General features: G+C 48.6%; 2 protein-coding genes, 21 non-coding genes and 1 pseudogene across 23 annotated transcripts; 15 read left to right on the top strand and 9 right to left on the bottom strand.

Annotated features, from left to right (window-relative positions):
• Positions 1-11,648: 11,648 nt before the first annotated feature.
• Positions 11,649-12,778, bottom strand: LOC125946085 (uncharacterized). Its single transcript, XM_049668543.1, has 2 exons — positions 12,255-12,778; positions 11,649-12,040 (listed from the first exon to the last, which is right to left on the bottom strand). Exons 1-2 carry the CDS (start codon positions 12,731-12,733, stop codon positions 11,923-11,925), a joined length of 597 nt encoding a protein of 198 aa, XP_049524500.1. The 5' UTR covers positions 12,734-12,778; the 3' UTR covers positions 11,649-11,922.
• A 34,255-nt stretch (positions 12,779-47,033) lies between these two features.
• Positions 47,034-47,107, top strand: Trnai-aau (transfer RNA isoleucine (anticodon AAU)). The gene has a single exon. It is a non-coding gene; the product is annotated as a tRNA-Ile (tRNA).
• Positions 47,108-47,270: 163 nt separating this feature from the next.
• Positions 47,271-47,344, top strand: Trnai-aau (transfer RNA isoleucine (anticodon AAU)). Its single transcript has one exon. It is a non-coding gene; the product is annotated as a tRNA-Ile (tRNA).
• A 164-nt stretch (positions 47,345-47,508) lies between these two features.
• Positions 47,509-47,582, top strand: Trnai-aau (transfer RNA isoleucine (anticodon AAU)). The gene has a single exon. It is a non-coding gene; the product is annotated as a tRNA-Ile (tRNA).
• A 164-nt stretch (positions 47,583-47,746) lies between these two features.
• On the top strand, positions 47,747-47,820 carry Trnai-aau (transfer RNA isoleucine (anticodon AAU)). Its single transcript has one exon. It is a non-coding gene; the product is annotated as a tRNA-Ile (tRNA).
• Positions 47,821-47,984: 164 nt separating this feature from the next.
• Positions 47,985-48,058, top strand: Trnai-aau (transfer RNA isoleucine (anticodon AAU)). Its single transcript has one exon. It is a non-coding gene; the product is annotated as a tRNA-Ile (tRNA).
• A 164-nt stretch (positions 48,059-48,222) lies between these two features.
• Positions 48,223-48,296, top strand: Trnai-aau (transfer RNA isoleucine (anticodon AAU)). The gene has a single exon. It is a non-coding gene; the product is annotated as a tRNA-Ile (tRNA).
• Positions 48,297-54,809: 6,513 nt separating this feature from the next.
• On the top strand, positions 54,810-54,882 carry Trnai-aau (transfer RNA isoleucine (anticodon AAU)). The gene has a single exon. It is a non-coding gene; the product is annotated as a tRNA-Ile (tRNA).
• A 148-nt stretch (positions 54,883-55,030) lies between these two features.
• Trnai-aau (transfer RNA isoleucine (anticodon AAU)) lies at positions 55,031-55,104 on the top strand. Its single transcript has one exon. It is a non-coding gene; the product is annotated as a tRNA-Ile (tRNA).
• A 3,835-nt stretch (positions 55,105-58,939) lies between these two features.
• Positions 58,940-60,120, top strand: LOC119452638 (uncharacterized; annotated as a pseudogene).
• Positions 60,121-60,221: 101 nt separating this feature from the next.
• Trnai-aau (transfer RNA isoleucine (anticodon AAU)) lies at positions 60,222-60,295 on the top strand. The gene has a single exon. It is a non-coding gene; the product is annotated as a tRNA-Ile (tRNA).
• Positions 60,296-60,459: 164 nt separating this feature from the next.
• Positions 60,460-60,533, top strand: Trnai-aau (transfer RNA isoleucine (anticodon AAU)). Its single transcript has one exon. It is a non-coding gene; the product is annotated as a tRNA-Ile (tRNA).
• Positions 60,534-60,697: 164 nt separating this feature from the next.
• On the top strand, positions 60,698-60,771 carry Trnai-aau (transfer RNA isoleucine (anticodon AAU)). The gene has a single exon. It is a non-coding gene; the product is annotated as a tRNA-Ile (tRNA).
• Positions 60,772-60,934: 163 nt separating this feature from the next.
• Trnai-aau (transfer RNA isoleucine (anticodon AAU)) lies at positions 60,935-61,008 on the top strand. Its single transcript has one exon. It is a non-coding gene; the product is annotated as a tRNA-Ile (tRNA).
• Positions 61,009-61,172: 164 nt separating this feature from the next.
• Trnai-aau (transfer RNA isoleucine (anticodon AAU)) lies at positions 61,173-61,246 on the top strand. The gene has a single exon. It is a non-coding gene; the product is annotated as a tRNA-Ile (tRNA).
• A 161-nt stretch (positions 61,247-61,407) lies between these two features.
• Trnai-aau (transfer RNA isoleucine (anticodon AAU)) lies at positions 61,408-61,481 on the top strand. The gene has a single exon. It is a non-coding gene; the product is annotated as a tRNA-Ile (tRNA).
• A 6,087-nt stretch (positions 61,482-67,568) lies between these two features.
• Trnai-aau (transfer RNA isoleucine (anticodon AAU)) lies at positions 67,569-67,642 on the bottom strand. The gene has a single exon. It is a non-coding gene; the product is annotated as a tRNA-Ile (tRNA).
• A 5,746-nt stretch (positions 67,643-73,388) lies between these two features.
• Positions 73,389-73,462, bottom strand: Trnai-aau (transfer RNA isoleucine (anticodon AAU)). Its single transcript has one exon. It is a non-coding gene; the product is annotated as a tRNA-Ile (tRNA).
• Positions 73,463-73,623: 161 nt separating this feature from the next.
• On the bottom strand, positions 73,624-73,697 carry Trnai-aau (transfer RNA isoleucine (anticodon AAU)). The gene has a single exon. It is a non-coding gene; the product is annotated as a tRNA-Ile (tRNA).
• An 8,971-nt stretch (positions 73,698-82,668) lies between these two features.
• On the bottom strand, positions 82,669-82,742 carry Trnai-aau (transfer RNA isoleucine (anticodon AAU)). Its single transcript has one exon. It is a non-coding gene; the product is annotated as a tRNA-Ile (tRNA).
• Positions 82,743-82,905: 163 nt separating this feature from the next.
• Trnai-aau (transfer RNA isoleucine (anticodon AAU)) lies at positions 82,906-82,979 on the bottom strand. The gene has a single exon. It is a non-coding gene; the product is annotated as a tRNA-Ile (tRNA).
• A 170-nt stretch (positions 82,980-83,149) lies between these two features.
• Trnai-aau (transfer RNA isoleucine (anticodon AAU)) lies at positions 83,150-83,223 on the bottom strand. The gene has a single exon. It is a non-coding gene; the product is annotated as a tRNA-Ile (tRNA).
• A 9,499-nt stretch (positions 83,224-92,722) lies between these two features.
• On the bottom strand, positions 92,723-93,628 carry LOC125945801 (uncharacterized). The gene has a single exon (XM_049668092.1). It carries the CDS (start codon positions 93,626-93,628, stop codon positions 92,723-92,725), a length of 906 nt encoding a protein of 301 aa, XP_049524049.1.
• A 222-nt stretch (positions 93,629-93,850) lies between these two features.
• On the bottom strand, positions 93,851-93,924 carry Trnai-aau (transfer RNA isoleucine (anticodon AAU)). Its single transcript has one exon. It is a non-coding gene; the product is annotated as a tRNA-Ile (tRNA).
• Between the last annotated feature and the right edge of the window lie 7,977 nt (positions 93,925-101,901).

Raw genomic sequence — 101,901 nt, forward strand, 5'->3', positions numbered from 1 at the left:
CGTGCACTTAGCAAAAATGAAATGTTAATCGTAGCCAAGTGATTGTTGAAAGAAAAAATACTCATCACCACATGTTGGGTCTACTTTTCTTACAGAACATGATAATGTGCGCAAAACAGCTATGAACACAAATAAGCAGCAAGTTGCATAAATATTTAGTCAATTTAGTAAGCTGTGTTGAGTAATACGACGACTAACTTATCGACGAATGATACCGAGATCCTACTATTTGGAGCACGTACACTTCATACATACCTGACTCGACCATCTAGATTACACGTTGCACCACGGCGGCCATAGCCAAGGAGTCCCCTCCGTTATGTGGTCACAGCCTCGCCACTACAAAATAAATTATGTGTTAACTTATAGCAGTAGCCCATTAAAGCTGTCACATGGTGAACACATGCGAGGAGCACCTAAAAATAGTCACGAAAGCAATGTTAGCACTAGTGCAGGGTGGCAACAGTGCACATGATAATAGGGCCCCTTCAACTCAGTAAAATGTTCAACACACGCAGGAGCAGCACATCACAAACAAATGTTTCTTTACATAATTCATTTCTTTTTTCTTTCATAAGCAACTTTCCCGTCATGTTTCGTTGCGTATAAGTTACGTCAACACACCTTGTCTTAAAAAGTAAGCTGTACTAGTAGCAAGCTGTGATTTTTTTCTCATAAACTGCTCGTAAACCGAAAACCTCATAAGCAGAGATTATTTACGACGTCGAAGCATTTATAAGCGAGGAAACGGGATTGCAGTAAGAATCGGTGAAGAAGCACATGGGGCGCTATTTATGCAACTTCAGCAGAAAAGGGAGAGCTCACGCACAGGCGCACATGATCACGATTATTTACGAACGTAATATTTCTCATCGGAAGAAGACGCTTATCAAGATTTTCAATTTTGCATTGAAGCAACAAACTTGCATAACTAAATTCTGCCAACCAGCACTCAGCAAGCATCCGCACAGGTATTACTGTTGTCGTGGGAGTACCATTTCCTACGTTCACGCATTATGTGCACACATGGGGAGCACGCACAAAAACGTGTGTACTTAGCAAGCACGATTACTTACCTTTCGAACGGTACGACCCGGTTGAAAAGCGCTCTCCTAGTTGCCTGTGCTGCTTCGACGATGTTACTCCCAGCCAGCGCCTCCTCTATTTTTCTAAAAATAAAGGAGGCGCTGTCCCAGCATACATGCCGCTGCATAGTGGACGAGCTCAGGCACGCTAATAATTCGCATGCTTTCTTTGCGACGAGCACCCAACTTTCAACAACCAGACACAAAGGCAACGCACTACCCGGCACGAAAACTGTTGGTCCACATTTGCCTGGCGCGCCACGCATAAGGCGAGTTTGCAGCAAGACACAAGCTATCTTCTCGCACTACTATTGAAGCTAACTACGTCACATTTCATTACCGCAAACACAAAAACACACGATCAAACGCATCGTAGCAGCAGCGAAGCAGCTCGCACATCCAACAAGCACGTTGTAGACGGAGGAATGACAACGGCGCCACCTGCACACTAGTGAGGCTGTGGTGGCCTCCGTGATACATGAAATATTAACTAGCCGTGTTGCGCCCAACTATGTTGCTAGACAAAAAGGTTTAACGTAGAAATAAATTCCGTAATGTATTTTCGAGGTTCTTAAACGTGCATCCAATGCACTATACGAGCGTTTTTACTTTCTGCCTAAAAGCGGCCGTCACGTCCTCGAGCCCAGCGGTAGGGTGGCTAGCGTCGCAACGCCGTAGCCACGGGACTACGTTAAAACACTGTAATTAAACCGTTCAAAATTATGCATCCTTATATTAAAAGGTCTGTGTGCATTGCCTGTACCTGTCATACCACCCAATACGTTAGATTTGCAGTTACAAGCAAATGTTTAACTTGGCAGAAAACTGATTTGCACTTCGGCACAATTGAGGGTCGCCTTTTGTGCCTATATAAGATTGTACGTAAGTTCGCGCAGTATGTAAGAAAAAAGTTGTCGCAGTTTCACCTGAAAGGCGAAGCATCAATTGCGATAGCAAATTTGTAGAGAGCTATACGGAGTAATGATATTAGCTTTATCAGCTGTATAAATTTGGACATGCAGCAGCACCGGCAACGCGCAGAACTGTTGTCGACGCCGTCGGCGTTTTTCCCGCGTTCGCTCAAAATGCCTGCGGCGTTGGTGACTGTTGCCGGAGGCTCTGATATAAATAGGCATTTGGTGCCGCAGCTAAACGTCGTCTCCCTTCCCTCCCCCCCTCCCCCACGGCCTCTCGCGCGTCGAAAGAAGGCGCGTTTGCTCTACATATATGATGATTGTAAAGGAGGAAAGAGACGCCTACTTCTGCAGCCCTTAAGGAAGCACGGCGCAGAACGCGCGTTTGTTCTCCGCCGTGCGTTCACTCGCCGTGAAAGAGCGCGTCCCTCGCGCCCTTTCACTCGCACATACAGCGTTCGGCGGCGCGCGGCGACGATTTCATCTCGATTGACGTCATACGGAACCTCACGGCGACGGCGACGGCAACGGCGACGGCGACGCCGACGGCAGAAATCTGCTTTTGAGTGTCCATATAATTGCTATCGCAATAAAAGTTGTCGCAGTTTCACCTGAAAGGCGAAGCATCAATTGCGATAACAAATTTGTAGAGAGCTATACGGAGTAATGATAGTAGCTTTATAAGCTGTATAAACTTGGACATGCAGCAGCACCGGCAACACGCAGAACTAATGTCGACGCCGTCGGCGTTTTGCCCGCGTTCGCACAAAATGCGTGCGGCGTTGCAGACTGTTGCCGGAGCCTCTGATATAAATAGGCACTTCGTGCCGCAACTACACGTCACCTCCCTTCCCTCCCTCCCTCCCCCCACCGCCTTTCGCGCGTCGGAAGAAGGCGCGTTTGCTCTACATATATGGTGATTGTAAAGGAGGAAAGAGACGCCTACCTCTGCAGCCCGTAAGGAAGCACGGCGCAGAACGCGCGGTTGTTTTCCGCCGTGGGTTCACTCCCCGTGAAAGAGCGCGTCCCTCGCGCCCTTTCACTCGCACGTACAGCGTTCGGCGGCGCGCGGCGACGATTTCATTTCCATTGACGTCATATGGAACCTCGCGGCAACGGCGACGCCGACGGCAGAAATCTGCTTTGGAGTGTCCATATAATTGCTATCGCAATGAAAAAAAAAATGCGAACAGTGTCGTTATAGGCTCCGTACAATGAAGTTTGCTGCGATTGCTGCGCCATCTGTCGCAGCGCCGCCAACAATAATGAGACGGCCAAAGCGCGCGGGGGTATTCGTAGGCGCGGCGTCGATGGTGCTGTTCGGTCTTTTCTGGCGTTGAGACAATGTCCTCCTTCAGCTCGACTAATTCTAATCCATCGACTGAAAGCGTACGGAAGAGGAACAAGTGCCGGTACTGCTGCGTAAAAAAGTTGTCGCAATTTCACCTGAAAGGCGAAGCATCAATTGCGATAGCAAATTTGTAGAGAGCTATACGGAGTAATGATATTAGCTTTATCAGCTGTATAAACTTGGACATGCAGCAGCACCGGCAACACGCAGAACTGTTGTCGACGCCGTCGGCGTTTAGCCCGCGTTCGCTCAAAATGCGTGCGGCGTTGGTGACTGTTGCCGGAGCCTCTGATATAAATAGGCACTTGGTGCCGCAGCTAAACGTTGCATCCCTTCCCTCCCCCTCCCCCCCCCCCCACGGCCTCTCGCGCGTAGGAAGAAAGCGCGTCTGCTCAACACCCTCTAGAAAAATATGTCATATTTTTCTAGAGGGTGTTGGTTTGCTCTACATATATGGTGATTATAAAGGAGGAAAGAGACGCCTACTTCTGGAGCCCTTAAGCGAGCACGGCGCAGAACGCGCGTTTGTTCTCCGCCGTGCGTTCGCTCCCCGTGAAAGCGCGCGCCCCTCGCGCCCTTTCACTCGCATGCACATACAGCGTTCGGTGCGCGACGACGATTTCATCTCCATTGACGTCATTCGGAACCTCATGGCGACGGTGACGGCGACGCCGACGGCAGAAATCTGCTTTTGAGTGTCCATATAATTGCTATCGCAATAAAACTGCCACAGCCACGAAGGCCAGCCTGGCGTGAAATTGTACCGATTTCCTGGTCGCCCGTGGGAGCAAGAACGAGGAAAAAGATGGATTGTTGCTGTTCGAAGAGTTAAATAATTGTTAAAACAGCGTTTTCCTAGTGTCAATGTAACTATATGCTTTAAGGTCTAGCCAGGTCTAGCTGCTTGAAGTTCTGCAACTGTATTTGTGTGTTTAGCGCAGTTGGAAGTGTATGGAGCGCGTTTTGCACAGCAAGCTTGCGTAGCGCGATATCTTACGCGTGAATTTGCGCCTCAAATGCTCTTGTAGGCTGCACGCGAATCTTTGCTGATTTTCTTGCATGCTTGCAGTCCGGTGATTAACTGTTATATTGAGCTTTTCTGTGATACTTTCAGCGAAGAAAGTAAACTCGGTTTGCGTTGATTTTGGGGGTAGTGATGATGTGTGTAACATCTAAACTTCAAATGCCTTCACCAAGTGGTGCCCGCCGTGAGACCGCTCTCTCTCGTCAGCGCTTTGTGGCGTGTTTGCCTCGTTTACCGTCTCGTGACGAAGTCATTCGGTTACTGCATGTGCGCTCTTGCTTGCGGCCGCATGCATAGGGCACTGTGTCGACAGTATGAATTGCGTAGTATTCACAATCATGCTCCTTTTCTTTTCTTCGGCGAGAATGACGGCTCGCCGTGGATGCCGAAGCAGACGAGCAGGATCTGCTCCAAACACTTCGTGAACGGCGGAGTAGCCAATAAAGGAAAAATGACCACATAGAAACGCTCCATTCATATATTTGCAAAAATGCGTTTCTGCGCACGTCGGCCACGAAATGAACGAAATACTGTAAATAGAAGAGCTGCAGTTGGACATTTCTGTGACCACGCATCGGCAACGTAGCAAAAACGACGTGTAATCACCGAATGTCGATTTGGGACTGTTCTCGAATGTCGATTTGGGACGTGAAGGAGACCGACGGCGCCCTCAAATCGGCGCCGTCGGTCTCCTTCACGTCGTAAACGTGGCCCGCCACATACAGCTTGTCTCCTTTGTGGAGTATAGGCGCACGAAAGTAATTTTCAATGCAGCTTATCGGCTTAAAGCCGCAAAACAACACACGCGATATTTTGAACGTCACGCGCGCGTTGAAACATGTTCAGTCGTTGCCGCGGGGCTCGGAGCGGCCGTCTCAGTGTTTCACATTCCTACCACCATTGGCGGTGCACGGCGTTTTGCCGTGCAGCACAGGATTGATTGACGTACTGCACGGACGAGGAGCAGGGATCACAAAGCAAATAGCCAAAGGGGTCACCGACCTGCGGAATGTTTCAAAGGAAGTACAAATCACGGTGTGCACGGTGCCAGAGGTTGAAAGGCAGGGTTATAAAATTGAAAGGGCAGTTCTTGCAGTAAACAGGGAAATTTGGACTCTAGCTAAAGCAATGAATTTTACGGTCATTGACATCAACCGAGAAGTGCACCGAGCAGACCGCGAAGGCGCTTTTGTGGTTGACGGGATACATTTTAGTGAAAGTGTAGCAACATCGGTCGGACGTCGATTCGCGGCACGAGCTGCAGCTTTTTTAGGCGGGCCCCAGGCAATCAGGAAGCAGGATTGAGTATTGAACATAGCGAAACACCAGTAAAGGGCAGAATTAGGCGACCAGGATTCAGGAAAAGACGCAGAAAGGATAAGAATAGAGAAGGTAAAATTTGCTACATTAACATGCAGGGTGGTCGCAAGCAGGAAAAATGGCTGGAAATTCAAACGCAACTGAATGATGAAGCGATTAGCGTGTACGCCTTGACCGAAACGAATCTACGAGATTTGGAGCAGCCGCCTGTTATTGACAACTTTGTATGGGAAGGGTGCAACAGAATGACCGGGTCAAGGAAAGGCGGAGGCGTAGGCGTACTAATTAGGCGAGGTCTGAAGTGGCGAAGGGTAAACGAGACATGTAAAGAGCATTTATGGATTAGTGGTACATGGCAAGGTAAAAAGACGTGGCTGGGAGTAGCTTACCTATGGACAGGTAGTGATAGCAGAGAAAAAAATAAGGAATTGGTCGATTGCATTAGAAGCGATATTAATGAGTTCAGTAACGCGGGCCAGGTGACATTAGTGGGAGATAGTGAACGCGCACATGGACAATTTAGACGGATATACTGATTACAACGGCTCTCTAGTGCTGGATTTGTGTGATGAACAGAACCTTATAGTAGTTAACAGGGAGAATAAGTGTCATGGACAAGTAACGTGGCAATGCGGAAACAGGCAGTCATGTATCGACTACGCCTTAGTCTCAGAAATGGTCTACGAACAACTAGACCAAATGATAATAGACGAAAATGGAAAATATAGCCTGGGAAGCGATCATAGACGTTTAGCATGAAAGTTTGGGCGAGATACCAGCGCAGAACATGAACCAATAGCCTCAGAGTTTTTAAAAGTGAATGACGAGCAAATAACAGAGGTCGCAAACAACATAGAGAAGAAAATTGAGGCTTTTCCTACAGCAGTCTGGGAATATAAGGAACAGGTGGAGGTTATGCAGCATGAAATAAGGCGGACACGGCAAAACAATTGTTGGATTGGAAAGAGGAAACCACGTAAGTGGTGGAACAAGGAAATTAAACAAGCTATAGAAGAGCCTAAAGAGGCACCTAGGGTTCATCGAGAAGCCAAAAAGTTGGGATTACAAGAAGGAGAGGTGCTCCTTAGATCGAATACATACCAAGAAAAGAAAAGGGTTGCGAGTGAGCTCGTGCAAGAGAAAATTAAATGCGCAAGTGAACGTTGGGTGCATAACATTCACAAAAGAGACAAAGGCGCCCCAAAAAGATTCTGGAACCATATAAAAGCACTCGGAGCTCGAACTAGAAACTCGCAAACGGCTATAAGCGATGAAGACGGTAACATCTATGAAGGCGATGATGCGCTGCGGTACATCACAGACGCTATCAGGCATAACTTCGGCACGAGAAAAAGCGTAGTTCAGACAACAGATCCAGCAACAACAGAGAGGCCTGAGAGATCAAAATTTAGCATAGAAAGCTTTTATTGGAAAAAGGCAGCAGAAAATGTCCCTAACAACACGGCAGCAGGGCCCGATGAAATCGAAATACAGCTAATCAAAAACCTCGGTCCAAAAAGCAAGGCACTGCAGACTAATGCCATAGAGCAAGTGATTAGAACAAAGAATATTCCCGTTGGATGGCGTGAAAGCAAGATGAATCTCATCTACAAAGGCAAAGGAGATAAGGATAAGACGAGCTCGTACAGGCCAGTTACAGTAACGTCGGTGATATATAGAATGGCAATGCAAGCCCTAAAATTAGAACTGTCGAAGTGGGTGGAGGAAAACGGGGTATTGGGGGAACTACAGAATGGGTTCAGGCCAGGCAGACGCTTAGAAGACAATATGTTTGTACTAACTCAGTGCATAGAGATTTCAGTAGCTCAGAAAAGACCTTTATGGATAGCATTTCTAGATAATAAAGGAGCTTATGACAACGTAGACAGGGAATTGTTGTGCGATATTCTTCAATACGAAGGCATAGATGACGATTTCGTGGAGCTGCTGAGGGAGATATATCGAGACAACCAAGTACAAGTGGCATGGGAAGGCCGAAAAGGAAATGAAATGGTTGGAATTCACCAAGGATTGAAGCAAGGATGCCCTCTGTCACCATTGTTGTTCACGCTTTACGTCAAGGGCATAGAAAGACGACTGGAAAACAGCGAATTAGGTTTTGATTTATCCTACATGCGTAATGGACAAATGGTGCAACAGAAGGTCCCTGTACTGATGTACGCAGACGACATTGTGCTACTATCGGACAATAAAAATTATTTACAGATACTTGCGAATATCTGTGGGAACCCAGCGACAAATCTAGGCCTTAAGTTTAGCACAGAGAAATCAGGGATTATGATCTTTAACGAACACACGAATAACTTCGTGGTGTCAATTCAACAGCAAGTAATACCCATAGTGAAGCAATATAAGTACCTCGGCGTACACATAAACGAAGGAAATAATTACTCAAGCAACCACCAAGACAATCTGAAAATAAAGGGGAAGCGGAATGCAGCAATAATGAAACACAGAGCACTGTGGGGCCACAATAAGTATGAGGTGGTGCGTGGAATCTGGAAAGGAGTAATGGTGCCAGCGCTAACATTCGCAAATGCCATTATATGCTTAAAATCGGATATATTGGCGGGTTTGGAAGTTAACTAAAGATCAGTAGGCCGGTTGGCTTTGGGAGCACACGGTAATACGACAAATGAGGCAGTGCATGGTGACATGGGTTGGGCCTCTTTTGCAGTCAGAGAAGCACAAATCAAAATTAGTTTTGAAGAAAGGCCCAGGAACATGGATGAAAATAAATGGGTGGCTAAAGTGCACAAGTATCTCTACATGAAAAGCGTGGACACAGAATGGAGGAAGAAGTTGGCAACCAAGTACAGGATAATCGAAACTGTAAATAGACAACCAGGGGTCATCAGAAAGAAAGTGAGAGAAATAGAGACCGTGAATTGGATGCAAAGAATGGAAACGAAAAGGACAATGGAGATTTACAAGAATGAGAAGAAAGAAATTAGAAGGGAAAATCTGTACGATAACACAAAAAGCAGTGCCTGGCTATTTGAGGCTCGAGCCGGTTGCCTAAGGACGAAAACATATCGGAACAAATATTCGGAACTAGATGAGACATGTGTATGCTGCAGTAAAGATCCAGAGACCACTCAGCACATCCTAATGGAATGCGACGGGATCCACCCAGCGAGAACCGTAGGTAACGTGCAACTCCCAGAATCGCTTGGGTTTAAAGTGAAAGGAAACATAAACAGATCAGCCGTAGAGATCAGCAAGAGACGAGTAAAGTACTGGTGGAAAAAAAGCAGGGAAAAGATGGATACGACCTGATCTCTTAAAATCATAGGCAACGGTACAAGGTAAATTATTGAAAAAGAAAAATAATGAGAGGTATACAAAAATGCTAGATAAAGAACATGTATAGTATAGCTGATTAAATCAAGCAGGCTAGGTGACTATTTGTCGCTGCCCCGTTTCAAAGGGGATGCCAATAAATCATCATCATCATCATCATCATCACCACCGTATTCGGTTGTAGCGCCCTCTGTTCACTGTGCGGAGCCTATATGCGAACGTGTGCGTGTTGGTTCAGTCAGTGCTCTATGAATTGTTGTGTCAATGAATGTCTTCATGATTACGTCCGTGTGTAAAATGTCTATGTATGCTTGTTAATGTGACCATGTGAATTATATAAACCGAACAGTGTGACTGTGTGCGTGTGTTGTTGATTCTCAAGTGCTCTATGAATTGAGTGCGTATGTGTACAGTTGAATACTGCTCTAAATGTATGTGACCATTGTGTGAGCTCTATTAATTAGGTGTTATAAATATAATCTCTGTGAATTAATAGAATGTTGTATAAAAGATGTGTTATAATATTATAATAATCTGTCACGCATGTTTCGCGTGTGGGAAAAATCTTTTAGTAGATACAATTTTTTGTAATATTTTATTGCCTGTAGCCTCCGAGACCATTGTTCAGTGCGTGCGAATCTCGAAGCCTTGTATTGGCGCCCCTAGTAGCTTCAATCCTAGTTGTTAAGCCTATAGGTGGTATTCACGCGTAAGCAACACTGTGATTCCGTGCAGCATGACCGGAAGGGCTCAGGCCGGCGCGGCGAGCCTTCCGCTTCCGGCCGCCATATCGTTGGGGGAATGCTTTCGCTTCGTGGTGCTTTGAAGTGTAGCAGCAGGCATTACAATCTCAAGGACCTCGGCAATCATTTTAATCATGGTTAATTGCGCTGCGTTCCGATTCATTAATGAGTCGCGGCGGAAAACTGACTCTGGTGAGAACACGTAGAAGCTTAGCTTTTTTCTGTGCCGAATGTTGTTCGTTGGCAGTGCAGCCAGAGATCTCAACGAAGCGTCGAGCGGAATTGTTTCGTCGCCTCTACCGGGGTGACATTAACACAGACGCTACCCTCTACAAAGTCTGCAGCGAGCACTTCGTTTCTGGTGAGTGCATATTTGTCGTTCTGCTACAAATTACGCCGTGCGAATTTCAAGGGTTGGGCTACTGTGCCGCATTCTCCTGTTCACTTTTTTTTCTTTTCACTCAAACTGAGTTGCACTAAATGCCAAGACACCCGCCGTGGTGGCTTAGCGGCTAGAGCGTTGCGCAGCTAAGCGCGAGTTCGCGGTATGAAATCCCGGCCACGGCGGCCGCATTTTGATAGGATGGGGTGAACCGCAAAAACGCCCGTGTATGGTGCACGTTAAAGAACCCCAGGTGGTGAGAATCAATCCGGAGTCCCCCACTGCGACGTGCCTCAAAGTGGTCTTGGCATGTAAAACCCCAGAAATTAACTAATGCTAGGACATCATGCCTGTTTGTGTTTATGATGCTGGCGTAATTGTTGCGGAGAGAGCGAAGCCTGTCGTAGACCTGATTCTGCTGTTTGAGGTTATTTTGCCCGAGAGCCCTTAGCACAGTGCGTGATTTGTGTCAAAGCTGGTTGTCGTGCAGTTTTGGCTTCAAGTAATGGTTAGACTTCTTGCCACTGCAACCAGTGGCTCTTCTTGTTAGAAATGCATCAATTTTCTAGGAATTTGTTTTGTTGTGCAAACGCAGTCTCGTTCATACTTGCAGGCAAGCCATCTTACTTAATGGATCTGACGAATCCGGACTGGGCGCCAAGCTTGCACCTAGGGTATGACACAAAGTCAACAACTCGGTCTGAAGAAAGGTATGTATGTATGTGCTTTTTCTGGTAGCGCACAACGAACCCAGACTTTGAAAATAGCAGAGACCTAAGAGGTGCTGGTGGACACGGTGTTGATACAGCAGCTATCTTTTATATTGCACTCCCGACTGCAGTTGTGTAGTATAAGTTGCATAGTCATCAAGTAATGCATTCCAATCAGATACTTCCAAGTTGTTTGCATTGTTTTGAGAATAGTTGTGTCTGCAGAGAGCAGGCTGGTTTCAATTTCCAAGAGAATACAAAATTGTGAGAACTGGTGCCAGCACTGTGACAAATAGCAAGCAGTTGCAGAGGTGGAATCATCAATGCAAGTAGTGCTAATGAGTACAAAGTAGACATTTTTACAGAGAGGTACATTTTATTTCAGGCACCAGTGACGTTGCAAGAGGGCTGCGACTCCAAAGGAGGTCCAAAAGGCCGATAGGAGAGTGCTGCGACCCTTGACTACAATGTTGAATGCGCAGTAGAGCGCTGTGAACAGTACTATCAAGTAAAATGGCTTATTCATACAAGGAGAATATTTTCTTTAATGACATTCAGCATCTTAACATTTTTGTTTTTATGCAGGCACACCACTTGCAAGCCGGCATCCAGGAAGATTCTTTCAAGATGACTATCTGCTGGTGTCCACACAAAAACGTCGCAATAGCTGCGCTGGCAAACAAAAACTGCATTTGTATTTGCGTGTAGTAAGCATGTTGTCGTTTCAGCTTCAGTGTATTATCACTAGCAGCAACTTTTAAGCAGCCACTTTTCTGGGTCACAACGTCATTTACACAAGCAGCTGAATATGGGCACTTAATTTATGAAACACCATCTTGGCAGCAGGCACAAGAAATCAGGCCATCTGGGCTTGCTGCCATGTGGGGCTCATGTGAACTAATATGCAATCCAGACTTGTTGCAAACAAACTCTTTGTGCTGGCTGGATGCTTCAGCAACATATTGGTTCCTGGCAGTGTCCTCCTTGCGCAGACCCCAATTAGTTGCAGCAGAAGAAAACTTGCTCTCCTCAGGGTAGCAGATCTTCACCAGGCTCACAGATGGCTGAGTCAAGGTCGTTCGGCAAGCTGCGTGGGCTGTCGATGCCGTGACCCGGCCTGCTCTGAAGGCGAACCACGTTGCTGAGGCCGACTGACCTCTCGTTGCCGCTTCCACACCTTTACAGACCTGTATTGTCAATAGAATGACTTTTCACACTAATTCAATGTACATGATCACAAAACTGCACTTAGCTAGCAGCAACCATTCAGGTTGGGCAATGTAAACACTGGTAGTTTCAAGCATTTAACAGTGCCTTGTCTGTCATGCAACATGTAGTTACTTTATAATAATAAAGCTATCATTCAATGGAAATATAAATACCTTTGGCTCTACAACATACACCTGGGCAAACATTGCGCACTCCTCCAGCATCGCATCCCTTGACAACGGCTTGTCTCTTGCCAAGTGTCCGAGAAGAGCAGTGGAGTGCTTCACTTGCACAAGGATGAACTCCTCGCAATAGTCCTTTTTCAGTGCAAACACTGCAGAATATTTGCCAGCCTTCTTAATTCTGTCGAGAAAGGCCTTCCATTCGTTCTGTGAAGGCCTCTCAATAGTGGTGGCTGGTTTCTTTGGGGATGATGATCGATGTCCATCCAGCCGCCTTTTCTTGGTGGTAGCTGATGCAAAGTCAATGTGTGCAAGTGGCGCACAGGGCACAGTACTTGAGTACGGAGGCAGCCATGCATTTTCCTTATCAGTGCAAGCCTGACCATCACGAAAATTTGAAGCTGCTTCTAAATAGAAGAGCAGTGCACCAATGTGCGAGCAGGCTTCGCCGAGACCGGCCATACACGTGCAGTGTGCAGCTTCGACCATTCCATCCTGCTTGACAAGAAGCCATGGCTCGAGTGGCTGAGTGGAAATTGCCTGGGAGAGGAAGTGATCTATTTAACTGCTGGTCCTATGCATGCTGAGAACACAGGCACAAAAAGCAAGGCGAGTTACTACATCATCAGTGAGTGAAACTAATGTAGGTGTATCCATGAGTGTAAAACACCACCGAGTGGTTTTATGCTTGCACAATCGAATCGCAACTGCGCATACGTATGCAAAGCTCGCGGCCTCGCCGGTAGCGATAATTTGTAGAACTTAGTAAACGCTTCGGCAGGTGACGGGAATTTGCAAAAAAAAGGGGGGGGGGAGAGGGCTGGAGCAAGGTGAACAGCTGGAAGTAGCCGCTAAACAGCAAGTGTTTCTAAAGGTGCAGCATGGTGGTAGCTGACATGTTGCGTACACACGATTTTCTTTGGTATCGTTTTAGCTCCCTTAACTCCGGAAGGCACTGCGTTGCTGGACGCTGCGCAGTGCGAAAGCCTACTCCTGCAATCTTCATGTATTATCAAGGAGCAACGGTACATAAACGATAAAGAAGTACCACTCGCTGGCAGTAACTTAAGAAAGTGCCACGATGTTTCGCTGCGCAGCGAAACATTCCGAACACGAATCACACTCCTGTCACACACATTGGCAAGTATTACCCGTTAGCGTTACAATTCGACCCGGTAATACAAAGAGCAACTAGCTGATGTAGCGTTTTAGATTGTCTTACCTTCGTGCGCACAATGATGTGCTCGCCGTGTCTTCTCAGCCGGGGTTCTTGAACAAAGCCGCTGGTCAAATAGTTGTGTGACTCCAGAGATTTTCTTGCTTTCAGCTGTTCGTTAGTTATGAAGCTTGTAGCGTGCACAAGGTAGTCCTTAATATCAGAAAGTTCTACCTTGGGTACGAGCGCGAGATCAACTGATGCCTCTTTGCCAGTAAGCATAAGTGGATCGACGCCACCGCAAAGCTCCACTTTCTCGATGTAGCGCACCTTCGCCACCGGCCTCTAAATTCTGCGCGTACGTGCGTAAGTGCATTAATGAGGGGCTGGCATTCATGCTTGCAAAGTTGCAAAAGATGGGCACTTTAGTGACTCCTCCTAAAGCAAAAAAGCACACACATCGGCAGCGCTTCAACAGCGGAGATAGGCTTTGTTGACACCGGCTCCCCCAAAATATGGCGGTTTAATAGTGGCCAACGCAGCTTGTGCCTTTTCCGCTACAGCGCCCGCCAGACGGCTCTGCCGTGACGTCACGTGAATACCACCTATAGTCGTGTTGCTGGCTTCACTTGCCTGGAGTCGGCCATGTTGGTTTTGGAAAGGGAGTAACAGTTGCTCCCAGCCATGAGGAAGGGAAGTTCCTCCATTTAAAGACGAACATAGGGGACATCGCCGTTCCTCCTTTAATGGAGCAAGGGTCACTCCTTTTTTTTTAGAGTGTACTACATACTTTTGTGCAACGCCGACGCATCCCACAACGTTTCCGCCTGCGAAGATCATCTGAAACTGCAACTTGAATCTGAACTTGAGCTCCAGCAGCTTTCGCTGCTGTCAGGTCGAGCGTCTCAAGCACTTCAGCAAGGCGAAGACGCTTTGCTGCTGCTGTCCCCCGCCCATCCGACGAGAAGCAGATTTAGCAGACGCTAAATCGCTGCGAAGCTCGCTCGTATCACCGACGTCATAATCAGCGGTGCCAAAACACCAACTACGTTTGGCTGCCGCTATTGTCGCCGCGCGCGCCGGCTGAAGCAAACTAAAAATAAATGAGGAGGATATGACGGTTTAAGTCACGTGACTTCCTCCGTACTCCGCTTTTCAGGCGAGAGCAGTCCGGACTGCTCCCAGCTACTCTCGGCGCAGCGAAACTGCTCTTGTTCTACCACTGGATGACGGCTCTCCCACTCCTGTTCGACCACTGAAACACGTCGCCTCTGGAACGAGCACGTTTAACGTGCTTTTGAGTGCTCCTGTTCTCCCAATGGAATTCGCCATTACACGCGCCTTCCCGCGATCGTCGGTCGGCATTGACGCGTTCATCGCGGCGGAAGGAAATGCCCAGATATTGCTGTTACAGCAGCATCGCAGGTCATAACACGCCGTCGCACACGTTTCCGAAAGACGAGAAGGTGCGTTAACTTTGGTTATCTGCCTGTCAGCCATCACGCACAGCCTGGAGACCTCTAAAAAATGGCTTCATTTGTGCAGACCACTTCGTCGACGATTATGTCACCCGCCTGGCTGTGCTAAAAAAACCTCGGCATGCTGCTCAAAAGGCAATGCTTAAAGCCTGACGCTGTGCCATCGGTCTTCTCACGAAAACGCAAGACATAAATGAACAGCGGCGCGTTCGAAAAGAGTAGGCCAGATGTCGGTACTGTTTTTGCTCACTTGCAGCGTTCTTGAGCAGTGTGAGGGCGAGGCTGGGGCGATATGCCCGAGGCTGGGCACGAAGGCTGTAATGTCTTTAAAAATCTTGGCAAAGCATAGTAAAACAATACAAAGCTAGTGAGCGCGACTCACGAGATTAGACACACACACACAGCTCTGCTTCTCCACAGGCTAAAAGCAAAAAAAAATAAATAAATAAACTGGGCAGAATTCCAGACAGGTGCTGCCATCTGGCGGTCGGTTGGCGAAGTGGACTCGAGAGTCTCGGAGGTACTGATACCTCACAGCAGTTTCTCACGCCGACGGCATAAACTACTGTTCAGTCATCCACGCAGCGCTGAAGTACCCCGCAGCTGCCTCGCCTGCGTGTACTCTTGAAAAAGCAAGTTTACAGAGGAAATGACAAATAATTATTGCACAAGTGTCTGGTGCAGAGCGAAATCTTCGCACTACGGTTCGCGAAAACCTGACCGGCACTCCCACGGCCGCCTGCTCTTCTTCGTCGCTTGACGCGGAAGGCTCGTAACCGTAAGCGGTGATATTTCTTACCAAGTTGGAATGGTTCTCGTCTTCAGACGTGTACTCATCGCTGGTAGAAGCACCAGAACTCGAATTCATGCTCACGATGGCGGCGTCGGCGCGCTTCGCATGACCGTGGCCGGCCGGTTGGCCTCCGACGAGGGTGTTGTGACGTCACGCCTTCCAACTTCGGCGGGTCTGGCGGCGAGGCGCGCGCGCACAAAAACGCCAAAAATAAAGCCATCGGCTCAAAAATGAGCTAAGTGACAACTTCTTTTCGATGTAATCCCACACTGAGGATTCATTTTCAGCATTTTCGTAAAATTTTCAGATTTCGTGTCCGTATCCCTTCAAGGTCATTGCGATGTCATTGCAATGTCACCGCGAACATAAACCCCTACGGCTTTCGCTTTAATAATAAGGAAATGGAAAATGAACGAAACGACAACGTGCCTTTGATTGGAGCCAAGCCCACTGATTCACATTACGCGTGCGATGCTCTACGCCATTTGAGCTACGGTGACCGGCTGTTCCCACGACCACTTTCTTCAGTATCTGTGTGTATGTGTACAAGGTCTGGCTGCGTTAAAGTGATCACGCACCCCTCAACCCTCCTTTGCGATCAGCAAGATTGCTCCGCTATTTTATTGTAATCATCTTAGGTTTATTTCACAGTTTATGTCTGTTTTATTCATGTCAACTGTCATTAAAAAGTGCGAAAAATCATGCCGATAGTTTCTACTGCTCTTTCCAGCCTTTGGGGGCCCGCTCTGGAGACTTTTCCTGTATGAAAAAAATTGTCGCAGTTTTGCCCGAAAGGCGAAGCATCGATTGCGATAGCAAATTAGTAGACAGTTATACGAAGTAAGGACAGTGGTTTGATCGGGCCTTTAAAGTTGTGAATGTTGGCTTACCAGATAAATGAACAAGCACGGTGTCACGGGCGCACAGGTAAGCATAAACACATATCGCTCGATAACCGCGGAAACTTGTGAAAATGCTGCAGTGAGAAAGCACGCCAGCGGCAGCGAGCAAATTGGGCTTCGCGCTGGCTCTCGCTTCAACGCGAAGGAAGCGCCGAAAGCACAGCGCATACGTAGCTACCGGCACTCGGCGAATGCACTTGTCCATATCGCAGATCGCTTTGAAGATGAGGCCCCCGCGGGCGCTCACTTCGTCCGCATCGCAGATTGCTTTCAAGATAGCTCCGTGAGCAGCAGACGCGGGAGCAAAACGCACCCCCCTCCCTCCCGTGTCTGATGCCTCCTTCCCGTGCCTCGCGCCTGAACGAAGACTGTGTGCTTCGCAAACACAGCGCATGGCGCGCGGCGACGATTTTATTGCCGTTGGACTTTACACGGAACCTCACGGCAACGATGACAGCGACGGCAAAAATGCGCTTGAAGTGTCCATATAATTGCTATCACAATAAAAAGAAAAATGTACCTGTATAGAGACGGATTCTGTAAGCCCATATTTCTACGAAATAGAAATATTGCCTTTTGGCATGTAAAACCCAATAATTTTTTTAGAAGTATACTCAAAAGCAATAAAATTTTGTAGTATTTGCTGTAACAGAGACTATGAAACTCGGTATTAAAATGCAGTGGAGCATTTAGGCGTGCGCTTCAATTTGCTAGCTTTTGACTAGTATTTATAGAGTACAGCCAACACACTTGCACTTGTTTCCGTGTCTAAAAGGCTGGAATCAGCCGTTGCCTTGCGGCCAACCACCTAGTCAAAGGTTCGAGAAAAAAATTGGCTGTGGTTTAGCTTAGGATAAACCTAGTCGAGCGGCGATAGCTACAGACACCCGGCTGCGCTCATCAGAGGTCGGCGCGGTAGATTCATCGTTAGAATCTAAGCGAGCCCGTCTAGCGGCATCGTTTCCACGGCGTTTGGCGAACCGTTCGGCACGCTCCTCTTGAGTCTCTTCAGCGCGCGGTCTCCTCTTCCCTTCATTTCTACGGCCATCCCTGGCCTCCTTCAGGCAGGCCGACTTCTCACCCTCCATACTGCGGCGTCGACCATGGCTGCGATAGGGATGGTCGAATAAATTTTTTAATCGATTAACGATTATTCGTTTGTCGGTTTAGCGTATAATCGATTAATCGCTTTCAATGCGGGGTTTTTCGTCGATTAATTGATTAATTGACTTTTTTTCGGCCGCTTCAAAAAAAATGTCATAGTTTCGCCCTAAGGGCGAAGCCATGAATGCCACAGCAACACAGCAATGTCATACGAAGTAAGGTGAGCGGCTTTGGTAGCAATATGAAGTGTAGTAAACATGAGCTTAGTAAGTAAGCAGGTGTGCTGCGGCGTAAGTAGACCGACATGAAGAGAGACTCGATGACCACGAGAAGGCGCGTGTGAAACGGTGGTGTTGATGAGAAGCGCTTCCCGTGGGCAGCGCGTGCGAAGGGACACACCTGTAGCGCTGCACTGCCGATCCGAACAGCATTACATGTGGAGCGTGCGTTGGAAAATGTGGCCCGACTATTACTAACTGAATGAACAAGCGTGGTGTGAGCGCGCACAAACAAACATGAATAGAACACACTGAATGACTGCAGACAACGACTGTCAAAACGCTGGCAGCAAGCCCATACGCTGCAGCGGGCGAAGGTACGTGCGGCCTATCGCTTCAACAGAAACTGAGCGGCGAATGCACGGTGCATAAAGGTCAGAGCCGTGTGGAGATAAGAGACGGTGCGGTCGAGCGACGAGCGCGGTTGTTGGCAGAGTGGAAGTGCGCCCCCCCTCCCCCCCCCCCGCTCCCTCCGGCGCTGGCTTCCCGCTTCCTTGCTTGCGCGTGGGTGATTGAGTGCGTTCGCTCTCCGTGATAGCGGGCGTCCCCGCACGCTTCCGCTCGGGCATACGGCGCGCGGCGAAGATTTTATCTATAGGGAACCTCACGGCGGCGACGACGGCGACGGCAGAAATCCGGTTGAAGTGTCCATATAATTGCTATCGCAATAAAAGGCTGAAACACAGTTATCTACTCACGTAAGTACCTATTTTAACGCTTGAAATTTGGAACCAGAATAAGAAGTACAAGCGTATAATCTTTGATAAAGAATAATGCTTAATTTGTTAGAGGTCAACTATAATTGCTACTAGTGACTAGTGAAGGAATAAGCAACATACAGGGTGTTGATATTGAGACGTGCACCCGCCGTGGTTGCTCAGCGGCTATGGTGTTGGGCTGCTGCGCACGAGGTCGCGGGATCGAATCCCGACCCCGGCGGCCGCGTTTCGATGGGGGCCAAATGCGAAAACACTCGTGTACTTAGATTTAGGTGCACGTTAAAGCATCCGAGGTGGTCCAAATTTCCGGAGTCCACCACTACGGCGTGCCTCATAATCAGATCGCGGTTTTGGCACGTAAAACCCCATAATTGACACGTGTACTTGTTTATCTTTCCTGGTGACCACTTTTCACCGGCTAACAAATGTTAAACGTAATCACTCGGCGCAGGAAGGGCCTGCATGTACCGGAAGTTTCTCGAACGTTATCGATGCTTGTATCCGCTGTCTATTGTTAGGGACGCTTATGTAATCTGATTGTATGAGCGACGCGAATTGTCTTGTACTTTCTGGAAGACATGCGGGCACCAGGGATTACTCTGGAACCTTCGATGACTCTTGTATAAAAGTGTTGTAAAAGCCGACGGGGTTCGTCGATGATCAGATTTCGATGACCGCCGACTGTGTTCGCCGCTATCTTTGTGCTTCGAGTGCAACTTCCTTTTGTGGGCACAGGTTCGCCCAATAGAAAATCCGTTTCGTAATTCACAGTTTTGCGACTATTTTTTTCACCGTCACTACTACGTGACAATGTTTAAGTTTACGAAATTTTTAAAAATCGCCTGTGGCAGGTAGCATAATGCTTATCGTTGAGTTGGGTTATTCGAAGAGGCGGACACCTGTAGCACGAGAAATCGAAAGGCATATTCAACCAATTAACAAAAATTTACTAATGAACACCTTACTTAATTACTTTACGACACATCTTGCAATTTACGAATTGTAGCCGGTGAGTGTGCAAGACGCGTCTATTTGAAATCAATTTCCTGGATGACACCAGTTTCCAGAGATATTATTTCTCAAAGGGTGGGACGAAATACATGGGCGTTCCAGTTACTTTTGTGCTTCAATGCATTTTGGTAAAAAAAAGTAATTGGAACAACAGTGCATTTTTACGGCGAGTGTATGATGGCGCATATCTTCAAACTGGTGTCATTCTAGGGCTCACCGGCTACAATTCGTAAATTGCTATATGTGTCGTAAAGTAAATAGCTAAAAAGTTAATTAGCGATTTTTTGATATTAGTTGAATATGTGTTTCGGTTGCTCGTGCTAATGTCCCCCTCATCGAATAAATCAGCTCAATGATATGAATTAACCTATAGTTGCCACAGGCAATTTCTAAAAAATTCCTTAAAACTTAAAAATGAACACCCTGTATGTTAAAAATGGCACTTACGGAGGAGGGTGGGCATGGAGGAAGGAGAAATTAGAAGAGATCATTGCAGCACGACTGACATGAAGAAGTAACGGCGCTACTCGTGATCGCCACATCAGAGCGCGGGGTAGGTTTAATGCTGCCGGGTGCAGGGCAGCAGCGCAGCTGATCGGGCGCGCACCGATTTGAAACTACTGCGAACGAAACATTATCGGCCAATACGTTGTCTCTTAGGGTCACGTACTGACCCTTTATTGCGAGGTAAAAAGTGAAGGAAATTGCTTGACGGTGAGTTGGCTTGCCAAGACTTGCTGCCTCACGCAATGCTCTCTCCTAGTTTATTTCTTCCTCCACGGGGGCGGCCTCTATCCGGCCCCAGGCGCCCTGTGTGACGTGTGCGTAAAGCGGCGAAGCGCTTGGCCAGCTCGGCAGGACTCGGGAAAACAGTCGACAGTCGCTCTAGGTCTTCGCAGCCGCACTGTCGTTGATCGTACTCCGCAATCTATAGTACGATTTCAAAAATTTCCCGCCACTTTAGTTACTGTATGGAAAACTGATTTAATCGATTAACCGATTAAATAAAAGGTAGACTTCGATGACGATTAATCGTTTTGCGGCGTACTTTTTGTCGATTAATCTTTCATTGATATTACCTTCCCTATAGTCGGATACAACTTTAGAAGACAGCGACATTTGCCCCTCAAAGGCGGATGCACACGAGCCGGCACCAATAGGCGCGCACTTCAGGTGACGTCATGAGCCGGACGGCCGGTGTCCCCGCCGACGGAGAACATGCCCAACATGGCCGCCCTCGCTTCGAACTTGGCCGAGTCGCGTCAGCTCGGTGCGTCTCCCTTCGTCAGAGTGAATTCGAATTGTTTGTGGTGGTCTGTCATGCCGGAAATATTATTGTGAGCTTACGATGCACAATTTGTGCCGCGTGCGTTTGTTCTGAGCCGTGAGCCGGCGAAGAAAGATTGCAGCGAACATCGGTGACGCTGCGGTGCGCTTCGTGTGGAAACAGGATCCCGCGGCGACATACCGCTGCAAAGAAACATCGTACGTGTTTGTCCCGTGGTTTTTTGTTTTGCTCCTAAGTGAAGTTACGACGAGGAGAGTTCGCCAAAGTCTGGTACCTACTGTGAGGCGGGTGTGTTTGTGTACTGTGCCCCTGCGTTTCTCGTCGGACGTGGTGAAGTGATGGAGAAAAGCGTGCGCGGATGAAACCAACCTGCGAGTTTCTCAACAGAAAATATTTGTGAAAGCAAGCTCCAACGCAAATATTCGTTGCTGCCAGCTCAGCCTGCAGACGACCGATCGTTGGCAGCAGTGTGATAAGATAGCCCAGCCTCTAGCAGTGTCGTTCGAGTGTTGTGTAGCACCATCGATTGATTGCTTTCCACCAATGCTAACAATCAGTGACTAACACGCGCTGCTTGAGCGAATGTCATTGGATTGTTAACGGTCAGCCGTTTGGAAGCAGTGTTTGTTTCCTTAATGTCAACCTGAATGCTAATATAAAATTATGACTGATACACTGGTGCCGTTGCAAGGGAGCTTGGCATGAGTTCGCGTCGCTGTGTGGCTTAGAACTCTTCGCTCACTGCACGCGCCAGCTGTAGAAAGCCTGCTGTGACACAATCGTGCATAAGCTGTGCTGTCAGCGCTCGACTTGCTTTCCCACAACACAGCTTTGCGCTTTGTCGTGATAGGTCGCTACTAAAAAATTCCTATGACAGTGAAGGCAACAGAGCCAATGTGTACATTAAAAAAAGTACGACAAAGTAGGCACAGCTGCTTGTGAACTGACTCCTAATAGTTCTACTCGCGTCTGCGTTAAATGTGTGTGCGTGTTTTCTGGTGTGTTTGTGTATATTTGTTATTTTGCCCTTTTTTGTATTTTACATCTTAGTTTTAGCGCTCGCGTTTGTGTTCATGTGTGTGAACATGTGAGTTCTTCCGTGCGTGTATGTATTTGTTCCTATTTCTATCCTTTTATTTTTGCATTTGTTCTTGTAAGCATGCTGCAGCCACGATTTTCGCCAATTCCATTAACTCGTCTCATTCAAAGCACCAAGTCCTGTGAATAGCAGGGCTGGCCTCTTCGATGTCATTAAAGCCATTCTCTCTTGTCTACCTTGCCTCCTCAGTCTGCCACCTTGCTTTGTTTTCTCCTACTATTCTGACACTAAATAAAGCACAACAATTAACGCTTAGATTGCTGCAAACGCACAGTTACCCCAACCCCTATATATGCAGCAAATACCTCCCAGATATAAGGCCAGAATGTCCTACATGCCAAAATCCAAAGTGCGACTTAGATCACATGCTGTGGCAGTGTCCCGCGCTAAACGCTTGCTTCGGGTCTCCTGCCACCGAGGACGACTGGATCAACCACCTCAGGAGCCCCGACAGGGCCCTTCAACACCAGGCCGTCCAGAAGGCCCAACAGGTGGCTGGCGAGCTCCGACTCCCAGTCCCCACATGGGTGGAGCCACCGGGCCGGCCCCCGTAAGGGGTGCCCAGGCCCCTTCAGGACCATTAATAAAGTTAATTCTCTCTCTCTCTCTCCTACTATTCTGACCTTGCTTCTTGTGCTGTTGCTGCAACGTGATTAATCAACTTGCACCAAAGAAAGTTCTATCAGCTGTGACAACAGAAACATTGACAGATACAAAATGTTAAAAGCATCACGTGGCTTGCACAGTTACTTCGTCTCTTTCCCCTGTTAATGTGTTTATGCATCAGTGCATACGGTAGCTTACCAGAAGTGCACATGAAAAGGTGCCATATTGTGAAACAGCACCTTGCTATGCTGTTGCATTCAGGCTTAATAAACAGATGGTTTTGCTGCCCGTCACATGTGGTGGTACACATATCTAACATTGTGCAGTGGGGTATCATTTCCTGTCATGACGCTTTCATCATTACAAATGCAGTTCTCTAGTGAATGGAGTCCAGCAAAGCAGTGCTGTGAGAGCTTTTGCAACTTTCACCATTTATTACTTCCCCAATATCACTGTGTGAATCTGTCCGTCATTTTGCCTATGGCTTGTAATGAACAAAGTGACTCACTAAAACACGTTCAACTTTACAGAGCCTTTTTCCGGTACGTAAATATGACAAAAAAAATGCTAGCAAAGTTAATCACGTTAATAATTGTGCTTGCATTCGCATTACTTCCTTGAGTCACATTAATAAATTGAAAATTGGCTATGACAACACTTCAATTTTCAGTGCAGACTGCTAACGGAGCCATAAAGCGTGCTCCGACTAATTTCACTATGGGGCGCGTCAAACTCGATGGTGGCGGCCTGAATGAGCAGTTTGGGCCTCACTAAGCTAATGATGTCTCATATTTGTTCTCTTATTCGCTTTACTTGTGTGAGCCAGATAACAAAATAAACAATGCAACCACATGAATGTGCTTTGGCATTCAAGCTGCTGACAGTGGCTGTCAGTTTGGTGTTGTCTGCTGCTATTTCACCACCACTCGCTATGATATGACTGTGATTTACAGTGCACACTGCTAACAGAACCATCAAGCGTGCTCTGACTTCTGCTATTTCACTATGGGGCAGCGTCAAACTCGACGGTGGCTGCCTGAATGAGCATTTTGGGCCTCACTAAGCTAATGATGTCTTATATTTTTTCTCTTAATCGCTTTACTTATGTGAGCCAGATAACAAAATAAACAATGCAACCACATGAATGGCTGCCCGAATGAGCGTTTTGAGCCCGCCAACGATAATCAGGGTTAACAATAGTGTTTCAATTCAGATATGCCAGCATTTAAATGTGTTTCTATGCCACTTCTTAAATCGCGCACAATGTGTGCAGGACGTTGCTTATCAGAATTGAGCTTCTATTATAAGGAATATGCCATAAATGGAACTGCTTATTTATTTGAGAGGTCACGGAATGGATGGTTGGCTGTTGTGAACCCACCGGCAAAATTTTGGTAGCCCTAATAAGGGCTGTTCTTTTGTTAATAAGAAGCGTTTATGCTTCGTCGAGTGGCTCAACGCCAGACAGCTCGCAGTCGGAGTCGCTTTCTTCAGTGTCATCTTCACCCGGCTGGATGATGATGGGTTGAATATGCTCACTCCCAGACGTGTCAAGTCTGAACTTTGCCTCCAAGTCCATCACATGCTGAATGCTCTTCCTCCAGTCTTCCGCCGTTACCTGCTTGATTTTCTCCCTCAAGATGACGTCGACCGTGGACAGCTTGAAGTCTCTGTTGTCCGCAGCGATGCCATTTTTGACCTTGGCCCACTACAAGCTCAATGGGATTAAATTCGCAGTGGTACGGCGGGAGCCTGAGTACAATGCACCCGGCCCTTACAGCTGTGTTGTCTACGATGTAGCTCAGAAAGCGTGACTTTACAGATGCCACCAGCTCAAGCAGCTGCTTCTTTATCATTTTTTCACCGTAGGTGATGTTCTTGCTGGTGAGCCACTCCTGTATCTTTTCCTTCTTCCAGGCCGTCGTCGGCAATTTCTCTTCTCGCCGGCTATGGTAAGGTGCATTGTCTAAAACAATAACGCTACCAGCTGGCAACTTCTGCAGAACGTCATTGAACCAGCCATCAAAGCGATTGCCGTCCATTTCCTCGTGGTAGTCGCCTGTCTTTTGGCCTCGATATATATCCAAGCAGCCATCGACGAAACCATCCTCGCTGCCGATGTGCGTCACGATCAGGCGCTGACCTTGTGGGGATCGAGGTGCCTTCCCGCGATGACAATGTCATCTTCTCTCGAACGTTCGAGGAGCACCTCCACCACCTGAAGGACGTCCTCGAGAGGTTACGTGCCGCCGGGTTGACACTAAACCCGAAGAAAGCCCAAATAGCTGAGACCCGCATTTCTTTATTGGGCTTTACCATTGACAGAGGTCGTGTTCTGCCGTGCGAAGAGAAGGTCCGAGCTATCCTCGAATACCCGACGCCGGTGAACATTCAGGGCCTTAGGCGCTTTTTGGGTATGGTGAACTACTACAGACAGTTCATCCCGAATTGCGCCGCTATTCAAGCGCCCTTGACCGCACTGTTAAAAAGTCGGCACGATGGAGCTGGGGACCTGAGCAAGAGGGTGCCTTTCATGCACTATCCCGAGCTCTAGTGGCCACAGCCGAACTGAAGTTGCCAGACCTCAACAGGGAGTTCGTTGTCCAAGCTGACGCGAGCGACCTGGGCCTTGGGGCTGTGCTGCTTCAGGAGCACGACAGCGTTCTTCGACCAGTCGCCTTTGCAAGCCGGTCACTGAACGCCGCCGAGCGCAACTACAGCGTGACTGAACGGGAATGTCTCGCTATAGTTTTTGCTCTCCGGAAGTTTGACTGCTACGTCGACGGAGTGCCATTTGTGGTGGAAACGGACCACATAGCGCGCACCTGGCTTAAGCGCTTGCGCGAGCCTTCGGGCCGCCTCGCGCGCTGGGCGTTGACACTGCAGCGGTACAACTTTGTTGTGCGCTACCGGAAAGGGAGTTCAAACGTGGTGGCGGACGCTTTATCGCGAGCCCCCGTTTCGGCGTCTGATCCTTTGGTCCGCCACTCCCATGAGCATTCGCACCAAGTAGAAGCCGGACCCTCAGTCTCCAATGGCTCGAAAGGCGCGACCCCCGACGGCGATGTGATCCTCGGATTGCCAGCCCCGGGAGAGGAAGTTTACCTAGTGGATCCCGTTACCTCATCGGGTATCGTCTTCAGCAGGCAGGAGTTACTAAAGGCTGCAGCACAGCGATCCATTTTGTAAATAGCAATCGTTGACAGGCTCAAAAAGCCGAGCTCCCATGAGGAGCGGGGCGGCAAAGCCGCCGGGCGCACCCGGACAGCTGGTATTGCTGTTGGCGCCGAGTGCCACGCAGCTTGTATTGTTGCGGGCACGTGGGATCCGTATCTGCTTAAGCAGAATGACCCGTTTTGTAAATAGAAATCGTTGACAGGCTCCAAGAGCCGAGCTCCCAGAGGAGTGGGGCGGCAAAGCCGCCGGGCGTACCCGGACAGCTAGTATTGCTGCGGGCACGTTGGATACGTATCTGCTTGACGCCGATAAAGCTCTCCTGCGCTACATCCCATCTGAAGAGGCTCCTCAGGAGTCTTTCAAGGTGATGATACCCCGCAGTCTAAGGAAAGCCACCCTGAGCTATTTCCACGACTAGCGGGTGGCCGGACATGCGAGTGGCCTTAAGACTTTCCAAAAGTTGTGCCGCTCCGCTACCTGGCCAGGCATGAAGCGTGACGCTGTTCACTACGCCCGCTCATGCCGCGTGTGCCAATGTATGAAGCCTCGCGCGGGCAAACCCCCCGGGCTCATGCAGCCAATCGACAGCCAGCTACCCTGGCAAGTCGCGGCCTGTGACATTATGGGACCTTTTCCCAGAAGCCGGCGAGGCTACGTTTTTCTCCTGGCTGTCACAGATCACTTCACGAAATGGGTCGAACTTTTTCCCCTTCGGAAGTTAACCGCACGCGCAATCTGGGACAAGTTGGCCGAGGTCTTTAACCGCTTTGGCTTTCCGGCGGAGCTGATAACGGACAACGCGTCCTACTTCACGGCCAAGATGTTCGTGGATGCGTGTGCTGCCTTTGGCATTAAGCACCGCCAGACAACCACGTATCACCCACAGGCCAACCCGACAGAACGGATTAAACGGAACCTCAAGCCCTTGCTCGCGGCCTTTGCCCAGCAACATAGGGATTGGGATGTCTGTCTTAACGAGAGAGGCTTCTCCTTGCGGTCCACGGCGAACCGTTCGACTGGGTACACGCCCGCTTTCCTCAACTTCGGGAGAGAGCTGCCAAACCCCATGGACCGCGTTCTGCGGACCGGCAGCGGGGCGTGCGCCACGAAAGCCGGCCTTTCCGGCTACGCGGCGGAACTGCGTTCACGGATGGACGCGGCCCTTGACCTGGCCCGTTCCAACCTGGCAAAAGCGCGAGCTGGACAAAAAGCCCAGTACGACCGGTCACATAGGGACGTGCACTATGGTGTCGGCGATCTCGTCATCAGACGCAACCATGTCTTGAGTGACGCCGCCAAAGGCATCTCTGCCTCCCTGTCGGCCAAATGGTTGGGCCCGTGCCGAGTGGAGACCAAAATGTCCCCTCTGGCAGTGGCGTAGCCAGAAATTTTTTTCGGGGGGGGGGGGGGGGGGGCTCAAGTTGCAACGCGGCCTCCTCCTTATAAACGTTGTCGAGGCATCAAATACATGAATAATAACTGCATTGCCATTGCCAATGCCATTCTATATTAGGTGCTGAAAACGAATTATTTAACGCTACGCACAGTCAATACAAGTACATTATGTGTTTGTTTCATAAAAGAATAGCTTCGTATGTCCCAAAAATGGTGGCAGTAATAGCTGATATCAATGCTTCCGCGTTTTTTTTTGTCTATCTAATAAGTAAAGGAAATATCACGCGAACTTTAGAACTATATCAGTTCGAAACCAGTAAAGCAGTGCATGCAGCTGGTATGAAAAACGTAAAGGCCATAAAATGAACAAGTTGACAAATATTTTGATGAATTTTTGTCATTTAACAACCTTGTTTACATTTTTGTACATATGCAACGGCCAGGGAAAAACCACAATGACGCTGTCCTTCGTTGCAATGGATTGCGTATGTCCCAAAAATTGTGGCAGTAATAGCTGATATCAATATAAAGGTCGTATATAGTAAGTGCACCGAAATTATAGTTGCAACAACGAGTACATTAAAAAAGCAGAAGTTCCGCAAAATATACATTAGAAATGCGAAGATAGAATGGAATATACAAATGCCAAGATAAACGGCAAGAAAGTGTCGCGTGAAACCAAGTTCACTGCTTGTATACACAAAACCTCGCAACAAGATATTTAAATATACGTATAAGTCTGCAATAAATCTACGTATCTAAGGAAACGTCATTGTATATAATGCGTCAAACAAGACAAATAAACATGTTGCGCATTCACAGATAGTAAACTTCACGCATACGAGTATAAAGAAAGACGATCCAGACAAGAACAAAACTGTGATCTCAGAAATTGTGATATGCATTTGAGCCATGCTGCGATCGCGACAGCACCATGTGGCTATAATAAGAGAAAAAAAATGCAGAAATCAATACGAAAATGCGTATTTTAACTGCCTGCACAGCGGCAACAATTATTCTGCACCCAAAGTCAAAGAAGGCTATTGCTTCGTTTCAAAAAAGAAGTAAATACATGTAGCTAAAAAGGAAAGAAAAGGACAAACGAAAGTCACAGATGATGCGGCAAGTTGATTTACCTAACATCCGAGTGCGTTTTTGGGAAACGCCGCGTGTGCCGGGCTTTCAATGAGCAAGGTTTGTCAAAATTGGTTATTGATGTCCCCGTAATTTTTGTATTCCCAGGATAATTTTGATCATCATGCTAACTGTTACAATAAACGGTGAAAATTTCTGTGGTTTTAAAAGCTAATGAACAGTCATACGTTTTCATAATCACGAGCTAATATAGGAACGTGAAGGAACAGATATTTTTACAGGCATTGATTTTTGCTGCTTCGCTATCTAAACGATAAACTTCACTCGGCGGGGAGGTTTAGCGAAGCGTTCAGTAACTGCGGACACGTTGATGGCGACATCTCTGTGGGCGTATAGAAGCGCCAGCATAACCATGCGTTCCTCTTTGTAAAGCGCAAGTGGTTTTTTTTAGTAATCTCACGTTTGAAAATCTCTCTGCGCTGGCAGTGGCACTGGAAGGGCGACTAGAATATGCAGCAGTTTGTACTAGAGCACTGCACGGGCCGATTTTTTCAGCCCGGGCCCGGCCCGGGCCCGTTTTTACGTTGGGCTGCCCGCCCGAGCCCGAACAAAACTTTTATGGCGAGACCCGGGCCCGGCCCGGAAATAATCTACGTTACCCGCCCGGCCCGCCACCCCTTTACCTTAGGCCAGAGGCCCGGCCCGAGCCCGGCTCGAAACCGGCCCGAACCCGGCCCGAGACCGAAAAATACATGTTTTTCAGAGTTGACACGCCCGAGAATAACTCGCTGCACGTTACATGCACACCACCAGAAAGCCCGAGCCCGGCCCGGTCCCGGGTCAAAAAGCACACGCCGTGCCCGAGCCCGTGAAAAAACTGCTCTACCCGGCCCGGGCTTTCGGGTAAGCCCGAGCCCGTGCAGTGCTCTAGTTTGTACACATGTACATATAACCTGCAGTCTCCATGAGAGGGGGCATCTATTCCTGTGCTAAAACCTAAAAACACTTCGATATCGTTTCCTCAGCATCACACTCGACAAGGTAAACAGCCGTCCTCTTACGGAAGCCACAATTCTTGGTCCCTGGTCCCAGCCGACGTCGGAACGAACTGCTTTAAAAGCACTATTACGCTTTTTAAAAGAAACAGGACTTAGTGAAAAACTATAGAATTGTGCGGACAGATGTGTTTTTTTTCTTTTCTTTTTTTTAATCTTGTTTTCTAATCTTTTCTGCCCTTACCCCATCCCCCTGTGCAGAGTAGCCAATCGGACACTTAACCTGGTTAACCTCTCTGTCTTTCACCTCTTATTATTTCGATAGCAATTATATGGACACTCAAAAGCAGATTTCTGCCGTCGGCGTCGCCGTCGCCGTGAGGTTCCGTATGACGTCAATGGAGATTAAATCATCGCCGCGCGCCGAACGCTGTATGTGCGAGTGAAAGGGCGCGAGGGGGGCGCGCTTTCACGGGGAGTGAACGCACGGCGGAGAACAAACGCGAGTTCTGCGCCGTGCTCCCTTAAGGGCTGCAGAAGTAGGCGTCTCTTTCCAATCACCATATATGTAGAGCAAACGCGCCTTCTTCCGAAGCGCTAGAGGCCGTGGAGGAGGGGGGGGGAGGGGGAGGGAAGGGAGGCGACGTTTAGCTGCGGCACCAAGTGCCTATTTATATCAGAGGCTCCGGCAACAGTCAACAACGCCACACGCATTTTGAGCGAACGCGGGCAAAACGCCGACGGCGTCGACAACAGTTCTGCGTGTTGCCGGTGCTGCTGCATGTCCAAGTTTATACAGCTGATAAAGCTACTGTCATTACTCCGTATAGCTCTCTACAAATTTGCTATCGCAATTGATGCTTCGCCTTTCAGGTGAAACTGCGACAACTTTTTTTCCTTCCTTCCTTCCTTCCTTCCTTCCTTCCTTCCTTCCTTCCTTCCTTCCTTCCTTCCTTCCTTCCTTCGATATCGTTGCCATCCTTGTTTACGTACGTACCTTGCACAAACAGTAAGCTGTTCGATTCCAGCAATATCCGTCGTTTCGTCAGCAAGTAAGGAGAAGCAGCCTGCAGCGTTCACTTTTGCATCTAGGCTTTCTTTGATAATTTCACCACAAATTTCTATAATTTGGTTTTGTTCGTCTGGTTTAAATACGAGGCATTACTGGGGCAACTTTCCAAATGGTTCTTCAGATGTGTATCTCCACAATCAGCTCACATGCGAAGAAGCGCTCTGGAAATAGCTGTATTTTCAGCGGGGGCTTTGCTTAAATCCATAGGACCAGTGTCCCTATCGCCACGGAGAGCAAGACCTTGCCGCCCGCAAAAAAGAACTGTCTCAAATTAAATAGGCCGTTGAGTTCCTTCTGTTTTCTCTTATTTTACTTTGCCTGCCCTGGTCCAGCTTATCGATCACATGTGGGCGCGCTTCCTGAAAATGTTTGGAGAAAATTATCAGATGCCAGCTGACAGTCACGGTGATATTTAATATTTTCGTGTGTGTGGAAGATTGCGAGCGCGTGCTTCCATTTCTGGAACGGCTTGGACACGCGCGTTCACGTGCGTGCATGTTGGCCCAATTTTATAAAAACATTAAACCCAGAAAGTTCCAGAATTAAAAATCAGAAGCACGCCTTTGGAAATGTCAGTGTACTTTTCGCGTCAAAAGTGTATGAGAACTTTATACCCATCAAGTTTCGGAATTGAAATCCATGCGCTCCGTAGATTCCGGTGCCGCTGCGAGATGCCGCGACGCGCCCGCTCGCTATCGAAAATCCCTTGAAAACTTGTGTTCGGCTGGGGCTCCTTACGTTATGTGACTCCAGGTGCCTGGGCGTTTCCACGAAATCCAGCCCGAGTTCGCAATTTTCGCGCCGAAATGTCTTTTCGAGTGTCAAAAAGACATTGTAGACAAAATCCACAATGATTCCCGGCGCCGGTGGTTGCTTTGGCCGGCGGTGCATGACAGCACGAAAAAATTTCGGGGGAGGGGCTGAAGCCCCATCAGCCCCCCCCCCCCCCCCCCTGGCTACGCACCTGCCCTCTGGTATACAAGCTGGCTGACTCCCAAGGGAGACCCGTCGCGGTCCAGTTCACGTCTCGGACCTCAAACCTTTCGTTGCCCGTAGCAACGACTGGGGAGAGGGGGAGGCGGTCAACGAACCGCAGGCAAACCGTGATACGGCTGGCCCCAGGCCACGCTACCGGTACAACCTACGGAAACGCACCTAGGCAGGTTTTCTCCCACCAGCTGGTAGCCGGACTTTATTCCCTACCACGCCGATGAACGGAGAGACACAGCTACGGTGCGCAGGCGCACGTTGAAGTGGTGACAGGCCCTTTTGGCCTAATATACCCTCTCGGAACGAAAAATCTTAGGAGTAACGTTAAGAGACAGGAAAAGAGCGGTGTGGATCAGAGAACAAACGGGGGTAGACGATATTCTAGTTGACATTAAGCGGAAGAAATGGAGCTGGGCAGGCCATGTAATACGTAGGATGGATAACCGGTGGACCATTAGGGTTACAGATTGGATACCAAGAGAAGGGAAGCGCAGTCGAGGACGGCAGAAAGTCAGGTGGGATGATGAGGTTAGGAAATTCGCAGGCGCAAGTTGGAATACGCTAGCGCAAGACAGGGGTAATTGGAGAGCGCAGGGAGAGGCCTTCGTCCTGCAGTGGACATAAATATACGCTGATGATGATGATGATGACCCTCTCGTGCTCACCCGCCTTATGACGCGCCTAGTCAGCTTTTCCCCCTAGCAGGTAGCTGGACTTCATTCACTACCATGCCGGTGAATGGAGAAATGTAGCTACGGTGCAAGGGCGCACATCGAAGCGGTTACAGGTCCATGTGGCCTAATATACCCTCTTATGTGTTGCCCAAGCCTCAGCCTGGCAAACGCCCCTTTTTGGGCTGTCAGCCAGGCGGGCAACTTCCTTGGCACGCCGGCTATGCCGGGGGCCGTTCCTGTCCTTCACCTTGTGTCGTCCAGTCTGCTCCCTGCGCCTGGCTCCACTGTGCCACCAGTCTTGCTGACCACGAAGCCGGCTGTCCCTGGTCTTACCAGGCCAGCCTGTTGCTGACCTCAAGGCCTGCTGCTCCTGGTCCTTCCGCCATGAATGACTCCTGCCTCTGGGGGCCACGAACCCGTGCCAGCCTTGCCTCCGGCTGCCTAGGCTGCCGCTAATTGTGGCTGGTCCCCAATCAGGCGCTGACCTCTGGCCGAGGAGGGTCACTCCGGCTGCCGCTGCTGACCTGGCTGCCGGTTATCCCGGCCTGCTGTTCCTGCGCAATCCAGGGAGCCCAATGACTTCGGTGGTGGCTGCTGCGCCAAAATGGCAGCCATGCCTCGCGCGTTCCTGGCTGCTCCAGTCCGGCGGACCTTGAGTGTTGCTGGCTGAACCATGGTGCTGCCCTGCCCCCATCCTTCCTGGGCTGCCGACTCTTCCACCTGGCAGGGGGTCCTTCCAGTGTGCGGAACTTTGGTGGCCAAGGCAAACCCCTGGCTTTGTGTGAAGAGAAGCGAGGTCTTCACCTTTTTGGACTGCTGTGGCCCCTTCTCCCTGTCCTGGTCCTGAGAAAGACAACGGCACCCTCTTGGACTTTGCCCCGTTGGCTTAGCCCTCTTTGGCTGAGTCAACCTTGCCACTTGGCCTCGGTCAGCCACTTAGGAGGCTGGAATCGGTCTTTAGGAGGGGGGAATGTGGGGATCGAGGTGCCTTCCCGCGCCTCGTCCCGCAGCTCGCGCGTGGCGCTTAGCTCGATCCCCGGGAACCGCCGCCGTAACGGCAACATGGCGGACATGGCGAGCGCGCCGGACCTACTTTCCCGCGCAAACCGTGCTTCTCCCCCCCGGGGTTGGACTTGCCCCGCGAGAACAAGTCACCGGGACGCGCCCTGATTGGCCTCCCACGCGGCGGCCCCCGGGCACCCTCTCCACCCGAGCTCTCGTCCGCTGAGCGCTTCCTCGCCGCGGCAGAGGCTCAGAGGCTCGCAACGAGGTGGTTACATGAGACCTTTGTTCTCGCGACTCCTCGTTATCGCGCTTCGCGGACCGCTACCCCGTTAGCCCTAGCGCAGCGGGCGCGCGTACTCGATTGGTCTTGCGGCGAGCCTTGGCCCGTAAGCGCCGTCACTGTAGCACTGAGCTGTATCTTGGGTGAATAAACCCGTGTTTGTGGGCGATCTGACTCCGGAGCCTTCTCTGCGCCGTGTCGGAGAGTCGACGAACCCTGCCGTAGCGCCTTTGTGCGCTGCGGAGTGGAGGAGCGTCGTGCCCTTTCCTGACGTCGCTCGTAGGGTAAGCCTTGTGCAAACCCATCTCCACAACCTTTCCCAGAAGGTTGTTTTAGACCCGTCGTCAGGCCATTTGCTCGAGCGAACAGGCATCCGCGCTTCTGCACCACGGTGTCTGTCCACACGATCGACCGAGTGTGTCCCGCCGTCACCCATGTCTCGTCCAGGTAGAAGATCTTTCGGCCTTCCGCCCGGTAGCGCTCCCCGTCACGGAGGTAGCGATTCCGCCAATCGGTGAGGTCATCCCGGTCGATGAGCAGCGAGTTGCGGCTTCTCTTTTCGTGCTTGAAGCCGATCTCGGCAAGCAGGCGACGCACAGTACACCGCCTTAGTGATGGTAGTTCCATACGCTCCGAGAACTCGGTAGTTACCTTCTCGACCGTCGGTATCTCGTTGCGGCGAAATAAATTGTGCACACATGATCTCAGCGCGCACAACATGAAGCTGTCAAACTTCGCGCTGCGACTCCTCTTCTCCGCATTGCGTGGGCGCTTTCGCGAGGGCGTCGTCAGTTTGCCACCCGAAAAATCCGAAGCTTTAACTTCCTGCCTCACCCTGAACACAGTCCTTTCGCTTAAACCAAGCATGTCGGCGACAAACTTGCTCGCGTCCTCCACGCTGCGTTCAGGCTGCCTGTTACGCCATAACGTGTAGCAGTGGAAGGTCATGTTGCGTGAATCGCTGTTCAGTATGTGGCCGCTCTTGTTCTTGCCGAGGCTCCTTGGTGGTGTGGTCATCGAGGCGACACAAGGCTCGTTCGGCAACAAAGGATCGCGTTCCGATGTCACCTCACTGGGCTCCATGGCCGAAAACTGGCACGGAATGCCGCGCGCGATCGTTCGCGAACTCACGAGATCGCAGGTTCGCAACCGCGAAAAAAAAAGAACAAAAATTAATTAAAAGTAAGCCCAACACATTAAAAAAATAACGTTGTGCAAACACACAAAAAGTATATATGAATCTTATGCTATTAAGCCAGCGACTGCTACGCCCGGTGCCGTCGATCTTGCTCTGTAGCAGACGACGCACAGCGTTGTAGAAGGCATGGAGTTATTTTTCTCTCACGATCCGGCATGTGCGGTAGCATTTCCATCATGATAGTTTTACCAAACCGCTCGTCAAGATACACAAATCTTATTTATACCGACAAATACGCGTTTTAGAAGCAGTCACAATTTTTTGAGTGGTAGTATTTCTTTAGTCGCGGAGGAATTGGCTGCTGCGCTTCGGTCAACTGGGCGGGGCCTCCTCCTGTCTTCTAATATTGTACCCGACTATAGGCTGCGGCGACGCGAGCTCTCGCCTTCTATACTCCCGGTTATCACAGCTGCGGAGCGTGGGGTGTGACGTCATACAGAGGGCGCAGTGAGCGATCAAGCGTGCTGGAGTGCCTAGGGTGCCTCGATGCCAGCGCCGCCGTTCAGGGTGGTGCCAACCTTTGACCGCCCCCGCGCCGTCGCTTTCTCGCTGCGACGCCATATTGTGTCACAGCGAGCCGTTGCGATTGCTTGGTGCCGGTGCTGAGTTCGAGGCACAGTGCGCGCGGATGCTTCGCGGACGCTTCTACTTGCTAGACAGTGTTCAACCGCATGACTGACAAGCTATCAAGTGCATCGTGTCGACATGACGGGCTGTTGTGTTCCCAAATGCGCCGGATCGACGCGTAAAGGACTGCGTTGTTTTCGCTTCCCCCGGGACCCAGAGCGACGGAAGAGATGGGAAGCCCAAGTAAAGTGCGATCACTGGAAGGCAACGGATAACTCCTGCATTTGCGAGGTAAGTGTCAAGAATGTTTAGACTACCGCACCGTGTTTTTCATTTAAATAAGAAAGTATTCTCTGATCCTCGCTCACGTACCTACGTTCGCTCACGAACTAAGTAAGCACTGCACCGATGCTGTCTGAGTAGCGTATGGTTTGCGAGCGCGCGTCGCATAGGCTTTTTTCGTTTTGATGGGCGCAGTCTGTACCCTTATTTTAAGGACTGACGAAGATGCTTAGCCGCGAAATAGTCTTACATTAGCTACGAATCGTCACGTAAGCCACCTATTTTCCTTTTTCACGGGAAGCACACATCGTGTGTGTCTCTTGTTTCTTTTTTTTTTTCTTTTTTCGGTACTGGTTATTTGGGACTAAAGAACGCAGTGCTTCGTCTGGGGAGAGCGGCTGTTTTGTACGTGGTAAGCGAAACATTGTGATTTTCTCTGATTTCTCAGGAGATATCTTGCGGACCTCAGGGTGTTACGTTACATAGCTGATTTTTTAGACTTGTACATATTTGTAGCGTGGTGATCGTAAGCCGATGGTCATTCTTGCTCATTCCCGATCGTAGTGGGTACTGTGACGGTCTTTAAATGCCTGTGCACGGTATGCCCAGGTGTAGTAGAGTTAAGGGGCATCATGGGACCAAAATGTTTCGGCGCTTTCTGGCATGATGTCCGTTGTAGCCTGTGCATTTCTTCGAAACGTGTGAAGCGAGGTAATACAGCATTGCTTCTGCTAAAATTTATTTTTAAGCACTGTAATGGGTTCTCTGTATTTACAAGGCAACTTTTCATATCAATAATCACTTTTGTTGTTTTACCTGTACTTAGAAACACTTTGAAGAGGACCAGTACGAGGGAAATCGACAGGATGGGTGCCGTCGGTTAAAGTCAACAGCCCTACATCATCATGGACTATATTTTCGAAGTGAAAAACATTGCTAATCTGTATTTGACTGTCTTAGTTTCATTTACGGTTTTTGTACGTGATATGTATGCAGTGTTGTTTATTTTTTCAATGTAGTTAGCAGTGTTCTAATGGTTATTTATGAAATGTTCTGTACTCGCCATCGATGTGTTTGGCTGATGCGACGTATTCGATGGTAGCTGATGTATGTATTCTGGCCGGATATCTGGCTGGATATCTTGATTAATATTACCCGCGGTTGCGTTTTCTTGTTTGCAATCTTGTTTTAGATTTATATTGTGTGTAATAAGGTTGATGTACTCACTTGAACCCCCCCCCCCCATGTAATGCATAAATAAAAAATAAAACTCTCTCTATCCCGAATTGTGTCTCGAGCCTACCTTGCGAATTAATTTTTTTATCTCGTCTTTCATCATATCCTTCAGGCGCCACACAGTACATATAATTTTTCATGTACATTTCTCTTTCATGATTGATTGTACTAGACATTATAAGTAAATGTATTTTGTGCATCGTTTGATTTCTTGTGTGTACTACGCAAGATTGACACAGACAAGTTACGTTACATTTTTCTCTACAGCACTAACTAAACCTTATTTTCACATCGCAGTTATTTTTACACCAGCTTAATCCTGTCAGCACACAGTTTTGTAGGCAAAAAAAGCAAAAATTGCGCGTAGATAGCGTCAAATAATTGCAACGAACGCGAAGAGCACGCGCAACGCAAGGGAAACTAACCACCGTGGCTGGCTACGGTAAAGGAGGCGTGACGTGTAAACCAAAATACAACAGCGAAAAGGAAAAACTTCCACACACAGGGAGTTGCAAACCTTACATACCAAGCATCGAAGCGCAAAAAAAAAAAAATAGTGCGTATTTCAAACATACACACGGCATGTTAAATGTAAATTGAATTAGGCAACTTGGGGCACGTTCCCAGCGCCATACATTTACGTCTTCGACCTTCGACGAGTTAACGGCTATTGGTTATAAATATGTGCACATGCGATACCGATAAAAAAATCCTCATCAAGGCAAAGCACTTGGAAGCGCGCCGCGAGTAACACTTTATGAACTCAAGCGTAGCTGAGTCTCAGCTCGTGTGACACAATATGGCGGCGCCAGCGGGGTTGTCTCCACCCTGGACGGCGGCGCTGGGCATCGAGGCACCCTAGGAGTGCCTCGATGCCAGCGCCGCCGTTCAGGGTGGTGCCATCCTTTGACCGCCCCCGCGCCGCCGCTTTCTCGCTGCGACGCCATCTTGAATCACAGCGAGCGGTTGCGATTGCTTGGTGCCGGTGCTTAGTTCGATACACAGTGCGCGCGGATGCTTCGCTGACGCTTCTACTTGCTGGACAGTGTTCAGCCGCATGAATGACAAGCTTGTCAAGTGCATCGAGTCGACATGACGGGCTGTTGTGTTCCCAAGTGCACCGGATCGACGCGTAAAGGGCTTCGTTGTTTACGCTTCACCCGGGACCCAGAGTGAAGGAAGAGATGAGAAGTCCAAGTAAAGCGGTATCACTGGAAGGCAACGGATAGCTCCTACATTTGCGAGGTAAGTGTCAAGAAAGTTTAGACTATCGCATCGTGTTTTTCATTTAAATAAGAAAGTATTCTCTGATCCTCGCTGACGTACTTACGTTCGCTCACGAACTAAGCACTGCACCGATGCTGTCTGAGTAGCCTATGGTTTGCGAGCGCGCGTCGCATAGGCTTTTGCCGTTTTGATCGGCGCAGTCTATGCGAGTAGTACCCTTACTTAAAGGACTGACGAAAATGCTTCGCCGCGAAATAGTCTTACATTAGCTACAAATCGTCATGTAAACCACCTATTTTACTTTTTCACGGGAAGCACACATCGTGTGTCTCTTGTTCCTTTTTTTTCCTTGTTTTTTTTTCGCTACTGGTTATTTGGGACTAAAGAACGCAGTGCTTCTTCTGGGGAGAGCGGCTGTTGTGTACGTGGCAAGCGAAGCATTGTGATTTTCTCTGATTTCTCAGCAGATATCTTGCGGATCTCAGGTTGTTCGTTATATAGCTGATTTTTTAGACGAATATATTTGTAGCGTGGTGCTCGTAAGCCAATGGTCATTCGTGCTCATTCCCGATCGTAGTGGGTACTGTGACGGTCTTTAAATGCCTGTACACGGTATGCCCAGGTGTAGTAGATTTAGGCATCATGGGACCAAAATGTTTCGGCGCTTTCTGGCATGGTGTCTGTTGTAACCTGTGCATTTCTTCGAAACGTGTGAAGCGAGGTAATACAGCATTACTTCTGCGAAAATTTATTTTTAAGCACTGTAATGGGTTCTCTGTATTTACAAGGCAACTTTTCATATCAATAATCACTTTTGTTGTTTTACTTGTACTTAGAAACACTTTGAAGAGGACCAACCAGTACGAGGTAAATCGACAGGATGGGCGCCGTCTGTTAAAGTCAACAGCCCTACATCATCATGGACTATATTTTTGAAGTGAAAAACATTGCTAATCTGTATTTGACTGTCTTAGTTTCATTTACAGTTTTTGTACGCGATATGTATGCCATGTTGTTTATCTTTTCAATGTAGTTATCAGTGTTCTAATGGTTATTTATAAAATGTTCTGTACTCGCCGTCGATGTGTTTGGCTGATGCGACGCATTCGATGGTAGCTGATGTATTCTGGCTGGATATCTTGATTAATATTACCCGCGGTTGCGTTTTCTAGCTTGTATTCTTGTTTTCGATTTATACTGTGTGTAATAAGATTGATGTACTCACTTGAGCCCCCCGCCCCATGTAATGAATAAATTTTAAAAAACTCTCCCTATCCCGAATTGTGTGTGTCGAGCCTACCTTGCGAATTTTTTTTGTTGCGATAGCAATTATATGGACCCTTCTACCAGATTTCTGCGTCGCCGTCGCCGTGAGGTTCCCTATAGATAAAATCTTCGCCGCGCGCCGTATGCCCGAGCGGAAGCGTGCGGGAACGCGCGCTATCACGGGGAGCGAACGCACTCAATCTCCCACGCGCAAGCCAGGAAGCGGGAAGCCAGCGCCGGAGGGAGCGCGGGGGGGGGGGGGGGGGGCGCACTTCTACGCTGCGAACAACCACGCTCGTCGCTCGTCCGCACCGTCTCTTATCTCCACACGGCTCTGACCTTTATGCGCCGTGCATTCGCCGCTGAGTTTCCGTTGAAGCGATAGACCGCACGTACCTTCGCCCGCTGCTGCGGCGTATATATGCGCTTGCTGCCAGCGTTTTGACAGTCGTTGTCTGCAGTCATTCAGTGTGATCTATTCATGTTTGTTTGTGCGCGCTCACACCACGCTTGTTCAATCAGTTAGTAATAGTCGGGCCACATTTTCCAACGCACGCTACACATGCAATGCTGCCCAGGTCGGCAGTGCAGCGCTACAGGTGTGTCCCTTCGCACGCGCTGCCCACGGGAAGCGCTTCTCATCAACACCACCGTTTCACACGCGCCTCCTCGTGGTCATCGAATCTATCTTCATGTCGGTCTATTTACGCCGCAGCACACCTGCTTACTTAATCAGCTCATGTTTACTACAATTCATATTGCTACCAAAGCCGCTCACCTTACTTCGTATGACATTGCTGTGTTTCTATCGCATTCGTTGCTTCGCCCTTAGGGCGAAACTGTGACATTTTTTATCTCGTCTTTCAACATGACCTTCAGGCGCCACACAGTACACATAATTTTTCATGTACCTATTTCTTTCATGATTGACTGTACTAGACATTAATAAGTAAATGCATTTTGTGCATCGTTTGGTTTCTTGTGTGTACTACGCAAGATTGACACAGACAAGTTACGTTACATTTTTCTCTACAGCACTAACTAAACCTTATTTTCACATCGCAGTTATTTTTACACCAGCTTAATCCTGTCAGCACACAGTGTTTTGGGCAAAAAAAGCAAAATTGCGCGTAGATGTCAAATAATTGCAACGAACGCGAAGAGCACGCGCAACGCAAGGGAAACTAACCGCCGTGCGCGAGTGGCTGGCTACGGTAAAGGAGGCGTGACGCGTAAACCAAACTACAACAGCGAAAAAGAAAAGCTTCCACACACAGGGGGTCTCAAACCTTATATACCAAGCATCGAAGCGCAAAAAAAAAATAGTGCTTATTTCAAACATACACACGGCATATTAAATGTGATTGAATTAGGCAACTTGGGGCATGTTCCCGGCGCCATACATTTACGTCTTCGACCTTAGACGAGTTAACGGCTATTGGTTATAAAGATGTGCAGATGCGATAAAAAGATCCTCATCGAGGCAAAGCACTTGGAAGTGCGCCGCGAGTAACACTATTTATGAACGCAAGCGTAGCTGAGTCTGAGCTCGTGTGATTCAATATGGCGGTGCCAGCGGGGTTGTCTCCACCCTGAACGGCGCCGCTGTGCATCAAGGCACCCTATCAACGGCAGGAGCAGTGGCCACGCGGCGACCGCGAGGAGGCGAGTTGCCGGAGAATAGGTGACCCTTAAAACGAGCAATCGCAGGGAATTGTGGGGCGCGCCGTCTGCTAGCAGCTTCCGGTTCGACGGACGACGCGGAGGCATCGGCGGTATGCCCGGCGCATGTGTTTTTCTACGCGGTTTGATCTGTCAGTCGTGCGAAGCTTTCCGTCCGCCTTGTCGACCAGCAATGTCGTACCATTCATGCAGCTGATTTCTAGGTTTCAGTTCAATCTTGGCGCGACGATGACGAGCCAAAAAAGGCAAGGATACGCTTTTATTCATAAACGAACTCTGGTTTTCGTTAAGCGACCTTTTTTGTTTCTGCGAGGTTTAGCTCTACGACATTTGCCATTGCTTGGACGCACCGTCACTGACTGCCCTGCCTGCGGGTAAGTCAGACAGGTGAAAAAGTTATCGTTATCCGATAATTTATCAAGCGTATAGAAGCGTTACTTAGAAAATTGGATGCTCAGCGATGGCTACAGAGGTGCATGCTACTCTGTGATCGTAGCTCAAAACCGATATCGTCGGTATAACGGCGCAACCAACGCTGAAAATGACAATTTTGCGTGCTGTCAACGGCATTTCTCGGTCGGAACTCTAGGTTCATTTTAAGCGGTACGTAGTTAGACGTTCTCGCTTTTTTTGTCAACAATGGCCGTATCGCCGTTATATTGCGGCTGCGCATTATCTCTATCTGTGCTGAAGGAGCTAAGGTGGGCTAGTCGGTTACGAGTATTACGTATGTATCTCACTGTGTCCCGCTTAAATTCGCACTGTAAACCCTCGTTTCATAGTACCTCTATATGTGCATGCGAGTACTGCAATAGTTCTGGTTGCCTGAGTCAATGTTAGAGAAAGAAAAATATCTTGGGGAATCATTCCGTGTCGGCCCTTACACAGCTAATCGCCGCCTGATAAGTGGCACAGTACGTTCATTTTCTTTTTGGTCACGGAAGGTCTCTGCCTTGTTACAGTTTTGGAAGTGGCAGCCATTCCTGTGATGCTTGTGCACAGCTAACTCAGCAAGGGTTGGTGCAAGGCAGTTGTTTCATGCCTTTCCCTATAGGTGTTTCACCTATAGGTGACCCGTAAAATAGCGAGGAATTGTGGGATGCGCCGTCTGCTAGCTGCTTCCGGTTCGTCAGCGCAGCCGCCGCCACCGTTTCGCCGTTGAATTCAATTGATGCGCTTGCAGTCCGTTCTTCTTTGTGGGGTTTTACGTGCCAAAACCAGTTCTGATTATGAGGCACACCTTAGACGTGGAGGGCTCCGGATTGATTTTGACCACCTGGGGTTCTTTAATGTGCACTACAACGCAAGCCCACAGGCGTTTTCGCTTTTCGCCTCCATCGAAATGCGGCGCCCGCGGCCGGGATTCGATCCGGCGAGCTCGTGCTCAGCAGCGCAAACGGCTTAGCTGACTGAGCCACTTGCGCTTGCAGTCCCGCTTTGTCCCACTCGAAGATTACCCGGTTGCAGGTGCCTAGCAAAACCATCGTCGGCTGTTCAGCTGTTGGCTGCTCAAATTCAAGCGTTAAAGGTGAATGCATGTAACTACTGCCTTGCAGCAACCCTTGCTGAGTCAGCTGTGCACAAGCATCAGAGGAATGGCTGCCACTTCCAAAACTGTAACAAGGCCGAGACCATCCGTGAACAAAAAGAAAATGAACGTACAGTGCCACTTATCAGGTGGCGATTAGCTGTGTAAGGGCCGACGCGGAATGATTCCCCAAGATATTTCTTTCTCTAACATTAACTCAGGCAACCAGAACTATTTCAGTACTCACATGCACATATAGAAGTATTATGAAACGAGGTTTTACGGCGCGAATTTAAGCGGTACACAGCGAGATACATACATAATACTCGTAAACAACTAGCCCTCCTTAGCTCCTACAGCACAGATATATTGATAATGCGCAGCCGTAATATGACGGTGATACGGCCATTGTTGACAAAAAAGCGAGAACGTCTAACTACGTACCACATCAAATGAACCTAGAGTTTCGACTGAGAAATGCCGTTGACAGCGCGGAAAGTTTTCATTTTCAGCGCTAGCTGCGCCGTTATACCGACGATATCGGTTTTTAGCTACGATCACAGAGTAGCATGCACCTCTGTAGGCATCGCCTGAGCACCAGATTTTCTAAGTAACGCTTCTATACGCTTGATAAATTATCGGATAACGATAACTTTTTCACCTGTCTGACTGACCCGCAGGCAGAGCCGTCAGTGACGGTGCATCCAAGCAACGGCAAATGTCGTAGATCTAAACCTGGCAGACACAAAAAAGGCCGCCGAAACGAAAACCCGAGTTCCTTTATGATTAAAAGCGTATCCTAGCCTTTCTTGGCTCGGCATCATCGCGCCCAGAGTGAACTGAAACCTAGAAATCAGCTGCATGAATGGTACGACATTGCTGGTCGACAAAGCGGACGGAAAGCTTCGCACGACTGACAGTTGAAACCGCGTAGAAAAACACGTGCGCTGGGCATGCCGCCGCGTCGTCCGTCGAACCGGAAGCTGCTAGCAGACGGCGCCCCCACAATTCCCTGCGATTGCTCGTTTTACGGGTCACTTATTACCCTTGTCTAGCACTAGCTGATTCCAACTTGCGCCTGCAAATGTCTTAACTTCATCACCCAACCTAGTTTTCGGCCGTTCTCGACTGCAATTACCTTCTCTTGGTATCCATTCTGTAACTCTAATGGTCCACCGGTTATCCATCCATCGCATTACATGGCGTGCCCAGCTCCATTTTTTCCTCTGAATATCAATGAGAATATTGGTTATCCCTGTTTGCTCCCTGATCCACACCGCTCTCTTCGTTTCTGCTAACTTTAGGCCTAACATTTTTGTTCCATCGATCTTTTTAGCGGTGTTCTCGAGCTTCTTTGTTAACCTCTAAGTTTCTGCCCGATATGTTAGCGCCGGTAGAATGCAATGATTGTACACTTATCAACAACAGTGGTAAGCTCCCAGTAAGGATTTCGCAATGCCCCTTACCTGTACTATTTTTTGTTCGATGCCGCTTCGCCGCTCGCCGAGCCTGCTGCACGCGAAGCCATCGGAAATGCGGCATCGTGCAGCGGCTTGTCCCGGAAGTAGGGCGCACGCTTCACTTACTAGTGCGCTTGGTGGGAAAATATTGCGGCCGTAACAATTTTTCCTCGTGGTTTACCACGTTTTAGGGGGTGTTGTTGTCGCTTTATGTCTCGTAAGGGCTATTATGATAACTGAACCCTTATGTGTATATATTTTTTTTTTCATAACGCGTTTTCTCAATCATCAGTGTTTCAAGCGCGCGCCGCTCATGTTAGCGACGCTGTCGGCACGGCAACGACAAATTTTGGATGTCTAAACAAAAGACATCTCCCGCCGTGTGGGAACGGTTTAAATACGGTCGCCGCATTGGAAAGAGCAAGTGTTTTAAGGCAGAAAGAAAAAGAGCTGCATAGCGAGTTAGATTACATGGTTAGCGTAGAAAATGCTAAGCCTGGGCTGTTCTCGAATGAAATAAAAGAAGGCGAAGCTTGAGACCATAGAAGCAGAAAAGAATCGTGGCGCAGTGATAAGGGCGAGGTCCGAGCGGCTTTGATTGGGCGAAACGCCCACCAAACGCATGCTATGCGACGAAAAGAAACATGCAGTATCAAAAGAAATTAACGAAATAAGTTTTCGCAATGACGTTACTCAAGATAGTGAACTGATACAGCTTGCCTTTGTTGAATATTATAGAAGATTATTTAGTCATAAAACATGCGATACTGAACGGTTTATAAGCGAATTTCTGCCGCTTATGCCTAAGCTTTGTGACGAAGCAAAACAGTCACTGGAAAGACCAATAACAGTCGCGGAAGTTGAGCAGGCGATAGACGACCTCAGTCCTGGCAAATCTCCTGGTCCAGATGGTCTCGGTGCCGCCGTAAACAAGTTCTTCAAAAAGGACATGGCAGAGTCCCTACATCGAGTTATAGAAGAATGCTACGAAGAAAAACTAACACCACCGTCCTTTCGAACATCCCTTGTGATCCTGATTCCGAAAACTAATGACCCGGTGAAACTGCTTTCTCTGCAAACATACCGATCAATAAGCTCAACGAATACTGATTACAAGATCTTTATGAAAGTTTTGGCTCGCCGTTTCCAAAGTACTATCAAGTCCCTTGTAGGTCCACATCAGACTTGCGGAATTAAAGGAAGAACAATTCTTACAAATATTCACGTAGCAAGAACGGTTCTCGAATGTTGCGACGCTATGCAGGATCGAGTTGCAATGGTTAACTGGATTTGAACAAGGCTTTGGTAGAGTTGTGCATGGAATTCTGTTCCTCATCCTGAAGCACGTCAATGTAGGATCTGTAATTCTAGATGGAGTGAAAATGGTCTATGATAAATGTACAGCCAGACTTGTCATCAATAAGAAACTAAGCGAAATGATTCGTGTTGAAGCATCTGTAAAACAAGGCTGTTGTTTGTCATCCCTCCTCTTTGATCCTTACCTGGAACCCTTTTGTTTAAAAGTTCTTGCAAATCCGAGTATTCGAGGCTACACTTTCTTCAACAGTGAAATTAAAATCCTCGCTTATGCGGATGAAGAAAGCGTGTACGAAGTTGTAGAAGAGGCTAATAATTTTTGTAGAGCAACAGGAAGCATGATAAGCTGGAATAAATGTCTTGGGCTCTGGCATAGCAGCTGGGAGAGTGCTCCAGACATACATGATGTGCAACATAAAATGGAGCACAACTCCCGATAGCTATCTAGGAGTTCAACTGAAACACTATAAGGACAGCAAAGACTATTGGGCAGATGAAGCAAGAAGAGTTAAATTACAAACGAAAAAATGGGGGGGGGGGGGGGTCATAATGTTTCTATGTTTTCAAGAGCAGCCGTTTGTAATGTGTTTTTGATAGCTAAAGTGTACTATGTGCTCCAGGTGTTAAGCATGACTAGGGTTTCTGTACAAAAACTGCACAGAATGTTTGCAGTCTTTATCTGGGGGTTGACTTGGGAGGGCATGAGTCGTTGCAACCTTTTTCATAAAGTTAAAAACGGGGGCTTGGGGCTATCGCACCTATTTTTTAAGCAGATTGTGACGAGGTTTTTCTTCTTGCGTGATGAAGCTGACGTATTTCTTCGAACTGTAATCCAAGTGCGATTACGAGGTTCCTTGCCAGACTACGTTGTATCAACGTTTTTTTTTTTTCGGCCAGCGTTGTTATCTGGCTACCTACGCGAAGTTGTAGCGGCTATGCCGATTCTTAAGGCCAGATTTTCCTATGAATACTTATCGTCTGTGACACGTAAGCGATTGTACAAAGACTTACTTCATGTTTTTTTGCCAATTCCTGTGTACCGCGGGCTGTACCATCTGGTCTCAGAGCGCGACGTCCTCAAGCGTGTTAAGCGAATGCCAGTGAAAGCCTCAATGAAATCCTTTTTTTTTTCCAATTGCAAACCCATACCCTCTCTGTAAAACCATGGCTGCAGAGCAAAGGCCTCTTCGTTCCATGGTCTGTAAACTGCCTAATGTGTAGAAAACCGGAAACAATTGAACATCATTTTCTTGATTGCCATGACGCGATGTTCCTATGGGATGTGCTTCAAAGGACCTTAAAAAAGGACCTACCTTCAAGCGCTTTCGGAATTCGTTACTTACCTTGTGTGGAACCAGACGGTGTACCAAGTGATATGTTCATGGTGATGTGTATGCACAGTGTCTGGCGAACAAGAATGGACGTCAGACATGCGCATTTGAGTCCAAGATCGGCAAGAGATTATTTCATTGAAGCTGTCATCTACATACGAGATGTATACAAGGCACTAGATGATACTCCAGAATGGATTACTGTTTTTGATCATTTGGCCAAAATCGGGCCATTTTAAAACACACGAACTAGCCGAGTGGCTAGGGATTTTCCTGTACTTTTCGTTTGCAATTGCTGCATTTGTGAAATGTTGATCACAAGGTAATAAAGAAAAAAAAAGGCTTGCTAGCTCAGTCGGTTAGAGCGTCGTGCTATAACGCGAAGGTCGTAGGTTTGATCCCTGCGCAGGCCACGCGTTTCTTTTTGTGCGCGCTCCAATGCCTCCCATGCTTATTGGTCTCTTTTTTCTTCTTTTTGAATGCGTAGACGGATCTCTCAGATTTCGCCGTGTCCGTCCACGCGCACATAAAGTGACTCATCGTTGTCGTTTAGTTGAGGCAGCCGTGGTCCTCGCCCGGCCTGCTAGCTCAGTCGGTTAGAGCGTCGTGCTAATAACGCGAAGGTCGTAGGTTCGATCCCTGCGCAGGCCACGCGTTTCTTTTTGTGCGCGCTCCAATGCCTCCCACGCTTATTGTTCTCTTTTTTTTCTTTTTGAATGCGTAGACGGATCTCTCAGATTTCGCCGTGACCGTCCACGCGCACATAATGTGACTCATCGTTGTCGTTTAGTTGAGGCAGCCGTTGTCCTCGCCCGGCCTGCTAGCTCAGTCGGTTAGAGCGTCGTGCTAATAACGCGAAGGTTGTAGGTTCGATCCCTGCGCAGGTCACGCGTTTCTTTTTGTGCGCGCTCCAATGCCTCCCATGCTCATTGTTCTCTTTTTTTTTCTTTTTGAATGCGTAGACGAATCTCTCAGATTTCGCCGTGACCGTCCACGCGCACATAAAGTGACTCATCGTTGTCGTTTAGTTGAGGCAGCCGTTGTCCTCGCCCGGCCTGCTAGCTCAGTCGGTTAGAGCGTCGTGCTAATAACGCGAAGGATGTAGGTTCGATCCCTGCACAGGTCACGCGTTTCTTTTTGTGCGCGCTCCAATGCCTCCCATGCTTATTGTTCTCTTTTTTTTTCTTTTTGAATGCGTAGACGAATCTCTCAGATTTCGCCGTGACCGTCCACGCGCACATAAAGTGACTCATCGTTGTCGTTTAGTTGAGGCAGCCGTGGTCCTCGCCCGGCCTGCTAGCTCAGTCGGTTAGAGCGTCGTGCTAATAACGCGAAGGTCGTAAGTTCGATCCCTGCGCAGGCCACGCGTTTCTTTTTGTGCGCGCTCCAATGCCTCCCACGTTTATTGTTCTCTTTTTTTTTCTTTTTGAATGCGTAGACGGATCTCTCAGATTTCGCCGTGACCGTCCACGCGCACATAATGTGACTCATCGTTGTCGTTTAGTTGAGGCAGCCGTTGTCCTCGCCCGGCCTGCTAGCTCAGTCGGTTAGAGCGTCGTGCTAATAACGCGAAGGTTGTAGGTTCGATCCCTGCGCAGGTCACGCGTTTCTTTTTGTGCGCGCTCCAATGCCTCCCATGCTTATTGTTCTCTTTTTTTTTCTTTTTGAATGCGTAGACGAATCTCTCAGATTTCGCCGTGACCGTCCACGCGCACATAAAGTGACTCATCGTTGTCGTTTAGTTGAGGCAGCCGTTGTCCTCGCCCGGCCTGCTAGCTCAGTCGGTTAGAGCGTCGTGCTAATAACGCGAAGGTTGTAGGTTCGATCCCTGCGCAGGTCACGCGTTTCTTTTTGTGCGCGCTCCAATGCCTCCCATGCTTATTGTTCTCTTTTTTTTTCTTTTAACACGAAAGTGTTTTATGCCGGGGTCCACCAAGACTTCACTGACGTATTTCCGTCACGGAAATACGTCATAGAACATAATACAAAGAAAGAAACCAGAAGAAAAAGTTCCACAAACATGGAAAATTTGGAAATCGAACCCGCGACGATAGATCGCCGAGCGTTTAACCCATTGCGCCACAAACGCATTTGCAGAGAGCTACACAGACGCGCCTTATATATCTAACACTCCTCCGTGTACCCGCGCTCTTGCTCGGGGCGGTGCCGCCGCCTACGAGCAGAAAAGAGAAGTACTGCATTATGACACTAACGCGCACCGACAGTGAACGCTTCGGTGGTCTCAGCACTACGACGCCTCGATGCCAGCATTCGAAGGGACGCTGGCATCAAGAAGCACTACCAACGCCACCTAGGTGGCGTTCACCGTACTCAGCACAGCGGAGCGTGGCCTCCGCAATTAGCTCTGAAAATGTTTCTGAAGTTGATCGCGGAGGCTGCAATTACGACGCGCTGTACGCGCTGATTTGACTCGGTGACGATTCAGTTACGTGCTTTGTCTTGCGCGTTGTATTAGTGTGTCAGTTACGTGCTTCGTCTTTCGCGTTGTGCTAGCGTGTGCAGCGTAGTGCAGCTTCCATATGCACGACGGTTGCTCATGGTCATCGACGTTGGTAGTCGTGATGGAGGAGACGTGCCACCAGGCGTCAGCGTGGGTGCATCAACGCCTAAGGGCGCTTTAGCCACAAAACACCAATAGACATTATATATCAATGTGCAATAAACATTACACTACTTCTGTGAAGACACGTTTCACTTTCGTGTTCTATACCGATTCCTATATAAGAGGGATCAACCACATTTTTTTTGAATGCGTAGACGAATCTCTCAGATTTCGCCGTGACCGTCCACGCGCACATAAAGTGACTCATCGTTGTCGTTTAGTTGAGGCAGCCGTTGTCCTCGCTCGGCCTGCTAGCTCAGTGGGATTCTGCTTCCGGCCACCGAGCGTGACGGACGTGCGATGACGGGCTCCGTAGGAGCGGCTTCAGCGGCCCAGAGCGGCCGCGGTAACAGGATTTCCACCTCGGACAGCGAGTATCAAGTTGTTTTGCCGAGTTTGCCAACAGGGCGTTTTGTTTTGAACACCGTTCTTTTACATTGTCATATCAGGGCCCGCCCATACCGGGTGGAAGATTTCCGCGATGCGCTCGCCCCGTTATCGCTCCTGCCGGAAGTGGTGGCTCTCGGGGCCTACCGTATGAGCCATGTTTGGGCCGTAACCTTCAAGGACGACGAAGCGGTGAAGAAGATCGTCAGCATTGGGGAGCTGCAGGTCAAAAAGGTCCGATGCCTCGTCATTGACCCCGCCAACCAGGATGTGCGCTTGAAAGTGCATTGGCTGCTGCACACCGTTCCCGACGAGGACGTGCGTCTTGCCTTCGTTCCGTTCGGAAAGGTCACGGACGTCGCCCGCGAGCGGTGGCGTGTTCATGGCGTGGCTGATAATAACTCCACTACAAGACTGGTTACGATAAAGTTTAAGCCGGGCGTAAAGCTGGTCGACCTGCCACATCAGGTGAGCGTCGCCGACGAGCTGGCTCTCGTGGTTGTGCCGGGCAGAGCCCCTCTCTGCCTTCGCTGCCGTGCAACGGGCCATATTCGTTGCGACTGCTGCATTCTGCGGTGTGGTGCGTGCCGACGCTTCGGTCACGAAGAGAGTCAGTGTGAGCGGACGTACGCTAGCGTGACTGGACCCGTGAACAACGGCGACAACTCCGCCCTGCTCATGGACGAGGTGGACATGGAAGACACATTGTCCACGGCTAAGGAAGCAGCTGGCTAGGTGGCAAAGTCGGAGGTACGACTTCAGCAACAGAGGGAACACGTCGATGAGGCCGCCGCCTCTGAACAACAAGAGAAAGCAGAGGGCACTGCAACCATGCCGAACCCTGAGGAAGAGAGCCCACCTTATCCGGGAGCGGCCTCCACCCCCCCCCCCCCCCCCTGAGCCTGAAGACATGACACCCATAGCGGGCTCGCTACCTTGCAGGCGGGAAAACGCCCACGCGACCAGATCAATAGCTTGGCTGCGATACAGGACAGCAGTGGCGGAGACGAGACACCGCCCAAAACGCCAGGTATGAGGAGACCAACCTTGAAGCTGCGGCCGAACATTACGGCCGATGCACGGCAGGCGGGTAAACCGCCTCCGTAGTTCTGTACTGTGTTTAGCTTGAGGCGGGTTGGGGGGTTGGTGAGTGCAATGGCCGTCACCCTAAGCACTATTCTTTTTAGATACGTGTCAGGAACGAGGGCCCAAGTTGCATGTGAATGTTGTTTTCGTGAGGTCGGGTTGTGTTCCCTTTTGTGGCTTTCGAGGCGGTTATCGGCACGTCATTATGTACACTCGTCCATGGGTGCCTGTGATGGGCACCATTCTACCGTGTAGTCATGGCGGCTAATATTGAAGTAGCGCTACGTGTAGCCACGTTAATTGTACGAGGGCTCGGCGCAAGAAGGCGACAATGTCAGCTAAGTCGTCTACTCTTAGATAATGACTTGCATCTTGTGGGAATCCAATAAACCAAAATAGAGAGCCAAGAGCTAACCGACAGAATGGTGTCCAATTTTCGTACTCACTTCGACGTGTGTGTTTCTCGCGCTGTTGGTGGATCAGGTGGTTGCGCTGTATTCGTTCGAAGGAACTTTGGCATTTGTGTGCAGTCATGTTTTCGTGTGAAACTGGGCGCCTTTTAGTGGCTGATTTTTGTTTTTGCGAAAAAGATTTCCGTGTCATCGGTGTCTACGCACCGAATATCGAAACAGACCGGCGATCCTTCTTTGAGCGTCTCGAAGCGTACGTAAACTGTCAGAAGGTGGTAATACTGCTGGGCGATTTTAACTGTCTATGCACTGCTGACGATCGTGCAAAATGTTCACACGTTCGCGACAAGAGTGCTGAATTGCTAAATGCGTGATGCACGATTATGACTTGGAAGATGTCGGTAGTGTCTTCGCCAGCGGTACTCACCCGCAGTTTACCCACTTCCAGCGCGATAGCCACGCTCGGCTAGATAGATTATATGTGTCAGCCGAATTGGTGCCTTTGTGTATTGAATATGATGTGCAACCCATTGCATATAGCGATGACTGCTTGGTAACTGCCACCTTTGGGAAAAGACAGATCAAACACACATTTAACTGGGACTTCTGGAAATTGAACATGCAGTTGTTGGAAGACGATGGTTTCGTTGGTGCTGTTGCGAAGGAACTAGAAAGCCTGATTTCAGTCCAACTTGAAAGCTTCGCCATTAAATGGGAAGAATTTAAACAGAAAGTTGAAACTATGGCTATTGAAAGAAGCAGTGTACTTCGGCATAACCTGAAAGAGGCAGAAACAAACCTTCGCCAGTAACTGCAGTTTTTCTTCAGCATGGAAAGTGTCCAGCCTGGTGTGTATACTAAGGAAATAAAGGAAGTAAAATCCGAACTTGAAAGGATAGACTCTGAGAAGTACAAAGCGGCCGTTGTGCGATCAAGGTCTGAGAAGCTGTGGGCGGGATAAGCGCCAACAAAACGAGTCCTATCAGACGAGAAAAGGTACGCGTGCCGGAAGGAAATCCGCCAGCTAGCTAAAGGCAATGATATCACGTCCGACCAAAACGACATCAAGCAAGGGATCGCCGATCACTTCAAAGCCTTCTTGAGTCAACCACGTGAACCTAAAGATGGCTACCAGATGGAATTCCTTTCATTGATACCAAGGCTAGATGAAGAAGTTAAGACACGGCTTCAACATCCCATTACCCTGAGTGAGATAGAGTGCGCGATAGACGAGTTGGCCCCCTGTAAAGCACCTGGGCCTGATGGCTTAGGGGCCACTTTCTATAAAACATTTAAGTCTGCGCTGGCTCATGTCCTCCAACTAGTTATTAGCGAAGCGTACGACCGAAAAAGATTGCCCTTGTCTTTCTCAACATCGCATATTGTACTAATCCCGAAGAGTGATGATGAAAAGAAGCACTTGTTGCCTGGCTCATATCGCCCGATAACTCTAGTCAACGTTGACTATAAAATATTCACGAAAGTTATAGCAAAACGACTGCAAAGTGTCATCAAAACATTGGTAAGGCCGCACCATACTTGTGGCGTTAAAGGCCGCAGTATTACAACAAATGTACACTTGGCTCGAAGTGTGCTAGAGTGTTGCGATGCGATTGGCGATTACGTCGCGATGATGCAGATCGATTTCGCAAAAGCCTTCGACCTCGTCTCGCACAAGGCTCTGCTATGCATACTTGAACATTCAAATGTGGGCAGTGTGATAACGGAATGTGTCACGATGGCGTACAAAGACTGCTCAACGCGAATTATTGTTAATGGGGAGCTCACCGATAGCTTTCGTGTGCTCTCGTCGGTGCGTCAAGGATGCCCGCTTTCGCCCCTTCTGTTTGCCGCTTATCTCGAACCACTCTGTTTGGCCATTAAAAACAACGAATGCATAGCAGGCTATTGACTACGGGCGGCACATGTTAAAATATTGGCGTATGCAGACGACACCGCGATTTTCTGCACAGATAAACCGAGCATTAAAGAGGCAACTGCTGTAGTCGAAAAGTTTTGCGATTCAACTGGAGCCCAGATGAACTGGGATAAAAGTTATGGCTTCGGGCATGGGGAGTTTGGAAGACAAGCCGGAGACCTTTTCTGGATTGAATTGGACAAGGTATACCTACACATGTACCTGGGGGCGCTACTCGGAAGTTGCCGTGAGCCCGAACCGTACTGGCTCGACCAAGTTTCGGGAGCAAAGGAAAAGGCTGGCGGTTGGAGAGGCAAGCAATTGTCAATGTTTTCTAGAGCCACTGTTTGCAACCTTTTTTTTAGTTTCCAAGATATGGTATGTTATGAATGTGTTGTGTGCTGCGCGGGTAAGCGTACAGAAAATTCACCGCATTTTCGCCACTTTCATTTGGGCCTCAACCTGGGAGAGGACGAGTCGAACAAGTTTGTTTTTCCCGGTCAAGAAAGGTGGGCTTGGTCTGGTTCACTTGTTTTTGCGACAAATTGTGTCACGTTTTGTGTTTCTGCGGGATCAAAATGATCTCTTTCTTCGAACACTAATTCAAGTACGGCTGAGTAGACTTCTTCCGGGATTTGTTGTTTCGTTGGCTCAGAACATGCCGGGAACCGTGACTGGGTACCTGCGTGAAGTGGTGCTGGCGTATAGGATGCTGAATGTACGTTTTTCGCACCAGTATCTGTCCACCGTTACAAAAAAAAATTGTACAGAGATCTTGTGGACACGATGCTACCTGTACCTTTGTACCGTTCGCTACACCGTGGAGGCCCCGGACAGGACGTTTTAAAAAGAGTCAAGAAAATGCCAGTACGGCCATCAACTAATTCTTTCTTTTTCAAAAAATGTCACAGTTTCGCCCTAAGGGCGAAGCGATGAATGCGATAGCAACACAGCAATGTCATACGAAGTAAGGTGAGCGGCTTTGGTAGCAATATGAATTGTAGTAAACATGAGCTGATTAAGTAAGCAGGTGTGCTGCGGCGCAAGTAGACCGACATGAAGAGAGACTCGATGACCACGAGAAGGCGCGTGTGAAAGGGTGGTGTTGATGAGAAGCGCTTCCTGTGGGCAGCGCGTGTGAAGGGACACACCTGTAGCGCTGCACTGCCGACCCGGGCAGCATTGCATGTGTAGCGTGCGTTGGAAAATGTGGCCCGACTATTACGAACTGATTGAACAAGCGTGGTGTGAGCGCGCACAAACAAACATGAATAGATCACACTGAATGACTGCAGACAACGACTGTCAAAACGCTGGCAGCAAGCACATATATACGCCGCAGCAGCGGGCGAAGGTACGCGCGGTCTATCGCTTCAACGGAAACTAAGCGGCGAACGGACGGCGCATAAAGGTCAGAGCCGTGTGGAGATAAGAGACGGTGCGGTCGAACGAACGACGAGCGCGGTTGTGGCAGCGTAGAAGTGCGCCCCCCCCTCTCCTTCCGGCGCTGGCTTCCCGCTTCCTTGCTTGCGCGTGGGAGAGATAAGAGACTGTGCGGACGAGCGACGAGCGCGGTCGTTGGCAGCGTAGAAGTGCGCCCCCCCCCCCCGCTCCTTCCGGCGCTGGCTTCCCGCCTCCTTGCTGGCGCGTGGGAGAGATAAGAGACTGTGCGGACGAGCGACGAGCGCGGTTGTTGGCAGAGAAGTGCCCCCCCCTGCTCCCTCCGGCGCTGGCTTTCCGCTTCCTTGCTTGCGCGTGGGAGATTGAGTGCGTTCGCTCTCCGTGATAGCGCGCGTCCCCGCACGCTGCCTCTGGGGCATACGGCGCGCGGCGAAGATTTTATCTATACGGAACCTCACGGCGACGGCGACGACGACGGCAGAAATCCGGTTGAAGTGTCCATATAATTGCTATCGCAATAAAAAAGGGGGCCTGCTAGCTCAGTCGGTAGAGCGTCGTGCTAATAACGCGAAGGTCGTAGGTTCGATCCCTGCGCAGGCCACGCGTTTCTTTTTGTGCGCGCTTCCATGCTTATTGTTCTCTTTTTTTTTAATGTGTAGACGGATCTCTCAGATTTCGCCGTGACCGTCCACGCGCACATAAAGTGACTCATCGTTGTCGTATAGTTGAGGCAGCCGTTGTCCTCGCCCGGCCTGCTACCTCAGTCGGTTAGAGCGTCGTGCTAATAACGCGAAGGTCGTAGGTTCGATCCCTGCGCAGGCCACGGGTTTCTCTTTTTGCGCGCTCCAATGCCTCCCATGCTTATTGTTCCTTTTTTTTTCTTTTTGAATGCGTAGACGGATCTCTCAGATTTGGTCGTGTCCATCCACGCGCACATAAAGTGACTCATCGTTGTCGGTTAGCTGAGGCAGCCGTTGTCCTCGCCCGGCCTGCTAGCTCAGACTCCACTTCCGGCCGCGAAAGCCTACGGACGTGGTTATCATGTGCTCCGATGGGGCGGTGTTTGCGGCCATGAACAGCCGCGGTAACAGGAATACTCCAGCTGAACATGAGGATTACGAGGTCATCCTACCGACTTTGCCCACAGGTCGTACAGTTTTGAATACCATATTTTTACATGCTGACGTGCGTGCAAGGCCTTATCGAGTTGAAGAATTCCGGGATACGTTGGACCATCTGGCACTGCTCCCTGAAGTGATAGCCTTAGGGGCGTATCAGATGAGCCATGTGTGGGCCGTCACCTTCAAGAACGCTGAAGGCGTCAAGAAAGCCCTGGCTATAGGTGAAATGAAAGTGAAAGGTCGCCGCTGTATAGTGGTAGACCCGACGAATCAAGACCTGCGCCTGAAGTTGCATTGGCTGTTGTTCAACGTTCCCGATGAAGATGTACGCGCTGCACTTGCAATGTTCGGCACTGTAACGGACGTCGCGAAAGAAAAGTGGCGAGTGTATGGCATCCAGGAGAAAACCACGACCACGCGGACGGTGAGCATCAAGCTTCATGCAGGCGTCAAGGTCGATGACCTCCCACACCAGCTTCGTGTCGGTGGGGAATTGGCGCTGCTAATTGCTCCGGGAAGAGCACCAGTGTGTTTGCGGTGTCACACCACGGGGCATATACGGCGAGACTGCCGTGTCCCTCGCTGCGCACGGTGCCGCCGTTTTGGCCACGACGAGAGCTCGTGTGTGAAGACATACGCAAGCGTAACAAGCCCAATGGGAAAAACGGACGTCACAGAGCTCGTCATGGACGAAGCTGACGCGGAAGAAGCTGCAGGAACGTCGCGACAAGTGAACCAAAAGGAGATACGACCCATAGACACGCCCTTGTATCCACAAGATAATGGAAAGCAAGGAGACCGGTGCACTGTAGAAGAGACCGACGTAAGGGACGTGCCTGCAAAAATCAGTGTAGGCACTGAAGAGGGCGAACCTTCAACAGAGCCAGCTAGTCAGTTCACGAGTAGCATGGACGTCACGGAGGAAGACAGCAGAGACGCAGTCAGCAAACGAGGACGCGAAGCTGCAACAGACGACTCGGACGGACAAGACGTCGCTGGCGCTGGGGAACCGCCAACGAAAACGGTGGTGACTCGGCGTTCATCATTGAAGCCAAAGCCCAACATTCCACCAGACAGAAAAGCGGTGCTGAAACCGCCAACGTAGCCGCGAGCTCTGGCGCCCAGCGGCTTCTTTGGGACTATGACGATGCTCATGAACGATCAAAAAAGGGTAGTGAGTGGAGCCATCGGCAGCGCGACCCAAGCCGAAGCTCGAGGAGCGCAGACGTCGGGAACAGGTTGGCTTGTCGCTAATGAGCCGCGGATGTTTTGTTGTGCCTTTGCTCGAGAGGTATGCACCATGGCGTACATATTTTAATCTATGGCGATAAATTCGAGCACAGCACTACGCATTGCGACTATCAATGTCCGAGGTTTAAATGCTAGAAAGAAGCAGTACCAGCTGAGTCGCCTTTTCTTGGAGAACGACTTAGACGTAGTTGCAGTGCAAGAAACAAAAATAGATAGCGAGGAACAAACTGACCGCATGGTGCTGCCTTTCCGAGCTAGGTACGATGTTTGTGTTGCCCACGCATTCGGCACATCAGGTGGATGTGCTATTTTCATTAGAAACAGTTTAGGAATAGTTGTTGAGAATGTGTTCGTGTGCCAGAGTGGTAGATTTGTTATAGCCGATTTTTCAATGTCAGATTCTGGTTGGCGAATAATCTGCGTATATGCCCCTAATGCCGAAAACGAACGAGACGTGTTTTTTGAACGGCTGAAGCAGTACTTGATGTGCGAGAGACAAATAATTATGCTTGGAGATTTTAATTGTGTTTGCTCAGTGGCTGATCGTGTCAAAAATGTTCCAGTTAAGGAAAAGAGTGCCTCGCGCTTGATCGCAATGGTACAAGAGCATAATTTAGAAGATATAGGACAGGTGTTGTCTAATGGTACCCGGCCAGTTTTTACACACTATCAGCGGGCTAGCCACGCGAGACTGGATAGGATATATGTTTCATTGCAGTTAGTACCAGCATGCCACAGTTATATCGTTAAACATGTGTCATTCAGTGACCATTGTTTGGTGTTAGTCACATTTGGGACGCGCAAAGAGGCTTCACGCTTTAATTGGAAGATGTGGCTATTTAATGACAAGCTGCTACATAATGAATCGTTCGTTGAGTGCGTAAAGGAAAAGTTCGGACAGCTATTGGCAAGGCATGATGACGTGATAGAGTTGTGGGAGCTTTTTAAAGAAGAAATAAAGATTTGTGCAATAGAAAAAGCTAGTGTGATGAAGTACGAAGAAAGAAAAAAGGAGAAAGAAATACAGCAAGAACTGGACTTTATGTACCGAGTAGAGGCCGATAAACCTGGTACGTTCGCAAAGCAGATCAATGAACTTAAGAGTCAACTGGAGCTTATCGACGAAGATAAGTACAGAGGAGCGGTGATCCGAGCAAGGGCGGACAAGCTATGGCTCGGCGAAACGCCCACGAAGCGAGCCTTTGCAGACGAAAAGGCTCACGCAAGGCAAAACGTAATTCGGAAAATAAGTTATAAGAATGAAGTCACCGACGAACAAGCTAAAATACACAGAGCGTTCCTCGAGCACTATAGCGAACTATTTCGAAGAAGTAACGATGTCCCGGAAGAATTCGAACGCGAGTTCCTGGCCAACATGGCAAAACTAGATGACGTAGACCGTGAATATCTGGAAGAACCGATCAGCCAAAAAGAAGTTGAAGATGCCATTGAGGATTTAGCTCGGGGGAAGTCTCCTGGACCTGATGGGTTGGGAGCGGCTTTCTATAAGGCCTTCAGAAAAGATGTGAGCCTCATTTTATTTTTGGTATTTAGTGAGGCGTATAGGCGAAAATATGCACCCCCGTCATTTGGGCGGTCGCATATAGTACTCATTCCCAAGACGGAAGACTCAGAAAAATTGCTGTCAGTTGGGTCTTACCGCCCAATAGCGCTGACTAACGTTGATTATAAAATCTTTACTAAGATCTTGGCAAAGAGGTTACAGCGAGTTATAACACGAATTGTAGGACCGCATCAGACGTGCGGAATCAAAGGAAGATCAATCTACACAAATATTCACATTGCTAGAACCATTCTGGAATGCTGTGATGCGTGGGGTGAACATGTAGCATTGCTTCAACTTGATCTGCAAAAGGCGTTTGATCGTGTATCACATAACGTTCTTTTTTCAGTTCTTCAGTATGTAAATGTTGGCTCGGTGCTCTTTGATGGAGTAAAGATGTGCTATGCTAATTGTACCGCTAACCTTATAATAAATAAGGAAGTAGGCGAGAGCTTTCACGTACGCTCAAGTGTGCGCCAGGGATGCCCTTTAAGTCCTCTACTATTTGCGTTGTACCTTGAGCCATTCTGCAGAAAGATTCTTTATAACAACAGTATTGTAGGTTTTCGTTTACAGTCAACGGAAGTAAAGCTGCTTACATACGCGGATGATATTGCTTTGTTTTGTAGCGATAAGAAAGTGTCGCGACCGCGGTAAAGGACGCTTTATCTTTTTGTAAAATGACTGGTAGCGTGATAAACTTTGATAAGTGTTTAGGGGTGTGGCATGGAACATGGCAAAGCACCCCACCCATCTTTTTGAATGTTAAGTGGACCGTTGCGCCGACAAAGTATCTCGGGGTGCCGCTTGAGCACTATAAAGAGGCGGGGCAATTCTGGGAAAATGAAACAATGAAGGTGCAAGAAAAAGCAGTTAAATGGGGTGGTCGTTGTCTTTCGATGTTTGCCCGCGCGACGGTCTGCAACCTGTTTGCCGTTGCCAAAGTGTGCTATGTATTGCAAGCATTGTGTATGACTAGAGTTCACGTGCAACGTTTGCATCGGGTGCTGGCAGTGTACGTATGGGGATCCAATTGGGAGCGAACGAGTCGAACAAACCTATTTCGATCTGTCAAAACAGGGGGGCTTGGACTGGCGCATCTGTTCTTGAAGCAGATAGTGTGTCGTTTTGCCTTTTTAAGAGACCAAAAAGACCCTTTCCTGGTTGGAGTGATGCAACTGAGACTAGGTACGGCCCTTCCTGAATTCATTGTATCTAGCAGTGTTAACAGTGGCCCTATGAGTGGATATTTGAAAGAAGTGATATGGGCATTCCGGTTTCTGAAGGTGCGCTTCTCAATGGAGTACCTCAGCCACGTTCCTAAAAAACGTCTCTATAAAGATCTAATTGACGTGGTATTGCCAGTGCCGCTGTATAGATCGATGTTCAGTGTGGGTAGTGAAAGAAACGTCCTAAAAAGGGTAAAACGTATGCCTGTCAGGCCATCGGCAAAGTCTTTCTTTTTTCAGCTGCATTCCAATACACTACCTGTAAAACCGTGGCTTCAGGAAAGAGGTATTTTTATCCCCTGGTCTGTGGATTGTTTACTATGCCACAAGGAAGAGACAATTGAACACGTATTCATAGACTGCTGGGACGCCGTTTTCCACTGGGACGTCATGCAGCGAACTATAAAGAAAGACTTGCCCATAACACCCTATGGCATCCGTTTTCTCCCGACGGAAAATGAAGGAGGAGTGCCATACGACATGTTTATGCTATTAGGGTTGCACAGCCTGTGGCGCACCCGAATGGCTGTTAGACACGCTGACATAATGTTCGAAGTACTCGTGAATATTTTATTGAAAGTGTCTGTTACATAAAAGAAGTGTTCGATGCGCAAAACGAAAAGCCAGAATGGATTAGTGTGTTAAACGAGCTTGTGAACCTTAGGCGGTTTTAAAATCTCGTGCACACCAAAGACTGGTGGGCACTTTTACCAATTGTAAAGTGTCGAAATTCTGACTGTATCTTGCAAAAGGCAATAAAGAAAAAAAAAAAAAAAGCCTGCTAGCTCAGTCGGTTAGAGCGTCGTGCTAATAACGCGAAGGTCGTAGGTTCGATCCCTGCGCAGGCCACGCGTTACTTTTTGTGCGCGCTCCAATGCCTCCCATGCTTATTGTTCTCTTTTTTTTTCTTTTTGAATGCGTAGACGGATCTCTCAGATTTCGCCGTGTCCATCCACGCACACCTAAAGTGACTCATCGTTGTCGGTTAGCTGAGGCAGCCGTTGTCCTCGCCCGGCCTGCTAGCTCAGTCGGTTAGAGCGTCGTGCTAATAACGCGAAGGTCGTAGGTTCGATCCCTGCGCAGGCCACGCGTTTCTTTTTGTGCGCGCTCCAATGCCTCCCATGCTTATTGTTCTCTTTTTTTTTCTTTTTGAATGCGTAGACGGATCTCTCAGATTTCGCCGTGTCCATCCACGCGCACATAAAGTGACTCATCGTTGTCGGTTAGCTGAGGCAGCCGTTGTCCTCGCCCGGCCTGCTAGCTCAGTCGGTTAGAGCGTCGTGCTAATAACGCGAAGGTCATAGGTTCGATCCCTGCGCAGGCCACGCGTTTCTTTTTGTGCGCGCTCCAATGCCTCCCATGCTTATTGTTCTCTTTTTTTTCTTTTTGAATGCGTAGACGGATCTCTCAGATTTCGCCGTGTCCATCCACGAGCACATAAAGTGACTCATCGTTGTCGGTTAGCTGAGGCAGCCGTTGTCCTCGCCCGGCCTGCTAGCTCAGTCGGTTAGAGCGTCGTGCTAATAACGCGAAGGTCGTAGGTTCGAACCCTGCGGAGGCCACGCGTTTCTTTTTGTGCGCGCTCCAATGCCTCCCATGCTTATTGTTCTCTTTTTTTTTCTTTTTGAATGCGTAGACGGATCTCTCAGATTTCGCCGTGTCCATCCACGCGCACATAAAGCGACTCATCGTTGTCGGTTAGCTGAGGCAGCCGTTGTCCTCGCCCGGCCTGCCAGCTCAGTCGGTTAGAACGTCGTGCTAATAACGCGAAGGTCGTAGGTTCGATCCCTGCGCAGGCCACGCGTTTCTTTTTGTGCGCGCTCCAATGCCTCCCATGCTTATTGTTCTCTTTTTTTCTTTTTGAATGCGTAGACGGATCTCTCAGATTTCGCCGTGTCCATCCACGCGCACATAAAGTGACTCATCGTTGTCGTTTAGTTGAGGCAGCCTTGTCCGCGCCGGGCGTGTTAGCTCAGTCGGTTAGAGCGTCGTGCTAATAACGCGAAGGTCATAGGTTCGATCCCTGCGCAGGCCACGCGTTTCTTCTTGTGCGTGCTCCCATGCTTATTGTTCTCTTTTTTTTCTTTTTGAATACGTAGACGGATCTCTCAGATTTCGCCGTGACCGTCCACGCGCACATAAAGTGACTCATCGTTGTCGTTTAGTTGAGGCACCGGTTGTCCTCGTCTGGTCTGCTAGCTCAGGTCGGCTTTCTGCCGCGCTAGCGAGCGGACGTGTCGAACATGAGCTCCATAGGAGCGGCTTCAGCGGCCCAGCAGGGCCGCGGTAACAGGAATTTTGGTTCAGAAGACCCAGACTATCAAGTTTTGCTGCCTAAACTGCCTACAGGTCGGATTGCTTTAAATACATTGTTTTTACATGCTGATGTGCGTGCCAGGCCGTATCGGGTGGAGCATTTCCGCGACGCACTGGCTAGCTTAGGCATACTGCCGGATGTTATCGCCCTAGGGGCGTATCAAATGAGCCACGTTTGGGCAGTGACTTTCAAGAGCGATGAAGGTGTGAAAAGGCTTGCAAGCGCCACTGAAGTAAAAGTGAATGAACATCGGTGCATCGTGGTTGATCCAGGCAACCAGGCCGTGCGGCTGAAGCTGCATTGGATGTTACACAACTTGACGGACGAGGACATACGCACCGCCCTTTCACCGTTCGGGAAGGTCACGGAGGTCTTCCGGGAGAAATCGCGTGGCCACGGAGTGCAAGATAAAGCATCGTCAACGCGTTCGGTGTCGTTGGTTTTGAAGACGGGTATGACCGTTGAAGACCTGCCTGATCAACTTCGTGTCGCTGGTGAGCAGGCCTTAGTTGTTGTACCAAGCAGAGCACCACTTTGCCTGAAATGCCGAAACACCGGTCATGTTCGACGTGACTGTCGCGTCCCGAGATATGCCGTTTGCCATCGCTACGGCCATGACGAGACGGAGTGTGTTAAGACGTACGCGTCCGTAACGGGACCGGTGCTTCGGGAGGACGTGGCCGACCTGGTAATGGATGAAGCTGACGTGGATGAGTCTTTCCGCGCGCAATTTCTGCCGGCCGACACAATTGCGAGGCCCACTGAGCAGGCTTCCACAGCCTCGAAGGTGGCAACTGTGGTAACTACTGATCAGAAAACTGCAGTGCAGACAAGTGACGGAAAAGGCAAAGAAGAAACGGCCATAGAACTCGCCACTGCCGAGGCAAGTACAGCAGAGCACGGGCCAGCAACTGCAATAATGGACGTCGCAGACTCGAGTGCAAACTGTGCGGCTGCGAAAAGAGCAAGGGACGTAACGAGCAGCCAGGAGGAGGACTTGGAAAACGAGACCAAAACCGAACAGCCGCAGAAAACCCAGGCGAGTCGTCGGGTGTCCATTCGCCCGAAACCGAGCATCCCGCCGGACAGACGGACGGCCGCAGAACCGCCTACCTAGGACCCGGCGCCTACTTGGGAGCCCGGACTAGCGACGTCAAGAGATGGGTGCCACTTCAGAATTAGCCTACGCGCACACCGTAAAGGTACGCGTGTGGTTAGAGCGGCCTTTCGTTGAGCATTTGTTTATGGAAAGTTTTTTACAAAGTGTTGGGATGGTTATTTCCAGCGGCACCTTGCTATCGGCTTGCTTATACAGACTAATGGCGGTGAAATTAGAGACAGCATTGAGAGTGGCCACTTTAAATGTTCATGGCCTCGGAGCGCGAAGGAGACAGTATCAACTCAGTCGCTTGTGTATGGAGAAGGAACTCGATGTTGTCGCTTTACAAGAAACTAAGGTCGAAACTCAAGAGCAGACCGATCGCATGGTGACGCCTTTCACGGCGCATTACAATGAGTGCGTACGCCATGCTAATGGTACATCACGCGGGTGTGCGTTGCTTATGCGGAAGAGTGCTGGCATTATTGAAGAAAGTGTAACTGTATGTCAAACTGGCCGCATGCTCATTGTCGATTTTTCTTTTTCTGGAGCGTCGTGGCGGCTCATATGCGTTTATGCGCCGAACATTGTGAACGACCGATTGTTGTATTTTGAGTATATAGAGCAGTATCTAAAGTGGGACCGCTACATCATATTTCTTGGTGATTTTAATTGTGTGTGTTCTGCGGAAGATCGAATCAGAGGGAAACATGTTCGGGACAAAAGTGATCTCTTTTTAGCTCACTAATTGACGACCACAACTTAGAAGATGTGGGTCAAATTTTCACTGACGGCACGATTCTGCAGCACACGCACATTCAAGGATACAGCCGAGCAAGGCTGGACAGAGTGTATGTTTCACTAGATTTGATCCCCCTTTGTAACAGTTATAATGTCACACCGCTATTGTTTACGGATCATAGCTTAGTGAGCTTCGCGATGGGGGAAAAAGTTAAAAGAACACGATTCAACTGGAACATGTGGAAATTCAACGAAAAGCTGCTTCATGATGAGCTACTTGTGCGCAGAGTGAAGGAAAAGATATTAGAGTTGATGACAAACAAGCATGACAAATTTATGGCTGCATGGGAAGAATTTAAGGCCCAAGTTAAGTTAATTGCGATCGAAAGAGGAAGCAGCCGCCAGCATGAAGAACTGCAGAAACAAAGAGAGATGCAAAGACAACTTGAATTTCTTTTGAGCGTACAAAATACGGTTCATGATCAGGTTGCGGAAAACTGTAAAGAAAGTAAGACATGAGCTGGAAGTTATTGACGCAGAGCGATGCAAAGCTGCAGTTATACGTGCTCGGAGCGAACGGTTATGGATGGGTGAGATGCCAAACAAACGGGCAATGAGCGATGAAAAGCGGCATGCGTCAAAAAATGAGATTAAACAGATACGTTTTCAAAACGAGGTGACGTCAGAACCTGCCTTAATCGAGAGAGCCTTCGTTGAGGATCATCGGGAATTGTACGGCAATGGGGCTCGCTCTGGACTAGGCTTCGACAGCGAATTCATGAGCGAAATTCCAAGGTTGGAAGACGGCGTTAGAGAAAGCCTTGAAACGCCAATAAGTGTACCAGAGATTGAAAGGGCGATAGATGAGTTGCCGTCAGGAAAGTCGCCAGTGCCAGACGGTCTAGGCGCCAAGTGTTGCAAATCATTCAGTCAAGAGTTTTCCTGTATTTTGCACAGACTACTCGCAGAAGCGTATGATGTTAAAAAAGTGCCACCCTCATTCCGCATGTCACACGTAGTGTTGATTCCAAAAACCTATGAGCGGGAAAAGCTTCTTTTAGTAGGTTCATACAGGTCGATAAGTCTGACCAACACAGATTACAAAATCTTTATGAAAGTACTGGTTGGACGATTCCAAAGCGTGATTAAGGAGCTTGTAGGGCCACACCAGACGTGTGGCTTTAAGGCCGCACAATTTTCACCAACACCCACATTGGAAGGAATGTGCTAGAATGTTGTGATGACATTGGGGGTCGGGTGGCGATGTTGCAGCTCGACCTTGCGAAGGCCTTCGACCGGGTGTCACATGAGGTGCTTTTCTCTATATTGCAGCACTGTAATGTTGGTAACGTCATTTTCGAGGGCGTTAAAATGGATTATGAAGAGTGCTAAACGCAGATTGTAATTAATAAATGCCTTAGTTCGAAGGTGCCAGTCCACTCGTCTGTGCGACAAGGCTGTCCTTTGTCTCCATTGCTTATTGCCGTATACATCGAACCATTTTGTGTGGCAGTTATCCATGATGTAAGCATACGTGGTTTTAGGCTGCACGCCGCTGAAGTTAAAATGCTAGCCTATGCAGATGACGTCGCCGTCTTTTGTGAAGACAAGGAAAGCGTGATCGAGGCTGTCCACCTGGCAAGATCTTTCTGTAAGTACACGGGTGCCCAGATAAACTTCGAAAAAAGTGTTGGCATATGTAGAGCACTGCACGGGTCGATTGTTTCAGCCCGGGCGCGGCCCTGGCCCGTTTTTACGTTGGGCGGTCCGCCCGAGCCCGATCAAAACTTTTATGGCGAGACCCGGGCCCGGCCCGGGCCCGGAAATAATCTACGTTACCCGCCCGGCACCGGCCCACCTCCCCTTTACCTTAGGCCCAAGCCCGGCCCGAGCCCGACTCGAAACCGGCCCGAACCCGGCCCGAGACCGAAAAATAATGTTTTTCAGAGTTGAGACGCCCGAGAATAACTCGCTGCACGTCACATGCACACCATCAAAAAGCCCGAGCCCGGCCCGGGCCCGGGTCAAAAAGCACACGCCGTTCCCGAGCCGGGCCCGAGCCCGTGAAAAAACTGTGCTACCCGGCCCGGCCCGGCCCGTGGGCCGGGCCGGGCCTGGGCTTTCGGGTAAGCCCGAGCCCGTGCAGTGCTCTAGACATATGGCATGGAAGGTGGAACGCGATGCCCACTAATTTCGCCGGAATGCAATGGACTACAGTGCCTGCCCCCTATCTAGGTGTGCCCCTTGAGCACTATCAAGACTCCACGAAGTTATGGAGCGGACAAACAGGATTGATGAAAGAAAAGATAAAGGGATGGCAAGGCCGGGGATTATCAGTGTTTGCGCGTGCCTCAGCTTTCAATGTTTTTTGATTGCCAAAGTCTGGTATATAGTGCAAGTAATGTTCATGTCTCGTGTCAATGTTCAAAAAGTGCACCGAGTGTTAGCCACCTTTATATGGAACTCCACTTGGGAGCGAACCAGCCGTACAAACCTTTTTCGCAGTGTTCGCAGTGGGGGCCTTGGGCTCTCACACTTGTTCATTAGACAGATTGTATCGCGGTTCTTTTTCCTGCGCGATGAAAGAAATGCTTTTGTCCGCACTGTCATTCAGGCGAGAATGGCAACAGAACTGCCGGAATTTGTTTTAACTACATGCAGTGTTATCAGTAGAAGAGCGACTGGTTATTATCGTGAAGTAGGTGCGTCTTTTCGAATACTTTGTGCACGGTTTTCGTTGGAGTATTTGTGCTCAGTGAGAAAGAAAAAACTGTACGTCCATTTGGCTGACAGCATGCTTCCTACCCCACTCTATAGGACGGTTCACTGTGGAGGCCCAGGAAAAGATGTGCTGAAACGAGTCAAAAGGATGCCTGTACGACCTGCGGCGAAAACATTTTTTTTTCCAGCTACTCACAAACACCCTCCCCGTTAAAGTATGGCTTGAACAAAAAGGAATATTCATACCGTGGACAACGAACTGCTTGCTGTGTAGAAAGCCCGAAACAATTGAACATGCCTTCATTGATTGTCTGGACGCAGTATTTCATTGGGATGTCTTGCAGCACACTCTCAAAAGAGAACTCCCCATGACCCCGTATGGAATTCGATTCCTACCAGTTGAAAGTTATCAAGGAATACCATTTGATATGTTCATGGTCCTGGGCTTCCACAGTTTGTGGAAGACGAGAATGGCTGTTCGTCATGCTGACGCCAATGTACGCCCTATGCGAGAAAACTTCATTGAAAGTGTTTCTTTTTTACGAGAAGTCTATCGTGCACAGAATGAACCCGCAGACTGGGTTGACATTCTTGATGAGCTGGTGTGCCTCAAGAAATTTGTGTGCCTCAAGAAAGCAGCCAATGCACTTTCAAGCGTACATCCTGGTTGGCGGGGTCAATGACGAGGCATCGACCCTTTTTGACCTGCAGCTCACCAACGCTGACGATCTTCTTCACCGCTTCGTCGTCCTTGAAGGTCACGGCCGAAACATGGCTCATACGGTAGGCCCCGAGGGCCACCACTTCCGGCAGGAGCGATAGCGGGGCAAGCGCATCGCGGAAATCTTCCACCCGGTATAGGCGGGCCCTGATATCACAATGTAAAAAAACGGTGTTCACAACAAAACGCCCTGTTGGCAAACTCGGCCAAACAACTTGATACTCGTTGTCAGCAGCAAGAATCCTGTTACCGCGGCCGCTCTGGGCCGCTGAAGCCGCTCCTACGGAGCCTGAAGCCGCTCCTACATCATACGTCCGTCACGCTCGGTTGCCGAAAGCAGAATCCCTGAGCTATCAGGCCTGCCGAGGACAACGGCTGCCTCAATTAAGCGACAACGGTGAGTCGCTTTATGTGCGCGTGGACGGTCACGGCGAAATCTGAGAGATCCGTCCATGCATTCAAAAAGAAAAAGAAGATAACAATAAGCATGGGAGCCATTGGAGCGCGCACAAAAAGAAACGCGTGGCCTGCGCAGGGATCGCACCTACGACCTTCGCGTTATTAGCACGACGCTCTAACCGACTGAGCTAGCAGGCCGGCCGAGGACAACGGCTGCCTCAATTAAACGACAACATGAGTCACTTTATGTGCGCGCGGACGGTCACGGCGTAATATGAGAGATCGGTCTATGCATTCAAAAAGAAAAAAAAGGTAACAATTAGCTTGGGAGCCATTGGAGCGCGCACAAAAAGAAACGCGTGGCCTGCGCAGGGATCGAACCTACGACCTTCGCGTTATTGGCACGACGCTCTAACCGACTGAGGTAGCTTTTTTTTTCGTTATATGCCAGTTCTCGACAGGTTCACCTACACACTGTCAGCAAAACAAACAAAATGCATAACTAGGACACGAAAATACAGAAAAAAAAAAACAAGCTCTTACATAGGAGCCAGCATGACTTGGCTGACAGTGGCTATGGTGTTGGGCTGCTGAGCACGAGGTAGCGGGATCGAATCGCGGCCACGGCGGCCGCATTTCGATGGGGGCGAAATACGAAAACACCCGTGTGCTTAGATTTAGGTGCACGTTAAAGAACCCCAGGTGGTCCAAATTTCCGGAGTCCCCCACTACGGCGTGCCTCATAATCAGAACTGGTTTTGGCACGTAAAACCCCATAATTTAATTATTTTTTTTTACTTTGTCTTTTAAAATTCCTTTAGGGATGCCAAGGCGTCTACCCTTGGTAGTCAATCAGGCACATCAACTTGTGCTTTTTTCACCTCCAGAAAGTGTGACATGTGTTCATGGAAATGTATGCGCGCAGGTCGCGCTTCTGAGTCACAATAGACGCCTCGCATCCGCGATCGCCATAGACAGTAGAGGCCACTCAGCATGATGAGGTCAAATGGGACCCCGTCCTCATTATCCAGTGGTAGAAATCTTATGCCCTGCGGATGTAAGGGCAATTCTTTCTTCATTTTTCTTTGGAGAACGTCCCAAAAGTACACCCCCTCCCAACAATGTATGAAAATATGGTCTACTGTTTCAGGCTTTTTACAAATCAGACAGTTTGACCCCCACGGCATGTAAAATCCGCGTTCTTCTAAGAAGGTTCTCACTGTCAGGGTGCCAGTGTGAAGCTTGAAGAAGAAAGATTTCACTCCTGGCTGCACGTGCATTTTTTTTACTCGTTTCAAAACGTTCCTTCCCTGACTTCCACTGTATATGGCTCTGTACATCGGTACTGGAAAAATAACATCACACAGGTCACTGTACATTTTCTTTCTTTTGACGCTGAACATATAATCATTCGAGAACCGTACCGACAAAAAACGAACACTGGCTACTATCTCCTTGAAGTACCCAAACAAAGTACCAGGCATAATTTCGCTGCTGATAACAAGCTCTGGTAACGCACTACAAAGTCTCACTTGACACACTGATCTTAAGAACGGGTCTTTGACGTCCCGAAAGAAGAAAAAACGGCTTACAAGCTGCCGCACGAATAGGTGTGCCAGACCCAGGCCTCCGTCTTTCACTCGCCTGAAAAGATTCGTGCGGCTGCAGCGTTCCCAGCTGGAAGCCCAAATAAAAACAGCGAACACTCGGTGGAACTTCTGCACATGCACTCGCGAACAATACAACACTTGCATCATGTACCATAATTTACTAACAAAAAACAAATTGCACACTGTCGCTCTGGCGAAAATTGATAGGTGTGAACCTTTCCATCTCTCCGCCTTTTCTCGTGTTTCTTTGGCTTGTTCTAGCCAGAAATCATCATTTTTCTTATAACTTTCAAGGGGAACGCCGAGGTACTTCACTGGGGTTTTAACCCATTTCACGTTGGCAAATGTCTCTGGTGTTGACTGCCACTCGCCGTGCCAAAAGCCCAGACACTTTCCCCAGTTCACAAAGCTCCCCGTTACTTCTCCGAACCGTCTTACTACAGCGACTGTCTCTAGCAGGCTCTCCTTTTTCGTACAGCACACCGCTATATCATCAGCGTACGCTGAGAGCTTTAGCTCGGACGCCTGCAATCTGAACCCATGAACACGATCATTTTCAATTATTGCTTGACACAAAGTTTCAATATAAATACTAAACAATAGAGGACTCGGTGGGCACCCTTGACGCACGCTCCGCTGGACGTCAACGGGGGCCCCCAATCTGTTGTTGACTATCAGGCGCGTTTTGCAGTTTCTATAAGCTAGGGATATTCCGTCGATGATGATTGAGCCTAAATTAACATGTTCGAGTATGGAACGCAATAATGCATGAGATACCCAGTCAAATGCCTTTTCTAGGTCAAGCTGGAGTATTGCGACAGCCGACCGAGAGGCGTCACAACACTCGAGCACACACCTCAATGAACGAATATTAGTAAAAATAGAGCGGCCCTTAATACCACAGGTTTGGTGGGCTCCCACAATCTGCGTCATAACGGTCTGAAGTCTGCTAGCCAATACTTTCATAAATATTTTATAATCACAGTTAGTTAGTGAGATTGGTCTGTATGATGTCACGAGTCTTAGCCTATCTTTTTGTTCTGTTTTTGGAATGAGCACAGTGTGTGCTTGGGAGAATGACAGGGGTAACGTTCCCACCTCAAATGCCTCATCAAAGACATCTTTCAACTGACAGGACAGGTCTTGCTTGAATGCTTTGTACCAAGCCGCGCTCAGACCGTCCGGACCGGGCGACTTTCCAGGGTTAAGATCATCTATTGCCTTTTCTATTTCTGCTATTGTTATAGGTGCTTCAAGAGCTGCTTTTCTTTCTTCTGACAGCCGAGGCATGCGCTCTAAGAAGGCTGTTTTAAACCCTTCTACATCTACTGATCTATGAGCAAACAGCCCTTCGTAGAATCGAAAGAAAGCTCGCCCTATAGCCTCCGTATCTGTTGTTTCAATACCATTTTCTTCTATCACATCGATGTGATTACGGCGGGCGTGCGCCCTTTCGATTCCCAGCGCTCGCTTTGTGGGCGTCTCCCCTACCCACCGTGGTAGCTCAGTCAGCTAAGGCGTTGCGCTGCTGAGCTCGAGGTCGCGGGATCAAATCCCGGCCGCGGCGGCCGCATTTCGATGGAGGCGAGATGCAAAAACGCCCGTGTGCTTGCGTTGTAGTGCACGTTAAAGAACCCCAGGTGGTCAAAATTAATCCGGAGCCCTCCACTACGGCGTGCCTCATAATCAGAACTGGTTTTGGCACGTAAAACCCCAGAAAGAAGAAGAAGAAGAAGTGGGCGTCTCCCCGGCCGCCCATGCCTCGGCTCTGGCTCGCACTATCGCTCCCCGATAACGTTCTTCATCTGCTGCTTAGAGTTTCTGTTTTATGCTACGAATGTCGTCTTTAAACTTGCCCGGCTCACGGCATTCAAGCTTAACCAGTTTTTCAAGCAATGTTCTTAAATTTCTTTCTTTGACTTTATCCTCATACTTAATGCAGCTAGCTCGCTCTATGGCTTTCATTTTGACATGTTGCTTAAATAAATCCCATTGCGCGCCGACACTGGGCACCTGTTCTGATTTCATTGCATCTATCGCCTCCTTCACATCTTGAATAAAGCATTCGTCGCTTAGAAGCTTTACGTTCATTTTCCACAGATCCCACGAAAACTTGTTTTGTTTTTCCGCACTTCCCATCAGACATTTAACCAGACAATGGTCCGAAAACGACACGGGCACTACATGGTATTGGGTGCACAAAGGTAATAGCTCCACTGATGCATAAATACGGTCAAGGCGAGCGTGACTCTGTCCTTGGAAATGCGTAAACTGCACTTCTCTCGCTCCCTCGAGACATTCTGCTACATCATCTATATCACGTTCTCCAATAAACCGTCATAAAAGCTGACTACTTCTGTCTCTATACCTGTGTGCGTTGGTTCGGTCCCGAGTGTTCAAAACGCAGTTGAAATCTAACACAACAACATGTTTGTCTGCAGTCAGATATGGCTCAATGCTCAGAAAAAAATTATACCTCTCATCTGTACCGTTCGGTGCATAAATACATATTACTCTCCAGGTAACATCAATGTAATAAAAATCAACAACAATAAATATACCACTTGGACATGAATAAACACTCTGTACATCTATCCCCGGTAACTTTTTCAAAAATAGCAGGCATCCCGCGGAATTGCCCACCGCATGACTCACTGCAACGTAGTAGCGAGACGTGAAGCGAAGCATCATGCTCCGGGTCTGCTCCTCCCCTTCAACTTTTGTTTCTTGCACTGCCAACATGTCGAGGTCATGATCTACCAACAACCGGAATACTTGACTCTGCTTTTTCTTTGCGGCCAGACCTCGCACGTTTAACGTAGCCAAACTAAACGACGCGTTGCGTGCCATGTTTTAACAGTAGGTAGCAGGACCCGAAGCATGACGCTTACCTTGCACGTCTAGCGCACGGCTAGACGTCTTCGGATCCACCCGGTTGCCCGGTGTCCAGGTGCTGCCTCGGCGGTTCGTCGGTGGCCTTCCTCTCCGATTCGACATTTGGCCGTGGCTTAACGCTGGGGCGTCTCTCGGAGGACGCCTTCTGGTCCGCGGTCCCTTCAAGCGGACGCTTGACAGCCGGGTTGACTCTGCTGCTATGGGCTTGGCTCCCCGGCAAGTGCAGCTTCGTTGGTTCAGCTTGGGTGCCTTCTGTATCGCTGCTCTCCAACGTGTCGTCGTCAGCGGGAACGGGCGTTGCTGCCAGCTCGGACACTGTTGCTGGCGGCTTGGTCGTAGCCTCCGTTGTCACCTGGCTTTGCTTGCCTTCTGGTGTCTTTTCGCTGCACGGTTCCTTTTGGGTTTCCAAGCTTCCGCTTCCTTTTGCTGCCTCCTCGGCTTCAGTCACGTCCATTAAGAGATTCTCGGTGTAGTCGCTCACTCCTCGCCCAGTAGCTGCGGCGTAGGACCGCGTGCACTGAGCGTCTTCGTGTCCAAATCGTCTGCATCTCGAGCACCGGGGCACTTTGCAGTCACGCCGGACATGTCCACAGCCCTGAGAGCGCAGGCACTGCATTGGTCGCCCCGGAACTACCACTAACTCTAGTTCTCCGGCGACCCGTACCTGGTGCCGTAGGTCTTCCAACTTCAAGCCAGTTTTCAACTTCATCAGCACCGTCCGGGCAGTCGAGTTCTTTTCTTGTACACCCGGCACCCGCCAACGCTCACGCTGTACGCCAACCACCTTGCCATAAGCGGCTAGCGCTGTACGGACGTCCTCGTCAGCTACGCCGTAAATAAGCCAGTGAAGGCGTAACTTGACTTGCCTGTCCTGTGGGTCCACGACGACGCAGCACCGTCCCTTCACTTCCATTTCCTTCAAGGCTAGCAGCCGCTTGGTAGCGTCTGCATTGCACATGGTAACCACCAAGACATGGTTAATCTGGTAGGCCCCGAGTGCGACAACTTCCGGCAGCATCCTGGCTAGAGCGAGAGCGCCCCGGAAATCTTCGACTCTGTAAGGCCGTGCTCGCACGTCACCATGCAGAAAATCTGTATTGGTAACAATGCGTCCTGTAGGCAGTTGTGGCAAAACAAAATGGTACTCATATTCTTCTTGTTTCCTGTTACCGCAGCTGGTAAGGGCCGCCATCGCCGCTCCAACGGAGCTCATGATTCTACGAGCCGCTCAGCCCGGCTGCCGGAAGAAGAATCACCGACTGAGCTAGCAGGCCGGCCGAGGACAACGGCTGCCTCAACTAAGCGACAAGGATGAGTCACTTTATGTGCGCGTGGACGGTCACGGCGAAATATGAGAGATCGGTCTATGCATTCAAAAAGAAAAAAAAAAGATTACAATTAGCATGGAAGCCATTGGAGCGCGCACAAAAAGAAACGCGTGGCCTGCGCAGGGATCGAACCTACGACCTTCGCGTTATTAGCACGACGCTCTAACCGACTGAGCTAGCAGGCCGGCCGAGGAAAACCGCTGCCTCAACTAAGCGACAAGGATGAGTCAGTTTATGTGCGCGTGGACGGTCACGGCGAAATATGAGATTGGTCTATGCATTCAAAAAGAAAAAAAAGATAACAATAAGCATGGGAGCCATTGGAGCGCGCACAAAATGAAACGCGCGGCCTGCGCAGCGATCGAACCTACGACCTTCGCGTTATTAGCACGACGCTCTAACCGACTGAGCCAACAGGCCGGCTTTTTTCTTATTTATTGCCGGTCTTTGACAATGTACAGAGCACACACTACAGAACAATATCACAAAAATAACTACAAAACATATTGAAAAAAATGAAAGCCACCAGTCCGACATGGACTGGCGTTGTCTAACTAAAATTCTTTTAAAGCTGTCAGAGGTTCTAGCCTCGACAGCCAATCGTGTAGACAATCTTGTGTTTTCTTTATTGCAATAAAGCGAGACATACTCTCTCGAAAATACGTGCAGGCCTAGCGTATGGGTCGCAATGGTACCCAGCCATCCTTGCCCGCCATAAACAGTGGAGGCCCTGGAGCATTATTAAATTGTATGGAACTCCGTCCTCATTGTTTATCGCTAGGTACCTTATCTCATGCGGACTCAGTGGAAAATCCTTCTTGATTGTCCGTTATAGGACGTCCCAGAAGTAGACGCCTTCCCAGCAATGCAAGAACACATGATCTATGGTTTCAGGTTGCTTGCATATCAAGCAATGTGAGCGCCATGGTACAAGGAGGCCACGTTCTTCCATGAATGTTTTCACTGACAGTGTTCCTGCGTGCAGCCTAAAAAAGAATGTTTTTACCTAGTAGGCACCTCCATTCTTTTCACCCGTTTAAGGACATCCTATCATGGTCCTCCGCTGTATACCGCTCTGTAGAATGGCACTGGAAATACAATATCGCATACATCTCTATAGAACGTCTTTCTTTTCACGCCAGATAAATAATCGTAAGAAAAACGCACAGAAAGAAAGCGCACACTATCGACAACTTCTTTTAGATAGTCGTGAATTGTTCCTGGCATACTATTGGTACTAACAATGAGTGCCGGCAAAGCGGCTCTTAACCTGATCTGTAATACCGTACGCAAAAATGCATCACGCACAACTCGAAAAAACTAAAATCTATTGACAAGCTGTCGTACAAAAAGATGCGCCAGCCCCAGCCCCCCTTCCTTCACCCGCCTGAACAGATTTGTTCGGCTACATCTTTCCCAGTTGGAGTCCCAGATAAACACGGCGAACACTCTGTGCAACCTTTGCAAATTTACCCTTGAACAAAACAACGTCTGCATGACGTACCACAACTTCGTAATGAAAAACATATTACATACAGTTGCCCTTGCGAAAATGGACAGGTTGATGCCTTTCCAGTTGTCTGCTTTTTCTCTTGTTTCTTTTATTTGGTTCGTCCAGTATCCCTCGCTATGTTTGTAACTGTCCATGGGAACACCGAGATACTTGGTAGGGATTTTCACCCAGCTCACATTCGCAAAGTTGTCCGGGGCCGAAGACCACTCTCCGTGCCACAAACCGAGGGACTTACCCTAGTTCACTTTACTGCCCGTCACATCACAAAACTGCTTCACAACGCGTATCGTTTCTGTTACACTTTCTCTGTTTGTACAACACACGGCTAAATCATCGGCATATGCCAGGAGCTCGACTTCTGTGGCTGCCAAGCTACAACCTCGTATATGATCATTCTCAATTATCGCCAAACACGTCGTTTCTATGTAAATTGCAAACAAAAGAGGACTGAGGGGGCAGCCTTGACGCACAGAACGCATGACGTTAATGGGGGCCCCCAATGACTTATTCACAATTAAGCTTGTTGTGCAGTTATGATACGCCAACGCCACTCCCTCAGTGATGATGGCACCCACATTAATGTGTTCCAGAATGGCAAACAATATATCATGAGACACACAGTAAAACGCTTTCTCTAGGTCCAACTGAAGCACTGCGACGCCGTCGTACGTTATGTCACAGCACTCGAGCACGCACCGCATCGTGTGAATATTCGAAAAAATTGACCTCCCTTTCGGTAAACTCATGGAACATGTGGTTCTCACACGCCTCACGAGATACATGGATGATGGAGGACTTTACCCACATAGCATGGTTGGATTTCGACCAAAGTTATCGACGCAGGATATTGTGCTCCAACTTAAACATCACATATTAGATGCGGGCGCGAAAACTCTAGACACCAAGGCGATACTAGGGCTCGATCTAACAAAGGCCTTTGACACTGTCACGCACAAGGCAGTACTGCAAAATCTCCAAGAGCTGGATGTAGGACGTAAAACATACGCGGACATCAAAGACTTCTTGACGGTCGTACGGCAAAGATTACAATTGGGGGAACCAAATCGGAGGAGATCAAACTCAATAATAGGGGTACTCCGCAGGGGTCGGTCCTATACCCCTTTCTATTCAACGTGGCAATGATTGCTCTTCCTGCGAGACTCGAAAAAATAGAAGGACTCGGACACAGCCTATACGCGGACGACATTACCCTCTGGGTGGCGGCTGGAAGCGATGGGCACGTGGAAGAGATCTTCCAAACAGCAGTAAACACGGTCGAAAACTACATCAGAGACAGGGGACTGCGATGTTCCTCTCAAAAATTAGAACTACTGCTCTATAGACGCACATGCAGAGGTCGAAAAAGCATTAAGGAAACGCCTGACATTGTGGTCACAGTAGAAGGCACCAGGATACCGATAGTGGAGAGCCTAAGAATACTGGGACTCCGCATATCCGAAAACGGTCATAATGGGGAAACCATTAGACTACTGGATAATAGTTTTCACCAAACAATTAGACTAATAAAGCGGATATCCAACAGGAATTATGGCATGAAAGAGCTCAACCTTATTCGATTAATAGAAGCATTCGTACTCAGTCGTATTGTATATGTGGTCCCTTACCTTAAGCTCTACGCTGCGGAGAAAGCCAAGATAGAATGTATCATTAGAAGGGCGTATAAGCAAGCCTTGGGACTTCCAGCAAATACGTCAAACGAGAAGTTGCTAGCACTCGGCGTACACAACACATTAGACGAACTTATTGAGGCCCAGAGAGTGGCGCAGTATGAAAGACTTACGCAGAGTTTGACGGGCAGACACATATTAAACGACATCGGAATATCCTACGAAGCACAGCACGGACTGCGGGGAGACATCGCAAGGAAAATAAGGGAAAATTTCTCAATACTCCCAATACCCAGAAACATGCACCCGGAGTTTCACGAAGATAGAAGAATCGCAAGAGCGAGAGCTCTCCACAAAAAATTCAGTAGTGCTAGGGACGTGGTCTATGTGGACGCGGCGGAATACACAAATAGACAGAGTATGTCAATAGTTGCTACCAGTCTAGAGGGTGACTCCAGAGTTAGTGGCAGTGTAAAAACAGGAAAGGCTGAGGTGGCGGAGGAGGCTGCCTTAGCACTGGCAATAGCCTCCACGGAGGCCAACATCATAGTCAGCGACTCCAAGACCACCGTCAAAAACTTTGCCAAAGGAAGAATCTCGCCGGAAGCGCTACGAATTTTAGCCAACTATCGTGAAGATCGAAAAGTTTACATTATATGGGCACCCACACACTCCTCCCTTCCCGGGAACGAAATTGTGCACAACCTGGCTCGAGAACTGACGGACCGAGCAGGTAACACGCAAATACTGGGAACGGAGAGAGACCGGGTGACCAGCTTTACAGAGATAACCAAACACTATAAATTGGGCAGGGCCCGTTTCCCCCCGGCACACTCCTCGCTAAGTAGACGGCAAGCGACAGCATGGCGTTTGTTGCAAACAGAAACATATCCGAACCCGGTGGCCCCTCACCGTTGCTATCCAGAAATTTACACCGATAAATGCAGATTCTGTCAAGAAAGGGCGGACTTGCAACATATGGTTTGGGCTTGTCCTGGGACACCCATACAGAATAAAACGCACAAGACCAGAGAGCAGTGGGAGACCGCGCTGCTCAGCTCTGCACCGGAAGACCAACTTAAGGCAATCCAGCAGGCCGAAGATGCCGCCAGAGCCCAAGGGCTCGAGGCCGTCATCTAGGTAGAGACGCCTAGGTCTTACAAATCTGCTACACAAATAAAGTTTATTCCTCCTCCTCCTCCTCCCTTTGATCCCACACGTTTGGTGGTCTGCGACTATTTCTTTGATGACTCTTTGCAGTCTGGCTGCCAAAACCTTCATAAATATAGTATAATCGACATTAGTTAGAAATATCGGCCTATAAGATGTCACTAGCCTAAGTTTCTCCGCTTGGTCACTCTTAGGTAACAGGATGGTATGCGCTTTACCAAAAGAAGGCGGCAAAGTTTTGTTCACATAGGCAGCGTTAAACAGGCCTGTTAGCAGGGGCGACCATTCTTTCTTAAAAGCTTTAAGAAAACGCGCGCTGAGACCGTCAGGTCCGGGTGATTTACCATTGTTCAAATCATTTATTGCTTTTTCGACTACGTGTTCTCTTATATTCCCTTCTAATCAGTCCTTCGTCTCGTCACTCAATCACGGCATGCGAGCGAGAAAACCCTTCTTAAACTCATTTACACTGGCTTCTTGAAATGCAAACAGCGACTGGTAATAGTCTAAAACCGCTCGGCCTATGCTCTCATTATCTCGACAAGTGTGCCGTTCCACAAGATCTTATCGACATGATTACGTCGACCATGAGCTTTTTCAAGTCCAAGCGCCCTTTTGGTGGGCGTCTCCCCCGCTACTAATGCGTTTGCTCTTGCGCCCACAATTGCGCCTTGATAGCGTTCTTTGTCCAACTGCTCAATTTTTTCTTTAATGGTTCGCATATCTTGCTTGTACTGCCCTGGCTCTTTGCATTCCAGCGCTATCAGCTGCTTAAGTATCTTTCGTAAGTCTCTTTCTTTCATCCCCCTCTCAAACTTTAAGCAGCTCGATCTTTCTATTGCTTTCATTTCTACCTTTTGTTTGAACCATGCCCATTTCTCTGCTATGGTTTCAGTACGTTCATCGCATACTTCCATAACGGCCTCTTGTATTGCCTCTACAAATGGCTCGTCTTTTAGTATAAGGCATTAATTTTCCATAGGTCCCATATAAAAGATTCGCTCTTCTTCATACCTATGTTACACTTCACCAAGCAGTGATCTGAGAACGACACAGGTGCAACAGAATAACTGTGGCACTTCGAAATGACGTCCTGTGACATGTACAAACGGTCTAACCGCGCATGACTACTCCCTTGAAATCGCGTATACATCACTTCCCTCTCTCCCTCCAGACACTCACATACATCGTCTAGTTCATTTTCGCTAATCAGCTTAGACAATATATGACTGCTTTTATCGCGGATACCACCATTATTGGATCGGTCCCGAGCACTCAAAACACAGTTGAAATCTCCCAACAAAAGCACGTACTTTTCACTGCTAATATGCTGAAAAAGATCCGAAAAAAAATAATGCCCGTTCTTCTACACCATTTGGCGCATATATGCATATTACTCGAAATTGAACTTCACAAAAAAGAAAATCGCAAAATACAATCCTTCCGGATTGACATGAAAACACACTTTGTACTACAAGGTCTGGCAACTTCTTAACAAACAGGACACATCCGGCGGACGTCCCTACCGCGTGGCTCACGACCGCATAATATCTAGTCGTGAAACGCCGCACCATGCTCCCGGTCTCCTCCTCCCCGTCCACCTTGGTCTCCTGGACAGCTAAAACATCTATGTCGTGGTCAGTGACCAACCGTAGGACTTGACTTTGCCTACGGCAAACCGCCAAGCCTCGCACGTTTAGTGTGGCAATACTGAGAGACGGGTCAGGTGCCATGCTGTACTAAAGAATGAAGTAGGCCTGGAGCATGGTGCTTACCCTTCACGACTAGCCCTCGGCTAGCCGTCTCCGGAACCTTCCGGCTTGCCGGCGTTGTTCGGGGGAGGCGCTTTGTCGCCAGGCGTTTTCTCCGGCGGGATGTTGGGCTTTGGCTTGAAGCCCATTCGCCTCCCAAGAGGCGTCTTTTTCGGTGGTCCCTCGTTGCAGCTCATTGCACCCTCATCTCGGTCCTTTGTCTCGTCGTGGGTGCGCTTGACTGGAGCGGGAGTCGTAGTCCGGTCGTCGTCATTGACGGCCTCGTCCTGTTGCATTGTCTTCGTGTCGTCGATGGGTGCATCTCCACTAACGCTCCCCGTCGCCTCATCTTCTGTAGTCGCGACTTGTGCCGACGCACTCGGCATCGCAGCAGCCTCAGCCACCTTGCCGTCTGCGTTCCCGGCCAACGCAGCACCGCTCGTCGCCAGTGGCACCGGGTCTCCGGCTCCTTTGGCAGCGTCCTCCGCCTCCACCACGTCCATGACGTTCTCTGCCGCAACGTCAGTCGCAGCCGGGCCCGTCACGGCGGCGTACGATTTCACGCAGTCAGCGTCCTCGTGGCCGAAACGTCTGCACCGTGAACATCATCATCATCAGCCTATATTTTATGTCCACTGCAGGACGAAGGCCTCTCCCTGCAATCTCCAATTACCCCTGTCTTGCGCTAGCGTATTCGAACTTGCGCCTGCAAATTTCCTAACTTCATCATCCCATCTGGTTTTCTGCCAACCTCGACTGCGCTTCCCTTCTCTTGGTATCCATTCTGTAACCCTAATGGTCCACCTGTTATCCATCCTACGCATTACATGGCCTGCCCAGCTGCATTTCTTCCACTTAAAGTCAACTAGAATATCGGCTATCCCCGTTTGTTCTCTGATCCACACCGCTCTCTTCCTGTCTCTTAACGTTAGCCGTAAGATTTTTCGTTCCATCGCTCTTTGTGCGGTCCTTAACTTGTTCTCGAGCTTCTTTGTTAACCTCTAAGTTTCTGCCCCATATGTTAGAACCGCTAGAATGCAATGATTGTACACTTTTCTTTCTAACGACAGTGGTAAGCTCCCAGTCAGGATTTGGTAATGCCTGCCGTATGCACTCCAACCCAATTTTATTCTTCTGTAAATTTCTTACTCGTGATCAGGGTCCCCTGTCAGTAATTGACCTAGATAAACGTACTCCTTACAGACTCTAGAGGCTGACTGGCGATCCTGAATTCTTGTTCCCTTGCCAGGCTATTGAACATTATCTTTGTCTTCTGCATATTCATCTTCAACCCAATTCTTACACTTTCTCGATTAAGGTCCTCAATCATTTGCTGTAATTCCTCTCCATTGTTGCTGAATAGGACAATGTCATCTGCAAACCGAAGGTTGCTGAGATATTCGCCGTTGATCCTCACTCCTAAGCCTTCCCAGTCTAAAGAGCTTGAATACTTCTTCTAAACATGCAGTGAATAACATTGGAGAGATTGTGTCTCCTTGCCTGACCCCTTTCTTGATAAGTATCTTTCTACTTTTCTTGTGGAGAACCAAGGTAGCTGTGGAATCCTTGTAGATGTTTGCTAAGATATTCACGTATGCCTCCTGTACTCCTTGATTACGCAATGCCTCTATGACTGCTGGTATCTCTACTGAATCAAATGCCTTTTCATAATCTATGAAAGCCATGTATAGAGTTTGATTGTACTCCGCAGATTTCTCGATTACCTGATTTATGACATGGATATGATCCATCGTAGAATATCCCTTCCTGAAGCCAGCCTGTTCTCTTGGTTGGCTGAAGTCAAGTGTTGCCGTGATTCTATTGGAAATTATCTTGGTGAATATTTTATACAATACTGAAAGCAAGCTAATGGGTCTATAATTCTTCAGTTCTTTAACGTCTCCCTTCTTATGGATTAGTATAATGTTGGCGTTCTTCCAGCTCTCTGGTACACATGAAGTTGTGAGGCATTGCGTATAAAGGGCCGCAAGCTTTTCAAGCATGATATCTACTCCAGCTTTGATTAAATCTACTGTTATTCCACCTTCTCCAGCAGCTTTTCCCCTGGTCATGTCTTTCAAGGCCCTTCTAACTTCAGCGCTAGTTATAGAAGGAGCCTCTGTATCCGGTTCATCACTATTTTGAATGAAAGAAGCTTGGCTGCTTTGGGTACTGTACAGGTCAGTATAGAATTCTTCCGCTGCTTTTACTATGTCATCGAAATTGCTGATGATATTACCATGCTTATCTTTCAGTGCATACATCTTGCCTTGTCCTATGCCAAGCTTTCTTCTTACTGATTTAATGCTGCGTCCCTATTTTACGGCTTCCTCAATCTTTCCCACGTTATAATTTCGAATATCCCTTACTTTTTTCTTGTTGATTGGTTTTGACAGTTCGGCGAATTCTATCTGATCTCTTGAGTTGGACATTTTCATCTTCTGTCGTTTCTTTAGCGGGGGACTTTACATTCCCGACGGACGTGTCCCGTGCCCTGGCAACGCAAGCACTGCATGGGCCGGCCGGGAACAACCACCAAGGCCAACTCTCCGCCGACGCGGACCTGATGAGGAAGGTCCTCCACTTTGACGCCGCTCTTCAGCTTGAGCAGCACGGTCCTGGTGGTTGACGTCTTGTCCCCCATGCCTTGGACGCGCCACCTCTCCCGGCTTACCTGCTCCACCTTGCCGAAAGCCGCGAACGCAGTCCGGATGTCCTCGTCTGCCACGCCGTACAGTAGCCAGTGAAGCCTAAGCTTCACCTGCTGGTCCTGTGGGTCGACGATGACGCAACGTCGTCCCTTCACCTGCAGTTCCTTGTGGGCTATCAGCCGTTTCGTGGCGGTTGCATCCGTGAGGGTCACCGCCCAGACGTGGTTTATCTGGTACGCCCCTATGCACACCACCTCCGGTAGCAAGCCCGCGGCAGCAGGGCGTCCCTAAAATCCACGACCTTGTAGGGTCTGGCACGCACATCCCCGTGCAAAAACATGGTGTTAATCGCCACTCGTCCTTTTGGCAATTGAGGCAGAATAAACGGGTATTCCTTATCGTTAGTCCTGTTACCGCGGCCAACACTGACCGCTGTCGCTGCCCTTGAAGAGGCCATGATTCCACGAACCGTCACGTTCGGTGGCCGGAAGCAGAATGAGCTAGCAGGCCGGGCGAGGACAACGGCTGCCTCAATTAAACGACAAGGACGAGTCACTTTATGTGCGCGTGGACGGTCACGGCGAAATATGAGAGATCTGTCTATGCATTCAAAAAGAGAAAAAAAAAAAGATAACAATTAGCATGGGAGCCATTGGAGCTCGCACAAAAAGAAACGCGTGGCCTGCACAGGGATCAAACTTACGACCTTCGCGTTATTAGCACGACGCTCTAACCGACTGAGCTAGAAGGCCGGGTGAGGACTGCGGTTGCCTCAATTAAACGACAAGGATGAGTCACTTTATGTGCGCGTGGACGGTCACGGCGAAATATGAGAGATCGGTCTATGCATTGAAAAAGAAAACAAAGTTAACAATTAGCATGGGAGTCATTGGACCGCGCACAAAAAGAAAAGCGTGGCCTGCGCAGGGATCTAACCTACGACCTTCGCGTTATTAGCATGACGCTCTAACCGACTGAGCTAGCAGGCCGGCCGAGGACAAGGGCTGCCTCAACTAAGCGACAAGGATGAGTCACTTTATGTGCGCGTGGACGCTCACGGCGAAATATGATAGATCGGTCTATGCATTCAAAAAGAAAAAAAAAACGATAACAATTAGCATGGGAGCCATTGGAGCGCGCAAAAAAAAAAAGAAACGCGTGGCCTGCGCAGGGATCGAACCTACGACCTTCGCGTTATTAGCACGACGCTCTAACCGACTGAGCTAGCAGGCCATTTTTTTCTTTATTGCCTTCTTTGACAGAAATACACTAAAAGAAAACATGAGTACATGTATAAAATACATCAGTCACACTTGAGTGACGTAGTCATATTAAAATGTTTTCAAATTTACAAGGTCATCAAGAATAGCCACCCCTTCAGGAGGCTCGGTTTGCGCTTGATAATGTTCTCTAACTTCTGCAATACTGAGAATGAAATTTTCATGTGTCGTGCGAACATTTATATCAGCATGACGGACCGACATTCTTGTCTTCCATAAGCTGTGGAGGCTCAGGGGCATGAACGTATCGTACGGTATTTCACCTTCATTATCAGTGGCCAAGAAACGTATACCTATCGGTGTGATTGGAAGATCTTTTTTAGCGTTCGTTGTAGGATGTCCCAATGAAATATTGCATCCCAACAGTCAATGAAAGCATGATCAATGGTCTCCGGTTTTTTGCAGAGCAAGCAGTTAGCTGTCCATGGCACGTAAATCCCTTTCTGTTCTAACCATGTCTTTACTGGCAATGTATTTGTAGGCAATTTACAAAAGAAACTTTTAACTGTAGATCTTACGGGCATCCTTCTTATTCTCTTCTAAACGTCATTTCCTGGTCCTCCACAGTTTACAGTTTGGTATATAGGTATTGGCATCATAACATCCACTAAATCCTTATAGAGCTTTTTCTTTGTGATGGTACATAAATATTCCAAGGAAAACCTCGCATGCAAGATACGAAAAGACATAACCACTTCACGCATATATTCAACCACACTTTGCCCTCTGTCTTCACAAGACGCTATAATGAACTCTGACAGAGCTTTTGGCAGGCGTACCTGAATTACTGTTCGCAAGAAAACATATACAAGTGAGTGAGACCGTGTCCACCACAGCGAACTGACCGAAACAAATTACTGCGGCTGACCCTTTCCCAACTGGAACCCCAAATAAACACAGCGAATACCCTATGTATCTTTTGCACATTCACTCTAGCCATGAACAGAATTTGCATTACATACCACACTTTGGCTACTAAAAACAAGTTACAAGCACTAGCGCGGCCGAACATTGACAAGCCTCGTCCCATCCAGTCACCTGATTTTTCCTTCATCTTATCAGTTTCGTCCAACCAGTAATCCTTGCTATCTTTGTAATGCTGGAGTGGCCCTCCCACATATTTTGCTGGTGTGGTCGTCCAGCGTGCCGATGCAAAACAATCTGGCGTTACGTCTCAATGACCATGCCATATGCCACTGCTTTTTTCCCAATTTATTTCAGATCCTGTTTGCTTGCAGTACTCTTTTGCCACGCGAACGACTTCTCGGATACTTTGTCGATCATCGCAGAAAACAGCAATGTCATCCGCGTACGCCAACAATTTTACTTCGGTCCTTTGCAGTCTAAATCCTCTAATATTCTCGCTACGGATCACGGCTAAACAGAATGGCTCAAGGTACACCGCAAAAAGCAGGGGGCTGAGCGGACATTCTTGGCGGACGCTGGATTTGACTGAAATCCTTTCACTCAGGTTTTTATTAATGATAATCTGTATAGTACAGTCCCGATATGCCATTTTTACTCCTTCCATAATAACATTGCCAACGTTTACGTAATTAAGAATAAGAAACAGCACTTCATGTGACACTCGATCAAATGCCTTCGCTAGGTCGAGCTGCGGCATGACAACTCGACCTGAAAAGGCGTCACAGCATTCGAGTACACTGCGTGCCACATGAGTATTGGTGGAAATGGTGCGCCCTTTGATGCCACATGTTTGGTGTGGCCCGACAATGTCTTTGATCACAGTTTCTAGCCTCTTCGCCAGGATTTTCATTAATACCTCGTAGTCTGTATTTGTAAGACTAATTGGTCTATATGAGCTTACTGATAGAAGCTTCTCGTGATCGTCTGTTTTTTGGGATTAGGACCATATGGCCTCTACGAAATGACGGAGGTACTTGCTTTTTCTCGTATGCCTCATCGAACACTTGTAATAATATATATGACACTTCAGGTGCGAAAGCTTTATAAAAAGCAGATCGCAGCCCATCCGGTCCCGGCGCCTTTCCGTCAGCCAGCTCTTCAATCGCTTGCTCGATGTCACGTTTGCTGATCTGTTCCTCTAATCTCTCTCTCTTACGTCATCATCAAGTTGAGCATGGCATTCAAGAAATCTGTTTCAAACCCTAAACCCACCAGTTTCCTTTCACCAAAAGGTTTCCGATAGTGCTCTGCAAAGGCGTTTTCTATCATTTTTTGATCCGATGTGATCTTATCATCATACCTGATTTGTTGAATTTCATTCTTCATAGCATACCTCTTTTCATCGGCCAGGGCGCGTTTGTTTGGCCTCTCATCAACCCATAGCCTCTCTGCTCGCGCCCGAATCACAGCAGCCTTATATTTTCTAATGTCAATAGCTTCCAATTCGTTTTTAACGGTGCTAATATCACCTGTAAACTTTCCAGGTTCAGCACTCTCCATCTCAAGCAAGAACTCGAGCTGTCGTTGAAGCTCCTTTTCCTTAACTTTTTTCATTGTGGCGCCTAACACATCCCCTTTCAATCGCGATCATTTTAACTTTAATTTTTAGCTCTTCCCATGCTTCCGCATAGTCCCTTGGCTGGTCGTTTATTAGTCTTGCTATTTCTTCTTTTACTCTGGTAACAAAGCATTCATCTTCAAGAAGGTTCTGATTAAATTTCCAAAGCTGCCAGTTGAAACGTGACTGTTTTGGTCGGGTGCCAATGGTAAAAAACACCATACTATGATCGCTGAAAGAGACCGGCTGTGCAACACACCCGTTACATATGGGTACAAGGTCAAGCAAAACATACGCTCTACCCAATCTCGCCTGACTGCCGCGCTGACAATGCGTATATTGCAGTTGTGTTGCACCGATTAAGAGACGGCCAACATCTTCTAAGTTGTATTCCTGAACTAGGGTGTTCAAAAACAGAGTACTTTTGTCCCGCACTGCGGTTGGCTTAGCGCGATCTTGAGCCTAACAGACGCAATTGAAGTGCCCCAAAAATATGATATACCTATCGCTATCACAACTTAGATACTGTTCAACTTCGGCGAAAAACACATTTCTTTCATGCATATTGACACGTATAGATGTTTATCTTTCACCGGTGGCCGCTTTCCACCGGCTAACAAATGTTAAACGTTATCGCTCGGCGCAGGACGCGCCTGTATCGGAAGTTTCTAGAACGTTATCGATGCTTCTTTCCATTGCCTGTTTTCACCGACGCTTATGTTATCTGATTGCATGACTGACGCGAATTCTCTAGAACTTTCTGGAAGACACGCGGGCATCAGGGATTAATCTAGAACCTTCGATGACTCAGGTATAAAAGCCGACGCGTTTCGCCGCTGATCAGATTTTCGACGATCGCCGACTGTGTTCGCCGCTATCGTTGTGCTTTGAGTGTACCTTGATTTTGTGGGCACAGGTTCGCCCAATAAACAACCAGTTTCGTCGTACACAGTTTTACGACTGTTTTCTTCAGCGTCACTACTACGTGACAATATCATTGGGCCCATACAAACAAATAAGTCTCCACTGAAAACCACTGAAAGAAAAATCAAAAACGATAAGACAACCAGTTTCACTTACATTGAGCGCTTGCTCAGTGATACCCAAACTCTTTCGTATCAAAAGTAAACAGCCCTCGGACGTCCCCACAGCATGGCACACGCAAGCGTTATAATACGTCCTAAACGTGGCTACCATGCGATCAGTTTGTTCCTCGCTTTCAACCTTTGTTTCTTGTACTGCAACAAGATACAGTTCATTTTCAGCAAGGAGGTGACTGACCTGATATTGCTGACGTCTTGCGGCAAGGCCACGTACATTAATCGTGGCCACTCGCAGTCCTCTCACCCGATTCACTGCCATTGTCGATTAAAAACAAACTGACCGCATATTGCGCATTCCGCGCCTACACCAAACGTGCATAACGTCCAACAGATGCATGCATGTCAGTATACAGATTCCCACAATTTCCAAAAACCGTCTTCACGCGTACCTTGGATGCGTAGCACACGACCTTTCTCGATTTTGTAGCCATGGTGCGTGGTTCTCCGCCCGTGCGCCTTCGCAGGCAGGTTTTCACGTCCTACTTGAGCTTTGTAGCCGCCGGTTGTCTATCCGGCGGGTAATTGGTTTCGGTCGAAAGGTCGGCCGACGCGTAACCACCGATTTTGCAGGCGGTTCCTCGCTTGTATTGTCTCCTAAACCGCCGTCCTCGCGGTCGGTTTGATCGCGAGTTCTTTTCACGACGGACCCACTTACGCCAGCTACTTCAATTTCCTCAGCATACGCTTCGTCGCTGCAAGTCGTATCGGTGCTTGATGGTTCTATGCCTACGTTGTCAACCATGTTTGGGTCGTTTTTTGCGCTCTGTTTCACTTCATCTCCAGGCTCACTCATCCCGGGCGATTTTCCCTGCTCTGGTCCCCGTGGCTCTTGCTCAGGGGGCGTCACCGGTACCTTCGTCTGATCCGCATCACGAGGAGACACTTCAGCAACTTCCGCTTCATCCATTAGAAGCTCAACCATTTCCTCTTTTGCTGCTGGCCCTGTCCCGCTCGCGTATGTTTTCACGCACTGCGACTCGTCATGCCCATAGCGACGGCAGAGTGCGCAACGAGGAACGCGGCATTCCCGACGGATGTGTCCGGTGTTCCTGCACCGAAGGCAAAGCGGTGCTCTGCCTGGTGCTACTACCAAGACCTGTTCCCCCGCGACACGCAACAAATGTGGCACGTCTTCCACTGTCAGTCCCTTCCGCAACACTAAATTGACAAGCCGTGTTGACGAACCTTTCTCTCGCAGTGCTTGAACACGCCACCGTTCTCCAGTAATGTCCTTGACAGTGCCGAAGGGTGCCAAGGCTTCGCACACATCCTCATCCGGAAGGTTGTGAAGCATCCAATGTACCTTTAGACGCACCGCTTGGTTCCCAGGATCGATAACCATGCAACGTTGCTCTTTTTGACATCTCTTGCACATAGCATTTGCTTCACAGCTTCACCGTTCTTGAATGTTACTGCCCATACGTGACTCATTTGATACGCCCCTAGCGCAACTACGTCGGGCAGCAACTTCAAACTTGCCAGCATGTCCCGGAAATGTTCCACGCGATACGGTCTAGCACGCATGTCTGCGTGTAAAAACAAAGTGTTCAAAACAACTCGCCCAGTTGGTAATTGTGGCAGCAGCACCTGATACTCCGAATCCTCGTTCATATTTGTCCTGGTACCGCGGAGCTCATGTCAGCTGACGGAGCTCATGTCAACCGACTGAGCTAGCAGGCCGGCCGAGGACAACGGCTGCCTCAATTAAGCGACAACGGTGAGTAGCTTTATGTGCGCGTGGACGGTCACGGCGAAATCTGAGAGATCCGTCCATGCATTCAAAAAGAAAAAGAAGATAACACTAAGCATGGGAGCCATTGGAGCGTGCAAAAAAAGAAACGCGTGGCCTGCGCAGGAATCGAACCTACGACCTTCGCGTTATTAGCACGACGCTTTTTTTTTCTTTATTACCGACTTGGCAACATACAACACAAGACATTTTAACAATACATGAGGGTCATGATAAAAGTGTCTGCCATTGGTTGGCTGACACGGGGGCTAAAAACGCTTGAGGTTCGCAAGCTCAGTCATCACACTGAGCCATGTTGGTTGTTCTTTTTGCAAACTGTACAATTCTTTAATATAACAAATGCTTTCGATGAAGTACTCTCTAACAGGCCGGAGGTTTGGTTCGGCATGTCTCACGGCCATTCTACATTTCCGTATACTATGCAAGGACAACAGCATGAACATGTCATATGGTACAGTGTCTTCATTTGGAGTAGGCAAGAAACGAATCCCGTATGGCGTAATCGGTAAGTCGTTCTTTAAGGTTCTCTGTAAGACAACCCAGTGGAATACCGCATCCCAACAGTCGAGAAAGATGTGTTCAACTGTTTCGGATTTGCGGCATATTAAACAGTTGACGCTCCAAGGCACAAAAAGTCCTTTCTCCTCAAGCCATGGTTTAACAGGTAAAGTATTGGTGTGGAGCTGGAAAAAGAAGGACTTCGCCGACGGACGTACTGGCATTCGTTTTACTCTCTTTAGCACGTTGTTTTCCGGTCCAATGCGGAACATCGAGCGATACAATGGTACCGGCAACATTGCCTCTATCAAGTCCTTATATAAGCGCTTTCGTGGTACCCGACTTACGGTATTCCATAGAAAACCGAACCTTCAAATGCTGGAAAGCCCAGACGACTTCCTTTAGAAAACCGCGCAATCTACATTGACTGCACCGGCGAGACGAAACGATGAATTCTGGTATAGCTTCGCTCAGCCTTACTTGAAACATAGTTAACAAAAACGGGTCCTTTTCGTCCCGTAAGTAAACAAACCTCGACACAATCTGCCTTATGAACAAATGTGCAAGACCTAGTCCTCCACTTTTAACGGAACGAAACAGATTGGCGCGAGTGGTGCGCTCCCAGCTTGAACCCCATACAAACACCGCGAGTACTCTGTGTAATCGCTGTATGTTGGCCCTTGACATGCACAATGCTTGAAGCACGTAAAAGATTTTAGCAACGGCAAAGAGGTTGCAGACCGTCGCACGAGCAAACATTGAGAAATTGCGGCCCCCCCATTTAAGTGTACACTCTCTAACTCTTTCTGTTTCAGCATTCCAGTAATCCACTGCGTCACGGTAGTGCTCAAGCGGCACCCCGAGATAGTTTGCCGGCAGTGACGGTCCACTGGATATTTACAAACGTACTTGGAGGGTTTACCCAGTTCCCGATCCATACCCCTAGGCATTTATCAAAGTTGATAGCACTGCCTGTCGTTCTGCAGTATGATAACACTTCCGCGATCGCGATTTCAACACTTTCTTTGTCCCGACAAAACAACGCGATGTCGTCCGCATATGCGAGCACTTTCACTTCTGCAGACTGTACTCTGAAACCCAATGTTATATTGTCATTGTTGATCTTCCTACAAAGCGGCTCTATGTATATCGCAAATAAAATAGGGGACAAACCACACCCCTGGCGCACGGATGACCGCACCCTAAAGCTTTTGGTAACCTTCTTGTTTATTATGAGACTTGCGGTACAGTCTTGATAGCACATCTGTACCCCATCCAAGATTAATTCACCTACATTTACAAGTTCTAGAATACAGAAAAGAATTTTATGGGCCACATGGTCGAAAGCCTTCTGCATGTCCAACCGTAACATGGCTCTGTGTTCACCTAGGTCGTCGCAGTATTCTAAAATGCTTCTGGCGATGTGAATATTTGTATAGATTGACCGTCCTTTAATGCCACATGTTTGGTGCGGCCCTAGGATGCGTGTCACTACTCCTTGTAATCGCTTTCCGAGAACTCTCGTAAATATCTTATAGTCAACGTTCATCAGTGATATCGGGCGATAAGCGTCGACAGCTAACAATTTATCTGGGTCGTCTGTTTTTGGTATCAGCACCACGTCCGAAGTCCGAAAAGATGGAGTACCAGCTTTCGGGTGTAGACCTCCTTAAACAATCGTAACAGGACCTGGCTGGCCTCACTTTTGAAGGTCTTATAAAAAGCCGCTCCGAGTCCATCAGGTCCCGGGGACTTGCCTACAACTAAATCATCTATGGCTCCTACGATTTCGGCGATGCTCAGAGGCCATTCCAGACGCTCCCGAATATCGTCTTCTAGCTGTGGCATGTTTGACAGGAAGTCCGTTTTAAATCCTTCTGTGACATCCTTACCACTCCCGAATAATTCACCATAATGATTAAGAAACGCTTGTTCGATTTTCTCAGGTTGGTCCGTGATTTCGTTCCCGTGTCAAATCATTCTGATTTCATTCCGCCTCGCGTACGCCTTTTCGTCCGATAAGGCTCGTTTTGTCAGTGTCTCGCCTAGCCAGACCCTTTCCGCTCGTGCTCTTACAAGTGCTCCTTTGAACTTATTTTCATCGATAAGCTCAAGCTGGCTCTTCAATTATTTTATTTCTTTTGTTCGGCTCCCAGGTCTGTCGCTTTCTGCAGTGTATAAAAAGTCAAGCTGCTGTTGTATTTCTTTTTCTATTGTTAAAAGTTTCCGTAGTAGCTTCTTCTATAGCGCTGATCTTAACTTGTTTAAAAATCTCCCATAATTCTAGCATGTGACCTTCTTCGGCCTCAATCTGTCTTTTCTTTCACACCTTCACAAAACGATTCTTTCAGCAGCAGCCTATCGTTAAACTTCTACGTCTTCCAGTTAAATCTCGACTTGCTTGGTTTAGTACCTATAGTGAACGTTACAAGGCTGTGATCACTGAACGACACATGTTTCACATTATAACTGCCACACATGGGAAGCAAGATCCAGTGCAACGTACACTCTGTCTAGCCTAGCGTGACTATGCCCCTAAAAATGTGTGCATGCGGGCACACCAGCACTGGTCAAGACATGACAAACGTCTTCTAGGTTAGAATCTTGCACGAGTGAATTTAAAAGTACAGCACTTTTGTCGCGCACTGGAAGCTGTTTCACTGGATCAGCAGCAAAACATACGCTATTGAAATCTCCGAGCAACACGACTTTCCTGTCACACTGTAAATACTGGCCTACCCTTTCAAAAAAAGACAACCGCTCACTTTCTATGTTGGGGGCGTACGCACATATCACACGCCAACCTCCGCCCGAAAAGAAAAAAATCCACAAAAAGCAGTCTCCCACTTTGACAGGAAAAAACATTCTCTTCTATAACTCCCAGATTATTTCTGATGAAAATAGCGCACCCCGCGGAAGTTCTAACAGCATGTGATACACAAACATTGTATCAATTGCGGAACTGCAGCCCCATGCGATCCGTCTGTTCTTCACTTTCTATCTTAGTTTCCTGCACCGCCGCTATATCAATATCTGTGTCCGAGAAAAGCCGGCTAAGCTGGTATTGCCGCTTTCTGGCACAAAGACCGCGAACATTTAGGGGAGCAAGACGAAGTGCAGTGTTTTGGGCCATCATCGTAGTTTGTGAAGAACAAACGAACCGCATGGCACCCACCTCATGCGCCTGGGGTCGGTGCTGCTTTGGCCTCTTGCACGAACCTCCCGTAGCTGCCTGGGCAGTCTTCGGAAGGCGCAGCTCGTGTCATTGTTGTTCTCCATCGTCTTTTGGGGTTGGCTGGGTCTTTTAGATGGCTAGAAGAGATACCGCGAGGCACACGCGCTCGCGGCTACGTCGGCAGCGTGCCTGCCGCCTTACGGTCCGGTGGTATATTCGGCCGCGGTCTGATCAGTGACCGCCGGGTGATGGCCGCCTTTGGCCGCGGTCCGTCAGAGTTCCCTGCAGTCAGGGCTTCATTATCGTCCAACGTCGCATCGTGGCCGCGCTTGCTGACAGTGGCGCCGCTTGCTGCCTCGCTTACGTCCATGACTGTCGGCTCATCGCTTGACGGTGACTGCGCTGGGACGTCATGCACTTTGACGGCGCCCGTGGCGTCACCTACTGTGTCGGCCACTTTTGGGCTTTCGTCGTTGGTTCTTGTATCTTGCAGCTTGTCGGGCGGGGCTGACGTTTCCGCCTCATGCCCCTCAACTTTCGGCGTTGCTTCGCTTGCACTTCCTCAGCGTCGGCCTCGTCCATGACGAGTTCTGCGGTGTCATCTCCTCCAACCGGCCCCGCGACACTTGCGTACGTCTTCACGCACTCACTTTCTTCGTGTCCAAAACGCCGGCAGTGCGTGCAGCGAGGAACTCGGCACTCACGTCGGATATGGCCCTTGCTGTGGCACCGCAGGCATAGTGGCGCTCTTCCAGGCGCGACAAGCAGGGCCATGTCACCGGCAACGCGCAGCTGATGTGGAAGGTCGTCCACCTTAATGCCATTATGGAGCTTGAGGCGCACGACGCGCGTCGTCGACCCCTTGTCCTGGATTCCTTGAACCCTCCACTTTTCCTTAGTCACGTCGGTCACATTACCGTACGGAGCAAGCGCTACACGCACGTCTGCGTCAGCAGCGTTAAAGAGAAGCCAATGAAGCTTGAGACGCACGTCCTGGTTCGCCGGGTCAATAACCAAACATCGTAGGCCCTTCACTTCCATTTCGCCACAAGCCAAAGCTTTCTTCATGCCTTCTCTGCTCTTGAAGGTCACCGCCCACACGTGGCTCATTTGATAAGCCCCCAATGCTATCACGTCGGGGAGCAATTCCAGACGCGCCAACGTATCCCGGAAATGTTCGACTCGGTAGGGTCTTGCACGAACATCCGCATGCAAAAATAAAGTGTTGAGAACACTACGACCTGAAGGCAGTGTAGGCAAAATAACTTGATATCCTTCGGCATCCGTTCCGTCCATCCTGTTACCGCGGCTGTTCGTAGCCGCAACCACCGCTACTTGGGAGCACATGACACACACGTCCGTTCACTACGGTGCCCGGAAGTGGAATGACTGAGCTAGCAGGCGGGGCGATGACAACGGCTGCCTCAATTAAACGACAACGATGAGTCACTTCATGTGCGCGTGGACGGTCACGGCGAAATCTGAGAGATCCGTCTATGCATACAAAAAGGAAAAAAAGAGAACAATAAGCATGGGAGCTACACTGGAGTGCGCACAAAAAGAAACGCGTGGCCTGCGCAGGGATCGAACCTACTACCTTCGCGTTATTGGCACGACGCTCTAACCGACTGAGCTAGCAGGCCCTTTTCTTTCTTTCTTTCTTTCTTTCTTTATTGCCGATTTTTCAACAACACAACACGTAGCACACATCACAAATGAGACGTCAAAACAAGGTTACAATAAAGGTTTTTATTGTAATGCACATAATGCCGTCAGTCACGTGGTGACTGGCGATGTAATTTAAAATTCTGTTAGTGTAACCAAGGGTTGCACGCTGGCAATCCAGGGGGGAACGCATTCTTTTGTTTTTTCTACTTCTATTAAACGAGCCATGCTCTCTCGAAAGTACAGCCTTCCCGGTCTTCTATCTGGTTCACAGTAGAAGCCAGCCATTCGTGAGCGCCATATACTGTGCAGGCCAGTCAACATAATCAGATCAAAAGGTACTCCTTCTTCGCTGTCTATTTCAAGGTACCTCACGCCGTGCGTATCTAGCGGGAGTTCTTTTTTCATTGTCCGCTGCAACACATCCCAAAAAAAGACCCCCGCCCAACAGTGAAGAAAAACTCAATCGATGGTTTCCGGTTGTTTGCAAATAAAACAGTGGGCCCCAGGGCATATAAAACCCACGCTCCTCAAGGAAAGTTCTCACTGGTAGCGTCCCGGTATGCAGTTTAAAAAAGAAGGATTTCGCACTTGGCGCTACTTGCATTCTTTTAACTCTTTTCAAGACATTCTGACCCTGGCATGTATTGTATATGGCTCTGTACAAGGGAATTGGCAACACTATGTCACATATGTCTTTATACAATTTTCTCTTTGTAATAGAATACAAATAATCATTAGAAAACCTAACGCATAGAAATAGCACACTTGATACTACTTCCCGAAAGTAACCCTGCACCGTACCCGACATGACATGGGCGCTAATAAGATAGTCGGGTAACAGTCGCCCTAATCTTGCCTGGCACACCGTTTGCAGGATTGGGTCGCTTACCTCGCGAAAAAAGAAAAACCGGTTGACTAACTGTTTGAGAAAGAGATGTGCCAGTCCAAGCCACCCACACTTTACTCTCCTGAACAAATTTGTGCGACTGCAACTTTCGAGGTAGATCCCCACACAATGATCGCAAAAACCCTATGCAATTTTTGCACATTTACCCTAGAACAGTACATAACTTGCATCATATACCATAATTTAGCCACAAAAAACATGTTACGCACGGTAGCTCTCGCAAACATGGAGAGATAATTAGCCCTCCAAGCATTCGCCTTTCCACGTAAGAGGTCTGCTTGTTGCTGCCAGTAGTCATTATTTTTGTAGTACTGAAGTGGCACACCGAGGTACTCCCCGCAGGCGTTTCGTGTGTTCGACACCACGGACCCGAGCACACGAGGGTTGGACCCTCCCGCGTGTATCCTTGCGCGGCGCTGCCGTGTATGGGGAAAGGGGGATCCTGGGGGTTGAGCCGATGCTGGGTGCTCGGACCTTTAAGGCCTCCCGGCGGAGGCAACACACCTCTTCGGCCTCTGCTTCACATAGACGGCACCTCCAGACTGACCCACTTGGAGGAAATCGGCAGTCGCTTTTTCCTGTCTCTCTCTCCTCAAATCTGCGTCTCTCTCTCACACTTTTTGTCTTTCCTGTCTTCTACTCTCTTCCACTTCCTTTTTGCGCTGGCGGCAAGGGTTAACCTTGTGTGGCTATCCTACCTTGGGTACACCATATTAGGTTATAGTAGCGGCGTACGACTGGCGTCGTGCAGACTTGTGTAGAAGCTCTGCCACGTCCCCTCGTTGGGCTCCGTGGTGGGCGGTCGGCGCTGTTGCCGAACACATACACCTTCTTATGGCAGCGCAAACCTCTGTCGTCTATGATCGGCCTCTGAATAGAGGCTGCACCGAAGCAACGTTCCAGTTCTCCTTTCGGAGCAACACCCCAGCATTCCCCAAGTACCATGTAGTCCATAGTGAAAACAACACACCCGTGGGAAAGCTGTCTCCTTTCCTGGTGGCCAAGTGCCTAAAAGACAAAATTGGACCGACATACAAAGCCTCAAAAATGTCTAGCAGGGACCTCCTCCTAGAACTAAATGACAAAGACCAAGTACAAAAGTGCTCGGAACTTACCAGTATTGGCGATGCCACAGTTACAATTTCAGCCCACAGAACTCTAAATACAAGCAGGGGTGTGATATCCGAGGAGGACTTCCTTGGTTTGAGCGATGAGGAACTGCTGGAGGGTTTCCAGGAACAAAACGTGACCAAAGTACAAAGGATTGTCATCCGCAGAAATGATCAAGAAATTCCGACAAAACATGTCATACTCACCTTTGGAACAAGCGAAATGCCTACCTCTCTAAACGCAGGGTACGTAAAAGTAAATGTCAGACCATAGATCCCGAACCCCCGACGATGTTTCAAGTGTCAAAGGTTTGGACATGCTTCACACGCATGCCGAGGACAAACAACCTGTGCTAAATGCAGTTCCAATGATCATCAATCTGACAATTGCACTTCTTCTCTACACTGTGTCAACTGCAAAGGGGACCATCCAGCCTACTCGCGGTCCTACCCTTGCTAGAAAAGAGAAAAGGAAGTAATAACACTAACTGTGAAAGAAAAATCTCGTTCTATGAAGCAAGAAAGCGACTGTCTTACCTTTGTAGAAGAAGTTATGCCGAAGTGACGCCGGTGGGGGTAGCGTCACAGAGGTCTCGGGAGTCCTCCGAGCCCACGCACAGTGGTCCCGCAGTGACCCCTCCCGCCCCAGTGGTGGCAGCAGCCAGTGCTGCTCCATCCTCTTCGAAGGGCCCGCAGACACCAGTCCCGCTGGGCCCTAAACTCAATCGAACTCCACGGCCCGAGACACGTGTCCCGGCGCCCAACTCTCGATCCTCCAGCGCCTCTCAGAGAGCGATGGAGGTCGACGCTAAAACCCCGGTGTCATTGACGCCGAAGGACAAGCGCTCTCACGAGCGCGCAAAGACGGACAAAGTCCCAATAACCACACTAATCAAGAAAGTGATAACCTAAAGGTTATCGCTCCTTTGTATTAGCCTTCTCCACATCTATGTCACCTAACACCTTATATCTTATTCTATCGTTATGACATTTTTTATCTTTCAGTTTCAAAATGGCTTCTATTATCCACTGGAACTGCAGAGGTCTATTACGCAAATTAGGTGATATCAAAGACATGCTAAGTAACTTCTCTGCTGTGGCCTTGTGCTTGCAGGAAACAAACCTCGGCGAAAAACATAAAAATTTTTTAAACGGCTTCACTGTGGTACGGCGCGACCGTACCCAGGCGAGCCGGCTTTCGGGTGGTGTAGCCATTGTTCTGCAGGCAGGTATCGCAGCGAGAGAACTTGCCATTAACAGTCACATAAAAGCTGTTGCTGTCACCATTTTAGCGCACAAAACCATCACCATTTGTTCGCTGCACATTTTACAGTAAGAGACCTAGAGTTAATTTTAAACCAGCTACCTCAACCTTTTTTAATCGCGGGTGATTTCAACGCACATAACACGCTATGGGGTAGTAAAACAAGCGACACCAGGGGACAAACACTTGAAGATTTTATCCTAGCAAATGACGTATGCCTTTTAAACACCGGTGCTACAACCTACTGCTCTCCAATCACAGGAGCTGTGAGCTGTCTGGATCTACCACTGTGCTCTCCGTCTCTCTATAGTTATTTCCACTAGAGTATTATAGATAATCCCTATGGTAGTGACCATATGCCTGCAATCTAAAAACCAACATCCAAGCTATCTATCCTACCTTCTACACCACTCCGTTGGAAACTTCACCTTGCAAATTGGCCTCTCTTCACCGAAAAAGCTAGTCTAGATAAACTGATCTTAGATGACCTAAGCATAGACGAAGCGAATGAGAGGATTACTACTTGCATAGTTGCTGCGGCGGAAGAGGCTATTCCCCAATCTTCGGGATTCTTAAGAAAAAAAAACTAAAACCCTGGTGGACAAACGAATGCACAGAAGCTAAAAAATTTCAAAACAAAGCGTGGGGTATCTTCCGAAGGTACCCAACCCAAGATAATCTGTTATCATTCAAAAAAGCGAAAGCAAAGGCGAGGTATATCCGTACGCAAGCAGAACTAAATTCATGGAAAAAGTATATCTTATCGATTAACAGTTCAATAACATCCAAGAGAATGTGGGACCAGGTTCGCAAGTTTAGGGGCGACTATGCTCCCTACACGATCCCCGTACTCTCAACTCCAGGCACGCAAACAAGTCTACAGGAACAAGCAGACATATTAGGCCAACACTTCTACACTATATCTAGCTCGGCAAACTATTCCGCAACATTTCTTAAACACAAACAGTCCGCAGAAAAACAAAAGCTCCTGACAACGGGAAGTTCAGACAGACCGTTTAGTGTCCCTTTAACGCTCCATGAAATAAACAGAGTGATCTGTTCGGGTAAGAAAACAGCACCGGGTCCTGAAAAATACATTACACTATGCTGGCCCACCTGTCCCAGAAAGCGGTTGAGGCCTTGTTGCGTTTTTTGAACATCATCTGGGAAACGGGTAAAATGCCTGCAGAGTGGAAAAAGGCCATTATTGTTCCCTTCTTAAAAGCGGGAAAGTCACCAAATACTCCCAGCAGCTATAGAACTATAGCACTAACAAGTTGTCTCACAAAATTGTACGAAAGCATAATAAATATAAGGCTAACATACGTTCTTGAAACAGATAACTTACTCGATACTCACCAGTGTGGTTACAAGAAAGGCTGCTCAACAACTGACCATCTTGTCCGTCTTGAACATACTATACGTGAGGCATTCCTTTACAAACAGCACTGCCTAGCGGTGTTTTTCGACCTGGAAAAAGCTTACGACACCACATGGAGGTATGGCATTTTACAAGATCTAGCAACACTAGGAATACGCGGCAGGATGCTGAACTGTCTGGCCGATTTTCTGTCAAACCGAACATTTCAAGTCCGTCTGGGCGCAACACTGTCCCGAGTCTTTGTTCAAGAAAATGGCGTCCCACAGGGTTGCGTATTAAGCACCACTCTTTTCGTGGTGAAGATGAATTCCATAAATTCGGTTATACCGTCCAACATTATGTACTCTTTATACGTCGACGACCTTCAGATTGCATGCCGTGCCTCGGGAATGTCTACATGCGAAAGGCAAACGCAGATAGCAATAAACAAGTTGACGCAATGGGCCGATAGAAATGGATTTCGTTTTTCTACACACAAAAACAGTGGCAGTCGTGTTTTCTCAAAAAAGGGGGTTATACCCGGACCCAGTTCTCAAAATAAATCAAAGCCCATTACCGGTTAAGTACGAACAAAAGTTCGTAGGAATCATTCTTGATTGCAAATTAAACTTCATCGCTCACATTAACAGCATAAAAACTAAGGCAAACAAAGCGCTTAACATCCTGAAGGTCCTATCACGTAAACATTGGGGCGCCGACCGAACGTGCCTGTTACGTATTTACCGCTCTATCGTGCGCAGAATTCTTGACTACGGTTGCATAGTTTACGGGTCAGCAAGGCAGTCGTACATCAAACGTCTTGATCCCACACACAACCACGGACTACGCTTAGCAACTGGCGCATACAGGACGTCCCTAATAGAAAGCCTGTATGCCGAGAGTAACCGAAGCCTGTTTGGAGCACCGAAGAGCTTTGCTCACAATCTCATACGTGCTTAGAATCACAGCTCTACCTAATCATATATGCCACACTCGTGTTACCTACACCACAAACAGAATACACTATGCCAACAAACCAGACAGCGTGAGACCACTTATCCTTCGATTTGAAGATATGTGCCAAAACTACAATGTTCCGAGCGAGGCTCTCAAGGCCGCCGAAACACCGAATAGACTGCCCCCGTGGTATGATTTCGCACATTTTTGTGATTTTACTCTGACATGCCACAAGAAAAAAGAAACACCGCTTGAACACATAAGGCAAGATTTCTCAGAATTGCAAGAAAAATACAATGACTACACCGAGTTTTACACTGACGGTTCCAAGACAAAGCAACATGTCGGAAGCGCAGTCGTATCGCAACACTGGGAACACTTGTCCTAGGTTACCACAGTTTGCTTCAGTTTTCACAGCCGAAGCATATGGCCTGCTCATGGCCTTGGAAAAAATAGTTACAGGGGAGTATAAAAAAGCAGCTGTCTACACAGATTCCCTCAGTTTACTCAATTCCCTCCATAGAAAATCGGAGTGTGAACCCTTTCTCGGCTGCATTTTGAAAATTCTCGGCAAAAGTGAAAAGTATGGTCAAGTAATTCGTCTCTGCTGGATTCCAAGCCACATGGGAATCCCGGGAAATGAAAAGGCGGACAAATGCGCTGCAATGGCTGCCCGTGAAAAAATTACAGAGATAAATCTTCCATTCAAGGACTGTGTCCGGGTGGTCCGTGCTGCGATCACCTCAAAGTGGCAACAGGATTGGGGCTGTCAAGTAAATAACAAGCTACAAATAGTAAAGCCCATACCGCAGGAGTGGAAGACATCATATCACCAGGAACGTTTCATGGAAGTTATTCTATGTCGTATTCGCATCGGATACACACATCTCACACATAACTTTTTATTGAAAAATGAACAACAAGCGGTTTGTGACCACTGCCAAGAATCCCTAACTGTGAATCACAGCGCGCGTCCGTCGCGCCCTTTCACTCGTACATACAGCGTTCGGCGGCGCGCGGCGACGATTTCATCTCTATTGACGTCATACTGGACCTCACAGGGACGGCGACGGCGACGACGACGGCAGAAATCTGCTTTGGAGTGTCCATATAATTGCTATCGCAATAAAACTTCGTTTTAAAGCGTTCCAGGTCTACCTGCCTATGTGCAAATAGATTCTCATAGTGCTGAAAGAACACACGTGCTATGCTATCGGTACCTGTAACTTCGTGACCGCTTGCTTCGATCACGTCAATCTGATTGCGTCGTGCGTGCGCCTTTTCCAGTCCAAGCGCCCTTTTCGTGGGTGCTTCCCCCACAGCAAAGGACTCGGCTCTAGCACGAACAATCGCGCCGCGATAACGTTCCTCGTCATGCAGTTCAAGTTGCTGTTTGATATTCCGTATATCACTTTTGAATGCTCCCGGCGTACATGTTTATGTCGATGGCTCAGTCACACCTACAAGTTCAGCTGCCGCAGTGGTGATTCCAGCAAGATCCGTCAAGATGCAGCTAAAGACGTCACATGTCTCATCAACGACAGCTGCTGAACTGGTAGCCCTCCGTGCGGCTCTTCATTTCATTCTGGAGGAACCACCCCATCCATGGTCAATCTTCTGTGACTCCAAGACATCCCTCCAGACTTTACTCTCACCCCCGTATTCCGAAATGCAACTTCGCTTCAAGTCCGTGCTTGACTTGAATTAAGTGACGCCTATTGTGAACACGCCGAAGCAAACGCAAAGAACGTCCAGGGCATGTTCACAATAGGCGTCACTTAATTCAAGTCAAGCACGGACTTGAAGAGAAGTTGCATTTATGAATACGGGGGTCAGTACTGCGCCATGGATCACATGAGCTGCTCGTCGCAGAGATAAGACAAGTACACCATTGCATAGTTGATGAAGGGCACAATATAATATATCAGTGGTTGCCTAGTCACTGTGGCATACATGGCAATGATCGAGCGGACGCAGCGGCCCGATCTGCCCATGACGGTGTCAACTGCGTTGCCATTCCTCTTTCGAGAGCTGACGCAGCGAAAAAACTTTCCGCGCTTGCGCGTGAGCTAACATTGATGCAATGGAATTCCTCCGATTTGACAAGTGCACGCCTTCATGCCCTGGACCCTAATTTACAGCTTCGAATTCCATTCAACCTTCCACTGACGGGACTGCACACTTCTAATCCGTCTATGGCTTGGAGTAGCATTTTCAAATGCGTACTCCTTTCGTATCGGAATGGCCAATAGCTCACTTTGTGAATCCTGCGGGTGCAATGAAAAAATCGCACACCTTCTTTGTGAGTGCCCTCGTTTCAACCCGCAGAGAGCAGCTCTCTCAGCGACGATAGAT

The sequence above is a fragment of the Dermacentor silvarum genome, chromosome 5 (genome assembly GCF_013339745.2).
Source record: "Dermacentor silvarum isolate Dsil-2018 chromosome 5, BIME_Dsil_1.4, whole genome shotgun sequence".
NCBI lineage: Eukaryota > Metazoa > Arthropoda > Arachnida > Ixodida > Ixodidae > Dermacentor > Dermacentor silvarum.

What these genes read in the sequence shown, in the direction of transcription:
- LOC125946085 (XM_049668543.1), bottom strand. Translation starts at nt 12,733, where the DNA reads ATGGTCGAAGCTGCACACTGCACGTGTATGGCCGGTCTCGGCGAAGCC. An exon ending in TGCGCAATGTTTGCCCAGGT is followed by an intron (nt 12,041 to 12,254) that starts GTATGTTGTAGA and finishes TTGACAATACAG; the next exon opens with GTCTGTAAAGGTGTGGAAGC.
- LOC125945801 (XM_049668092.1), bottom strand. Translation starts at nt 93,628, where the DNA reads ATGTGCTCCCAAGTAGCGGTGGTTGCGGCTACGAACAGCCGCGGTAAC.